The sequence below is a fragment of the Ruditapes philippinarum genome, unplaced genomic scaffold (genome assembly GCF_026571515.1).
Source record: "Ruditapes philippinarum isolate M1 unplaced genomic scaffold, ASM2657151v2 ctg1524_1_1_1_1, whole genome shotgun sequence".
Taxonomy (NCBI): domain Eukaryota; kingdom Metazoa; phylum Mollusca; class Bivalvia; order Venerida; family Veneridae; genus Ruditapes; species Ruditapes philippinarum.
Window position 1 is genome coordinate 298 of NW_026854840.1, and position 144,179 is coordinate 144,476.

At 32.7% G+C, this 144,179-nt stretch overlaps 7 protein-coding genes across 7 annotated transcripts in view; all 7 read left to right on the forward strand.

The window, feature by feature from the left end:
* Window positions 1-6,511: 6,511 nt before the first annotated feature.
* Window positions 6,512-20,998, forward strand: LOC132741242 (fibropellin-1-like). The gene is made up of 12 exons (XM_060729367.1): window positions 6,512-6,584; window positions 7,304-7,363; window positions 9,098-9,205; window positions 9,763-9,897; window positions 10,626-10,745; window positions 11,296-11,421; window positions 14,934-15,050; window positions 17,235-17,351; window positions 17,886-18,005; window positions 19,494-19,666; window positions 20,127-20,258; window positions 20,825-20,998. Exons 1-12 carry the CDS (start codon window positions 6,512-6,514, stop codon window positions 20,927-20,929), a joined length of 1,386 nt encoding a protein of 461 aa, XP_060585350.1. The 3' UTR covers window positions 20,930-20,998.
* Window positions 20,999-24,736: 3,738 nt separating this feature from the next.
* LOC132741241 (neurogenic locus notch homolog protein 1-like) lies at window positions 24,737-47,576 on the forward strand. The gene is made up of 16 exons (XM_060729366.1): window positions 24,737-24,781; window positions 27,682-27,755; window positions 29,605-29,745; window positions 30,908-30,952; window positions 33,661-33,807; window positions 34,433-34,552; window positions 36,858-36,971; window positions 37,742-37,858; window positions 39,466-39,585; window positions 40,530-40,643; window positions 41,410-41,526; window positions 43,104-43,220; window positions 44,449-44,559; window positions 45,100-45,275; window positions 46,001-46,132; window positions 47,425-47,576. Exons 2-16 carry the CDS (start codon window positions 27,686-27,688, stop codon window positions 47,527-47,529), a joined length of 1,746 nt encoding a protein of 581 aa, XP_060585349.1. The 5' UTR covers window positions 24,737-24,781; window positions 27,682-27,685; the 3' UTR covers window positions 47,530-47,576.
* A 3,605-nt stretch (window positions 47,577-51,181) lies between these two features.
* Window positions 51,182-61,027, forward strand: LOC132741239 (fibropellin-1-like). Its single transcript, XM_060729365.1, has 11 exons — window positions 51,182-51,193; window positions 52,578-52,647; window positions 53,679-53,801; window positions 54,576-54,620; window positions 55,641-55,766; window positions 56,140-56,259; window positions 57,062-57,178; window positions 58,091-58,204; window positions 59,325-59,438; window positions 59,601-59,729; window positions 60,393-61,027. Exons 1-11 carry the CDS (start codon window positions 51,182-51,184, stop codon window positions 60,533-60,535), a joined length of 1,113 nt encoding a protein of 370 aa, XP_060585348.1. The 3' UTR covers window positions 60,536-61,027.
* Window positions 60,535-73,364, forward strand: LOC132741245 (fibropellin-1-like). Its single transcript, XM_060729371.1, has 12 exons — window positions 60,535-60,538; window positions 61,052-61,186; window positions 63,440-63,553; window positions 63,767-63,883; window positions 64,260-64,373; window positions 65,189-65,302; window positions 66,968-67,096; window positions 68,493-68,603; window positions 70,161-70,274; window positions 71,608-71,780; window positions 72,674-72,808; window positions 73,209-73,364. The coding sequence occupies exons 1-12, from the start codon at window positions 60,535-60,537 to the stop codon at window positions 73,299-73,301; spliced, it is 1,353 nt and encodes a 450-aa protein (XP_060585354.1). The 3' UTR covers window positions 73,302-73,364.
* A 14,634-nt stretch (window positions 73,365-87,998) lies between these two features.
* LOC132741243 (peroxidasin homolog pxn-2-like) lies at window positions 87,999-114,304 on the forward strand. Its single transcript, XM_060729368.1, has 16 exons — window positions 87,999-88,014; window positions 90,613-90,757; window positions 94,249-94,372; window positions 94,687-94,898; window positions 102,622-102,810; window positions 103,904-103,940; window positions 104,261-104,373; window positions 105,731-105,844; window positions 107,510-107,626; window positions 107,919-108,008; window positions 108,284-108,500; window positions 109,185-109,364; window positions 109,950-110,177; window positions 110,523-110,686; window positions 111,438-111,534; window positions 113,647-114,304. The coding sequence occupies exons 1-16, from the start codon at window positions 88,009-88,011 to the stop codon at window positions 113,708-113,710; spliced, it is 2,097 nt and encodes a 698-aa protein (XP_060585351.1). The 5' UTR covers window positions 87,999-88,008; the 3' UTR covers window positions 113,711-114,304.
* A 9,695-nt stretch (window positions 114,305-123,999) lies between these two features.
* On the forward strand, window positions 124,000-141,520 carry LOC132741246 (peroxidasin homolog pxn-1-like). The gene is made up of 17 exons (XM_060729372.1): window positions 124,000-124,005; window positions 125,318-125,462; window positions 127,209-127,259; window positions 127,866-127,974; window positions 128,258-128,469; window positions 129,857-130,045; window positions 130,227-130,263; window positions 131,465-131,577; window positions 132,091-132,204; window positions 132,787-132,903; window positions 133,753-133,842; window positions 134,662-134,878; window positions 135,927-136,106; window positions 136,333-136,560; window positions 137,615-137,781; window positions 138,444-138,540; window positions 139,245-141,520. The coding sequence occupies exons 1-17, from the start codon at window positions 124,000-124,002 to the stop codon at window positions 139,438-139,440; spliced, it is 2,268 nt and encodes a 755-aa protein (XP_060585355.1). The 3' UTR covers window positions 139,441-141,520.
* A 2,092-nt stretch (window positions 141,521-143,612) lies between these two features.
* The window catches only part of LOC132741237 (uncharacterized), a 4,116-nt gene continuing 3,549 nt past the window's right edge, over window positions 143,613-144,179 (forward strand). The window contains exon 1 of the mRNA XM_060729363.1: window positions 143,613-143,758. Coding sequence (XP_060585346.1) covers window positions 143,680-143,758 — 79 coding nt within the window. The 5' untranslated portion in view covers window positions 143,613-143,679. The remainder of the gene's footprint in view (window positions 143,759-144,179) is intronic.

The window sequence follows — 144,179 nt, forward strand, 5'->3', positions numbered from 1 at the left end:
AGGTTTCTGCCCGGTGCCAAAAATTTTTCCCCAAAGGTGCCCCCCTGAGGTCTTCCCCCCCAGTTAAAAAAATTTAATAAAAATTTAAAATTTTTAAAAAAAACCTCAAAAAAACATTTATATCCCCGAACTTTCCCGAAAACCCCAAATTTCTTTGAGGAGCTGGCTAAAAATTCAGGTTCATTTGACTTCTATATTTTTTTGCCAAAAAATAGGGATAATTTTGAACATACAGGAAATAAAATACATTATTTAAAAAAAATTATGATAAATTAAGCTACATGCTCATGTTTAACTGTAAAGTAGCTTCTGCAATGTAAACCTTCAAACTAAATGTTATACTGGACATGACACAATGTGTTCTAAATAATCAAAAGAAACAGAACATCGCTATATACCGCAAATAATCTGGGGTTTTTATCTAGCGCAAGTGATTATTCCATAAAATAGACATATAAATTGCTAAAATTATCCCTGTTTGAAAAGACCTGCGAAAAATTACACTGCGTCGTATCATATTTTATTCCAACTGCCGTTGCATCATTTCGTAAAACTCATTATTTTCTTAGAAAATAAACATCTCTTTCCAATTAAAATATTAGTAAATGATGCAAAATTATATTTCTTCTAAACACTGTTGTGACTGCAGTTTTGATACAAAATCCAAAATGGTAATCTAGGTATTTGCGAAAAAGGCATGTTCCATAGAATCTGTCAAAAAATTGAGACAAGTTGAAAGCAACATTACAGATATTTGTCAAGAAATCAACTGAGGCCACCAACGGGAGCTTTACTTTCGAATAACGTGAAGATATGCATAATCTATTGGCTCCGCAGGTGAAGTGGTTTTAGACCCCTGGTTGCTGAAACTTGAGGTTCCCCAAAATCATCTTTCTTGTTTCGGGGTCTATAGGACCTAAATTGTATAAGTGCGCTGTAAAAGCCAAACAAACAAATAAAAAAGTGGAATCCTTTCCTTCCTTTGGCTGAATTGCAAAATATCGATAACCAATGTTTAAAATTTGGTCAGTGTATCAAAGAGTTGTGTAATGGAATATAATTTATTGTGACGTTTTATTTTGACTGTATAAACTCGGACTACTATTTGCTCACAGGAAATCACTTACTTTACTGTTAAAATGATATTTATGGTAATGATTTGATAACCGTTATTCCCTGCGGTCTGGAGACCCGCAGGGTATTGGTACGCGTTTAACTTTTGAGGCATGGAGGAGCACGTGACTTGTTTCGGTACATGGAGGAGCATGTGATCTGTAAAACCGTACATGATTGGTTAATTGACCTTTTAGAAAACCTAGCTAAATACCGTTGCCGGTACGTTACGGATTTACCCTCTAAGGGAATTGTCCGAATTACACCTAATTAAGAACAAACAACTATTACGTGATATTTTCTAATTTTCTATAATTATTTTACCGTTTTAAGGTGGAAAAACTTGAATGATGTGTTTGAAAATGATCAATGTATCTTTAAAATCTATCTCAAATTTTAAAAAACAATAAATTGTTCATACTGAAAATCTACAAAATTAAAATATTCGTAGTGGCATATGCCATAATAAATAGAGATATATTTTCTGCGTAAACTTGTGTGCGTAAACTTGTGTGTTTACTTTATTCTTTGTTTGCTCGGAATTATTCATAAAATGGCAGACCTATTTAATCATTTTATTAAAAACAAATAATTGTTTTATGTTCGACCTTCTCCGGTCTTCAACGGTCACCAGTTTCCAAAGACCTTCTTTTATATTGATCGATTATTGTCAACAGTATATTCCTGATACAAACGTTTATTTACCCCCCCCCCACAAACAATGATGAAAATAGTTCAATGAAATATCTTTATATCATTAAAAATGTTCCCCGCAGGAAACCATTTTACTTGTGCTTTACTTACTTGAGTATAATTGAAGGTATTGTAGCATTGTAAAGATAACACTTTTGCCGATCGCTGCCGTGATCAATGGGCAAGTTGTGCCAGACACAGCGAGTGTTCTTACATCGTGTAGTAATGGTGGTTCCGGGTTCAATGTCAGTATACTTACGTGTCGCATTGAAGGTTCCCTGATAACTGACATGCACACATCTGCGAATATTCAATATTGTACAAGTTCATTTATGCTTAAGCCGTTGCTAAGGGGCGTAGCCGGTAGTTTCCACTTGACAGAACCGTCCATGAACATGCTTAATCAAACCAAGCCTGCAACAATTTCAATTTTGCCGTGTTAAGCTTTCCTTAGGAATTATTTTCTCTATCTAATACCTGTTTTAAACGTTTAAATCTACATTTCGATATCCTTTATTGTGTTTATGACATTTAATACAATACAATTACACACATTATAACCTACTTGTTATGCTCCAAGAACGGGAACATAACTTGAAAACTCTTGGACATAATTTGTTTAAACTGCACACAGTGGTAGAGGGCACTGAGGCAAAGTGCAGTGCCTAAGAACCACAAATGTCCCGTTTTTAAAATTATTTCCCCTTTTAGAAAAAAAATGTCCGTGGCATTCCTCTGAAACTACAAGAAATATAAACATAAAAACTTTGTTGGAAGATAAATCTCATTGGGTAGATGTGCAGTGCAGAAGAACCGTTACACTGTTTTGCCTAATTTTGGAGTTATTGCCCATTGTTCATTTTTACACCTTTAACTTTGTCCGGGACATAACTCTGAAACTGCAAGAGATATTAACATAAAAATTTGTAGGTAGATAGATCTCATGAAATAGAAGTGCAATTTGAAAAGCTCTGCTGGAGTTATTGCCTTTTTCACATTTTACACTGTGAACTTTGTGCGGGACATTACTGAAAAAATAAAGAGGTATCAACAAGAAAGTTTCACAAAAGGAAGTTTCAAAAGATCACATTTCAGCAGACGACACGATATTTAAACGAGACAAAACATGACACCATACAGATAAGTACAGTATACGAATACTTATACCGAAGGTTGAATAAATAGCCTTACTGTTGTAATTGTTCTCTGTAAATGACTTGCCATGTAAATACTGCTGTTTTAAGCTCACCTGAGCACGTCCGTCGTACGTCGTCCGTTGTCCGTTCACACTTTTCAAACGACATCTCCTGTGAAACCATAAGGCAGATCATAATGAAACTTCACAGGGATGTTCCTTGTGTAAAGCCTTAACAAAGTTGTTCAAAGAATTCCATTCCATGCAGAACTCTGGTTGCCATGGCAACCAAAAGACAAAACTTAAAAACATCTTCTTCTAGAAAATTTGGCATGAAACATCTTCTAGTGAATGTCTACCAAGATTGTTAAAAAAAATCTTCTTCTAAAAAACCCAAAGAGCTAGAACTTAGATATTTGGTATGAAACATGTTCTAATGGATGTCTACCAAGTTTGTTCAAATAAAAGCCCTGGGGTCAAAATTGGCCCCGCCCCAGAGAGTCTTTGATTTTCCCTATATGCATATAGTAAAAACTTTAAAAAAAACTTCTTTTAAAGAACCCTAAGAGCTAGACCTAAGATATTAAGCATGAACTATCTTCTAATGAGTGTCTACCAAGATTGTTCAAATAAAAGCCCTGGGGCCAAAATTGGCCCCGCCCCAGGGGGTCATTGATTTTCCCTATATGCATATAGTAAAAGCTTAAAAAAATTTCTTTTACAGAACCCAAAAAGCTAGAGCTATGATATTTAGCATGAAACATGTTCTAATGGGTGTCTACCAAGTTTGTTCAAATAAAAGCCCTGGGGTCAAAATTGGCCCCGCCCCAGAGAGTCTTTGATTTTCCCTATATGCATAAAGTAAAAACTTTAAAAAATCTTCTTTTAAAGAACCAAAAGAGCTAGACCTAAGATATTAAGCATGAAATATCTTCTAATGAGTGTCTACCAAGATTATTCAAATAAAAGCCCCGGGGTCAAAATTGGCCCCGCTCCAGGGGGTCATTGATTTTCCCTATATGTATATAGTAAAAACTTAAAAAAATTTCTTCTAAAAAACCCAAAGAGCTAGATCTTAGATATTTGGCATGAAACATGTTCTAATGGATGTCTACCAAGCTTGTTCAAATAAAAGCCCTGGGGTCAAAATTGGCCCCGCCCCAGGGGGTCATTGATTTTCCCTATATGCATATAGTAAAAACTTAAAAAAAATTCTTTTAAAGAACACAAAGAGCTAGAGCTAAGATATTTAGCATGAAACATGTTCTAATGAGTGTCTACCAAGATTGTTCAAATAAAAGCCCTGGGGTCAAAATTGGCCCCGCCCCAGGGGTCTTTGATTTTCCCTATATGCATATAGTAAAAACTTAAAAAAAATCTTCTTTTAAAGAACCCAAAGAGCTAGAGCTAAGATATTTAGCATGACACATCTTCTAATGAGTGTCTACCAAATTTGTTCAAATAAAAGCCCTTGAGTCAAAATTGGCCCCGCCCTAGGGGTCATTGATTTTCCCTATATACATAGAGTAAAAACTTAAAAAACTTTATTAAAGAACCCAAAGAGCAAGAGCTGAGATATCTGGCATGAAACATGTTCTAATGGATGTTTACCAGGTTTGTTAATAAAAGCCCTTGGGTCAAAATTGGCCCCGCCCTAGGGGGTCATTGATTTTCCCTATATTGCATATAGTAATTAAAAACTTAAAAATCTTCTTTTAAAGAACCCAAAGAGCTAGAGCTAAGATATTTAGCATGAAGCATGTTCTAATGGGTGTCTACCAAGTTTGTTCAAATAAAAGCCCTTGGGTTCCCCCTTGGCCCTGCCAGGGGGAAGGGGGCAAAAATCATTATTTTTCATTTTTTGTGTATAGTAAAAACTTAACATCATGAAACATCTTCTAATGGGTGTCTTCCAAGCTTGTTCAAATAAAAGCCCTTTGGTTTAAACTGGCCCCGCCTTCGGGGCCTATGTTCAGGTGAGTGACCCCAGGACCATCATGGCCCTCTTGTTTAAAATCTTCATGGTTTATTTACCTCATTTTTGTATCATGTATGATGCACTGAGAGAAATAAAGAATTTGAATTATAATAATCTTTATATTACATGATAAGTCTCTATATTGCATGGTTAAGGATTTCTTATTTTCGCCCTCACTCTCCCTCATGTTCGCCCGAAAATAAAACAATAATTTTCTATACTTGACTAGGAAAAAAAAAGACTATATCGTTTGCTACTTTATATTCTTTCAAAATTGTCAAACAATATTCTCATACAATGCATAATTTATTTTATCATGTTTAATTTTATAAAGACAAAATATAAAAACAAATTTTCAATCAACATAATTATAAAGATACTTGAGATATTTGACAGTTTCGTTTCAACATGAAGCAACAATCACACGAACCAGTTATGTTGCTAGTACAGAAGCAAACCTCGAATCAACAACTGCGCCGCGAAATAAGAAAGAGGGAAACGAAAACTATTTATCCCAAAGTTTTCCAAATACTACAAAGCAAAATAAATCAGAAAGTACTGAAACATTTAGTATGCTTGCCTATAAGAGGACATAACTCACTATTTTGTTCATAATAATTGCAAGTTAGAAAAGTGAATGAAAAGTCGTTCTATTTGTAGAAGTTAAATTGTCTGTACACGAAATAGACCAGTAAGCTATCTGAAAGCTGATAAAACTTTAACCTTTGCATGAGAAGAAAGCTATTGCAAAACGTTGAAAGTGAAGGTACGTAGTAAATTTAATAAAATTAAAAAAAAAAGTTTTAAATAATATTAATATATAAATAATTATCAAGACATTGCATTTATTACGTTTCATTATTTCATCTTGCTGAAAAGTATTTTTATTTTTAGTTTGTTAACTGATAATGCATTTGCAATTTCAGTTTAAATTTAATAAAACTGAAATAATACTTTTAATGGTAAATGGCTAATGCTCTTATATCAGATGCTCTTATATCCGTGAACTACATTTGCAAAGCCCGAAGACTAATTTAAAAGCCTGAGTCAACAGCGCGAGGGCTTCATCAAGTCCGAGGGCTTCCGCATATGTTAATGTAGTAAAAAGGTGCAATAGCAAACTATCGAATATATTCAAATATATTTTCGTTTGAGTTTATCAATCTCAATGAACTGTATCTTAAAGCAGCATGCCTCCAGAAGTGCCAGAACTATCAAGAAAATCAAATTTGAATTATTATACTAAGAGTTGATTTTTTAGAAGATGCATTACATTATTAATAATTAATGTTCTTTGTTATAAATTTCTGATTTTGCAGTATTTGTCGCCAATCTATACTGGGTGACTTGCGCAATAAATGTATATTTTGACCTCTTTTTAGTAATTTATTTGAATTGTGTCGGCTGCAATGTATAAATTACTTTCTTAGTTCATATCATATTTTTTTACTTTAACTTTCTAAATAAAAATCATTAAAATAAACATGAATCTGGAGGCATATTGCTTTAACATTTTGAAAACAAGAATATTATTTAAAATGTGGACACAAATATAAATGATATAATGTGGGTTATCTTTTTGTCGTAGCGCAATGAATTACATATGGATTACAGTCGCTGTTTTTCTCGTGTTGAGAGCAGAGGCAGCAACCGGGAAAACAAATGGTATATGTCATTCTTTATATTATTGTTTAAAAAAATCTGCATGCAATTGTCTTTTAAAGCGGCCTTCAGTTTTTTCTAAAGGTTAAATATGCGAGTTTTAGATAAATTGTTTCATACTATTGTCAAATCAAAAGAATTAAGGCCGAAAATGAAATAAACCGACGGTAAAATACATAAGGAACGATATAAACAAAAATGAAAATAGGCAAGGAAACCCCGTCATACCTCTAATCTACCGGTACGCTTTTTATATCTAAAAGCCGCTTTAAGGCATATATCTAACTGATTAAAATAAATTGAGTTCCTTTCAATACTCAATAGTGCTCATAAGGGGGAGGGTCATACCTTAAGCCCTCCTTTTGTAGGATTTAAGAAACATAGTACATTATCATCTTTTCTATCACTGTCATTATTATTATTATTATCAGCATTTCTTGCAATGTGATATATGTAGTTAACACATTATTTATTTAAGTTCAATTGCGTATGAAAACATGCTCTCGAGTCCGTTCCTGGAACCAACTAGTACCTACGAATAAATGTTTAGTTTCACAACCACTTGCAATTTACATGGTTTGAACCCACGCGGTTTGTGATTCTTAGATTCCTACATATTATCACTCTGCCAATAAATAGTTTTAGTCCATACTTTATATTGTATTGTTTACAAAATTAAAAAAGTTCTTTACTTATATATTATGCACTATTTTACATTTCAGCTAAAGTCAGTAGATTCCTTTATAGTCATCATGATAATCAGCCTGATTACCATAAAGTGGGTATGCTATATCAAAATATATTTGGCATATTTAGTATAACAAACAAACAAGTGTACATATTATTATCCCTCGCCGATGAAATCGGGAGAGGAATATTGTTTTGGCGTTGTCTGTCCGTCCTTCCATCCGTCCGAATTTGGTTTCCGCGCTAGTTCTCTACAACTCCTGGCTAGAATTCAATGAAACTTTATGAGAATCATCAATATCAAGAGAAGATGCACATATCGTCGGCATGTTTCAGTCAGACCTTTAACACAGAGTTATGGTCCTTGATTAGTTATGGATTATGCATATAGAGCAAAAATCGTTTCCGCGCTACTTCTCTACAACTACTAGCTGGAATTCAACGTAACTTTATAGGAATCATCGATATCAAAAGGAGATGCGCATAACGTCGGCTTGTTCTGGTCAGAGCCTTTAACTCACAGTTATGGCCTTTTATTAGTTATGCAGTATGCATATAGAGCAAAAATCGTTTTTGCGCTATTTCTCTGCAACTCCTGACCGGAATTCAACAAAACTTTATTGGAACCTTTAATACCAAGAGGAGATACGCATATCGTCAGCTTGTTCCGGTCAGACACTATTAATCAGAGTTATGGCCCTTGATTAGTTATACAGTATGCATATAGAACAATAATCGTTTCCGCGCTACTTCTCTGGAACTACTGGCTGGAATTCAACCAAACTTCATGGGAACCTTCAATACAAAGAGGAGATGCGCATATCGTTGCCTTGTTCCGGTCAGACACTTGAACTCAGAGTTATGGCCCTTGATTAGTTATGAAGTATGCATATAGGGCAAACTTTTTGGAACCTTAAAACCAAGAGGTAATGCGCATATCGCCTTGTTCAGGTCAGACGCTAACTCAGAGTTATGACCCTTGATTATGCAGTATGCATATAGAGCAATATTTTTTTCCACGCTACTTGTCTGCAACTACTGACTAGAATTCACTTAAACTTTATTGGAATCATTAATACTAAGATGAGATGTGCATAATTTGTTGCCTTGTTCAGACCAGACCCTTCATTACAGAATTATGGCCCTTGATAAGTTATGTAGTATACATATAGAGCAATATTGCTATTTCTTTGCAACTGCTGTATTGATTTCAACAAAACTTTATAAGAACCATGGACACAAAAAGGCAATTAACCTCTCATTGCCATGTCCAGATATTACTATTTAACATCGAGTTAATTAAGGCTCTTTTCTTGCCCTGAATATTTATTATGTACTAAAAATATTACTGTTTATGCCATGATAAATATATAAATAAAGCCTTACGTCTTCAGTTATTTTGTTAGTAATAACCAGTACTCGGCAGGGGGTATAAATTCAACGAATTTGCTTGTTTTCATCTGTAAACGTCTTTAACATCCATGTTCTTCTGTTAAGTACATCATGTAAGACTTATTACAATGACCTTAAAATTCCTATATTTAATTTTATCAAACACTTCAAAAACAATTCGGAAAAAAAAACAGAAAAAAAAAAACAAAACTGTTAGAAAGACTTTTTAAAGAATATTATTTCCAGTCCGTTTCCTGGAACAAACCAGTACTAGTATCTTATGAAGAAAGTTGCAAGAACTTGTTTACAAGTCGAGTTTAAATATGTTTAAACAAAAGAATATTATTGACACTTCCTTTCTTAACTTGTTCTTGCAGAATTTATACATTGCACTAAATTTAATGAAGTATAGATATGTTGTTTATTTCTTTATTAAGACCATTGTTCAAGACATCCGTGTCAAAACGGAGGAACTTGCGAAAATCACTCTTTGTACGCAACATGTAGGTGCACAGATGCTTACACAGGAAAACATTGTGAAACATGTATGCAATATTTCAATCTAGTTCTAGTATCATGCAATAATTAAAACGCTTTCGTTGTTTTTAACTTAGAGAATGACAATAAAAAAGATTATATTTGCATTAGCTATTCTAAACAATTTAAGTGCCTTACAAAAAAAATAAAAATAATAACAAACAAAAAAGACCATAGACAGAATACGCACTGCGCTGGATTCAGGTTTGTAATAGAAAAATCCAATTACATATGTTTCATTCAAGTAAATCAAAACTGTTCCTCTGTCTTAACGAACGGGGAAGAGAAAAGGTACTTAAAACAATTGTCGACATCTGTTTGTGTCGTGTATGTGTGTGTTGAATAGGGATAATGGAGGGTCAGGAACGGCGTTTTATGTGCGTGCGTGTGAAGAAACGGTTCATGATTTTAGCAAAATTTAATATGAATCCGATTTTTTCCAAAATAACAATTTATTCCTTTAATCGTTTGTATAAACGTTTAACAGAACAAATGCATTTACCAATGACTGACATATGCTGATTTAGTTACTGACTTGTTATGTTATTAAATATGATATTTTTAGTAAAAGACCACTGTGCAAGCCATCCCTGTCAACATGGTGGAACATGTCACAATGAGATGTCTTATCACCTTTTTTCGATGGCTCAATACAGATGCGAGTGTCAAACAGGCTGGATGGGTTTTAGCTGCGAAATCGGTACTATTTCATTTCTGTATAAAATTTTCTTACGGTGGCAAAGAGGTGACATTTGCATTTGCAGTATTCTTTTCCTATCTTGAGGTCACATCTTATTATCTTGAGGTGACTTCAAGATGTTGTCTTATCGCTACAACATAATAAGTTGTGGCAACAATATAAAATAATATTGCAAATGTCACCTCTTTGCCACCGTATTTTCTAGGATATCTGCTGTTTCTGTCCTAATAATCCTAGTGGTTGAACGTAATTTCAAAGTACTTATTCGAACTTATTATTGTTTTAAATATGTCAACATATTATTTTGCGACTTGCATTTCAATGACGAATTTCTGTCACAATCATCTTGTTTTGACGATTTTATTTCACTTGGAAATGATGTTAGGACATTCATACAAAAGACAATGCTATTCGAATGGTTGAGGCCATTTAAAAACTATTATAACATAATTATAAGATTTTGTTTTCGTTTTTTTTTTCGTCTTTTTTTCCTTTTCTTTTTTCTTTGATTGGTCCGAAATCGGCGGTCAATTCACCTTACCCGCCTTCTTGTTTAATTTATCAGTGGTTATCAATTTTATACGCGAGTGACTGACTAATAATGACATAAGCGAATCAAATGCAGAAGAAAAGAGTTAATTCCTGAATTTTGTCAATAATATTTAACGCTTATTAATAAATTCAATGTAAATAACATTTGTCTCATTCTTTGTTTTAATCATCGATAGTTGATCCCTGTTCAAACAATCCATGCCAAAATAGCGGTACATGCCATCATTCTTTACATCACCGACACGGATATTATTGCGCGTGCAGGACCGGATATGTTGGAGATTATTGTGAAACAGGTATTGATATATCCCTACCGAATAACAATTAAATTAACAACATTCACGTGTGCTTTTTTGTTAATAAATATGTTGTGGTGTATCAAATTATCTGATAATTATAGAATTAGACAGGTCAGGGATCAATGCTTTAACGGCTATAAACTTTCAAATAATTTTTGAAAAAAAATATATCAAAAGATAAAATTTCGTTATCGTTTATTCTGAAGATGTTAATTTCTAGTTCATTTAGTTGTCATTAAAAAAACTCACATTTTTCGCACTGTACCTCTGATCTGGCATGAACAGAAGTAACAGTTCCTTGCGAAAGTGAATGCAACTAGTACTAGTAAACAGCTTGACAGTTTGCACAGGAACGATGCGGTGGGTGAATTGTGCTCTGACAAATTCAATGTGGCTTACTACCGCAATCTGGAGTGAAAACTACCAACACAACCACCACCGCCCCACTGCATCGGCTAAAGCAGAGTAGTGACACTGTAGTATTAGAATCAAGGGCCAGAAGAATATATTGCAACACTAAGTCATGTTATTTTTTCTTACCACCTAGATGTTAGCACTACGTCAGATCCATGTGGAGACCAACCATGCAAAAATGGAGGTGGGTGTAAAAGCACAGGAGGTAGTTATGTGTGCACGTGCCCTCCTAATTGGTCAGGTACTAAGTGTGATACAGGTCAGTAACATTGTCCAATTAATGGAAATTATTTCCATCACGGAATTGCGTTCTTTATAAAATATTTATCATTTCTTATCATGACGAAATAAATAATGCAGTCCAACTTCCACATACAAGCACTTCTTGAAAATGTATATTTTGGCTGTTGCTGGAGTATTATGCACGTTTTAAGTTTTTTTCTTGGTATTTTACCAAGTGTTTTGTATAGTTGAGGTTGCATTGTAATTTATGAAACAGGATTAAATAAATCAATTGTTGGATTTTTTTTAATTAAAAAAAACAATTAAAACAATAAATATGTATTACATTTTGACAGAGTTCAAGATTATTTCAATCTTTTAGCATAGAACTTGCAAAATCACTTATATTGAAGAAAGTAACGCAGGAATTATAATAGTTTCGCTGATAGATGCAAAAAACAAGAATAAAGATCAACAAGGCAAAGGCAACGTTCACAGGACGCAGTCCCCGACACACAAGTAGGGCACCCAGAAGGAGAAGGCACCAAACAAAAACCTGGAAAGGACATAATGGTGAAAGGAGTTGGACATGTAATGTGAAATAAAACTAAACTATAAACTAAAGTCATGGACAAAAAAGAGCACCGCTGACAAATACATGTATATCTATAGTAATTCAAATTGGAAACAAGAGGGCCATGGTGGCCTCGAGTCGCTCACCAGAAACAACTGCTTTTTAGTGTTGGAATGTCAATATATTCTAATATTAAATTTGAGCATAGAATATGTTTAAACAATAATTTGAAGAAATGCCATGACCTGGGGCATTTAAGTTTTAGCTTAAATGGGGCTAATCAAATTAATATGAGCAAACTTGGTAAAGGACTTTCAAAGAATGCTACAAAGTTTTGTGATCATCTATCAATTATTTCAGTAGGAAATGATGTTCGAATGTTTTTTCTATTTTTAGCTTTAGTGGCCCCTTAAAGGGGCTAATCAAATTAATATAAGCAAACTTGATAAAAGACTACCCAAGAATATTTCAGACAACGTTTGGTGATCATCCATCATTTGGTTATGAAGTAGAAGATGTTTAAAGGTTTTTCTATTTTTAGCTTAAGCGGCCCCTAAAAGGGGCTAATCAAATTAATATGAACAAACATAATAAAAGACTACCCGATAATGCTAAAGACAAAGTTTGGTGATCATCCATCAATTAGTTCTGTAGAAATAAACGTTTAAATGTATATCTATTTTTAATTTTAGCGGCCCCTAAAAGGGACCAAGCAAAATAATATGAGCAAACTTGATAAAAGACTACCCAACAATGCTTCAGACAAAGTTTGGTGATCATCCATTCATCTAAGTTCTGTAGAAATAGACATTTAAAGGTAATTCTTTTTTTAATTGAAGCGGCCCCTAAAAGGGGTCAATCAAATTCATATGAGCAAACTTGATAAAAGACTACCCAAGAATGCTACAGACAATGTTTGGTGATCATCCATCAATTAGTTCTCTAGAAATAGACATTTAACAGAATTTCTATTTTTAGCTATAGAGACCCCTAAAAGGGGCTAATCAAATTAATATTAGCAATCTTGATAAAAGACTATCCAAGAATGCTACAGACAAAGTTTGGTGATCATCCATCAATTAGTTCTGTAGAAATAGACATTTAAAGGTTTTCTATTTTTAGCTTTAGCGGACCCTAAAAGGGGGCAATCAAATAATATGAGCAAACTTGATAAATGATTACCCAAAAATGCTACAAACAAAGTTTTGTGATCATCCATCCATTATTTCTGTAGAAGAAGATATCTAAAGGGTTTTCTATTTTTAGCCCTAGAAACCCCTAAAAGGGGCCAATCAAATTAATATGAGCAAACTTGATAAAAGACTACCCAAGAATGCTACAGATAAAGTTTGGTGATCATCCATCAATAAGTTCTGTAGAAGAAGATGTCTAAAGGTTTTTCTATTTTTAGCCCTAGAGACCCATAAAAGGGGCCAGCCAATCATATGAGCAAACTTGATAAAAGACTACCCAATAATGCTACAGATAAAGTTTGGTGATCATCCATCAATAAGTTCTGGAGAAGATGTTTAAATGTTTTCCTATTTTTAGCTCTGCTGATCCCTAAAAGTGGCCAATTGGAATGATATGAGCAAATTTCAGTGTGACTGTCATAAGGATGCTACAGACCAAATTTGAAGTAAATCTGCTTAGTAGTTTTAGAGAAGAAAACGATTGTTGACGCATGACGACGGACGATTGATGCTGGAGCATCCCCCTTTGATACTAATAGCTCAGGTGAGCTAAAAATGCAAAAGCGTACACTTCGTTTGCTAAAAAAAACACATATATTTTACACCGTATTGCAAATCTTTTCGAGAAGTGTTTGCTTGTGCGAAGTAGAAATATTTGTAATGCAGGTTAAAATTAAATGTCCTAGCTGCCGTATATTCTTCTTTCTATTTAGCTATAACTACCTCCTTCACGACAGAGCCTTCTCGCAGAATAAATATCATATTTTATTTCTTTAATAACTATTGTTTTGTTCCGATAAAAATCTTATTTGCATTATAGACCTAATATCTACATGAAACGTATTCGATTTTAATTTGGGTCTCTTTTAAATGTAAATAGGAGGATAAATCATCTCTTTCATGATCAAACGGTCCATTTAAACGCTAAATTTGCTGACTAGGAAACGCCCATACAACTGTATTTCAAACGTAATTTTATCATCTTTACGCTTTCTGGAAACTTTAATCAAATTTACATGGTATAGAATTCTCAGATTTCGATATTTGATGTTATGTTTACAAAATATATGAAAAAAGAAAACACTTTACCTTTTTTGACAGCTGATTCTAGCGACATTCACTAGCTTGGAAGTAGCGATAGAGCAATTTACCGTATAACTCAGAAAGAGGTAGCTCTATCATTTACCAGGCGTGCACTGAGTTTAATAGACTCGAAGTTACTTTTGAGTAATTCATATGTTATTCTATTATTCCGTTATTATATAAAACACATAGATAGAGAAAAACATTCAGAAAACAAAGTAGGGGTATATATACACGAGTCGGATTGTCGGTCGGTCAGCCTCATGGTTTCTGGACAAAATATGTGAACTAGAGTTCGGAATGAGTTATTGTAATAAAATTTGGTATATAGCAATGTTATGTGGAAACACCGGTTTGAATTGCATTTGGACGCCCTGCTGGTCAAGAGCACTGTTACTAAAAAAAAATAAATTCAGACGATAGCAAATCTTAGAAATGAGATATTGTAATCAAGCTTGGTATATATAGCAAGCTTATAAGAAGATCCTGGTTGAGATTTGACCTCCCAAGGTAACTTAACTAAAACTAAACTAAAAAAAGATTTTCGGACAATAAATGAGATATTGTAATCAAGCTTGGTATACATAGCAAACTTATATGTGGAAAACCAACAAAGATTGGTTTTGGTCCACCATGGGTCAAAGTCAAGGTGACTGATTTATTTATCTTCCAAGTTATAACCTAATTCGTCTTTGTCAGATATAAATGAGTGTGACAACACTGATCAGTGTAAAAATGGCGGGAATTGTACAAATACAGACGGGGCCTTCAGTTGTAACTGCAAAGATGGCTGGACAGGGACAGTGTGTGACAACGGTAATTGATATTTAGTATTTAATTTTGCTGATGTCTTTCATAAGATAATACCATTTAACACATAAACAACGGCGCAGGAATGTAATAAAGCCATTTAATAAAAACGATGTTACTCTAATGTAATAGAACTTTCACGTGACGTCATTTGTGTATTATATAAACAAATTGTTAAAGCGCACAAAATTAGCGTTACACCATTAAAGGCGCTTTTGAACAGGTCTTATTTTATAAATGTGACATATGATAGAATATAACATTCTTGTAGATTTGATACTAAATTTATTGAACAAGTTGACTAAAATCATATTATGCGAGCCACTGGCATATTCTGCACTCATTAATATCTTCTATTCATTATTAATGTTACTTCAAAATAGTTCACTAAATTCTGAAAATAGATCGATGAGGTTTCATAAATGCTGAAATATCAAATCAAAATCATGATATGGTTATACAGTTGGGATCAAGTCAATAATAATAAGTTACTTACCTGATTATTGTCTGTATTTGATAAAAAAATGTCTTCCACGCTAGAGAAAAACGTCTGGTCAGTTTCAAGCCAGTCAGTGTAAGACATGATGTAAATAGCATACCGACAATAACAAATACAAAAAGGTGTCTAATAAAAATATGCTAACCTTGAGAATGACCTTTTAGGTTGAGTGACACTGTTACACTGGCAATAAAACAATCATGCACATTAATATGATTGCAGCTATTTAAGCACAAAAAACAGGTCAAATATTTGAATTTAGAAATTAAATCCTATTATTTTATGCTTTTCAGTAGATTACTGATTTATCCGTGAAAATTATATTTGATAATTTCACAGTGAAATTTATCAAAATATAATTTCACACTTTTCAATTATGACGAAACTACTTTTTTAAAGATTTTTCCCATGTGGTACCTCAATTTTATTTTTGCTGACAATTCTGACAATGTCAGGCTGTTTAAAGAAAAAGCAAGGCTGAAATTGATAAATAATTTAAATGTTAAAAGTAATAAAAAGATGAAAACTTACTTCTATTCATTCGAATTCCAATCACCAAATTTCGTCTCTAAATTTATGTTTCATTTTTACAGTCTGAAAAATACATTCTTTCCACATGCAAAACTGCTCTTGATGACATTTGGGCATATTAAAGTATCCTACGAGCAATAACAGCCGAATGCTTTATGAAAAATTGAAAAGCAATTACAACCATCAGCTCGAAGAACAAGTAAACAACCAAGCGTTCCTGAGCCAGCTTCCAAGTTTTTCATTTTCCTAGCTGCTTTTTTAAAAATGTTTTCACATCTGTCAACACTAAGTTTTTGTCTGTTACAATCCTCAAATAAGTTTTCTTTCTTTTAAAAGGTGTATGACTAACAAATCCAAATGATATCCCTCTGAATCAAACACAATTATTTTCCTCCAGTGAAATACACAACTTCAAAAAATGGCTGCCGCTTACATTTAACAAAGCCAAGTCAAATATAAATTCGCAGTAAGTAACAGAAATATGGATTGATTGTTGGACTTTTTCTCCTACAAGACTCAACCGATCATTCATATTATTTTAATAAAATGAGTAAATCACCGTCATTTAAATAACGTTGATTGTCGGACTTATTTTTCAGCTCAAGACTTCTTGTTTTTTTATGAGAAATTCCGACTAAATGGGGCTCTCAATGGGGAAAACAGATTTTAATATTAACGTTAATATTATGGAAATTTCGTTTTAACTTGTTTTTAAGCATAAAATAAAAAGAAAAATTGTTTGTTTTTTGTGTAAGATGTAATTTTATTTCATCTCGTGAACTTTAAAAACAGTATGCTCACGAGTGGCGTAATACTGTTTTTAAATCCCACTCGATGAAATAAAATTTCATCATACACACAAACAAAAACCCTCAATATATCGTCCATGCTTTTATAATTGTTCTGTTATTCAGTTTTATATAAAATACAGTCATCCTGCTGAAATTCATTTCATTGACATTCTTCCGGCATCAACACAATTTTTCATCAGCATCAGCAGCACCAGTACCAGCAGCAGCAGCACCACCACCATCATCATCATCATCAGTGTAGTTGCATTTATATCAAAGAAAACAGAAATATAGTATTAATGTTTACATTCAACAACAACACCATCAATTACTTGAACAAGTACTGGATATATTTGATTTTCATTGTAGATATTGACGAATGCACGATGTACCACTTTTGTCAAAACAATGCCACGTGTTTAAATTTACCAGGTACCTTTCACTGCACATGCGCAACAGGATACAGTGGTGTACAGTGTGCTCATGGTAACATGTTTTTATATAATCAATTGATGAAAACAAACGCTTTTCTTTAGCTTTCGACTTTTTTCTTTTCTCACGTCTATAAAATAACAAATGACACAACGTCCGTTTAACAATAAGATAAATGAAACTTGACGTTAACGCGGATATAAAATATGATAAACAAGATCAACAAGAAAAGGCGGCGTTCAATGAACGTAACCCCCACATGATTCAGCAACAAGAACCAGCCGCAAGGAGCCCAGACGGACCCCAATGTTTATTGCTAAATGTTTGCCACATTGTTATGCCTATTTGCCTAAGTATTCTTCCGAGAAAATAGTAAAAACTTAGGTCGCACGGCCACAGTCATGACGTCTATTGAGTTACGCTCATGCCGATGCTAGGGGGCGTGAGGGATGTTGCACTTTTTCATTATTCCTCATGTACAGAATCAATCAAACCAAGTCTGTAATGTTCCTGCTAAATTGCTGTTTTTCATGATTTCAAGGGATCACATTTTCTAGATAAAGATGTATATCTATATATATTTCACAGAAGACGACCCGTGCATCCCTACTAACCCGTGTCAAAACGGTGCAACATGTAACAGAGACTCTTCCGGTCAGGCCACTTGCAGCTGTTTGCCAGGGTATTTTGGTGCTCTTTGTGATAAAGGTATGAAAGGCATTTATTTTGATATAGAGTGTTGGATGTTTAGACTGCGTCACTAGCGAAATTGTTGCCAAATAGCAGTAAAATATTGGCTAAATCATATACCTTACTGTAAATTTACTAAGTGTATACCCTCTTTGTGATACTCTAGACAAAATTAGAACTTGTATATGATTAAAAAAGCGACGGTGCTGAGGGTGTGGACGGTTAGATTAAATTTTCCGTACATGAACATGCTCAATCAAACCGAGCATGAACCATTTGAAATTAGGTATAGCAATCATTGTTTTACCATTTTCCATTTAAAAAATCTTCAATAATGAAACATTACATAGCCTTATGTTTAATATATATTTTCTTATCTCTGTGTTCATGTGTCCTAGTTGTATGTCGATCTTGCTTCCTCATAGCTTGTACTAGTTTTTTTTAAACATTACGGCACTGGAAATACTTTTAAGATACTTGTGTACATGTACCATTTGATTAAGGTCTTGATCAATAAGTTGTGCGCAAATATTTACAGATCATTCCCTCACCTGGTTTTCCAGATTAATATTTTTTTATGTACAACATTTACCAAAACTGAAACTCTTGAAACGTTTCTCACTCAAATCGGGCTGATGATAAAATATGATGAACAAGATCAACAAGGAAATAGAGTGAAATAAGAATCCTTAAAGAAAACCCAATGCGGCAAAATTGAAAATGTTGCAGGCTCGGTTTGATTAAGCCTGTTGTCAAGTGGAAACTACCGTCAACGCCCCCAGCACCGGCTTAAGCAGAATTCAACATTTAACATGAACTGGTAAAATTTGGAAGTTTAAACATCCGCAGATGTGTTCATATGGCGGTTATCTTGGAACATTCAACGTGACACGTTAGTGTCATTCCATGAAAAGCGGCATATGGTCCCCAAGTAAAAAAATGCGTGTGCCCTAAACGAGAAAACAATAGGCGGAACTAAATAAAATAGAATTTTAAAAGGGGGTCTGAGATTATGAAGCCTGCATATCACAGATATAACGTCAAAAGACAAATTTAAAAAGCAGGCCATATATCCTAAGAGTGATTCAACAGTATTAAAGTGAGGAATACTGGAACCACCCAGCAAGAAAGATGTCGAATAGATAGAACTAAAATACCACAAGCACAACAATAACGTAAGGCGGCGTTCAATGTACGCAACACCCACCCCACCAAGCAGCAAGTGCCAGTGGCAAGGATCCCAGGAGGACCCCAAACAAAAACAGGACAGGGCACAAGGCAGAGTACGACAGGCCAACCACTAAAATCATACATAAGAATGAGATCGTACAAAAGTCGATATTCATTTTAATTATGATTATTTTTCTTTTGTATCCGTTTTTTTAATCAATTTATTAAATGCTTCACTTGATCAATGCAGGAATTTCAAATTTAATGTTTTAGATTTTTTGACCTTAGTTGAGCTCTGTTAAAGTAAGTTAATATATGTATATATTATCCATATAGGTCAACCAAACACATGTGACCATATTTGCACTCTGCAGTCTTTGGCGTCGCAACATTCTCTCCAGAGTGCCAACGCCGCCACGTGTTCTAGTTCTTCATTTGGTTCGAACGAGGCGCTACCTATGCAATGCTGTTCAACACAGGCATCTAGTTCTTGGACCAAGGGCCCGGACGTAATGATAATTGCTTTTAAACATCTCCAATTACGCCTTAAAAAACGTAAAACGTTGCCCTGTTCATATAATTTCAGTGTTGTTATCAATTTCTGGTCTTTCATAAATATTAATTCCATGCAGATTAAATACAATTACAAACGGTGCTAAGGGGGCTTCATGCATTTTACAATGTTCCTTTATCCGCCTGAACAGACTCATTCAAACAGAGTGTTTATTTGTCTCGAGAGGAATCCAGATTAAAAACGTTTTCGCATACAGATCTTAACTTCAACACAAGGGGATAATTAGTTTTGTTGTGTTAAATATGTAATTTTCAACGTCCATTCGACATTCCATTTAATATTGCAATAATTATCAATGATATTTATAGGTCATGACGCAATGTAACAGTGGTGGCGCAGGATTTTCGGTATTTGTCTAAACTTTAGCATTCCATAATTATCAATGCTATTTATAGGTAATGACGCAATGTAACAGTGGAACTATGACACCATATACTACTGTAGCAATATTCAGACCCGATGGCACGGTCGAACCGGAAGCGGCTGGTATTCTTACAGAATGCCTCAGTGGTAGAGCAGGATTTTCGGTACTGGTTTATCCTTTCATATGAGCCGCGTCACGACAAAACCAACATAATGGGTTTGCGACAAGCATGGATCCAGACCAGCTGCGCATCCGCGATCAATGCTGTTTGGTTACAAACCCTATTAGAAGTAGAGAAACTGAAAGCGAACAGCATGGATCCTGATCAGACTGCGCGGATGCGCAGTCTGGTCTGGATCCATGCTGGTCGCAAACGCATTATGTTGCTTTTGTCGTGACGCGGCTCAAATGTATTTTTGCCAACATTTACAGAACTAAATCATTACATTCCAGAAGAAACAAACGCTATTCTAGGTGATATGTTTAAGATTTATGTTCAAGAGACCTCGATTATTAGTTCTCGCGATAAGTGGTCCAAAGTTGATACTACTACAGTAACTCCGCTATGGCTCCTATACCAGTAACTCCGCTGTGGTCCGCCTTGGCTACTTGCCACTGGTTCTTGTTGCAGGGTCGTATTGGGGTTGTGTTCATTGAACGCCGCCTTTCCTTGATGATCTTGTTTATCATATTTTCTTTCAAATTTGTTTTCTATTTCTTTTGTTTTAGATTGTTCGCCAAGATTGTACGTCCTTGCCAACCCTTATCCATGTCAACGGAACAGCTGTTGGTCAAGTTGACAACAACCCGAACCATTACTCAATCGTGTTGTGAAACAATTTTCATCTAACGCGTGTTGTGTAATGTTTGACTAAACTTGAGAATAAATTCAATCCCAAATTATTTGTTTTATTCTTATTCCTTTTGATAAATAGGTGAAACTTTAGTGTTCATATAGTGTGGTGTTTGAGTGAGGAAGCATTCCCAATTTCATACTGGTAATCAATTGAAACATGAGCTGATTAATTATGGCACATAGTGCCGCCTTAGAAATCTATTATTTTATACTTTAAGAAGTGTCAAACATGAGTTGAATGATCGGTTAAGTGCATGTTAGATGTTAAACGATAAAAAGAAGCGCTGAACGTGCATTTATGTGCCGTAAAAGGAAACAAAATGTAAACAATGTACCATGCAAAATACTAATTCACTTTATAACTATATCAATTGCCAACAGATCAAAAGATGCAAAAAAGTTCATGTATAAATAAAGTAAATAATTATTTTTAATTTTGGAAACCGTAACACGATACACAAAAATAAACTTTTTTTGAGAAATGAAAATGATAGCCTTTCTGAGGCATAATGTGTCTTTAAGTTCCATTTTCTATGTCATTGTCCAATTTAATTAATCTGTAAATTGTTGTCTGATTTATATCAGTGCACATGATACATTAACTTTCGATAAACTCTTAGAAGTTTCGTGGATGGACACAGGTCGTCAATTAAATCTATAATTTAAAAGTGTTTCGTGCATTTATATCAAAAATTATAACATAGTCTGATCTGCTTGCTTTGGCACTAGGTTACCAAACGTTTTCTATACAAACATTTACACAGACTTTAAATACCAATAGTATTTTAAGTATTCAAATATTTATGTCATAGTGTTTTACTTTTAAAACTACTTTTGTTATCGTGCGTTTTGTTGTACAAGTATCAAAATACGGTAGTTGGGTTGCGGATACCATGTTTGTAAAGGTAGTTAAATAACGGTTGTCCGTTGCGGATCCCGTGTATGTTTAGGTATCGAAATAAGTTGTAGGTTGCAGATCCTGTGTATCTTAAGGTATCAAAATACGATTGTTCATTTTTGGGTTCCGCCTGAGCTCCTTGCCGCTGGTTCTTGTTGCTGGGTCGTGTGGGGGTTGCGTTCATTGAACGCCGCCTTTCCTTGTTGATCTTGTTTATCATATTCTGTGATAATGCTTTATATACTTAAAGAATATTATAAGTTTAATCTATTAAGCTATAAAATAAGATATATATATAAGTATATAGGTAAACCGTTTTGATTTCTCATTTTCAATGTTAAATATTCATACTCGTATACTTGATCATCAAATCACTCTGTATTAAATGTAAAACATATCGTTTTAAGAACAGACGAACACATCATGTGCCTTTCCAAACTCTGTTCATGCATAAAGGGACACCTGAGTAGAACTACCGGCATTCAAACGCATGAAATAATTTGAAGTCTCTTGTGGGATTGGAACCTTCAACGGTGTGGAGAAAGTGGTTTGAAGTCAGTGATTGGCGCCGGACGCCTAATATTTTATTTATAAACTACTACATGGAAAAGTGTCTGATTTGATAAAGTGAATGTTTCATCTGTGACCTTAACACGATTGTGGAATCATAAATGGCTCATCGTGACTGACTGATAAACACACAAGTATGTGTGCACTTCTTTTATAGTCTATAACCTATGGAATGTAAAGGGCTTTTTGTTTCCTTTTATCCATTTAATGCATGACAAAGATTGTAGACTTATAACAGTTTATTTGTAGGCCAAATACGCCTTAAATGCTGTCATTTTTATTAACTCGACTTTTTAAAGGTATAGTTTCATTCATGTCTGCGTTCCTGTTGCTGTCCGCCAAATTTATTGGGCTTTCTTTAGAGATTCTTATTTTTTTCTCTATTTTAACCTTGATCATAAATTGTTTAGGTTCTTGGGGGTATTGTCTTCATTCCACAACAACCCTTTGGACAAGCTTTTAAGACAGACTAAACTTGAACATCTTTTTTTTATTAGTATAAGATTTCCATGTATATTAAACTCAAATTAAGCTTGGCTTATTTACCATTTTGATCTTAAAGGATTTTCAATGATTTTGCTACAATAGACTGTAACTTAGTAAAAATGTAATTAAAATATGGATTATCCTCATACTCAAGGTCAAGGTCAGTTCAACCTTTAAGAGGGTATTATTCAATTGCGATGTCTTGTCTAATTGAAAATCGTATTTTTGAGCTATTCTTGCCCGGTTTGAGTGACAATCATTGCACCGATTTTCAATTTTGGGACATTTTTCACTATGAGAATTATGATTCCGGAAAACCGGGAAAAGCAAATTATCTGAAATTTTGCACTCAAGCTATTGGGTTATGCCTACATCACACGGGACGTTAATCTTAAAAAGTTGTTTTGTCCCGTCATGTCTAAAACCTCAGTGGAGTCCCTTTAAGATAAAAGTATCTTTATGATCATGAAACATGCTTGACATGGTTATATCTGTATATTGACCGAAATATTCAGAAGAATTCAGAATTCTGTGAAGGATTATTTAAACTTGAGGTAATCAAACCTTTAGATTATAAACGTCTATATCGATTTTATCCATTATTGTCTACTACTTACTTAAAGTAGCTTGTCTCGCAATATTTAAACATTTTCTAAAATGTGTAGTATATTAAAGAAACGTTTAAGTAACCACAGGTGAATTGACACTGTATTAGACATTTGAATAATGCTTACAATTATATTTGTATTTTTACTATCAACGTACTTTTTCAGCTTACTAGGACAGCATATGTGTCTAGGACAGCATATGTGTAATTTAAGTGACTGGCTTATTTGACGAAATGATAATAACTTGATAAAAGTACTACATGATAATAACTTCTAAATGTACACATGTCTATAATATTACAATTAAGAAAGAAGATGCATGAATTGCCAAACGTTCTTGTAAAAGGACCTTTGCAACAATTTTCATATCGACCTATAGGCTTTAAACTTTGCATGATCTCTGAATATGCTTAAAGATGCATTTTTTGCTGAATGTAAAAAAGTTTTGGTTGCCGTTCTTGTTTTCGAGTTATCTTCCCTTGAAATTGAATGTTTTGCTTATTATCGTTTAAGAGACAAAGTTTACTTCCTCCTCTAAAATTTAAAGGGAAGAAATAAACATGAGAAGAGTTTTTATTGGTCATATTTTGATGACAAAGCGAAATCTGGGAATCGCATGGGCCATTTTAAAATATACAGTATTAATTGTGCCACATACTACTCATGTGACTACAAAGTCACATGATTGTGCTGGAGATATCATGTCTCTTTTACATTTAAATAAACTTTGAAAATAAACAACTTTTTTCCTCCCATCACATTATCAAAATCTATTTTTCTAACATTTTTTTTATTCTTAAAACACTACGTTAGATTTTTCAATGGAATATCAATGTAATCTATAATATATTATTGCTTAGATTTGTATCAGGGACTGACCGAATAACTAATGTTTTGTGAAATTGTGGTTCAATCCTTTTTCTTTCAAAAATTGTATAATTATATAATTTTCTATTAATTTGAAATGAACATGTATATCTTGTAAAAAAATGCAAAGAATAAAATACGTTTTAACTAAATAAACCTCACTTTCAGATTGTAAATATACTTGTTTTCTTCGAGGTTTGAATAAATTGATTAGATGAAACGGTGATACACCGACTAAGCCTTCTTTTGTGTATTTGATTACGAAACACATGTTGGTTTAACCCTCGCTTTAATGTAAGTCCAAACTATTCGTTCTGACCTACATTTTATTGAGCCATATATAGAAATTAACAACTATCTTTCGTTGATAAGAGAAATAAACAGGAGGAAATTTCTGTTTTGTATGTTAAAATCATTATTTGGATTTCTAAATTATTATTCTTAATGAATACATATAAGACGGATTAATTGTTAATACATTCTCGGAAGCTTTAAGCATTGTTCTTCAGTTACAAGTTAGTAACAATGTTTGAAAGGTCAATTGTGCATTAGAAATATTTTAAATTTTATTTCTCAAAAAGTATTTTTATGCCACCGCAGCATCTGCGATGCGGTGGCATATAGCGATTCACCTGTGTGTATGTATGTGTGTGTGTGTGTGTGTGTGTGTGTGTGTGTGTGTTTGTGTGTGTGTTATATAGATTATATAGTGAACTTAAAAAATCTTCTTGTGAAAAACCGCTAGTTCAATTTCAACCAAACTTGGCAGGATTGTTCCTTGGGTGAAGGGCTTCCAAAGTTGTTCAAAAAATTTCATTCCATGCAGAAATCTGGTTGCCATGGCAACCAAAAGGAACTAAAAGGATACATTTAAAAAATCTTCTTGTAAAGACCCAAAAGGCCTAGAGCTTAGATATTTTGCATAAGGCATTGTCTGGTAGACCTCTGACAAGATTGTTCAAATTATAGCCCTCGGGTCAAAATTGGCCTCGCCCCGGGGGTCATTGATTTTCACTATGTACATATAGTAAAAAACTTAAAATACCTTCTTGTAAAAACCCAAAAGGCTTAGAGCTTAGATATTTTGCATAAGGCATCATCTGGTAGACCCTTACCAAGGTTGTTCAAATTATAGCCCTTTGGTCAAAATCGGCCCCGCCCCGGGGTCATTGATTTTTGCTATATGTACATATAGTAAAAACTTAAAACACCTTCTTGTTAAGACCCAAAAGGCTTAGAGCTTAGATATTTTGCATAAGGCATTGTCTGGTAGACCTTTACCTAGCCCGCCCCAGGGGTCATTGGTTTTCCATTTATGTATATAGTAAAAACTTTTAAAAAATTCTTCTAACAATTGACAAATGTTAAAGGTTAGATATTTTGCATGAAACATTGTGTTGTAAAACTCTAGCAAGATTATTCAAATTATAGCCCGGGGGTCAAAATTGTTCCCGCCCTGGGGGTAATTGATTTCAATATATACATATCTAGTAAAAAATCAAAAAAATCTCATTGTCTGAAGGTTCAAGGCTTAGAGCTTTAATATTTGTTAAATAATATCATCTAAAGGTACTCTACCAAAGTTGTTCAAATTTTGCCTCTTGTGTCAAAATTAGCCCCGCCCCTGGGAGCCATAGGTTTATCCTAAATGTATATAGTTAAAACTTAAAAAATCATTTTCTCTTAATTTACAAAGGATAAAGTTAAGATATTTTGCATGAAACATTGTGTAGTGAACCTCTAGCAAGATTGTTCAAATTATAGCCCTGGGTCAAAATTGGTTCCGCCCCGGGGGTCATTGATTTTCATTTTGTACATATAGTGAAAAAAAAAAGTTTGTTTGAAGGTTCAAGGCATAGAGCTTTGATGTTTGATATATAATATCATCTATAGGTCCTCTACCAACGTTGTTCAAATGTCAAAAATTGGCCCTGCCCGGGGGCAGTGATTCTCATTATGTACACATAGTAAAAACAGAAAATAAAACAAATGTTTTCTGAATGGGAGAAAGCTACAGCTTAGATATTTTACTTGAAATGTTGTTTGGTGGACCTGTATCAAGATTGATATTAAACCCTTGGGTCAAAATTATGCCTTGCCCAAGGGGACAGTGACCTACTTTCTTGTCCTTTGTAAACAGCAATGACATTTTGACCATGTGCACAGTTTTAGTTGTAAAATTTAACTTTGACCTAGATTTTGATGATGTGACTTTCTTTCTTGTCCTTTGATGTATAGCTATGAAATTTGAACCATGCGGTGGCATAGCATTTTTCTCAAATGCAATCTTGTTTTTGTTTGTTTTTATTTGTTTGTTTTTTGTTGTTGTTTTTTTGGGGGGAGGGGATTGGGGTACTGTGTTGTGATATTTGCCATAGTTAAATTCAATACTTTTAGTAATAAGGACTGAGTCCCGCTTGGGCCGATGTAATAGGATGTACAGGACTGTGCTACAGCGTGAACAGGAGGGTTTGACGTTGAATGGGTTCTGTGAGAGATGTCACTCTTCCAGGACGTTTGAATAAACATGGTTATAAAATGACATTTGCCAGGATATGTAAAAAATACGTCAAAATTCATTCAAGTCTGATATGAAAATGCAATTAGGCAATTAAGGCGTTACGTCAGTCATGAATTCATGTTGGAATCTTAGAAAGAAGTCTTTTTTCCAGAATGACTGAATTAATTGTTCTTAAGATTGTCTATGTTAGGAAGGCACAAGTATGTACATTTGAACCATATTTTACTATCTTAGGAATGTTGCCAAGCTTATTCGTTATAAAAAGAAATCAGAATGTTTCTCAAACGATAAACCGTTGCAAGAAGAATGGATGGTATGATATTTCACAAAAGTCGTCCATGTTCATCAATGTTTTCATGTTTAGGTATGTTGATGATGATGATGATGATGATGATGATAATGAAAATAATAGATTCTAAATGACTTTTCTACCTTGAACAAGACCTTTGGGATCCAAGAATGTCATACCACAACGTCCCCCCCCCCCCCAGCACACACAGGTTTTGGCTCAAATTTCGCCGGAGAGGTTGTATAATTTCATGTGAGGACGCTATTTTGCTAACAGAAATGTTGTTTTTTAATTTTCTTTTTGGGTGACCGCTAGAAAAAGGAAAAGTGCATGTTGAAGTATTCTTCTAAACCGTATGATATTTACAAGAACGATACAATCTATTTTAATGCCTCTCATGTTTTATTTCACTTTATATTGTCCAAATCTATTTGACTAAGAATACACGCATCACAATGACATTCTTAAATATCATTTTCTTTCTTCTTCAGGGAAATGAACCTTTTTGCATTAGTCGTTGCTACTTCGTTTATAACGTCCTTAACCGCATCACAGAACACAAACGGTAAGTAAATTGATAACAAGGTGTACCATAATTTATTTGGGATTAAAGCGGCGCTGCAGTGTTTTAAGGCCAAAAAAATCGAAACATCTCGGCTTTTATTCATAATAACCTCGGATTGAAAGTAGTTCTATCTCGTGGTTTAAGGAGTAAACAAATAAAGAAAAATAAATAAATAAATAAAAAAAAAATAAACAACAAAACAGTGTAATGTTTGGTAAGGTGTAATAAGTGTATATTGTTTGACATCCAAAGGAAAATGAAGTCAATTTCGGTGAAAATTTGATTAAAATGTCTGACAATCAAAAACAATTTACTAATGCCCACTGATGAACAATTATAAACAGATCAAAATTAATGTCAACCGGAAGAGATTTTGTACTTTCGGTTTCTACAACTATAGTAATATATATGTATAATATGCTGTTAACATTTTTAGCTATAGCTTTACTTAATTAAGGTGGATCTTTACTCAATATGTTAGAAAAAACATATTCAACTACTCCAAGCGTTTCATTACTATTTATTTACATGTATAACTTCTAAGCTTAAGTTACTACGAAATACCGTATCCTTCTACGTATCCGAAGTTTGGAGGAAAAGGCCGAGAAAATGAGATTGGGACCAATATTTATAAATAAGAAAATTCGGTTTTGATCAGAATAATCTATAATAATTGCGTAACCTTTTACTTTTGTGTGATCAATTTTCCATGCTTTGAACTTACCTTAGAACAGTCAATTTGAATTTTGAGGACAAAATATAAACACTTCTTGCACATCAGACTGGCGTTTCTATTAATTTCACTCATGCCGGAAATTTCATCTGGCAATAGGGGTGCGCTGTACAATGGCACACTTGACGTTATGTAACCGTTATGAATGAAGATGTATTTTCATATACTCTTGTACAAAAATAGTTACGGATGAAATGACATAAATTTACATGGAAAATTGTTTTATTAAGGTAAAGAATTTAAATTATAATGAAATATGGTAGAATATGCACTAAAAATATCTGACATACGTTTGCAATTCGGATCGGAATATTCGTTCCTTGGGAACACGCCCAATGGCAATGGCGGTCACTGAGCAGGCCTCGTCAACGTCCAATGCGCGATCCCTGCAGGACGGATATTCCAATCGGAACCGCAACATACGACATCAAAATCTAATAGCGTTTCTTCAACTAAAAGCAGAAACAAGCTGGTTTGTTACCCGTTTCACATTCCTTTTAACAATTTGATAACTATTCCATTGAACCTAAAGGCACTAAATTTGACTAAATAAGATAACACAAGTTATGGTGAAGTAAGTAAGTAAGAAGCCGCATGAATTGCAAATAAGTTCAAATTGCCTTGCCGTAGGTTTAGCAGGTGCCATTTTGCCACAGTTTTGAAATTAAATTAAAAAGAAAGGCTATGAATTAAATTTGAATTTTCTCCGACAATTTTCTTATATTACCGATAAAAACTCAATACTAATCTTTTCATACTGAAATGTGTACTATAGCTTAAAGTGTCATTATGCTTCTTATTTCAATGTCTTAATTGACACTATGATTCAAAAGATTGAGTGTTGAAATGGTAACTAGAATCTGTTACGGATAAAAAAGTATTATGTCTAAAATATTTCAAAAACTGCTCCACTTTTTATTTTAATCGACCGTTACAGGTCCGATGGATATACACAGAACTTTCCTTCGGCCAGTGAGTTATGCGAAGTATATTTTAATATAGAAATGTTAACTTATTTTGACTTTCACCCGTTCACTCACAATATTTCCTTGGATGGGCATACTGTCAGTTTAAATGTGTTTTTATTCTTGTTTAAATTTTCACCTTCTTTTGCAGGGGAAACAAGGCGTTTTCTTTTAGATGGTCTACATGTTGATAAGGATGAACTAGATAAGATTCCAGACTTTTTAAAGCAAATTGAGTGTACAAAATGTAAATGTGATCATGAATGTCACGCACGAGATTTTGATCTTAAAGGTAAAGCAAAATTTTTGTCAAAAACAAATGTTTTTAAGGAAAATTGAAGTTTTAATTTTTTTTTTTTTACATTCAAGAAACATTAAGAAAAACCTTCAAAACTCAAGGTATATTGCAAAATTTTTGTATCGACAACTTGTACCGGAAGCGATAGTTCAATAAACTTCGGAGCAAACATACATGCACAAAATTTTCTAAAATTATTCCATATATAAAGTCTTCATTTTACCTCGTACATCTTTCAGCTGTGTGTAAAATTATAAATTGTAATTTAATAAAATATTAAGATGATTACAACTGGGAGCAGAAAACCGATTTATATAAATCTATACCACACGGCTTTAACTTCCATTTCAAAGAATGTTTGATTATAGTAAGGCTGTAAGAGATGGACAGATGGGCTGCCAGACCATTGCTCTCTTTGAGCCTACATACACTTTAACACACTACCAAAGTTGTTGATACATGTACAACCTCTGTTACTCGGACGGGAATAAATTTAGTGTCTGTTTTAACAAAACGGCTATTTACATTTGAATTGAATTGATTATTGAATAAAGATTGTTATTGTTTTTTATGTTTGTTAAATAACATATATGTTAATAGAATAAGAGTTGCTAGTATTTTTATTTTTGTAACTTTAAAGCATCATAGATAACTAGGCAGGACTATTAACAACTCAACTCTTAATTTTCCCGTCGAAAACAATAGGGAGAGCATTGGCTTTGTAATACAGGGGGCCGCTGGTTCGATTTTCGGGCTAAACGAACTATTTTTTGCGACAATTAATCATGAACATTGGTCTTAATGGTCAATTATCTCTTAAAAATGTTTTGCCAGTTAACCTGCCGGCTATATGGGGAACGCCATGTTTGTTCTCGATATCGTGAATAATACCCACTTAGTATTGGTTTTCCAGGGGTTAAAATTAGCAACCGTATCGCTTTCAAAATTTCAATCGCTTTCAAAAGCTCGCCGATGATTTGCAGTTTGAAAGGTCACGAGAAGGTTAGCTCCTATTGATGCCAGTCAGATCGTTATGCGTAATTTTAATCAGATTGGATGGACAATCTGCAAAATGCGTGTAAATACAAAATATTTATTACCATTCTCTAAAGTGTGTGTTATTTAGCTTTTATAATAATTATTTTTACTTTTTCAGAGGATGATGTTTGCAAAGATTTCTGGGATTCCATTTCATGCACAGGTAAATTGATTTAAAAAAAGGTCAATGGTAGAAAACCATATAACTTTGTGCAAGACCAAAACTAAACAATTTCTTTGTCGTCATTCGGTTCTTCATAATTTTAAAAATAATAATAATAATAAATTAAAGAGAAAAAGTTCTAAATTCATAGAAAAACTTAAACTTGTAATTTCGCTTTTGTCTTTTTCATCAAATTCAGAACACAAGAAGAAAAACTAAACAAAAAACTATACGTGTTTCTAAGTTGCCGTCATCAACGTAGAACATGATAAAAAGAATTGACAATTTATTGGATTGAATTACTATTGGAACTCGCATAGGAATTCAAATGTCTTTGTTCAGAGTTGTGTGAAGTAGCTTTTCTCTCCCGTACATATCGTAAGATTAAGAACAAACTATTGTCTTGTCAGACGTCTATCGTGATTTGCACTCGCATATCAGATTGCTATTAGACTTTTTTAAAAATGCCTATATTTTTTACTTTTTCCACAATGATATATCACATAAATTATGTTGTTCCCGTGCACATAAATAAGTGTCTGAATTGCAAAAGGTAAGTGTGCACTTGGTCACAGCGGAAGTTTGTATGCTAATATAAAGAAATAAATATATAAATAATAGCCTATTTTCTCTATGAAAATATATGTATCTTTTGATCTAGTTATTTTATGTAATTATTTTCGAAAATTATATATGCTATGTAAAAAAATTACGTTTATACATGTACATACATATGCACATGTTTTATTGTATTAAACAGTAATAGACGTTTTATATTATTGTAATATTGTAACGTTTCTTTTACGCGCCAAATGTGACGTCTATTAACGTATACGTCTGTTTTGTACTTTTACGTCATTTCCTTAATGTGTCAACTGAGGAAGCTGAATAAAGCGAAACATGTGTTGATACTTAATTTGTGTTGGTTTTGATCCAATTGTCTTAATATATAAATAAGCAAAATATTAGGAATAAAATAGTGTGGAAATTAGCAAAATAGATATATTGACTACAAAACTGTTTGAATGTGATTGAATTGTAATTTTGTGATATCTTCTTGGTTAATATCTTGTTTCCTTTATTAAACTATAATATAATAAAAAGTGTTTGTGCCTTGTTTGAACATGGTGACGCAAATTTTTGTGTTACCTCCGGTATTTAATGATTAACTAATGATTAATTTTCATCCTTCCAAGTATCTTGATTAAGTTCACTTCATTAAAAGAATTTATCGAGCCTCGTTACATTTGTTGCCACATTTATACATTCAATACAAAAATTCTACAAAAATCTTGTTTTATTTTGCAACTTTACGTTTTTAAGCCATGGTGTCTCTCATTTAGCCTTAATTCACATGGTTACAACGGCAGATGTAAGATGATGTGTGGCAGCTGTAAAAAGATGTCAATTTCTGTACTTCAGGGTTTTTTTCTGGCCCTTCGGGATAATTGCATACAAAACGCCTGTGTTGATAATTGTTTTTATACCACTTAAGAGGTGCTCCTTGGCGTTTGATAGGTTGCGTTTCGATAGTGAGGTAGTTTAAACCCCTGGTGTTTCTTAAGTTAACACCTGAGATTAGCCAAGTTCATCTTTCATCTTTTAAAGGGTTATAATCCTACTATTTTACAACATATCGTATGCTTAGTGTTCAACTCATTAACAGTTTGATGCTACGCTTTACTGTTTTGATTACATTTGACGGACAAAGTCGGAGACTCTATGATGGGCAGATTTTAAAGCCCATTAATTTCAATCATATTTTATTGCTATAAACATGTATATACAATACAGATACAAATTTTATATGTATTATAAACAGCAAAAACAAACGGGTTGGGCCCAAGTTCTTACAACATTAGCGGTCGGCCCTCCACGGAAAGCCTATTGGGACTGAATTGCCTTAATTTTGCTTCGTCGGGCCCTTGTAAGTGATCTTTTTGTTGCTCTGTCTTCCTTTTAGACATTGAGTACTTTTGTTATGGTCATTGGGTTTCCTTTTGTACGTTTCTACATGAGCATTTCGATGTTTTACTTATTTCACCCTGTGTAACTATGACAACTGTTAGAATTTTACTTGGCGGGGATTTATTTACTTACACTGTCTCGTTTATAGGGACATGGTGGAGCTAAAAGTGAGGTTTGGTGCACCATTAACCAGTTTTAATTCCCCAGCAGTATTTATGCTGCTGACCGTTCCAAGGCGGCGCCCCTCTATGTTCGTCTGATATATGTTTTTGTTGTTTCATACTGTTCTGGTGACACTTTTGCGTCCCTTGTTGATTTCTTGTCCACGGTAAGTATCTTCCCCTTTGCCCCCAGTTTTTATTTCCATTATTTATACCCCCTTCACCAGGTGTCCTGTCCCCTTTGACTTTATGGGCCTATTATTCAGTCATTTATTTTTTTTCTTTAGTTCCTTATCAGTTACTAATTAATTCCTCTAATGTATGATTTTAACGATTAACCTGCCCATGCTCCGCCTTTTGGCCTGTCCTGTTTTTGTTTAGAGTCCTTCTGGGCTCCTTGCGACTGGCTCTTGTTGCTGGATCGTGTGGGGGTTGCGTTCGTTGAGCGCCACCTTTCCTTGTTGATCTTGTTTATCATATTTCCTGTTGCGGCGCCATATGACCTTTATTATGTTGGTCGTCATAAAACAAAACAAACACAACTATAATGTATTATTTTCTCGTGTTCTATTTGAATAGCTACAGCTGTTTCATCTGGAAACACTGGAGTAACATCCGATCACTGTGCGAGCGCACTGTGCAAAAATAATGGAACTTGCAACAATGTCCAAAGTACTTACATGTGTAATTGTCAGACAGGATGGACGGGAAACACCTGCGAAACAAGTAGGTTTGTTTTAGTAATAGTTATTACTCGTTATCATTATTTCTGTTTTTATTAATGTTATAATTATATATTAATCATGTATTGCATTTTGTTTTATGCAATTATTTTACCATAATTTTCAGAACTTTTGTTGTAATTTTTTTATCATTGTTGTTGTTGCCATTGGTATTATAATTATTATCATTATTATTATTATTATTGTTGTTGTTGTTGTTGTTATCATTATTATAATTATTATTATTCTCATTATGAGTAGTAGTAGTAAAGTAGTAGTGGTAGTGTTGGTGGTGGAGGCGGTGGTTGTTGTTGTGGTGGTGATGCTTGTTGCAGTTATAGTATGAGTGGTTCTGATTGTAGTATCATATTTTGTTTCTTTAAATTACATTACTCATGAAATTAAGCCTTTGTCTTAAACTGACCAACACCAGAATCCCAATATATTGTGAAAAATTGTAATGTTCTGACCGACATACCTCGAGGAAAACAAATTTTGCAGTACGTACTTAAGCAATAAAATATTATAAATACAATTGAATTCAATATGTAACTATCTTTTTTATAACGTATTACAAATACTTCTTTCTCTTAATAAATTTATGCACATTCATCACATTGTGTATTTAGAGGTACAACCGCAAGATCAGTGTGCAACTCTGAACTGTCACCATGGAACATGTTCCATAACCAATGGCGTGGCTAGTTGTACCTGTAACCAAGGCTGGAAAGGCAACCAATGTCAGACAGGTATCATTGAACAGTTTAACAAGTTTAAGTTTTAAGTTTACAAGTTTAACAAGTTTTATTCATATCAAACCAGAAGGTCAACGACCCATGTGGCAAAATGCAAATATGGCAGTTTACAAACTAGCATATAAGACCTACATAAATAATATTAACGAACATATTTCCGTTTCAGTTTACGTAACAGTAAACATAACTTATTTAGCAAAAGGTATTGAGTTTTGCATTTAAAATAGTTTACATAATTACAAACGAAACTGGTGACAGATATGAATATAAACTGTCCAAAATACATAGATAACTAAGTGATTGAAGCAGTTTACCGGAAATATAGCAAATTATGATTTTAAAATTATTGGTAACAATGATTCGCTGAATGAGTAAGATAATATAACATCTGAGAAAACCATATTTGTCAGCCTTGTCCGAAAAACGAAAGAGACAAGATTGGCATATGGTAAAACAAAAAGTTGTTTAACAATATCATGAAATAAAAGATATATTTACAAATTTAATTTTACAATTACTTAAGTTGCACAGTTGACAAAGTTACTGCACCTTAATAACCTTAATTACGCTGAATGAAAAAAGTGTTGTTCCTAACATTAAAAGATTGTAAAACATTGAACTGTTATGTACTATTTGGTAACATAAATTGTTAATTTTACTGATGCAATCGTTTAAAGTTTCGGAAATATAAATAAATTTTCCTGGAAACTTTGAATAATACAGATGCTTAAACAATAGTCACTGTAAGGTTAATCATGACATCAGTTACAGTTTCAAGAAGCATGACGTCATTGTAAGCGTATTGAAGCATGATACCATTCTAAGCTTATTGATATATGACGCCATTATAAGTGTATTGAAACATGACGTCACTCAAAACTTATTTAAAGATGACGCCTTTGTAAGCGTATTGAAGCTTGGTGTCATAATAAGCTTATTGAAACATGACGTCATTGTAGGTGCAATGAATCATGACGTCATTCTCAGTTTTTTGAAGCGCAACGAGATTCTAAGCTAATTGAAGCCTAACGTCATTTCAAGCTTATTGAAATATGACGCCATTGTAAATGTATTGAAACATTATCTCATTATAAGTTATTGAAACATGACGTCATTTAAGCGCATAAATGCATGACGACATTCTATGCGTATTGAAGCACGACCTCATTCTAAATTTTTTGAAACATGACGTCATTGTAAGCATATCGAAACATGACGTCATTATGCGATTATTGAAACATGACGTCTTTGAAAGCGTATTAAAGCATGATGTCATTGTAAGTTTTTTGAAACATGACTTCGTTGTAAGCTTATAGATAAGAAGCTCGGAAAACTCTGTAATATGACTAGAAAACGGCAAATTGCACGTTTAAAGCTGATGACGGTTTACTTAAAATTAGACTTGCCTCTGAAATCATGTACCAATTGAAAGGCTTTCATCAAAACTATTAAAATGTTTCAAATTAATTCAATTTAATTAACACTTAACTATCTCTAAAGCTATGTTGACCCATGTGCATTTAACATAGATATAGAGAACATGATGGCGAAGGTTTATCAGGACAGGAAGAAAGTGCGAGCTTTGGGGAACAAAGATTCACTTTCACAGCAAACCGGATAAACCGACTTCAGATTTGTTTTCGATTCATCTTGCTTTTGTCTATTTTTTTCATGTTGTTTAGATTATTCAAACGGTTTCATTCACGATAACCTTTCCCCCGATAAAACAGCCTTTTTCTTGCATATCAGACAGGATTATCTACCGTTTACACCGGTGCTAGAAAACCCTGTCTTACACCCCCCCCCATGTAAGACAAGTCGCGTGCTTTAAATGACGTCAGTGCTGCGCGCCTTTTATGAATGAATTGCGTTCTTAGGATGACGTCACTTAACCGTTATGAATGAAGCTGTAAGTTCATACGCTACTATTAGAAAAAAGTGCGTAATGAGAATATCAGTTTTCGTAATTTCTGTTCTAAAATAATTGATATGTAATATGCAAGAAAAAGAATCAAACACTGGCTGTCGGTGCAGACGGGAATATCTAGCTCTCGGGTGACTGTTTAAGGCGGAAACTCGGCAGAGCCTCGTTACTGCCGTAAACAGTCACCTTTGAGCTAGATATTCCGGTCTGTACCGGCAGCCGGTGTAAGATTCTTATAATATATAACTACTAACCATGTAACGTCATCATAGGCTATCCATGTGACGTAATGACTGGAGATAGATAAGCTAATCCGTCAAGGCTTTATCCAGTTGATAATATAGACAGTAGCAAGATATTTCTTGGTTATTTCAGATATTAATGAATGTACACAACATCCATGTCTTCACAACGGATATTGCATGAATACGGATGGAACATATTCTTGTTCATGCGCGAATGGTTGGGAAGGCAGTCAGTGTGATATAGGTAAAATATCGTGTTTTTTGTATAGAGTTTTAATGGTTTCACATATCAAGCATATAAATGGTTTGTTCACTTTATTTTCCTGTTATTCTTACGCGGATTTTTTTACGCTTTGGTCATATCTATCTTAGTTTGCTTTCCGCCTAACCGGCTACAGTGACAAAATGGGGAATAACCTCGCAATCGACAAACAGGATTCTTAGCCACATTTGCTTTCTGAATAAGTTGTGGGAGACAAATGACCATTAGACTTAATGTCCGAAATCAAATGTGACAGAGCAATGAGGCCTCGTGAGAAAACCTAATCAGATTACATATTTAAACTGACAAGTATAAAATACTAAATTGTCCTATAATTTGAAAATGAATTGTTTATTTGTTTTGATTAAATATATGCTCGAATTTGCGTTTTGACCCTTCCTTTCTAGTAATTCTTTTTCATCACTGAAATAGCACAAAATGACATAAAAGAAAGGCTAAAATGTTTGATACAATTTTACACAATTGGTATTTTTAAATTATAGACGTATATTTATAAATCATTTCATGCTAGTCAATCTATACAATGGCCTTGAGAAAAAGGTAGTTAATACAGTTCATACAGAATCGTATCAGTATCATTATAATTTAAACGAAAAATAAAACAAATGTAAAAGGCAATGACTAGTTGGTTTTATTTAACCATTGAACATTCATAAATGGCTACAAATGGGGTATACACAATGCACTATTCTTTACATGATCATACACGACCATGTGTTTTTTGTCCACAGACACCAATGAATGTTTGAGGAACCCATGCCCTATTGCCAACGCTACCTGTACCAATACTGATGGGTCATACACCTGTAGTTGTCCGAGTGGATGGGAAGGCGTTAACTGCGAAATAAGTAAATTAGAAAACAACTTTACATTTGTGTTTGCGTTTGTATGTGTATGTGTGTGTGTGTGTGTGTGTGTGTGTGTGTGTGTGTGTGTGTGTGTGTGAGCGTGCGTGTGTGCGTGCGTGTGTATGCGCGTGCGCGTATGTTGGTGTTTGTTCGTGCGTGTCTGTGTGCGCGCGCGATGATAATAAAAACTAGCTGTTTCTTTAAGACCTGACTATTCGTTTTTGTTCAAGCAAAATAATTTAGTTGTTATAGTATCTCAATCATTTACGTGTAAGTATAGTAATTGATGAATTGTTGACATTTCTCTGGCATTACCAATTATTTTACAGAAAGTAAATGACAGTCGCATCTTGAACCAGTGCTGAAGGACATACTATCACAGAAAGTTGATTATTTATCTTATGTACGGAGTCATCGTTCTCCAGAATTTTCTGTTCCTGACCGTCTCAAACGGACACGTACGTGTTTGATCCGGAATGTTGCTCCATAACTTTGAGCCTTCTTAAACCTAGATGAACTATTTCGAAGTCACCTTACTTCAATCGTATTAGGGACGCACAATAACGTGATGAGGCCCGGCTTTCACTTACATTCTCAGTCTGAGACAAATCTCAATCTAAGATTTCTAAATAGTGCCCGATATTCTTACTCACCTGAGAAAATCTCAAGTTTGTTTTCACTTAACTTTTTCTCAACACTTGAGATTTTTCTCAACTGCAATCTTCAAACGTTAATGTAATTGTGAATTGTCGGCATGACTAAAATATGCAACACAGATTTATGTTTTGAAGTATACAGATCTAGTTACCATTTTGGTTTAAACCGAGGCAACAGAGAAATATTTTGTATATTTTCATTAGATCTACAGTACCTTATGGGCATACATGTTTTTCCAAAATACAAGAATATTTAAATGGAAATGATTTATCAAGGATGAATATAAAAGTAGGTTGGGATTTTTCTCCGGGAAAAAGCTCAGATTTGAGCTGAGATTCTGACTTTGAGAACGTTAGTGACAACCGGGCAACGATTGACAGTAAAAGTTAACAGCGGTCTGTTAGTTTGTACAAATGTAGCTCGTTCGTCCTTTTTCACATACATACGTTACTCGGTCAAATTACGTTTTTAGTACATGAACGTAGTAATTATATCTAAACACAATAAATCATTTCTGAACAACATTGCATCACGTTTCAATCAAGTTTTTAATTTTTAAAGTACAACGTGGTCTCTCAGTACGCTCAACCCGTTATGAGTTCGGGGACACAAACTAGTGTCACCAAAACAGTATGAAACAACAAAGACATACATTTGAGGAACACAGACGGGCGCCGCCTTGGAACGGTCAGCAGCAGAAGAACTGATGGGGTGTTTAAATCGGTTAATGGTGCACCAAACCTCACTAGCCCCACCCTGTTCCTATAAAATAAAATGAAACCCCGCCAAGTGAAATTCTAACAGTTGTTATGGTAACAAAAGGTGAAATAAGTAAACGTTCAGACGATATATCTTGAGAAAAACAGTCTGTTACTATCATTATTATCATGTGCTACAAATACTTCTTTCTCTTAATAAATTTTTGCGCATTTATCAAATTTTGTATTTAGAGGTAAAACCGCAAGATCAGTGTGCAGCTCTGAACTGTCTCCATGGAACATGTTCCGTTACCAATGGCGTGGCTAGTTGTACCTGTAACCAAGGCTGGAAAGGCAACCTATGTCAGACAGGTATCATTGAACTGTTATATAAACAGTTATGTATCTGGAAACATAAATTGTTAATTTTACTGATGCAATCGTTTATAGTTTCGGAAATATAAATAGATTTTCCTGAAAACTTTTAATAATACAGATTCTTAAATAGTAGTCTATGTAAGCTTATCAAAACATGACGTCATTATAAGCGTATTGAAACAGGCTGTCATTGTAAGCGTATTGAAACATGCTGTCATTGTATGCGTATTGAGTAATGACGTCAATCTAAAATTATTGAAACAAGAAGCCATTGTAAGCTTATTTAAGCTGACTGTCATTATAAGCTTATTCAAACATAACTTCATTGTAAGCGTATTATCAAAATGCTCGGGGAAACCATATTATATGACTTAAAAAACGGCAATTTGCACGTTTAATGCTTATAAATGTTAACTTAAGACTCAATTTAATTCCATCATTCGAAGAATTAAAAGTGCTGTAATCATATTAAACCATGAGCTGTTGAATGCATTTTCATTCGATTCGTCTATCTTTACATCTACTATGGCTACATGTATGCCACTCAATCTTGTGTATTTAAGATAGATATTAGAAAATACATGGTTGATGTCGCGATGGAGAAGATTTATCCGGGCAGCAAGAAAGTGCGAGGTTTAGCGAACAAAAACTCACTTTCGCAGCAAACCAGACAAACTGTCTCCTATACCGAAATCAAAAATGTATTCGATTTATCCTGCTTTTGTCTATGTTGTCATGTTTTTTTAGATTAATAAAACAATTTCATTCAAATTTAGTTTTCCCCCGATAAAACAGCGGTTATATGTACTTACTTACTATGTAACGTCATCATAGGCTACCCATGTGACGTAATGACTGGAAATAGTTGATCCGGCAAGGCTTTCTCCAACTGATAATATAGACAGTAGCAGGATAAAGATATTTCTTGGTTATTTCAGATATTAATGAATGTACACAACAGCCATGTCAACACAACGGATATTGCATGAATACGGATGGAACCTATTCTTGTTCCTGTGCGAATGGTTGGGAAGGCAATCAGTGTGATAAAGGTGACATATTATATTTGTGTATAGGGTTTTAATAGTTTCACATATCAAGCATATTAAAATGGTTTGTTCAGTTTATTTTCCTGTTATATTTTCAGTCGAATTAAAACACTTTTCGGTAATATCCGGTTATATCGATCTTAGCGGTCGATCCGCTTATTCAGCTACAGTCCCATGATTAGCAATTTCCCCGCAAACGACCAACTTGATACCCACATTTGTTTTCTGAATAAGGGATGAAACACAAATGACAATTAGACCAAATGTCTGAAATCAAATGTAACAGAGCAGAAAACCTGTTTATATTACATAATTAAACTGACAAGAATAAAATACTTAATTGTCCTATTTTTTTTATAGTGAATTTGTTTTGATTAAATATATGCTTGATTTTTCGTTTTGATCCTTGCTTTCTCCTGATTGATTTTTTTTTCATCGGTGAAGTAGCATTAAAATCACAGAAAAGTATAATAAAATGTTTGATAAGAAATTTATTTACCGGGTTATTTATATTTCATTATTTTAGACGAATATATTAATTAGTATATTTTTATATCTTTTCATGCTCGTCATTCTATACCAGGGCCTATTGAATTAAGTAGTTCATACAGTTTATACAGAATCGTATCAAATATAATTACCATCGAAAAAACAAGTTTAAGGCAATAATCGGTTGGTTTTATTCAACCACTAAATGGCTACAAATGATGTATACACAATGCACTATTCTTTACATGCTTATACACGACCATGTGTCCTTTGTCCACAGACACAGATGAATGTCTTCTGAACCCATGCCCTAGTGCCAATGCTACCTGTACCAACACTGTTGGATCTTACACCTGTAGTTGCCCAAGTGGGTGGGAAGGCGTTAACTGCGAAATAGGTAAATTAGAAAACAACTTTAAGACAAAATTATACACTTGTGTTTGCGTATGTTTGAGTATGTGTGTATGTGCGCGCGTCTTTGCGCGCGCGTGTGTATTTGTGCGCGTGCAATGGTAATAAAGTCGAACTCTTCTTTAAAACCTGACTGTTCGTTTTAGACATGCAAAATAATTATGTTTTTATAGTATCTCAACCATTTACGTGTGGGTATAGTAATTGATGAATTGTTGATATTTATTTCTCTAGCAATACCAATTATTTTACAGAATGTAAATGGCAGTCGCATCTTGAATCAGTGCTGAAGGACGGATTATCACAGAAAGTTGATTATTGATCTTATGTACGGACTCATCGTATTTTAAACTATTAACAGACTGTTTCAGGACGGCCAAGGATGTGTTCGGGAATGTTCCTCCATAACTTTGAGCCAACTCAAATATTTGGTTTGGCATCCCCGTACTTTGATTAGATGGACTTCCAACTTTCTATCGAGATGAACTATTTGAACGCAATTACAATACTTCGTCCGTACAAAAAACGCGCAATAACATGACGAGATCGGGCGATGATTGACAATAGGAGTTTACAGCAATCTGTCAGTTTGTCAGCTTGTTCGGCCTTTTCACAACATAAGTTATTTCATAAGTCACATTACGTTCTTAGTACGTAATAATTCTGTCTAAATATAATAAATCAACATCATTTCTGAACAACATTGCAACACGTTTCAATCCAGTTCTAAATTCGGACACTCAGACAAAGTAGAAATAATATTGGGCAGTTTTCTCATGAATTATCTAGCAACTGTCTTGCTAAAATTTTGATTTATTCATTTCTGTTGGAAGTGGAGCAATAAAACGATGGGATGGTAGAGCGACAAGACAAAGAAAGTGTTGTGTGAGGACTGCTTGTGTTGCTCTACACTTGCAAATGTCGTTAGTTTGATATTGTCTATTTGAACGCCTATAATGAACGGTTGAAATAGAATGAGAATGACATATACATGCTGTTGTATAGCCGGCAAGACTGGACGTTATTTTACTAATGACGATCTGAACGCACATTGGGCATGATGAGGACTTGACAAGGACTTTATCAACTGTCTATGAACAAAGTGGACATGCTACAAACTTGTTCGTGCAGTATATAACGTATTTCTTATGTGTGAAATAAGCAACCCAACGGATTTAAACAGACTGCAATCGGCCATAAACTGACTGAAAAAGATGTTACCGGGTAATAAACCAGATCTGAACGGACTTCATGCGGTATAACGGCGGTATCAGCGTATCATTAACTAACTGTCTGTGAACTATTTGGTTCGCATTGTAGATATTTTCCGGCGATATTTTTGCGTCTTACCACAGCCCGTCCAAGGATATTTTGAGAGTTACGGACTAGTTTGAGTGACAGAAGCATTAAGAAAAGGCATCATGGACTCGTATTGAAATTTAACTTACTATTCTCCCAGTAGCGCTTATCGTGATGCATGTACACCCAGTGTATTGGTAATGCAATTGTATGGCTATCGTGAATTAAAACATTTGTATTACATTGTTAATCCTTGTATTTTAGATATTGATGAGTGCACAAGATACAGATTTTGTCAGAACGGGGCCACGTGTGTAAACACCCAAGGACAGTTTACTTGCACGTGTCAGAGTGGATGGAAAGGAACGCAGTGCCAAACAGGTTTTTGTGATATTTGACAAATTATACAGTCATGTTGTATAAGTTTGGTTTGATACTTCTGCATTGTAATTTCTATATCCACATTATTTCTTCTTGAAATATTTACTGAATTTGGTCGAACCAGAGTGCTGGCTTTAGTTACAAAATGAATTGCAGTGATTGTACTTTTATAGGACACTAATGGGTTAATGTACCTTTTCTCATGAATAAATATCAGACTCGGCACAAGCACAATGACGCATTTAATGACTCTGTAATTCAACACACACATGAATATTGAATGCAAACAGAGACTAAAATTTTATGCTGCTATCTTGAAATAGGGTTTAGCCGGTAAATTATGATTTCACGCATTCGCTGGAAAAGAAGTATATTGAGACAGACATATGTTTGTCTTTTGAAAATATTTCTTTTTTTCAAACACTTATTTTTTAGGCAAATATATACCTTTATACACTTTAATATACATTTGTATTTTGTAAAGTGTTGGATGTGAACCTGTTTGGATGTTTCACCAGTTTTACCTGCCTCAGTATAATGACGATATTTGCAGGTTTTCTATTTGAATATTAAAATATGTTTGTAATGTAAGATATTGACGTTTTTTGGTTTTTTTTATGTATTTTTTTTTCATTTTGATTAGTTAAAGTGACATTATGCTCATATTTTCAGTCAAGTGGAGCTGAATTGACTATATATTTCAAAAGATTGACAATCAAAATGGTGTTTGACCAAAAGTTGATATTGGAAAATGTTTTTGATAAAATTATAAATCTGCCTAAAATTAAAAAAGACTGCCCTACTCTTTTTATAAACTAAGCATTAAAGGTAAATTCTAATGGATATTTACAGAAATTTCATTTGGATTTGTGCGTTGTTTATTGTTTATGCGAACTTACTTAAATTACTTGAATTAAAAGATATTATGGCAAAATGAAAACATTTTTTATCTTCATCCGTTCACTCACTATATACCCTTAGATTGGCATAATGTCAATTTAAGTTTTAATGGCGCACCAACACTATACAGGTCATATGGTGCTTACCTCGGGTTGTGCTTAAGAATGCCCAGGTGATAATGTAATTGTTGAATTAATATCACTTAACACTAAGTCTTACAAACTTAAAAGCAACACTAGGTGGCATAACCACCTCACCTGCTGGAGCTGAGTTACACAGATCACATTTGTTTTTCTAATTGCATGGTTTTCAATTTGTGTTAAAACAGATGTGGATGAATGCTTGAGCAACACTTGCAAACATGGAGCTTGTAGCAATAACCAAGGCTCATACACATGTACCTGTTCTCCAGGGTGGTTTGGAGTTAACTGTGAAAAAGGTTCTCAAATATATATTTTTAATTTTGGAAACCAGTTATCTTTTAAATGTTCTCTTAGTAAAGACAATGTATTAGATAACTATCAATTATCATCAGTATTTTGGCAATTGATATGTTTATATATGATAATCATTTGTGCTTTTTTGAACAGATTGTGTAATTTTAAGTGCAGAAATGAAAAATTGTACTTTCAAACTATATGGCTATTAGCTTTCAAATTGAAATAAAAGTAAAATGGAATTTACATGATTTTGTTACTTTACACTATTTATAGCAACAATGTTGCGCTTTCCAGTTGGTGACACTTTTTAATACATATAAACATAAGTGCGTCCCCTGTTCTGTCGACGCCCTGTCAGATGCAAGCCCAATATTGTGGCATAGAGCATGTTATTGTTAGAATAATCAACAACTTTTAAGTAGCTTTGTAGTCCTTGAATACTAAATATGCGTTCTTATAGCGTCAAGAAATTTGGTGAGTTCGTTTAGCGAACACTTGAAAATTAATACTTAAAAATGTGTCTTTTTTATATTACGCAGGTGCTAACTCAACCGAATGTGATCATATTTGTTCCCTAGAATCGGCCGTGAAACAGGTACCAGTTAACTTCCCCTCTGCCACGTGCAGTGGTTCCTCAACTTTCGCTCCGAATGAGGCGTTGCTTCAAACATGTTGTGGTATTGGTGATAAATCGGGTTGGAAACAAGGAGAAAAGGTAAAATTAAGTGTGAAACCACAATTGTTTGAAGACAATTGTACAAATTAGTCATTTATACTTGATTTATCAAATAAGAAGGGTCAACTCAGTAAAATTGTTAAAACTTATGGTCCAACCCTTTTGCTTTTATGATTATCTACAACATCTCCGAAAATGTTTTGTCATACGTTTGCATGTGACATTGTATTTGTTTTGTGTAGAATGAAATATAGAATTAAATAAAAAAAAAGAAAAAAAAAAAAAAGAAGCAATAAAATATGATCAAACTAAATTTGTCTGAAAACAATTTTATCTCAAGTAAGAGATTGAGTGTTTCAAATACATTGTCTTGTTCAAAGTTTAATTACTTTGTTAAATTGTATATTGTATATTAAAACAACTTTTGCAGAGCTACATTTTGTGCCATACCCCATGGATACTTACATGTAATCAAAAAATTATTCTTGTCAAGTTGCCAAACAGTCTAACTGTTTCACAAACGATAATTCGTGATAATTACCATACATCGTCTTTCAAGTACTACTGGATCAGTTGTTGTGTAGTACATGTAGTATAACAGTAACCTAAAAAAGGGTTAAATTTAACATGTTAACTTATACAGAATTTGATTAAAGAACCTTCGATATCTAAGGTTGATATTCAGTTAAAACTGATGAAATTCTAGAGTATCCATAAAATTCGTATGCTTTTCATTGTCAAAAATATTTATTTATATATAACAGGTCATGACTAAGTGCGGCACAAATTCTATGAATGCATTCACGCCAGTGGCTGCCTACATAAACGGTGTCATAGTACCTGACACAGCTGGCATCTTGACTGGATGTCTTCATCATGGGGAAACCGGCTTTATGGTATTTTATTTTTCCAAGTTGATCAATCTGGAACTGAATATTTGGAGAATAAAATATATAAGACAACACTTGCATTGCCATATTACAATTCAATACATTACTTTTTTTCTAAACCTAGCTTTATCAGTCAGATATCAGCTAGATTCCAACGATATAGAAGTGTGGATGCTTAGATAAAGCATATATATTGTTTTTATAGGACGGGCCCCACTTAGACTTTTTCAAGTCACGTACCTGGAATGCTTCAGAAATGTCTTACCATGTAATAAAAATCTAAACCGACAATTCGCGTGCAAAATTTCATATCATGACCACCTGCTCAATCCGCTTTTTTAAATTTTTATTATGCTCAAATTTGATGTTTTAAAATATTGATAATTGCTACATGGTCCCTTTGTAAATATAAAATAAACAAGTTTTGACTTCACACGAAGTAGATATGTTATGCTCTAAATCGTTCGGACTGTAAGTGGACAAAATAGAAAGTGTGAAAAAACTGGCAGTTTTTTTACAGAAAGGATTAGCTTTACTTGACCCATAATAAGAAACGAATATTTTCATATACTAGTATACTCTGTACGTTCTTTTATATAATCATAATAATAATAATAATAATAATAATAAGACATACTTATTCAGTAATAATGTTGTAGATTCCAATACATAATATCTGCAATAACAATATTATCTTTTGTGATCATTTCATAGAACAAATTGACCTCAAAAGTGTCTATTACGTATAATTGACCACAAAAGTGTCTATTCCGTATAATTATGATGAATTTAACAATGGTCAGGATCACTGTCACTTTCTGTGGATCATCATTATCAAATTTTATAAATAATATAGAAATGGACAATATGGGCAATATGAACATGTAAAAAGTCAGATAAGCTTACACATACATTTACGATCAGACTGCAGGCATGACCGGTGTTTTTTTTTATGTTTTCTTTTGTTAAAATCCTAAACTACACGATGAACAATAACTTTATTTAATGACCAAAGACATCCTCTTTTATCGAGGCGTACTCGTTACGTATACCCTTTATTCGAGTATTTTTGTTTGTGTTATTTTCTTTCCGGCGCACGAATATAATTTTTGCCATATTGCGCCGACACAAGACCAATGATTCTGGCTAACATTCGAGTGTAGTCCAACGGAATTTCAACAATGGTTCAGAGAAGTAAAAATTTAACATGAATTCTGAAGCCTCATGGTTAATTATTTAGTTTCTGTTCCTGTGTTCAGGAGTTGTTTTTGTTATTATAATATCCTTTATATTTTCAGATAATTCGGCAAGATTGCTTAACAAAGCCGACACTATATCACTTGAATGGCACAAACACTGGCATTTTTGAGAGTAACCCACAAAAGTACTACGAACTGATATAAGTGTAATGATTATAAATCAATGAGAAATAAAGTTATTATGTGGTTGCTATATTCTTTTTGACTATATGACAACAGTGGTGTAGCCGAGTGGTTAACGTGTCAGACTAGTAGTCTTATGATCGCTAGCAGCATTAGTTCAAACCCCGTCAGGGCAAGTCGCTGTTTCCTTTAGCAGTAAAATTTACTCTAATTGATCAGTACTTGATGGTTCTAGGAACAGATTTGAAAATGCGTCTATACGCTTAAAGCTTTCTTCTCTATCGAACTTAAATAAATTTTGTATAACCCAACAGTGGTGGCTTGGTCCACAGATGAGTTCGTTTACTTGATAGTAAAATCCTAAAAACATATTCTTCTCTTTGAAGAGTTAATAAGCCAACATTTAAGAGTATATAACCTCCACTTTTAAGCCTCTACTTTGAAGAGTACATAAACTGAACTTTGAAGAGCACAATACCTGTATTTTGAATACAGTAGTACTAACTAAAACACAGAGTGGCAGTTTTTTTTTTAAAGAAAGGACCACATTAAATGGCAATACAGTGCTCGTGCATTTCATATTCAAGTTGATCATATTCGGTATTTTCCTACATTTCAATAATTTCTGTATTAACAGTTTTTAACCTAAATATGAGCATACTGTATCTGGGGCGTCCGTGGCCGAGTGGTTAAGGTCGTTGACTTCAAAACCACTTGCCCCTCACCGCTATGGGTTCGAATCCCGATAGGGACTTTTGATTCCTTCATGTGAGGAAGCTATCCAGCTAGCTTACGGAACGTCGGTGGTTCTACTCAGGTGCCCGTTCGTGCCTGAAATAATGCACGGAAGGGCACCTGAGGTCTTCCTCCACCAGTAAAGCTGAAACGTCGCGATATGACCTATACTGTGTCGATGTGACGTAAAACTCAAAACAAACAAACAAAATATTGACCGATAGCTTAAATTAGACACTCTTTGTAGGAAGATTATTAGGAACGTTATATATATTTTCCTACAAGTTAAGTAAAACAATTACGTAACTTGATTGCATGCTTTGTAAGCTGAATGCTATTATTTGTTTCTAACAATATTTTTATTAAATTATATTTCATACGGTTTAAAGTCTAAGAAAACTATTACTTAGAGTTTCCTTATTTCTTAAAAAGTAACTTCTATTATCAAAGCTTTAATTAAAGCGTGTCCATTAAATTTCTCTAAATGGAGCATTTTGACCAGGTTTATCGCTGCACCAATGAAGTCGTCCACACCCTTTCCCGTACCAATTGTGGTAGACACAAAGTGCCCGATCGTGCAATATTTAAGATACGAAATAATACAATCCACCTGAGATGAACCTACGACATTCTGTAAGCTAGCTGCATAGCTTCCACACATGAAAGAATACAAAGCGGTATTTGAACCCAGAGCATTGAAGTTACCTACTGGGCTACGGTTGTCCCTCTTGTCAGGAATGCATTTAAATGATAATTACTATAATTTCAGATGCTAAATATATTAAGTTACAGTGCCCGTAAATAATACAGTCAAACCTTTAAAATTCGGGAGTATTGATTCAGATGAAATACCACTCAAACAGGCGCTAGATGATGGAGAGATGTTAAATCTACAATAAACAGACTTTACAATTATTCGTTCACTATACGAAGAAAATTGTTTAATGTGCGTATACTTGTACCTTTATATGCAGTTATATTTGAAATGCCATCATTAAAATCCATTTTACCTATACATGGGAATTTAATGATATCATAATAAAACAGTACATTTTTTCTCCGCAAAATTATGTTTAATGAACAGAACAGAACTAGTTTTATCTGTACCGTATTTGTGAAGTATTATACTATAACGGACGCATTCAAAGTCTGTGATCGAAGTGTGAAGTAAAGGGCCGATAAGTTTGACCTCACTAGTATGGACGTAATACTACATTTTCATAATTACCCTATTAATATGATTTTTCAATCTTTGGAATTCTCATATTTATTCGGTATTGTGGCTGATTTGTGCCATGCTATACTTTCACTACGCGGGGCTCAGTGCGAAAACACGATTCCTATTATTATGGGTTTGGGGCGGGAGTGTATTGGATTTTTCGCACCAACACTGTAAGGTCAATTGGTGACACTTCCGCTTTACTGGTGGAGGAAGGCGTCAGGTGCCCTTTGTGAATTATTTCAGACACGAGCGGACCCCTTAGTAAAACCACCGACGTTCCCTAAGCTAGTTGGTTAGCTTGCTCACATGAAAGAATCTCCGTTGGGATTTGAACAAACAGTGGTGACGGGTAAGCTGTTTGAAGTCAACGACCTTAACCACCTCGCCCAAATCAATGTTATTATATCTCACCGAGATCATTTACTAATAGATTAAATCAGTTCATGTTCATGTCAACTTATACATGGAAAGAAATCTACAAGTAAAGATAAGATCGTTTATGAGTTACGTCTCAAAATTAATAGCCTACTCTAAATGTTTCCAGTTTGATCGAAAAATGTGTTTAATATTTTTGACATTATGTCATATAATCTTATATTGATAAAGTTTGACTTTATCAAAATTTACTAAAATATATATTATAGACGCAACGCTGGCTGACATATAAATACGGTGTATTATGTATTATTATGTTACAATATCGTTGGCGCATGTGCAGTAGTGACCAGAAAAAATTATATATTTGTTTACAATCTAAGAATGACAAAAATGGGTGCTTTTTTAAAATTATATTTGTCCACCATTAACTGTATTTCTTTTTACTTAGAATTCAAGTATAAATAACTTGACGAATATCTTTTACAGCACATAAGGTTGATCAGTTGTTATAAGCAAGTTTCCTTTTTTACTATATACAATTTAATCTTTAAAAAATCAAGCAGAATACATTGTATTTCAACTCACTTTTTGATTAGTGTTTGTTTGTTTTGCTTTTAGTTTATCTTTTTTTTTTAATTAATTCTGACATTCACAATAGCAGGTGCAAAAGAACTGTTATGGGCGTCCGTAACAAGGCTTCCAATATTTCACCTAAATATGTTTTGGCAAAAAATCGTTCTTTGAAATCTTGCCAAAACGTAGCCTTTGCTTCAAAAATGTTTTTCGATAATTAGCGAGACAGAATTCTGGTCAGACGAAATTAAGTATTTGGAGGTTGTAGATCAATTGCTTTATTGTTGTGTTTAACGTCGTACAAACACAGTATAGGTCATATGGCGACTTCAGCTTTTACTGGCACAGGAATAACTAAGGTGCCCAGTCCGTACATTAGTTCAAGAACAAAGGATACCTGAGTAGAACCATCGACGTTCCGTAAGCTTAATAGATAGCTTTAGCTTTATCACACGTAGAATTTGAAGAAGCTGGCACGGCTAGAGCCTACACTTATCTGAGTTAAGTAGTTTGAAGTAAGCGAGCTTAACCACTCGGCATCGGGCTGAATTGATTGAGCAATCATTAGTCGTGGGAATGATCTTACAATGTTCATGTACTTACTATTATTATTTTACAAATAAAAGGGTCGCTGTAAATCTTATCTTGTAGGTTACTGCGGAAAATATTTTTGAACATCAACTGTATGTTTGACAATCAGTCCTGTATATTGGACTATTGTCGTTGTTTGTACAATTTACGTAAAGGGAATGTTGGCATTTCTAAATGGTCAGAATGGTAAGTTATTTCTATTTCTTAAACATTAAACTTTAAATGCCAAAAGCCATTGTATCTAAACGCTTAAAAAAGATGAGAGTTTACATAAATTATTAAATAAAAGCGGTGCTTTATTGAGTTATTGAATTTCTGATATCTAGAGAAACAAATTAAAATAAACAAATAAATATTTTATTTATGTCGTTAGAAAAAGAAATATAGTTCTAAATATATATTTGAATCCATACATTACCCAATTATAACTGTGAAAAAGATGAAAAGTACCATTAAGAATATGTTTGTTATATATTTTATGAATATTAAAGTGAATTGGTCCAAAATGGAACGATTTTAATATCATACCAAACCACTTAAAATAAAAGTTGTACAAACACGTTCCCTTAATCTTAATATTCATTGACAAACAACACGAAAAATTTCAGGTAATTTTACATAGTGACTTCTGATTTTATATTTATGAAGAAAGGAACTTAGATATCTATACATGTAAATATTCATATACGTAAATCTTTTATTTTGACAAGCAATACCGTCGTCTGGCTTCCAACTATTTTGATAAGAAGGCCTGGGTCACCGTTTTATGCTTAAATTAACGAAATTATGTCAATGACTTTAAAGTAATGACAATAAAGTTTATAGGGTAAATTATTGCCCTTAAGAATACTTTATAAACATTTGTTTTGTTTGAAATTTGAATTTTTGTTTTGTCGAATAAAGCTTGATACATACATACATACATACATACACACGTACGTACGTACGTATGTACGCGCGAGCGCACGAACGCACATACATACATACATACATACATACAATTCAATATGTAGCAGGTCTTGCAAGCCTATACAATTCAATATATACCATGTCTTGCAAGCCCATACAATTAAATGTGTATTATTTCTTGCAATTCTATACTATTTATTGTGTACCATGTTTAGCAAGTCAATACAATTCAAAGTGTAGCAGGTCAAACAATGAGAAACACCTTCCAATAACCTTAAACCTTTCTTTTGATTTTGTTTTATTTTGTGACTTTAGTCCAAAATATACATACCGAATTGCGCCGTAGACTTAAAGGTGCATAGGTGGATATTTGTCCATGTTTGTATTTAACGGTACATTTGCATACAGCAGTTTTATTATACAAGGTGGCCAAAGAAACACTAAAACCATTCATCCACTATCGAGAAGTGGTTTGTCCACTACCATCATCAGCACTAGTTTAACATGCGGAAAGTCTTGTAAAAGTTTGACTGTATCTTTACTTTCTCGTTTGAACAGGAAGAGCACTGCTTTGTCTACTTTGTATATGCTTACACTTTTGATATTTAATTGGATGCGTTATATTTATTTTCCTTTGATCATTTATTTGTTTCTGTTTTAGGTTAACATTTGGCATTTGCTGATAGCAATTATATTGAGTTGCAGCTATGCTGTTACGGAAAAAACAATAGGTAAAAAAGATTTAATAATCATGAGCATTTTTTGATAGATGAGAAATTACGTTTCGTTACAAGATAGTATGCAAACACATTCTTTGCATGCATAACCTGAATATTGTTTATAGAAAAAAATGTAATTAGGTGTAGCATAAGTGGGAGCCCGCCCCCTAGTGCGAGGCAACAGTGAAATACCACTACTTTTATCGTTTCTTTACTTATTCAGTGAGGCGGGGACCGGAGCGCAAGCTCCCAGGTTCTGGCGCTAAGCGGGCGCCCTCTGTCGGCGCCCGTGACCCGCTCTGAAGACCTTGTTAGGCACCGTAAAGGAAGGGTATAAATATATAAGTACACATGTACTTATCCAATATTTACATCTAGCTTCTTTTGTTCTTATCCACATTATGCCTCATATTCGAATACATTTTCGCTTCCTTAGAAAGGGCAAACATTATTTTAATAACATATAAATAATAGTTCTAGAGCATGTTACATGTATGTGCTTGTCAACTTAAAAGGTAGCAATACATGTGAAATAATTTGTCACAAGAGTAAGAAAATGTTAATAAGGTAGCTTTTTGACTACCGTACAAAATACTTAATCACTGTAAGTATATGTAAGCAGCAGAAGAAAAAGATGGTTTGGAAATTGGTCGACGAGTATCGTTTCGGACACTATAATAGTACACCGAGAATAAAACTCTTTTTTAGAAATAAAATGAATAAATAAATAAATATGTTTTAAATGTAATATGTCAAGACTTACAAATGTCTGAATACATGTGTTAGCTATCAATTCTAATACTAATACATGTGTGGCGTCGTAGCCGAGTGGTTAACGCTTCGAACTAGTTATCTAAAGATTACTAGTCGCGTAGGTTCAAACCTCGTCAGGGGTAAGCCGTCGTTTCTTTGAGCAGCAAACTTTCCTCATTGCCAAGTACTTGTTGGTGTCAGAAACGGATCTGAGAGTTTATAAGCTTTTAGATTTCTATACCGTCTAACTAAAATAGAGTTTGTATTAGTTAAATATATTACTACTTTAGATACGAAGAAAAGATTCGTCTTGCAAGACTCTACTTTACGTAATTACGACCCGCACACAGAGATCTCACTTTGCAAATGTTTCAATGACTGTCATCTTGATTCCTTCAATTTGAAAACTACAAGTATGTTTCTTCTCTATTTTACAAATTTGTGTTGTCGTTTTTCTGGATTTTACTCATTTTTAACACATTTTGTGGTCATATCTTGGCAATGAATCCAGTAATTACAATGTCCGAGATTGTTTATCACGGAGAATTAGGAACGACACTTGCTATAACATTACATGGTATGGTTTAATTATTACAATCAAAAGATGATTTGTTAGTAGATTCAATCTGATGAATTTCAAGAGATCGCTATCAATCGGAGGTAAAAAGGATATCACAGTCACCAAATTAAGAAACATTTGGCCATTTGAAATTATTGAGTATTCAATGCGAAACAAAATAGATAATTTTATCTGTATTTTAATAATGGGGAAAAGTTATACCCGCAAAAAGGGCAGCATTATTAGAATTCAGGACTGTTCAACGTCTCGATGAGGCAAATGTTAAACAATATTGTTCTGTTTAATGGCTTATTCTAATACATTATCGAGTTGCAAACGTGCATTGTGTATTTGTGTAATTCTAAATGATACACACGGAAACGAAGGACACGAAAACACGCAAAATGTGTTCTCTTAATATTGAAGCTTTTTAATGATACATTCTCAATTTAGATTTAATAAATGAAAATTTGTGCTTATCTATTAGTTTTATTTGTTTTATATCTTATTTTATTTATTTAGTTTTATCAAGCATTATTTCAGAAAATTATGTTGTAATAAAAGATTTCTTGCAGCATATGAATGAAGTGAGTTTCAGATATATTTTTCTTTGTTTCATATTTCAAAGATTTGACAAGATATAATCAGATCTGGAATGCAACTGATTGTTCAGGTATGACATAGCGTTACATATTCCAGGCGATAGTAATTTTTAATTTGACTAAAATCAGCTCCTAAATTACGCTACCCATTAGGATCTGACGGCCACCAATAGCTTGTCATACCGCGATCTTTCAAACAGCCAATCATCGAGAAAGCTTTCACAATTTTAAAAGCGATGTTGTTTGTAATTTTAACCACTAGAAAAATGATACTGAGAAGTTTATTTTCAAGAACAAACATGGCGTTGTCCATATCGCCTGCAGTTAACTGGCATAATTTCTTTTCATTCATTTTATGTCATTTTGTGAGTTACGGATTATTGTCCACGCTTTTTTACAAGATTTTATATTCTTGCTTACAGTTTGGAATGGCACGATAGAGTGACAATGAAAGCCCCCTTATCACCACATTAAAAACATTTACGAATGTTTCAAAATTCTTAACTTATAGCAATGTGTGTTCCTGTTTCCACGAAACGCCTTAAGCAGATGGTTATTTTGATATTTTTGATATCTTTATATTAATACAAACATTTTATGCATGAAAACATACAGGACCATATGCACGACCGGTGGGTCCATTTCAACTTCCAGAATTCACGATTTCAGCTTCATTTATTCAACTTCATGAATTCGACATTATGAATTTAACTTCACGATTTTAACTTTATGAATTCAACCTCGTGAGTTCAACTTCATGAATTCTGCTTCACGATTTCAACTTAATGTATCCAACTTCACGATTTCAGCTTCATGAATTAAACTTTATGAACACATGTTTTGAATTACACGATTTCAACTTCGTGAAGTTGAAATCGTTAATTTTTAAAGTTTTAGTGAAGTTGAATCGTGAATTCTTGAATTCTTGAAGTTGAGATCGTGAATTCTTGATTTCTTAATGTTGAAATCGTGAATTCATAAAGTTGAAATTGTGAATTTGTGATAATGAACCTGAAAATTGAAGAAGTTTTTGAAATGTCACCACATGCTTTTCTACATATGTAATATATCTTTATTCTGTAATGATTCAGGAGAAACAAGATGCGGATTAAGTGATCCATGCAAAAATGGTGGGCATTGTATTGACAAAGACCATGGTAATTTCTACACATGTAACTGTGAAAAGAACTTCACAGGCATAGATTGCAGCATCAAAGGTTAGCGCATGCGCATTTCCTTCAAAACCTATTCCTCGATCATTAAAAAAATCGTATGTTTCAAAGATTATGTCGAGTAGACGAGGCATATACTTTAATATAAACTAGGTCCATGTCTGTAATATTTTCCTGCTAAAAGATGTGTACAACTTGGTAAGTTTATATGAATCATGTGTCTATCTTGATATTCCGTTTTTGTCATCAGCATTATTGTTTGTTAATGTACGGGTATATTGCATTTACAATGTATGAATATTGAATGTTTTGTTAATTTTACATAATCTACATTTTGATTCATTTGGTTTTGTGTTGACGAGAAACAATATGTACATTGTATTACATCGATAATCAATTGACTGTTTATTTTACGAAGCCGATAGTAACGTTTGCCTTCATAATCCGTGTCTACACAATGGAACATGCAGTAATACTCAATCAAATAAAGTGAAATGTAACTGCCCACTTGGATATGATGGCCAGTTCTGCGAGAATGGTATTTATTTCAGCGCCATTTATTTACTTAATTTATATTTTTATATCGATATATATATAAATAAGTGGTGACTTAGTTTAACATTACAGTGGTGGCCTGTCAAACCTCAACCAATTATTTGGCATAGCGGTGCATGAAATAAGTACTGGTTAGCTTTTGGGAAGCGCAGTCGATAGTGGATGAGATGAGCTTCAAACTTTAATTAACATTGAGCTAAAAATAAAATTGTCGAAACTGACTTTCAATGTTTAAACCTTAATCTAAATATAATCGAGATTATTTCGTTACTATGCCTAAAACCGTATTTCTACTAAGTATGCTTGACCGGTGAAATCGGAATGGAAGTAAGTTATCTATTTAAAATACGTCGTCTTTTCTTCCTTAACATCCATAATCTCTGGCAAAGGTATGGGTATTTCTTACTGTATGTTATGCTAAACAAAAAATTAAACTAATTTGTGTAATATGTTAAAACAACCTCGTCTTAAATAATCCAAAATATACTATTGGAATCACCCTAATTATTTTAAATTTATTGTTCTTATGACTACAGAAAATGTAACAGATAATCGTAATTTAAGTATTTACTGGTATAATGCGTTTACTAAACGTCGCCAATGACTCAATTCAATGTAAATTGCCAATTGTACATGTAGATATCTATAGCATAATGTTATGTTACTTATGATGAGTCATTGTAAAAAAATCTATATTTTTAAAGAATATTGTTTCTCTCACGATGTTTCCTTTGCCCTTTCCCATTGAGCTACAAACACAATACAGTCATGTATTATTAACACAGACATAGACGAGTGCGACCAGTTCCATCTTTGTCAAAATGGTGCGACTTGTCATAATACCGATGGTCACTTTCAATGCATTTGCCTTGCTGGTTGGAGCGGTACCCTTTGCGAGACTGGTAACTTTTTCATTTACATCAACTTTACAAGAACACATTTGTTTAGTCTTTCTGAAATTTGTGAGTCAGATATTGAGAAAATCAACCGAATTTGTTAAATGGTTTCAGGTGCAACTGTTAGGGTGTGTTTGTTAAGCTTGAGAAAACTCGTTTGAAAAAATTATAGCCACGGTCATAAACGACATTTTTGCATATTTTTATTACAGGATATATTTGATAAAGAGTGAGACTAAAAAGTGTTGGAGCCGTATTCCGGTATATAACGGACAAGGCGCTTAAATGAATGAAATAAATGCTGAAATCTTGCCTTTTCACTCAAAGAAATGTACATTTAAATGTTTTATACACATCTTCACATCAATTTATATACGATAACGAATAAAATAATATAAGAATGGACGAACAGAAGAGGTATTTTTCTGCCTTGTGATCATGATTTCTGCAAGCGTCTTTAGGTACTGCTCAATACTGTTGTGATAAGTCTATTTTGGTACATTTATGATTGAAAATATGTCTGACAAAAATATTTAAATTTAAATGTGCCCACAAGCTGATGTTACTATTTTAAACAAATCCGATATAATGTCAACAGGTTAGTGTCTTGTACTTTCGGTTTCTACAATCATTATAATAAATATATAAATAATGTATCTTTTGCTATTGTTTTTATGAATTCACCTCTTTTAGGTGGACTTGATATATTGGAAATAAACTTGTCATCTCAGCATTAAATTACTATTTGTTTACATGTTTAGTCCGAAATACCGTATCCGTTCTGTGTATTCATGATACGAGCGTATTGTGTTCGAGGTGAAGACTTACGGAAAGGGCCGAAAAGTTGCGATTCAAATTGTATTTGTCTGTGTGTGGAGTGAGTTGATTTACATCTTCAGTTTATCTTTTTTTGCTCAGATGTGGATGAATGCTCATCAAACACTTGCTTGAATGGAGCCACGTGTAATAACACACCAGGCGGTTATAATTGCACATGTGGGTCAGGATGGACTGATGTAAACTGTGACACAGGTAAATAACATTTTCAGATTGAAATTAAATTATTAGTTTGCGAGATATAAAACAGGCTATAATAACAGATAAGAGACTTTTGTATTCGGTTTTTTGAGCTTTTTCAATTTTGAAATTCCTGTTTAATAGATTGGCGACTAGGAAGCTGTGGTCGGGCGGACGTCAGACATGTGGTTTCCTGTCTATAACTAAAGTTAGGAATAATATTATGCAATAGCAAATTTATGTAGAGACCTCGCGTGGGATTTGTTACTTAAAACACGGTATCTGATCAATAAATTATTGCATGCAAATAGCAAGCTTACTAAGAGACCGTGCATTTGACTTCTTTTAATCCTCTTGTGGGTTTGGTGGTGGGAGTCAAGGTCGCTGTTACTTAAAATAAAAAATGGTTTCCGGTCGATATCTAAAATTAGAAATTAGATATAGTAATAACAATTGATATTTATAAATTGATTTTGGCCCTCCTAAGGTCAATGTCAATGTCTTTGTTTACAAAAAATTGAAAAATGATTTCCAGTCAATAGCCGGAAGGAGTTAGGAATCTTTTCACACGGTGTTACACCGTTAACAATAGAATGATCTACGTCTTGCGCGTTTTACAGGTATTTTTATGTAAAAGTTTGTTTGTACGTGGAAAACTCAATATATGTTAAATTTCGGAGTATATTTGTTGCTAAGGAAAATGTTCTAGCTACACTAGCTAAACACTTTTGCACACGATGTAGACATGTATGTTAAATTATACACATTCAATTCGGTTAAATTTAACCACTTGGTTACGTATAAATTTTATTAACCAAATGTATAAAAATTGGATAAAATTTAACCGGCGTAACATTTTGTTTCAATTAACACTTGTGTGGGAGGGGGATTGAACTTATTAACCAAAATTTAACCAGAAATAGAAACGGCTGTCGTTAATCTACTGCGTCTTAATTTTCATTCACATTTGTATAAAAGTAAACAATAATGGTCTTATATGATGGTAACTCTATTAGAAATCATGATATGATGGTAACTCTATTAGAAATCATTTAGAACTCTATGTATTTGCAGTTAAAGAGACACGATTTTGTTACAATAGTAAATTAATACATTATTTTATTTTCCGGACAAGATGTCAACGAGTGTATGAATAGCCCTTGTATAAACAATGGAACATGTAATAACCTTAATGGAACCTACGACTGCGCCTGCCCCTCAGCATGGACCGGCACTAATTGTGAAACAGGTAAGTGTGATCTTCTGCCATTCATTTAAAGAATATATCATACAATTTACTTGCACTCATTCAGTACCCTCTAATCTGATTTTATATCACATCACATAAAAATCAAGATGTATTTTAAAAGATGTGTTTAAATCATTGAATGCTATGCCATGTCTTTTACAGATTTAGACGAGTGCCAAACCTTTAACTCAAAAGGGTTTTTATGTTGGAACAACGCAACGTGCACAAATTCGATTGGTGGCTACACGTGTAATTGTGCAATTGGTTGGAAAGGACTATTTTGCAAAAAAGGTATGCATATTTAAATAGTGTATGCATATAACTGGAATTTTCGCCTTTTAAAGATTACTGCTTATTTTCAAGAAAAAAAGGAAAATCTATTTAACAATATTATACAATGTACATGTATTATCAAGTGAACAAAGAATGTTATCAACACATTGCAAACACCAATCTTTACTTGAACTTGAAATGTTTCCTAATATCTTATTTTTTAAGTTGATTTTCGTGAATCTTGTGGCTTATCTTGATGCTTTAAGCCTTTGTCTTGTTAAGAATGGAGAAAATCAAGGACAAAAGCCGTTGATAGTGAATAAAAAAATGACATCTTCATAAAGGAGTGCATGTAATTGACGAATGTTAGAAGTAATTTGTAAATGTACGGAGCAATCTTCAAATGAATTCATACTTGAGCATGGAAATATGTATAAAATATATACAGTTATAAAAATTAACTGGGTAAAATATGGGTATTTTTGTAAATGGGACCAATAAAAGAAAAGAGAATTGTGATACTAAAAATACAATACTGACTTGAAATTAAATTATCAAGACTAAATTTAAACATGTGTCGACTATTCTCCTATACTTAAGATCCTAATTTTTCTTTTTTGTTGTTGTTTTTTTTTATCAATTAATGTCGTCATCTTATCATTTTGATTTTGAATCTTGTAGAAAACCACGATTGTGACAGTTCACCGTGTGGAAATAATGGAACTTGCTCTCTTACACCATCTGGATTTAATTGCACATGCCCAGAAGGATGGGAGGGACAAGCATGTGCTCACGGTGAAAAAAACCAAAACGTTTTAACATAATGTGTTTATGATGTGTTACGGGAATGTTTTAAAGAAATCGTTATTTAAATAACTATTCATATAACGATTCTTTATGTTATGATATATTTTTCCTTTTTTTCTCTTTCATTTTATCAAAGGTTTTACAAATGATATGATATATTTAGACACAGTACATAAAAAATCGATACTTTTCAAAAGTTAAACGTACTGTCGTTATTGTGACTCATATTTCGGACTCATGCCAGCATTAAAAGAACACCCCTGAGTTTTTTTGACACGATGGGATTAAACATTATTTCAAGATAAATGTTCCATTTTGATATAAGATTAGACCAACATTATCTTTATGTTTCTGGACTTTTGAACCTCAGTGGAGTTCGTTTATTCGTTTAATTACCTTTGATACTTTAGAAAAAAAAACACGAATTATGCACGCGAGCGTTATTTCAACTGTTGCCACTATATTACATTAAAAGTCGTGCTATTGTTACAACAACAACAACAACAACAACAGCAACAACAACATATTTAAAGGTTATTATAATATTTTTACAGATGCTGATGAATGCATTTTACAACCTTGTTTGAATAATGGTACGTGTTCTAATACAGAGGGTAATTATAGCTGTAAATGCAAACCTGGATGGACAGGCACACACTGTGATACAGGTAAATATTTATTGGCAAGATTGACCTGAAACATTTCAATATTCATTATGTCCTCTGAATTTAAATATTCAGTTAAAATTGACCTGTGATTGAAAATAAATTCCTAAGATATTTAAATATTCATTATACATGTATCATCAAAGTTTTAATAATCATTGCATTGACCTTCTTCCGTAGTGATTGGCAATATATTCCTTAGATATTTGAAAATTCAGTTTGCCATCAGAATTTCAATATTCATTACATTGACCTTCTTCCGTGGTGATTGGCAATATATTCCTTAGATATTTAAGAATTAATTATGCCATCAGAATTTCAATATTCATTACATTGACCTTCTTCCGTAACTTAGGGCCCAGTTACACAGACGGTCGGTCCCCAATCGGTCATTTAATTTTAAATTTACTCGCTGTTATGATCGGTTGTCATGCGTGATTTTTATCTGGTTATCTGTGTAAACGGCCATCGGTGACAGAAAGCAAACTCAAACGGGAATGGGTCGATGATTAAATGCTGAAATACTTTTGGTTTTTATCGTTTGTAAATCGGAGCTAAATCGGGCGTAACGCTGATTAACCGGTGTTTGATAGCTAGTCATCAGTGGTTAAACACTTTCCGTCAGATATGGCCGGTGATTCATATTTGGTCACCTTTGTCCGATCGGCGATATCGGTGATTAAGAGCTTGCACATCTCGTGATATAGGTTGCCGTCGGTAATTTTTAAAATATTTTCACCGATCGAGAATTTTAAACGTGTTTAAAAGTCCCAATCGGTAATTTTTCACCGATGAAACTTATCTTTCCCCAATAGCAGTTGATAGGTGGAAAACAGGTGACCAATAGGTGATATCGGTGATAAATACGTTGTCATCGGTTCACTCCATAATTTGGCTAAAAAAACTACCGATCAATCACCGATGGCTCTGTGTAACTGGGGTGTAAGAGTATGAGAGCATCAGTGTAACTTAATGTAAAATCTTCTCATGTTAACATGTAGATCTAATAGAAATCGATAGGAGGTCACCCTCTTGTGACCTTTCAATCAGCCAATCAGTGGCCGCGTTCACGATCATGCAGCGGTTTAGTTTCTATTTTTAAGAGTTTATAAACAAGAAACTTCTGCGCGATTTTCACAATTTCAAGATATAGCAGGTGAACAAAAAGGCAAAGCCCACGTTTTTTTTAAATAAATATTCTAAAATTGACACTTACATAATGAAAATGATAGAATATAATTACGTTCCTAAAATTGAAATGTCTGTCTTAATTTGAAAATCGTGTTGAATCTGATGATCTGGTTCGTTCATAATTTCAAATATTTTTGTAGAAAAAGTTTAATATAAAATTTCATTCGGTTTTCGTCATCTGGTTCAAAACCATAGAAGAAACCAAACCGCCGAATTTTCTGTTTGTGTATCTATAATGTACAAGACATATAAACTTAACAAATCCACAGTGTTGTTAATGACACAAACTGTCAGGAAGAATCGGGATAAAAATAAATCTATAAAGAAAATACATGTGTGTTGAATTTGATTCGTCCATATTCGAAATATAATTCCAAAAGCCAAACGAGAAGTTGACGGCCTGAGCACTTCTTTTTTTAAATACAACATCCGAACTGAATATTCATAATAACATTGATTTACTCTTCTGATTCTAGACTATTCCCAGAGGTCACAGATATCAAGAGGATTAAATTTTTCGTTTGAGAGAAATATTGAATATATATTCACGAAACATGATAAAAGGCGTATATTTTCATGAGCCAGAAGGCAAGTCAAAATATGTGTCATTTTATCACGTTGAGTGATAATATATACCATATTTCATGAAGAACGTAAAAATAACCTTTTTATGTAATTTCATTATCAGAGAAAAATGGTTTCGAATCTCCTTGCGGTCTTGTTTTGACTGTTTTTGCACGCGCAGCTTGACGTCACGTAAACAACTATTTAAACATCTGTACAGCGTTAATGACTGCATTTAAGATATTGGTGTTCGGATTTATTTTCTTAGACCATTTTCTATTGTTGAATTAGATTTTAAAACAAAATTCAACAAAAAGTTGCTTTTTTATTTATCAGATTTTTCAAACAAAATGGCGAAAGAAGTCCCTTAAAATAAATATGAGTTTTGACTCACTTTCATATTTATATTTCATATTTATTTTTAACAAATACGAAACATACTAGACTTATATAGCACCATATATCAGGGGTAAAAATAAATAATATTATATACAATTTCAGACCTTGACGAGTGTTCGCAATCACCTTGCCAACATAACGCCACATGTACAAATTTTGATGGAGGATTTAACTGTAACTGCACTGACGCATGGACAGGTCCAATCTGTGTAAAAGGTTTGAGTTAAAAAAAGCCAATACATTATGTATACCTTGATATGAGGAAATTCATTTTTCCAAGAAAGCAGTTACTTTTAAACATTTATTGTGTTTCTACATGTACACTGTAATTGTTACCAAGATCACTAAAGGCTTATTGACAGATTCAGATTTTAAACTATGAAAATGAAATTTTGGTGTACAAAATATTTCATATATGATTAAATATAGATGTGGATGAGTGCTTAACAAATAATCCGTGTAAGAATAACGGCACGTGTTCCAACTTGCCTGGGGGATATAAGTGCGCATGCTTAGCTGGATGGACCGGAAGTAATTGTAACACAGGTACTTTTATTTGTTTTTGTTTTTTGTTTTTTTATAGTATCAAAAATTGAACTCAATTTCAATTTTTGATACTATACAGTACACACGTATTGAGATTTTGTGCTCGATTGTGTGCACATTATACATGTAATACACCCCTGATGAAGGCATAATACGCCGAAAGTACTTGGGTATATATATATATATATGAGGAAATTCTTTTTTTTTTTCAAGAAACAGTGAGTTTAAACTTTCAAACATAAATTGTTTTGTTAATTGTTACAAAAATCACTAAAGGCTTATTGACAGATTCAGATTTTAATGAATGAAAAAGAAATCTTGGTTTACAGCCGAACAATTCCATGACACAATATCTCTTGTATATGATTGAATATAGATGTAGATGAGTGCTCAACAAATCTATGTCAGAATAATGGCACGTGTTCCAACTTACCTGGGAGATATAACTGTTCATGCACATCAGGATGGACCGGAAGTAACTGTGACATAGGTACTTTCATTTCTTCTTGCTGCTTCGAAACTATTATAGTCATTTTAAGTTCATCCTTCCTGAGAATATTGGGACAATCCTACTTTTTAAAGATTTTGACGAATGTCACAAACACCCGTGCAAGAACAGTGGGGCCTGTTTGAATAAAAATGGCGGATACACCTGTAATTGCCCGCCATATTTGACAGGGCAAATGTTTTGAATTAATTGTATATATTTTTGGTCGGACAATGAGAATCGATGTTACATACGAGTACATGATTTATTTGTAATAAGTGTTTCTTTAAGGAGTATTTGATTGGCTTATAACCGTATATCTAAAATGATATATAATGCATTATCGTGTGAATATATTCATTCCCTTATTGGATGTAAATAAACTTATGCATACATAGGCACAAAGATTATGTTTTCTAAAGATTTTATTTGCTGAATAATTTTTACTTTCAAAAAGAGCTATATTCCATAAAAATAGTTTATGAGTCTTCGATTATAATATCGACCCGACAACTTGTATAAAGTTTTAAGTGAATACTTTCAGTAATTTTGAAGATGTTACATGCAAAAAGTGAAAACAAGAATGAACTATTGATGTTGTAATATATAAATTTCATATATATATAAATATGAGGAAATTCTTTTTTATTCAAGAAAGCAATGAGTTGAAACTTTAAAACATAGATTGTCTTATTTATTGTTTCCAAGATCACTTAAGGTTTATTGACAGATTCAGATTTTAATGAATGAAAAAGAAATATTGGTTTACAGCCGAACAATTCCATGACACAATATCTCTTGTATATGATTTAATATAGATGTAGATGAGTGCTCAACAAATCTATGTCAGAATAATGGCACGTGTTCCAACTTACCTGGGAGATATAACTGTTCATGCACATCTGGATGGACCGGAAGTAACTGTGACATAGGTACTTTCATTTCTTCTTGCTGCTTCGAAACTATAGTAGTCATTTTAAGTTCATCTTTCCTGAGAATATTGGGACAATCCTACTTTTTAAAGATTTTGACGAATGTCACAAACACCCGTGCAAGAACAGTGGGGCCTGTTTGAATAAAAATGGCGGATACACCTGTAATTGCCCGCCATATTGGACAGGGCAAATGTTTTGAATTAATTGTATATATTTTTGGTCGGCCAATGAGAATCGATGTTACATACGAGTACATGATTTATAAAGTGTTTCTTTAAGGAGTATTTGATTGGCTTATAACCGTTTATCTAAAAACATATATAATGCATTATTGTGTGAATATATTCATTCCCTTATTGGATGTAAAAAAACTTATGCATACATTGGCACAAAGGTATTTTCTAAAGATTTTATTTGCTGTTAAAGTGACACTTGATTGGGTTATGTTATAAAAAAAACATGGAAACACGAGGCTATTTGATTTGTACGAAGGGGCGTAGATTGCCGATTTTTTTTATGTTCTTTCTTTTTTGTATCATAGGCAAAACTAGAAATGTGTTCATAGGACAAGGGTGCCCCCACACTCCACCGATTTGTCAATCTTATGTTTCTAGGTCTTTTTTTTTTGCTAATAATCCACATAAAAATACCCAGGTGCACAACTTCACATGCTGAGCAACATTATCGTAAGGTTGCATGACCCTAGGTCAAATACTTTTTTAGTTACGTCCGACACAAGTTGAAAATTGGAAATTTTTACTTATTCAAAGGCAAGAACTCTAAAAATACTTAATGTATCCACATGCAAATACCAAGGTGCATAACTTCACACGCTGATCAACTTTCCAGTAAGGTTTCTTGACTCTAGGTCAAATATATTTTTAGTTACGTGCGACACAAGTTGAAAATTGCAAATGTTTACTAAGTCAAGGGCAATAACTCTAATAATGCTAAATATATCCACATGAAAATACCCAGGTGCACAACTTCACATGCTGATCAACATTCTTGTAAGGCTTCATGACTCTAGGTTAATAACTTTTTGAGCTACATACGACACAAAAAGAGAACGGACAGACGGAAGGACGGACGTTCTTACAGGAGAGTAATAATGTGGCTACTCTATTGTTCTCTCTATTGTTCTTTTAGCCACACAAAAGAAAATAGCCACATAAAAGCATTACAGAATAAATGACATCAAAGAGAAAGAACAGTTACCTGTTGTCCCTCTAGCCACATAATTACTGTCCTGTGGGTGCGGATGGACGGATGGACGGACGAACGGACAAGGGTAAATCTATACCCCCCCCCCCCTATGGTGGGGGCAAAATAAAAAAACGTTCCTTGTTGTCACAATATGATAAATATGATACAAGTAACTAATTAATGGGCACCTGAATATATAATATTTCTATCGATATCCCTTTCTCTGCCAACACAATAAGTAAACCCCAGCAAAAATGAGCCAATCAATGGGTATGCTCTGGGTAACCTGCACTCCAGTTAACGCACTGTGCATGTACATTTGTATATGTAAACGATTTAACCCTGACACATGTTCAACAAAAAGGTCTCCAAACTAAGATACAACGTTTCTTATACTAGAGTATCAGATACGATGTTAGATGCGTTGTGTTGTGATATATTCTTTTTTTAAACCAGATTTAGACGAGTGTGCGATATTTAACTCTAGAGGGCTTCTGTGTCGCAATGGTGCTACTTGTACAAACGAAATTGGTTCCTTCAAATGTAACTGTAGCGAAGGATGGACAGGACGGTTTTGCTCGGAAGGTATGTATTCGGTCTGTTTATATCATTTTTAATAATCATCTTTAACACTGTTATATATTCCTAATAATTTCATTGGCCTAAAATGGTATACATTAACCATAAATTGCTTATTTCCGATATTTGTAACATGTCTTGGACAAATTTGTGGAAACAAACAAACAAAAACAAACAAAAAACAATATAATTTTCGGATCGCTGTCACAATACTGACCGTTCACATATTTTATAAGCAAGGTTTTCCAAAGTTGAAAAAAGATAGGTAGCGTAAAGCTTCGTAAATTTCTGGGTTTTTTTGGCAACATATATGTTACCCTTTCGTCGTATTAACATGTTTTCGAAAGGGAAATCATATTGTCGAAGCATTGTCCGTGTTTCTGTCACACTCTTGTCTTGACAATAGTAATTTGACAAAATCGTCGACCAGTTAGAGAAAGAACAGTGTTTTAGAGAAAGTACATTGCCCAAAAACTATAAAATCATTGAAACACCACATGATTATAAAGACTAGTGAGCGTAAGTACTTTATTTATGTCCCTTTATGATACATAATTAAATTATAATGTTTGGCTGGAAATTATTTTGAAACGTGAGAGATGGGGTACATTGTTCAGGAACCATAATGACACATTGCTTGAATTTTGAATTATCTTCCTGTAAAACTCTTCATCATTCAAGTTACTCTTTTGCTTAAATAATCTTTATTCATTGACAATGGTCTTTCATATTTGTGTTGAACATTTCTTTGGTAGTCTTATAAATAAAGGTGTAGTTAAGAGTCACTTTGGTCAAGGTCATGATGCTTTAACTTTGGCACTACGATAAAAGTCACTTATACTTGATTACATTTTGTTACACATCCATAACATATTTGCTATTACAGCTTTCATTTAATAACTGATGTCTTTCATAGCTATTTAGTAGGTAAATATCCCGTGGGGTCCTATGATTTTGAGAGGAGGGAGAAGAAGTCACTAGTGCATTAAGATTTTTACACGGGCAATGCTGCTCTGATTTATTGACTGATAGCATATTTGATATAGGTAGATAATCTAACTTTGGTTTAGTAGGGTCAATGTCAACGATGCTTAGAATATATTTTGTTAGCACACGTTTGCGCCTACCCGTTATTCGGGCAATAGATTGAAATAAGAATCCCTAAAGAAAGTCCAATACAACATAATTGAAAATGTTGCAGGCTCGGTTTGATTGACCCGTACCTGCGTATTTATAGACATGTATATAACCCAAACCAAATCTAACAACATTTTTGAGACCGTTGTTCTATAAACGAAGATTATTTTTTCTAAATGTAATATAGAGATAAGATTAAAAAAAAGAAAAGCTTATATTGTCTTTATGGTTTATATATATAGCCTATGCACACTTTTTGCTGTAGATATCGATGAGTGCAACAGTTCGATCTGCGGTGCATATGGAAAGTGTAACAATTCAATCGGAAATTTTACTTGCACATGCGCAGATGGGTTTGAGGGTAAAACGTGCGAAGGTTTGATTTGTTACATATTTTTCATTTATTAGCGTCTGGAGAATGATTTTTCTATATAATTTTTTTTTCTCTTATAAAGCAATTAAATTTATATAGAACTCTCACTAATTTTAAGTGTTTTGTCGATGATGTTGATCATGAAAACATGTTACGTTCATTATTCTCCATACTTGTTATTATGCTTAGATTATGCTTATAAATATTTTTGCATACTCTAGTTCTTTAAATATATCAAACCACTTGCTTCTCACGGCTGTGGGTTTGAATCCCGGCAGGGACTTTGGATTCTTTCATGAGAGGAAACTATCCAGCTAGCTTACGAAACGTCGGAGGTTAACCTCTGGTGCTTGTTTGTGCCTGAAAGGAAAGGGCATCCCAGGTCTTACTCCCCAATAAGGCTGGAACGTCGCCATATGACCTATGCTGTGTCGGTGTGACGTAAAACATAATCAAACAAGTAAATATGCGTAAATTGTTTAAAACACGCACAACCCCAACAATTTTCATCCGATGTTTTGGGTTATCTATCATATACAAATACTGCAAAGTTAATATAAATATGAAATGATATTAAAAACAAAACTATTGCCTAGGTATTGAATATGCACCTTGATAGATTTGCCTGCGTTATTGCTGTGATAATACATGTATGTACATTGTAAGTTTGTCCGAATCGGATAAGCGGGGTTTTGTTTGGATTTTTCCCCGTTATTTTTTCCTTTTCAATCATGGTTAAGCATAATAAAATATTTGACGTCATTATCTCCCACGACATATTTAAACATTATGCCACCAGTTTCTTTCGTTAAACCTTTTTTTAATCGAATTTGAAGGGAATTCAGTGAGTTATTTTGACATGACGGGACTGGAAATAATTTTTCAAGATCAATGTTCTATTTGATGTACATCTAGACCAATAACATGCATGCAAAATTTAGGATTATTTACACACTCCGTTTTTCCAGACTGATTATTCAAATTATGAAAAATTATCCAAAATTGAAAAGCGTTGCAATGCTTTTCACTCAAATCGGGCTAAAATAGTACACAAATACGATTTTCAATTTATTCTTTCTGTTTTAACTGCCCCAGTTGATCTATGTAGAAAATTAAATTTTTTATCATTTAAGGTTTTAGGATCTTAAAAGATTTACGAAAAAAAGATAAAACCATTCCTGATAAGGTTTTATAACCGTAACATTTTTTTCTCAAGATTTTAGTAGTTAACGAAGACCACTCTGAAATTATTCAGACAATAGGGCAATCTGAACAGAACCCTTACTTTCCTCAGACATGACATGACTGGGTTCAAGCCGAAAGCGTTGGGGTGCAATTGATTCTAATTCTTTAGGAGAAGAATTTTTAAAGCACTATGTCTTCCGTTCTAATCATTTTCTTTGAATATATGATTTGATATGTATTATGACAATTGTATTTTCTTGATATGTATATATTCGGGAAATAAATATATTTAAACTTTTTGCATTGGGAACACCAATTAACATCTTACCAACCAAATGACCGATTAATAGTGATTTTGCTGATCTTTATTTACAGATATTGATGAGTGCGAGTTACATCCGTGCCAGAATAACAACACGTGCATTAACAAACCCGGAAACTATACATGTGATTGCGATAGTGGATTTGTGGGAGATCATTGTGAGATAGGTGTGAAAGATTTTTTTTATCCAGATATAAAGTTAACTTAGCGGAATGAATTGATAACTAGATCTTTTTAAATGTGACGTCGTGATATGCTATTGAAAATTGTCGAAAGAAAGTTTTTATTTTCATCGTGAAATATTTTTTCGAATAAAGACAAAGGTTCATATATGAATGCATTGAAAGTTTTTTTGTGTCCAACTTTATTTGTCTTTCAATGAAAACGCTGTATTTCTTAAAAATGCTGTGCGTCAGTTTCATAGAAAAACAAAAGTCGATACTCTATCGAATTCCGTTCATAGTCGATTTCTATTTTTCAAAGTACTTCATTGAACCGCATAGTGACGTAAAAAGTGAATAATTATGTGTTAGTATTCATCCGTTACTGTCCTACAGAAATAAGAATCATTCTTAACTCATTTTATTGAATGAATGTTGTCCTCTCTATACATGATTTTATATTTATTAAGGATTCTTTTTCTCGTGTTTATGTATTTGTATGCAAAATCAAGGGGATCATACCATGCTCGAGCATCCTCAAAATTCTGATGCCGCGAACACATTTTCAATCGGTATTTTGAACAAAAACGAGACATGTAAACCAATTAGAATAGATTTGAATTTAATTTCTTTCTTGCAAAGAATATGTACTTACCTTCAGTTTATTATTCCAAATGCCTTGACGCAAGTCTTCGCCAGTTTTCTCCAATTGATCCCATTATGAACGTAGACTGCTATTTGTGTAATTGATTCTTCAATAAATTCACTAATAGTTGTGTGAAACTTTCAATATTCTTTGCAAAATAAATTAAATTATAATATATTCTGATTGCTTTACATGACTCGTTTTTGTTCAAAATAACGGTTGAAAAAGTGTTCGCGGTATCAGAATTTTGAGGATGCGTGCGCATGGTATGACCCCCTTGATAATGAGATAATCAAATAAACTTGAAACTTGAAAACTTGAAACAACAACCCATATGACCCATGAAAATGTTTATCGGTAACGTTCATTTTTTTAAAGATTGGGGGCAGTGATTTTTTATAAATACGATCGTTTTCATAGTTAATCCTAAACATTTTTCACTATCATTTATTTTTCAAATGCTAATTATAATAGTAAATTTTTTTTTTTAAATATGTTACTATTTTAGATAGCAAGACTGTCTTTTCAGCAAGAAAAATCAGAATATTGTCACTTTAACATGATGTTATCCTCCTAAACGCAATATACAATTAATAATATTTGATACTTTAGTTCTATTTTATATACCTGAAATTTGCGGAAATACTCTATGATGACATAAATTTTATTGTCTCTTTATATTTTTTTCCAAAGTTCTGCCGAAATGTACGCATCTATGCAGTTTAGATGCTGTTATTACTCAAACAGCTGTCAACAGTCCGCAAGCCAGTATTTGCCAAAACAACGCGAAGCATACACCAAGTGAGGCATTACCAATGACATGTTGTAATATTGGAGCAGTCGACTCGTGGCAGAAAGGATTAAAGGTTGAAAAAACTTTTGATTATTTTTCCTACGGTAAACAAATAAACGTTTGTATGGAAAAGCCATATATATAAATGTCCTCCGTACATTTTAGACGCCATACTTTTGAAAATATTGTTTTCAGAAAATAGAATTTGGCTGTCTGTGTCAATTATACAAGTAAATTTCCTGACATGAATAAATTTTTTTTCGGTAGAAAGGGCTTTTCTTTGTTCATTAGCCTACACATCACTAGGTTTCCATTAATTTGCAAACTCCCCTTACTTTTCAGTGGTTTATAATTGGTGTTCATCAACACTTCTTAACTTCCTGATGTTTGATTTGTAACACCATGTTCAAAGTCTTCCTTATTACCATTTATTTTAAAATAACATACATGTATGATATTATCTGACAATTCATACAAAACAGTTTTTGCTATCATAATTAAAAAAGGGTTTGTAACTTTTATTATAATGTTAATAGGTAAGTGTATAATGGCCTTGTTAATGGACTGAAGAATGTCAAATTAGAATGATCAGGCTTATATGACAGTCTAAAGCCCAACAAGGCCATTATGAGAACAAATAATCATTGACAATTTCATTAACTAAGAACACATATTCTAATAAAAGTAAAGTACTGAACTAAACAAAATTTATGTTAAATTCTGTTGTTCTTAAAATATCTCGGCGGCTCTTTTTGCAATGCAAAAGGAAAGCAGATTCATAATGGCTGAGCTGGAGAGCCAGTCAAAATCCTCCAATCTCATAATCGCCGAGTTTTCTCATAAGGGCCGTACATTTTGCATAATGGCCTTGTTTTATAATGGTCATAATGTCATGTTGAACTTCATATTGGCCTAACATTTGAAGTAAAAACATGCCTTTATTTAAAAGCTAATTAATAATATCAGGTAATGGACCATTGTGAGAACGGAACGCTTCCTACGCACACCCCCGTCGCCTCCTTCATCAACGGATCAGTACAAATCGGGTCTGCAGGTGTATTTCTGGAATATGAGCCTGGGATGTGTAAAGAAGGGTTTTTGGTAAGATCCTTCAAATTTACCTATTTTCAGTCCCGTATACAACTAAAATAATATGAAATACAAACACGTTTGAGTACAAGTGTAATTTGTGATAACGGAAAAAAACATGTCAAGATTTGTTTTGTTGCACTTTGATTGCTTGTCTGTGTAATTTTCTATTTTGTTTTGTCATTCCATCTTATGAACTTTATTTACCTTGATAACTAGCCAGTACTATCCAGCTTCTCCGCAAGTGACTATTTACTTATCAAACAAAATATCTGAAACGGCGGAGGAATACAATCTCCGAAACCGGTAAGCACAGAAAAAACTGAAACATAAATTCAAATGTATAGAAAAAAAACACATGAAATTGTATTTAACTGAACTATCGTCCTAACCACTCCTTTTTTATTTTTAGATGATATACCAGGACTGCGACAACCCACCAACACTTCTTAATAAAAACGGAACCAATGGATATGATCCGAACTCTTACTACACATTTTTTTGAAATAAATTCACTTGTTGAAATTCTATTTTAGAAAATACAATCACCCGGTACAAACACGTAGAATGACTATGTTATTTGATCAATTTCCGGTATTCCATGCATGCGTGAGAGCGACGTAAATGTTATACGTGAGCGTTAAACTGAAAAGTGATGCGAATTTTTTCATGGACTCACTATATTACATACATCCGTCAAGCATGGGTAAAAAGCAAAATATTTCGTTTTTCCGTTTAAAATTTCACAAGAATTTATGTTTATTTTTGTTCTTGTAGTTTTGTTTGCGAGTATGGTTATGATAGTACTGTTGTATATACAAGATTCCACTTTAAAATTATTTGTTCAAACGAAAGTAACATTCAAACTCTTCTTCACTGATTTCCATCTCTTGAACTAAGTGGTGTACAGGTTCCTCATAATACAGGATATTTTCTTCTTAATTCTCTGACCTTTGGCTTGCATTTCATCTTGCTTCCTCCTCCGTGAATGTCGTCGGTGAGAGTGAAAAATAATTACAAGGAAGTGATCGACTTCGCGCTTGCGCTTCACGCTCACATGGCGTCTCGCACTAACGTCGAGCTAACGCCGATATTCCATACTGGCAATAGTAAATCGTTTGTTCAATCTTTTACGTTCTTGCTTTACGTTCGTGTTACACGTTCACATATAGATGGAATACCGGCCGAATTGAGTAAACGTATAACCTTGCTGGATACTTTTGTTTTATTGACTTATTGCACATGTATAAACAAGAGCACCGCTGGGCGGGGCATTATATGCCAGAAAGTACTTTAGCTGTAGGTTGATTAATGCTTGAATTATTGAGCGAAAACTGTTTCCAGTTTAAAGTTGATAGTAACCTTGATCTTTGACCTTGAGACCCCAAAATCAATAGGGGTCTTCTACCCAATATGGACAATCATCCTATGATGTTTGAATACTGTGGACCAAATTGAACTTAAGTTATGCTCCGGAAACCATTTTCAGTTTAAGGGTAATAGTGATCTTGACCTTTAACTTTGTGACCCCAAAATCAATAGGGGTCTTCTACCCAATATGGACAATCATCCTATAAAGTTTTAAAACTGTGGGCCAAATGGAACTTAAAATATGCTCCGGAAACCATTTTCAGTTTTAAGCTAATAGTGGCCTTGACGTTTGACTTTGTGACCCCAAAATCAATAGGGGTATTTTACTCAATATGGACAATCATCCTATGAAGTTTCAATACAGTGGGTCAAATGGAACTTAAGCTATGCTCCAGAAACCATTTTCAGTATTTAGCTAATAATGACCTTGATCTTTGACCTCAAAATCAATAGGGTTCTTCTGCCCAATATGGGCAATCATCCTATGAAGTTTGAAAACTGTGGGCCAAATGGAACTTAAGTTATGCTCCGGAAACCATTTTCAATTTTACGGTAATAGTGACCTTGACCTTTGACCTTGTGACCCCAAAATCAATAGGGGTCTTCTACCCAATATTGGCAATCATCCTATGAAGTTTGAAAACTGTGGGCCAAATGAAACTTAAGTTATGCTCCGGAAACCAAATTGCTAACGAACGGACGGACGTACGGACAGACGGACGCCAGGGGGTATAACATAATATGTCTGAAATTCTTTCGGGCATATAAAAAGAAGTTTAACTTAAAGCCATACAGTTATTTGTTTCAGTAGAACTAAAAATTATATCACATAAAGCTGTGTCGTGCATGTCATAATTCGAATTAACGAGTTTAGTAAATTTAGTATTGTACCTACACGAATATAATTATCTATTATCAAATATCTAAAAACAAAAAGAAGGTTTATAGTTTAGAAAATATTTTCTTTTCTATTCACACGCAATGATATAATAAGAGTTTAATAAAAGCGAGATTACACTAGTGAAATAACAATACGTACAACATGACGTCATTTCCGTTATACAAACATCCATGAGCATAATATGAAACTCTTATTCAAACAAAAATACCTTTTAAAACTGTAAACCTTCTTGTTTTAAATATGTGATAATAGATTTCTATATTTGTGTAGGTTCAATACCAAATTTGCTGAGCTCGTAGAATTAAATAAATAGCATGCACACCACAGGTTTGCATAATATTTTCATAATATGATGTTTTATAATTAGCTATAAAAAGTTTTTAACAAACATTCATTCAAAATTGTCTATGGTTATGACAATGTGTTTATTCGTAATATCAGGCATCAAGTCCAAAATATAATCAGGTATTCAATTTAACAAAAAGTGATGTACTCGTAAATATATAAACATATGAGTTATTTACAAGTAAGTAGTATGTTGATATAAAGGTGAAATTAAATTAAACATACATACCTATATAGGGTAATTCAATACCTAAACAACGGTGTATAAATGTAGAAGTGTAAGACATACAATTTGCCATTAAAATACACGCAGTCATTGAGCACTGTATTAGAAATGGTTGGTAGAAGCGTCGACAAAAAAGACGAAATACGGGCTTACATCAAAGCTCGCTCAAAACTGGGTTACGCTTTGAAGCAGTTGATGATTAAACTCTCTTCTGCTCATGGGCCTTCTTGTGTGTCTTATGACACAGTTAGGCGATGGAAAAAGAAATGAAATTTGAGTCTGGGGTAGAGTGCATCAAAAATGCACCAAAATCAGGTAGGCCAAAATCTGCATCTCGTAACGAAATAGTTTCCAAAATAAAGGATATCATTGAAGGAGATGCCAGATTTACAGTTCGTGACATTGCACGAAATGTAGGCATATCACTATCAACGGTTCACTTTATTTTGAAAAAGCATTTGAAAGTCAGAAAGATTTCTGCTAGATAGGTGCCACATCTGTTGACCGATGAGCAAAAGAGGCAACGGTTAAGGTGGCCAAAAAGCTGCTTCAAATGTTTCCAAAATATGACAAAAAACAGTTTGCCAATGTCGTCACAGGTGATGAAACTTGGGTCCATTATTTTGAGCCCGTCAGAAAAGTTAGCAACAAAATCTGGGGTACTAAACACAACAAAAGCCCAATAATTCCCAAACGGTCTTTGAGTGCAAAGTTGGTTTGAGTGCAAAGTTTGGTTTTGAATGCAATTTTCTTCTCTGGTGAAGGGAGTCGCAATAAAAGTGCCGGTGAAAAAGGGCAAAAGTATCACTGGGAAGTACTGCAAAGACGTAGTACTTAAGAAACTGAAAAAGTATTATCAGAAACGACACCTTGTCACTGGTTTAAAGCACATCCGTTTTCTACATGACAATGCCCCCGCTCATATTCCGCAATAGTTTCGGCGTTTTTTAAAAAAGAAAAAGTTTTGCTTCACCCCCGTATTCTCCAGACTTTGCCCCATGTGATTTCTTTTTGTTTCCGAAATTGGAATCTTTCCTTGCTGGGCGGAAATACAAGTCCCGACAGACACTTGGATCTGCCATTCATCAGTACCTTATTACTGTGCCCAAATCAGCGTACCTTGACGCCTTCAAGAAGTGGATACATCGGCTGAAACTTTGCATTTCTAGCCACGGAGAGTACTTCGAACACTTTTTAGCTAACTTGAAATTTGAAGTCTCCAGATAGAAATAAGTAATACATTTCGAACATCCCTCGTATGATCCATATCTGAGGTTTAAAATAGTTAATATCCAACCCAATTTATTAATTAAACATAAAGACAGGTTTACAACATAAAAAAATTCGTTTCAACAAATAACTAAAATGCATGTCATATTAACATATAAACAATTCAACACACATGTATAACTTCTTTAGTTTACGTGTAGTTTCCTCGAGTTATTTGCTTTATATATAGATTTGTCATTTTTTTAATGACGTCTTTTATTTTCTCTGTCATAATTGCGTTAAGGTAGTCTAACAGTAATGCTTTCCCGCCAAAAAACATCGGCCAATATCGTAAAAAATCGGTCAATTCCGAAAGTTATTTTTCACGATCTTATGAATTCAATATTTTTAACCGTTTATAACCGGAATTTAATACAAAGTGATAAGGATTGGTAATTGTTAGTAATCTTATGCCCAAGAAATTTGATAAAATTACGTTCCAGAAATAACCGATTTGCTACGATATTGGCCAATGTCAGATATTTTTGGCGGAAAAGCATTACAGTGAGATTACTTTAAAGCGGCTGTTTACAATAACATTCCAACAACATACACATTACATCTAAAACAAAATGAAGGAAACCTAAATTCTGTTTCAATGTTTAAGTGTCTTCCTGATTCAATTTTTAAGTCATGGCCACTACATCTAAATTTGCATAAATAAAGCATACTCGTTGACAGATAACATTCATCAGAAATAGATGTTCTTTACTTCCTGTAACTTATAGCTTTTGGCGATGAATTGATACAAATTTCATTTATGTCTGTTTGTAAATTATTGTATATGCATTAAACCGCTTAGACTGGCTGTTAAATTTAGTTTTATCAGTATCATCTAAGATCAACTATGATGTAAAAATACATCTTTTGAAATACTTAGAAGTGAACTTCCCAGTAATGGTATTTTTTAATTGATTTGGTCCATTTCTGTGTAAGGATGTAGACAGCTTTACCATTGACTCATCACAGGCGTTAATACATCCGTGAAATATAACCGATAACAATTTTGGCAAGCAAATTTACCTAATTCTTCAAAATTGTTTCGTTATTTGCCATAAATTGTATAAATCACCTTGAGGCAATTTTGTCAGATTCACGTTTCACATATTCTCTAACTCTTTCGGCGGGTGAAAAGGGGAGATTTTAGAAATTAGTCATTCAAGTGCCTTGTATGGTATGTACCGGAATACGATATTTAATGTGGTACCCCAAAACCTTTTTAGTCGCACTTTTGATCACTCTTTTAGGGACAGGGGACCTAAAATTGAACAATTAGTGTGACCAGAAACACAATTCCAAATATTTCAAAATCTGTTTCACAGGAAATTACCAGTTGAACAGCATTATTCAAGGATATATGATATACATTGAAGAAAATAATAGTTTGCATGCATTGCTCCTAAACATAATGACTTACAGCAATTTATATTTACCCCCACCAAACAAAAATCACATCTGTTCACGCCCGATTCCTTTAAAAAAATATCACAAACACACAATGCAATCAACGGCATTTTCAAAACTGTCCAACGAATTGTCGGTCATACGTTTAGATTTTCACCAAATTCATCCAAATTTTCAAACTTGATCAAAGCTTGATTTTTTAACTTTTTCACCCCCATTTGGAGTGTCAAAAATACATACAAAACTACCAAAATGCTTGGTTTCGGGTAAAAAACCCCAAAAATACTGCTAATTATCTAAACACAAACAATAAAGAACTAAAATAACAGACAAATATCAGAAGTTTCCAGTAACTTCAAAGCATCATGTCTAGGTTATTAAAAAAATGATCGGGGCCATCATTCTGATATATCCCCTGCCCCTTTATTTATCAGCAGTACCTCTAGACGCTTGCAGAAATCATAATCACATTTTTTTATCTTCGAGTGGGCAAAAAATAAAAACAACCAGAATTATGTTTAAAAAAAAAAGATAATCGGCCGAGCTAAACTGGTTTCTTTGCATATATTATGAATAGAATCATAAGAAGTATGCTATTTGGGCTATCTTTGAAATACTAAAATCATTGTCATTATCATTATGTGTTGGCACATACAAGCATTTTAGATAGAAACCAAATGTAAAGTGTGAAGTAAATCCTTTAAAGTAAACAAAAAGTAAATAAGAACTACAGACAAAACAATTTATTTCGTACTCTTTTTTATCTCATTTTTACCGTCATGCAATTCTTTTATTTCTACTTTTAGTTCAAAGAAAAAACATTTAAGTCATTATTTTGGTGATACGAAATAACCAAATCAACAGATTTGCAACACCTTTTGAAATAACAAAGAAAGTTAAAATCCGAAAAAAGAACAGAAAGTAAGTTTTCTAATCTAAAATACTTTGACAGACATTTATTAGAAACAAACCATCCAATCGTAAGCGGTTAAATAAATACTAAACAAGTATGTAAAATACATGAAAATTATAAACCTTTTATCCATTTCACAGGAATAACTGATAATACCGCATAAGTTCGTTTTCTTGTGTGCTTTTCGCTATTTCCTAGCGCATAAGTAAACAGGATCGTTGACGTACTTGTAGATAGATAGATATCTTTATTTCCTCCAGATTTGAAGAGCATGGATATATATACAATTATATTACAAACATACATGAAAGATCGGAAAAAAGCAGATACATTATTTATAACATTGAACATTCATTTGGTGAAATATTTTCAACATCGCAATATACATGCATTTAAAATATCACTTTTATACAGAATTCTTAACTCGAAATCGAAATATCCAGATTCCTACAAGTTAACAAATACATGTATAGGTACATATATGACAAAATCTCATCCAATAAGTCAATAAAATTAAGTAATATCAATGACAATAAACTCAACACTGTATGTTTATCATATTTAGTGCTTTTATAGTTTGACTTAAATCAGATCCACTTAAGTCTTTCATTTCATTACCTTATACAAGCACTTTGAAACTGGATAATTTATCAACATTTGATCGTCATTTCCTATATCAAGCTGAATAATACGCCAACACTGGTCTAAAGTAAATTTATGAATGTGTTTATTCCGCAAGAATCTATAACTGTGTTCCAAAGACAGGACGTATTCTTTTCGTTCACCGCACAAAAACACTTGAGGTGGATGAAAACATTATCACTGTTGTAAGAGGGAACAAGAAAATATCCTTTTGTCTCCAACAAGAACATGCATATCCAATGTTTAAGTTATTTCTTAAAATTGACCATAATAACACTGGCTTATTACAACGTATGTTATCACTTATTTTTGGTCGTATTGACTTTAATCTGTTAAGTAAACTCATTTTGTGCTTTGCTTTAGTACTTACAGTATCTAAAATGTCAAATTCCAAGAATATTTTTATGGAAAAAGTGCATATCCGATAGATGAGTTTAATGTTTCCTCAAGACCGTATTTGTTCAATAATCTGGATGAATCCTGTGTTCTGTTTGTCAACATGTAAATAGCGCACCAGTCTATGAACAAATACATTTTTGCCAGGTATTTTCCCGTTAAGTGACGCAACTGCTTTAAGAATTGTAATTTCCGGTAGTCTATCATAGTATCTACAATGTTAATGTTAAATGCAATTAAAGTAGACCTTTACGGTTTTGCTACGCAACTTTTGCATGTACTTTACACAAAATCTATGAGATGTTTCTTATATCCATATGTCTGTTAGAAAGTAGTTGTTCTATAACTCACAGCCGTATAGCGCTTTAAGTATCAAAATTGAGGTATAGATAGTTCGGGTCGATATCGGATTGTGTGAATGCTTTTATTAATTATTGATAAAAGGGTTCCTCTCAATCTTACCTGCTTCGGTTTGATGTTTCTTTGTTGATAAACAATTATCACATGCAAGACCTAAATCAGTGTATGATTCTGTCTCTTTTATGATTTCTTTACCGAGTAAAAACGTCCTAGTGGTTGAGTTCGATGATACCTTTTCATTAAACACAACAATTCCACACTTATCAGCGTTATACCTGTACCTCCATTGTCGGGAATAAGTATTGCAAATGTCAAGTAATTTATCCATGACTGACTTCGAAAAGGAGATAAGGACCACATCATCAGCAACAATAGGGGAGCAAATATTCACATCATACATACAGAATCCATATCTTGACCCTCCCAGCTGCTTTATCAAATTATTTATGAACAGAAGATAGAGAAGCGGTGAGCTCTTCCCACCTTGTCTTGTCCCTTGCATTACAGGGAAACTGTTTGGTATTTAACCCTGACATTTAACATAGCTTGCTGCGATAAGAGTGGCATGATCAGTGTTAGATTCCATTAACTTGTAGATTAATCCATTATGCCAAACATTGCCAAAGGTCTGTCGTCCATCAAGAAAATATACAGTTTAGATGAATTTTCATTTGAGTAGTGTATGCATTCTCGAAGAACAAATGATGTCATCAAACATCCTAACTGTTCTTGGAACCCCCCTTGTTGATACTTAATGACTGAAGTAATACATCTTTACACCTTGATAATTATATCAGTACAAACACTTTAAGAATAACTGATGATAATGTTACTGCCCGATAATTGTGTGTTTATATATATGTATATTTATTCAGTGTCAATGACGCCACACACCTCTTCTGGTAAAATGCGCACATTCTTATCTGTAAATACTTCATTATTTTTTGTTCTACTATATTCGTCATTTTTGTATGAAATTTTTGTCTCATTCAGGCGTATGGTTAAACAGAACTTAAGTACCTGAAATTTAACTTGATAGAAGAAGAACTTATGAATGTAGATTGTTCGTTTCCACACTCAATTAAAATTAGACACATATACCATATCAGAAAAAAATTGCTTTTCAACTAATTTTACATTGGCAAAACAGATTCCGAGATTTCAGACTGTTATTTCAAAATGACCATTTTTTTTTCATATATTCAGTTTTTCCCTGTAAATTTTACAGGATTTCAAATTGAAAAAAATACAGACAAAAACACAGTCTAGTTATCCAGATGCACAATGATGTAGAATCCGACCATTTCAAATAGTAACAGGATAAAATGGCATTTATTTCTAGTTAATTTGATTCATTGTGTTTTAGACTTCAATTTTTATTGACATTTTCTGCTTAAAACCCTTTTGCAAATTGTTATATCTTAGCGTTAACACGTGGCATGGTGACTTCATATTGATCGTTAAAATGTCATATAAACCTATCTGTTTTGTATGTTAATTGAAATGAATTCTCGCAAATCGGTGTTAACGATTATGTATTTTGTCTGGGTTTTTTTCTGTTGTTTTTATGCCAACAAATATTTGATTTCATCTCGCGGTCGATCCAGTCAACCGGTTTCCTTAATAACTAACCAGAATTACCAATTTCTCCACAAATGACCGACTTTTAATGTTATGTTACGCTATTTTATGTGTTATGTTATGCTATGGTATGTTTTATGCCATGCTATGTAATGTGATGTTTATAATACATAAGATTTGAACAAACGATTAGACTAATGTCCGTGATCACGTGCAAGGGTTGGGTGTTGTCACAACCAGCAACCCTTGAATAACTTATTCGTTGGTATCTCTATTGAGCCTAGCAGAATAACCGATATTATTATATGATCAAAATATAGCTGCAATCATTTCGTTCAAAACAGTACTCAACAGAAGTTTTAGAGAGTTTTCAAAAAAGCTTTACAAGCTTCCTACTCAATCCGTAAATTTTATTTTATGTAATTTATTATGTAAATGTGTGGATTATTAATAAAATATTGTTTAAACTAACAGAACTTTTCACCGCTATTCACTGGGTGTAGTATCATAATCACTGACTTAATTTGATTTTCACAGTCTACAAATAGATTGAGACTATTACCCAATGACCATACATCGTAGACTGTTAATTACGCATGCGCATTTAAAAGAATTGTTGCGTTTTGTTCTTTTTGGAATATTCACGATTAAATTAAAATATCATAACTTTACTATAATACTTACACCGCAATGATGAGTATAAACTTGAATTACTCTTGTACGCCCTGGGTTCGCCTAGTTGTTTCACTGTTGCACGCTTGACACGTGTGTCTTTTTTCCCGTGCTTCAACAAACCAGGCAAATGTCGTACATGTATAAGGTCGCACTTTTTGTATTTCGCCACGGTCAAAATGTCATCATATTCAATGGCACACTTTCAATTATTAAACATTAAACAAGTAAACGAATACGACAGCGCATTGAAATTCAAAATGTTCATATAAATTAAACGTACGAGGGTTGTTCAAAAAGTAATAGGACTAAGAGTCTTATGTCTCCATATTCCATTTGATTTTAAATATTTTCAAATCCACGGCAATAGTTAATTGTTTTTTACAACTTCAGTTTAAGTTTATTGAATTATTGCACTAAACGCGTGTTCCCTGTGATATTAAATAACCATGGTAACACGCACCCGGCGCAGCGCATCAAAAATATGTTGACGCTAATCTGTACTTTCAGTTTATTCATAATATGTTGTATTTTCCCCCCTAATATTTCACCAACACATTTTATCATATTAAAGTGTCATGTTGTCCAAATTTGACGTCATTCAGACCAGAAATCGCTAAACTATAACGTTTTGAACAGCAGTGATAATAGAGTTAAATGTAGAAAAATGACGTTCGTTGAAAAACTTAAAATGTGTACGATCATTAAATTTTGCCAAAAGATAGGCCCTACTCCTTCAGCTACGTAAGGAAAGATTAAATTTTCACAGAACAATAATAAGGCAATTAGGACACTCAATTTCAGCTGGGGAAAGCAGTTCAAAGACGGTGAATATGGGATCACAGACACGAAAGGGCTAGGGAGAAAGCGGAAAATTGACGGACGTTAGAGACGTTAATTGCAATAGCGCTACAAAAGTATCGGCGATATACAGTCCGCGAACTGTCCGGCATGTTTGATGTTTGCATCAGGTCTACTGTTTCAGTTCTTAGAAAATTATTGAAAAGGGGAAATTTGTTTTAAACACTATTTTATTTTATTAGATATTTATGTGTGTGTGTGTGTTATCATTGAATAAATTTGATAATGATACGCGGTAATTATTGGTATCAAGTTTTTCTCGATTTGGTTTAATAAATGATAACCTGTGCTCAGAAGAAAGAATATTTTTCAATTAATAAGCATTTTTAATTTACTGTAAATAATCATATTGTTTTTAGAATGTAAGATGGCATGTGTAAATAAATAATATAAATCACTTTGTCATTTACATTATATGTCCATGCCCGTTTAGCTTCCAGAATACTCAAAATCACGAGATAAAACCGAAAGTTGCCGGCCACCGGGCATGTTTCGAATAAAGAAAAGAAAATGTGATTGCTTTTTTCGCTACATCACCACAGATGAGTTCTGGTTATAGTTACATTATTTAAGCACCTAGAACATTGTGGAGAATAATTTCAGAAAGAATGACGCTGTTTACATTTTGAATTTATTTTGCGACGTCATGAACGTCATTTATTTAACTATTAGCGTGCGCCGGGTCGCGTACCCCTTGTCATTTATAAGTTGTACAGAATTGTTGTTTGTAAACATATTGTATTGATTTTTTCACTGTATATAGAGGACAAGTTCCGATATTCGATTTTTGTAAACTCGTGTACGTAGATGAAAAAATGTGAACAGTAGAGCTGCAGTCCTATTACTTTTTGAACAACCCTCGTACTTATATTTCGTAGTAATGATCTCGAAATGATATTTTGTCACCGTCGCATTTGTTATCATGACATTGTCCCACTTCGTTTTTATGATTAATTGCAACGTGTATCTTGTACGTGTTTTTGTGTAATTAAGCTTAAGTCGACATTAGATGATTTAAATCTAGATGACAAACTTTTATGTGGATTTTCTAAAATATAAATATTTGTCAAATTTTAAATAAATCAGCCCTGATGCTACTAAAATTTATAAAAACCTTTGAGTTTATTTTGATTTTAAAGTGCAATAGTAAAACGTTTTCCTAGTTAATGTATGCATCATAAACACATAATTAAACGTTGTATAATGTGCACTTTAAGCTGTCTGTATTTAACGCCACACGGATAATCAAATTAACGATCTCTATATCACAGGTGGATCATGAGGTACTTTAATTCCAACACAACACAGCATGACATAACATTTAACGTTGTATCTATCAGGATAACATTTCGCGTGTCTATGAAAATACTTAAATAGTTAGACGCACATAATTACGTTTTCACGTATGTGCAATAGATATAGCAGCATCTGTAAGATTAATTAGTTAGACGCACGTAATGACGGTCACGTATGTGCCATAAATATAACAGCATCTGTAAGATTAATTAGTTAGGCGTACGTAATTACGGTCACGTATGTGCCATAAAAAGATCAGGATCCGTAAGATTAATTAGTTAGACGCAATTAATTACGGTCACGTATGTGCCATAAATATAACAGCATCTGTAAGATTAATTAGTTAGACGCAAGTAATTACGGTCACGTATGTGCCATAAAAAGATCAGGATCTGTAAGATAAATTAGTTAGACGCAAGTAATTACGGTCACGTATGTGCCATAAATATAACAGCATCTGTAAGATTAATTAGTTAGACGCACGTAATTACGGTCACGTATGTGCAATAAATAATTCAGCCTATGTAAGATTAAGAACAGAACAGATGTTTTATTTCGTAACGTATGCAATACTGTTTCGTGTTACATTACACATATCAAATATTAACCCATATATTGTTGCAGAAAAATTGATTTTGAATAAAATAAAAGTATATCAGAATAATTTCATTTTTAATATTAGCATAATCTCATTTTGATATAAACATAACTAGCGAAAGCTAAACGTTTACAATATCTATGAAAATATAACATCATTTTAACCTTACATTTATGTATAATCTTAGCTTATCAATATCTCTTTTCTTTTACTATTTGCAAAAAGAAATAAATTTGCATACATTTAATGACATAGACTTTTCACATGACTTAAGGGTACAACACACTATGTCGTCATATTTTAAGATTAATGAACTCTTTAAAAGTATTTAAGATATGAACATTATCACAGTTTCATTTTAATGAGTGAAATAAAGTGTCTTATTTCATTGCACCATTAACTTGTTAAAACATCTTTCAAATTGTGTTTGAAAAAGTGACGCTCCAAGACATCTATATTAAAACACATAATAATTATATTAGATTTGCACGCACAAAAAATCAAAATAAGTTTGCAACATTACAAGTTTTACATTTTTGAAAGCATTTCATATGAATAATATTATCATTTTGTAACTTTTACCATTTAGTCAATAACTTGGTAGTAACATAAAAAACTTTAACACTACATTTAATATTGATTCAAAATATCAAAAAAGTAGCAAACATTATTATACGCCCTTTTCTATTTGTACTGGTTTGATCACGTCACTTAACGCTTATCATAACTTGTAAATTCCAATTTACATAATTACATTATAAAAAATGTCAAGAAAAAAAGATAACAACCAACATACAGACAGACACATTAAGACTAAAAAATAAATAGCGACAAAAATTGTCTACGAAGACAGGAAAAACGTGTGTTTTTATATTAATAATGATGATGATGATGATAATGCAGCTGCTGCTTCTGATGATGATGATGATGATGATAATAATAATAATAATAATAATAATAATAATAATAATAATAATAATAATAATATGTTAATAATAACAGGTTTGGAGCGTGTAAGATGCTGATGTTTTATAAATAAGTAGCAAAATGCCAGCAAAGTGATGTTTTTGTAATCATTGAAAAATACTAAAGTCATCTGTCATAATCATTTTACATTCAGTAAAGATGCCAAAAATTCGCAAAAAAAGGTTTATGGTCAATGATGACATCTTTGGGATAAAAACGTGAATTGCCTAAGAGATAAGAATATAGATACTTAAATACATTAACCTAATATGAATTACAAAATGGAGAAAAATGGAGTCCCTCAAAACGTCCAAAACGCCAACAATGAAAATATTGCAGGCTCAGTTTCATTGAGCCTGTTCATGGACCATTATGACAAGTTAAAGTTACTGTCCATTCCCCTAGCACCGGCTTACGCAGACTTCAACATTTAAACATGGTAATATAATTCAATATCGTTTCTCAAACTGAATGTAACTATTCATCATATAAATTTAATGTTAATCCGTTTGCTTATTGCGTAATACTATGCTGATACAATGTGCAGAATTGACACATTTATCTGATCAAAATATAATTATGTTATATACTACTCAACTTTTGTTAAGCACTTATGTCTGAGAATGGAAATTTCGGGATAATTTTATTAACGCCGTGCAAAAGGTTTTACATGTTGATTTACTGATTTATAAATTCAGCTGAAAGAAACACGGACACCGTCCCATAAGCAAGGTCATTTCGAAGAGAAGTTGATCGCGAAAACCTCGCACGACGAGCCTGAACGACCAAAAACCGATCTTGAGTTTGCCGCACTCCAGCATGCCTTCTGGCGGGTGTACCATGTAGCCGGTATCTTTTCCAGGCTCTGGTGTACACGAAGCGCCGCACCAATTTGATGGAAGTTCCCCAACTTCACCATCCCTGCAGCCCTTCATTACTCTGTTTCTCTCAAAAGCTTTCGCCATATCGAAATGACAGATGTAAGAAATGTAAGCCACCGAATGACAATTAACCGGTAAATTCGCGGTATTACAAAAGACATGTGATTGTACTTCCCATCAAAAATATGAAAATATTTGGGTACATGCTTTTTATGCCACCTAGACGACTTGTATTGCATAAGTCAACTCGGATCATGTCAGGGGACTATGTCAAACATTCCTGAATCAGAATTTTTAAAAAAATAGAAAGAAATCTGTATTATACTTGTGACAATATAAAAAGTTATCTTTTGGTGCTTAGGAAAAGTTGAGTAGTATATATACAAAAACTCATAATAAAACTTCCCAATTACCTCTCTTAAACTTTCGATGCGTGCAAGAAAAAAAATCCATCTGCTCACCCCCTCTCTCTATATATATAGACAGATAGATTCTTAATTTCAACTGCGCATTGGACTTACTGGATTAATATGCGGGTAGGTGATATCCATTTGCTTTCATGAGCTTAAGACTCATATAAAAATTGTAAAAAAATAGTCTACAAGAAATGTTAAAAGTTTAATTGGGGTTCTTGATTTATTGCCGGAAGTTTTTTGCTGTTCTCCTGTTTCTGTTGTTTTTTGTTTTTTTCGCAGTTTAATCATATTGTTTAGGCACATGTTTTCCAAGACAATTGTTTAGCAAGTGAAAAACATTTATATTGATCAATTGAAAGCTGGCATTTTTAACTAAACTTGAGTGCCAAGATTAAATGTATGTGTGCCATGAAATTTTGTTTCCATACTTTTTCATTAAACTTAATTATGACATTCTTCCAAATTAGTTATTTGAACTTTCGGATGACATTTTGTCCATGATAAGAAATCATATTTCCCGAAACGGGTTATCTATTCTATGTAACTGATTTTTCATAAAGTCAGCACCTAATTTTGAGAGATTATATATTTCCTGAAAAGAATGTTAGATGATGTTTTTCCCATTTTTTTCTTTTCATTGAACAAAAATGCCTGATCCTACCCAACTTTGGAGATTGAATTAAGGATTTTAGTTCAAGGATATTTGAGCCACCTTCTGAAATCGGTTAAATAATAACTTCTCGTTTAATCTTTTTTCTTGAGATATTCAACAAAAAATTGAAATAGAGATATTCCACAAAAAAAAATAGAAATAGGGATATTCCACACAAAAAATAGATGTTTCTAGTTCTTTGATTATTTCGTTGGGCGGATTTAGAAGATAAATAAGTAAATGATTGATTTTTGATAAAACCTATGTTTTAATAACAGTTATTTTTCGCATAAGGGGTTAGAATTCTTTTCGACCATAATTGTTGTAATAATTATTTTATATCTGCTTCAATCCAACAGTGAAAGTCGGAGGCTCATCGATTCTTGACAGAAAGGTATAATAATATTTGTTGCTGATTTGATAATGATGGTCAATATCATAGTTTACCATCTATACAAAATATTCCACAAATAAACAAAACATTCCTGCAACATGAGAGACTTTTAAGATCCGTAACAAATTTAAGAGTTAAACTTGAAATATGTACTGAACAATTTAATACTTTGAAACCAATCATTCCCAAACAAATTCATGTGATCACACAAAACATAAAAGGCTGCCATCCTATCCATGAAATATAAGTAAACAATAAAATAAAACACCCAACGTCTCAAAAATGGAAACATGAACTATTTTTACCCGAACCTTTAGAATGGAAAAAAGTTTATACAACAGTTCACAAAATTACGTCAGATACTTACTTAAGGTACTTCCAGTACAAATTAATCAATAGAACCCTAGCAACAAATACGTTTTTAACTAAGATTGGAATAAAAAGTGACAATATGTGTTCTTTTTGTAGGGAAAATAACGAAACACTCTTAAATCTTTTTTATGAATATCGGTATGGTAGTCAAGTTTGGCAGACTTAAATATAAATGTCCAAATATAACAGATTTTGAACTCTAAAAAAGAAGTTCTTTTTGGTATAACTAATCCATAATCAAAACAAAAACGGATGAAACATTAAATTTTATTTTTCTTGCTGCAAAAAAAAAGATATTTTTACACGTGTAGGTTTAATAACTAAAACTTCAATATACAAACTTTTCATAAAAGGTCAGTTTTTCATTATAATGTAGAAAAGTATATCAAATATTCTTCTTGTAACTAGGATGAATTAAATAATAGATGGTCTCCTTATCAAACTCGTTATAATGTTACAGCTCCTAATTGAATAATTATCTAAATATACTGTTAACTCACATTAAAACACTAGGAAATTTAATGTAATGTTAATAACAATCTTAAAAATGATAATAAAAAACTATAATACCATCCAGAGCCAGAAATGTGTCATATACATGTAAGGTGTTTTTTTTTATAGTCTTCAGTCATTATAATATGATACATATATGTTAGTGACACAACACAAAAATAGCTTCGGGTAACCAGTACATCAAACATACATACATATTGTACACTTCCAATAGAGTGATATTTACTCTCTTTAGGCTCTTTGTAGAATCATGTGGTAAAAAATGTTATCAATAATTTCAAACAATTACAGGTATGTTGTTTTACATCAACACACAAAATTATTAAGATATTGAGATTGATGGAGCTGTCACATACATATTTGACTCATCGAGAAGTAGGGGGTACTCCTGACTCCCGACCTTCATTAGGGGTCGAGGGTTGGGAATGCAACTGGCACGGCCTGGGGCGCGCATGGCCGCAGAAAGACAGTTTTGGAGCTTCTGAACCAGATCGTGCCCTTGAGGAGTTCAGGTCCACGATAGAGTAGGCGGAGACAGTTCTGACTGATTTTGATATTATTTGTTTAAAATCATTTAATGTAAAATGTAACTGTTTATTTTTGAAAAATTACATTAAACCAGGAAGAAAAGCTAAGCAATTTTGTTCTTCTATTAATGGAAGTAAACTTTTTAACATATGTTAGGTGAATTATGGCAGTTACCATTTGAAAATCTAGCCTTAGTTCTGACTTTATATACTTTTAAGATATCTTTATTATTTCATTGTATTGTATTTTTCTTTTACAGGCTTTTATACAGGGCAGCATTGTCCTTTGTTTGATCAGTTGTTGTTACACAGCTATTCCGAGCAAAGATGAGGTGCTGGCTGCCCTTGCAAAGGCAAAGAAGATTGGCCTCACCGAAGAAAAACTCGAGAAAATAGAGCAAAACCGTATGTTATCTAAATTCCCTAAATAAATGATTTTTTTTCGTGTTCTATCTCTGTGAAACAAGGATAAAAACCAGTTACTGATTGAAAACAATGTACGTAGCTATGCTTAAATCTCAGCTCATACACTGTATATTTAAAGTAGTTTATGTCTCAGAACCGAACACAAATGAGCCTCGTCATGACAAAACCAACATAGTGCGTTTGCGACCAGCATGAATCCAGACCAGCCTGCGAATCCGCGCAGTCTGGTCAGGATCCATGCTGCTCGCTTACAAACCCTATAACAAGTAGAGAAACTGATAGCGAACAGCATGAATCCTGATCAGACTGCGCGTATGTCATGTATGTGCAGGCTATTCTGGATCTATGCTGGTCGCAAACGCACTATGTTGGTTTTGTCGTGACGCGCTTAATGTACTTCAACTTGACTTTTATAGTTTGAAAGTGTATAAGATGTTTACCACTTGACAAAAAGAAGTAAGACTCAGTAGCCACTAAAAGTAGCATAATATAAACGAAATGTATTTTAACTTCCACACAACATATATAATCACTGGAACTTGATCAATGGCCAAAAAGCATAAAAAATACGAAAAAAAAAATCACCAGGGATATTGCCAATGAGTGCGAGGTTTAGAAACTGTTACAGTGCAGTAAAAATAAAAATAAAGCCTTTTGAAACAGTTAACACTATTATTATCGGATATAAAGGGCCTTTGATGTTTATAATTCATTCATGTATATGATCATTTTAAGCTTAAATATAAAGTTTACAGGGTTTTTCAAACATAATGTTTATCTTGCATTTAAAAAAACAAAACAAAACAAGAACAAACAAAAAAAACAAACAACAACAACATCTACCCCCTCCCATGAACAAAACAAAACAACAAACAAACAAAACTCGAACAATGAGTGGCTTTTACAAAATAATTGATCTGATTTATTTACTATTCTGTAATCGATTTCCCGCTTTTGCTGAAGTGGTATGTATAGCAAGACTTCATTAACAATGTACTACTACCTTAACAGTTTTAATTGGTTCATTAATTGGTTGATTTTTCTGTATATTTCAATATGAAATAAATGTGCATTAACATAAAAATAACAAAGCATGCTAATAGCAGGTAAAGAGCAAAGGTCGAGAATACAAGGTTTGTAAAAAGAATTTTTATGTTGATAGTTTTAAGTATCATACCTGACAAAAACTAAGGAAAGAATTATATTTGGATGTTATTGGTAAATGTTATGTAATCCAATATAACATACCTATATATTGCTGATAATTAATTATTCTAGACAGAATGATATCATTTATTAAGCAAATGTTTATACTTAGCAACTCAAAACTATAAGGGATATACATATATATTGCGGAAATTAATATTTTTGGATCTAATACGACATCAACAAATAAATGCTGCCGTATCGGATACTTGGCTAAACTGTCGCATTTTTAATGAATACATCACATATCTAAAAGTAGATTAAAGAATAAACATATCTCACTTTTTAGCCAGGGGGCTACCCCCTAAGCTTATTACCAAGAGTAAAGAGAACTTAGTATTACGACGGTTAATTTCGCTGATTTCAAACCATTTGCCCCTTGTCGTTGTGGGTTTGAATCCCGTCAGGGGACGTCTAATTTTTCAAATGAGGAAACTATCTGGCTTAGTATTCCTACTCAGGTGCCTGTATGAGCCTGAAATATTGAAACCAGTAAAACTTGAAAGACGCCATATGCACTTTTACAGTGTCGGCTAGACAGACTTAAACTATATTCAATAAACAACTTCTAGTAAAAAAAAAATGCACATGTGCGATTTGCAAATGCACACATTCCTTTCATCTTTAATATATTTACATTTTTTATTTATAGATAAAATAAATTGCATCTGCGTATGCACTTAACATTGCAAAGTGTCATTAACGAAATATATATTTATTTTAAATGCGTTTAAAGCTGCATTTAATAAATTTCATAAAAACATAAATGAATAAATTGGGTTTCATATCGACTACAGATCGTATTGAGGTTTTCTAGTCAACCAAAATTAGTCTTATAAGCATACAAATCTGCAACCTCAAAGCGGCGAAGTACAATTTGCATAAGAAACTCAGCCTCAGGATCATCCGTACAGATAAAATGAACAAACATAGCTAATAGTAACAGTATATTTCCGCATTGTAACAGGTGTTTTCATACAAATTTAATCTTTTTGTAATGGCATGATTACTTCTTTTTTAAACGCCAGACCTAATGCACATTGAAGCTAAAACAGATGAAGTGTATTTGCACAAGAAAATATCATATTTGTTGGGTTCTGGATAGCACCTATGATACTGTAACGTAGCCGAATAATACACGGTTCGTGTTTTTATCATGCAGGTCAATGGACACCATTTATTTTGTACACCTTCGGGAAAGTTCGTAAGTATCTGTTACAAGGTGATTCCGCTTTGTCAGCCGTGTTTGTTTTCACTGAAGTCTGTCCAAAGTGAAAGTAGGCCAAACTTTATATAACAACAAAGCTCTTATTGTAAAATGATGAGCATTTGAAAGTAAACTTCCAGGTTTATATTTTTAAGGACAATTATAAACAAAAATAAAAATGATAACAATAAGAATATTTACCTTGAATGTGCAACATTTCTGATGACAAAAACATTATGTTGCAAAGTTTTATGCACATTTCATGAATGACAAAATTCTTTTTAAAGTCTGTTTGAGTGCCAACAAAAGCTATTTTTTGCAGCAAATACGAAAAACTTTCAAAATTTAACTCAAAATAAATCAGTATCTCATACCCTTCTAAGCACATGGCCTCCATTATTGTTTTGTAAAAAAGTAGTGCAAGAAAATAATCATAATTTATAGCCTTATGAACTAAAATTAAAATGAAAACACAATCAAACTTTAAAATCTAACCTTTTTATGTGTAACAGTGAAGTGTGTCTGTTTGTCATTTTCACAAGAAATAAATAAATGATTATTATTTCCATGGTGCTAATTTTTTACACATGTCATGGTGGCCATGTTTTTTCAAGGTCAGATAAACTACTTTCCTAAGATTCTAGTTTTTTAAAAGTTGTTTGTATTTCCTGCAAAAAATAGCATTTGTTGGCACTAAAATAGACTTTAAACTGGATTTTGCCATTCATGAAATGTGCATAAAACTTTGCAACGGAATGTTTTTGGTATTCAGAAAATTAGCCCATTTAAGGTAAATTTTCTTATTGTTATCATTGTTATATTTTTGTTTAGAATAGTATTTAAAACATAGAACTGGAAGTGTACTTGCAAATGGCACATCATATAACAATGTGAGCTTTGTTGTCATATGAATTTTGACCTACTTTCACTTTGGACAGACCTTGTGAGCAAAGCGGAATCACCTTAATCAAATGTGATCGACACAACCAATGATAAAGTATCAACATTAACACCATATAGCCACATCCAAACTGCTGCTGTTAATTGCATTTTACAGGTGAAAGAAAAACGTCTCCAAAGTGTCTGATGTCGTTAAGTCATGGTAAACGGATGCACGGAAATGTCGGTATGGACAAAAACGTGAACGCACAAATTCGGGCGATGCGAATTCTTCAATCAGAGTAAGACTTTCATTCTAAATGGAAAGTGATTATTGTTAATCAGATAACAGTTTTTTACCATATTTGTTGTGATGCATTTCTGAATATTCCACGATTAAATCATTAGCAAAACGTAATCCATTTTTTTCCAATTACATTCATTTTGGCTCGCTCATGCGCATGACGTTCATTTAATCACATAATCACTTTTTTAAACAAACCATTAATACTATTACCATTGATACCTTTAACAATTTGATTTAAACATTCAGAAACTTTTTAATTTTGTAACACAGCTTTGGAGACCCAAAATCGTAAATATGTTTTAATTTTAGGAATAATCATAGTTTAGAGGAGGTCACACATGAAGATGTTCTTCACGTATTCAAGACGACTAATGGAGGAACTTGTAATGTCGCCAAGCCTCCAGAAGAATGCGACCCTGACGTCAAGTACAGAAGTGCAGATGGCTCTTGCAATAACTTAAATAATCCTGAATGGGGCATGGCTGGTAGAAGTCAAGATCGCTTACTTCCAAATAAGTATGGTAAATTGTCCACTTTCTTTTCATAAATGTGCATTTATTTATGCAAACCCTTCCAAGAATTACATTTATATTGCTGGCATGATTAGTACAAAGGAGATAATCTGAGTGAGAAATAATACAATTGGAAAATCTCTATTTACCTTCATGAATAGCTAGATCTTGTCCAGCTGGAACCAACATGATAAGCTTTGTCATCAGGACAATAAAAGATAAGGCTGTGCATCCCTGAAATCAGACCAAGTGCTATACTATTTGTTGGGTATTTTCAAAATGTTCACCTTGATATCCCTAAAATGGGCTACAATCAATTTGGAAAATTTAAGCTAGACAAGATCATTTAAGTGATAAAGACATAATTTTCTCTGTCACAAGGAGAAATTAGTAATACGGAAGTCTTCCTTGTTTTCAATCTGTATCTTAAGTTTGTAACGTACGCAATATGATCTTTCCGTGTGTGCGCTGTTGCAGTGATGCACATAGAATATTTACATCTTAGTTCAATCACACTTTACCCACGCCCAAAATTATCAATGCGAACATCACAGTCATTAGTAACTCCTAACCGTGCAAGTCTGTGGAGTGAACAAGCAACCTTGAAACTAAATTTCCTAACCAAATATAATTTATTGGAAATAAAATTGAAAACTTGAATACGCGTATACAGCTGATCAAATAAAATATATTTTTAAGTATACAAATTTCAAGTAAAGTCCTTGTTTTGTTCTAGATTATTTGAGAGAATGACAATTTGGTCACCGCCTTTACGGTTGTGACTTTGTTCTTCGTTTATAACTGCTACTATTCAATTGAATGTAAATGCAATATAATGCTAAATGTTTATAATATAAGCAACCAAATAACTAAAATAACACCAGAGGCGGCAAACAGATAACTAAAATAATACCCTAGCAACAACCAGATGACTAACATAACACCGAAGTGGTAACCATATAACTAAAATAATACCTGAGGCGGAAACAGTTAACTAATATAACACCCGAAGCGCCAACCAGGTAACTAAAATAACACCCAAGCGACAGAGAGTTAACGTAACTAAGATAAATAAAATAACACCACAGAGGCAACCGGATAACTAAAATATCACACAATGCGGCAACCAGATAACTAAAATAACACCCAATGCGACAACAAGAAACTTGAAACTTGAAACTTTTTATTTAATTAAACGCCTGTTTCTATTTAACAATATTCAACGGCGTTGTACAATACATATAAATATTAAGAATAAAATTGTGAATGCATAAGAATATGTGGATCAACATCAAGTGAAATAAAAGCTTTTACATACAATTCCAATTAACATATTTTTAAAAAATTGCAGAGACCATAAAATGATAAAACTGATTGATATATACATGTAGCATGAGATAAGATTATGTACATACATGTAACTTGATTACAAATGGATTAAAAAGAACAAAACATTCATTTACATTGCACATTCATCACACTGTCAGTCATCAGTTATACGTTACTCATGTTTATCTTATTTCATATTTTAAAATAGTGATTCAAACTTTCTGAAAAAATGTGTTTTAAGATTTCTCTTAAATACATCAATATTCTTAGATTGTTTCAACTCTAATGGCAGCGGATTCCACAATTTTGGACCAATAGTTCCGAAACTTCTGTCACTAAATGTTTTTCTTTTATTGAATGGAATAACGTAGCAGTTCTCAGAGGTTTTAGCTGAACGTAGTCGGGTATTTGGTACTTGTTTGGTTAGGAGTTCAGAAAGGTATTTTGGAGCATGACCGATTGAACAATTGTATACAAAAGTCAAAATTTTATATTCGATTCTAGATTTGATGGGCAGCCAGTGAAGGTCGAACAGTGCTTGCCTTGAACTGTCAAATTTCTTTCGTTGCAGAACTAACTTAGCGCACATGTTTTGAATACGTTGCATTTTTTTCAATTCAAAATCGGATACACCATAAAGAATGACATTGCAATAATCCAAGTGTGACATTACGAGTGCTATAACTAGTATTTCAGCTGCTTCTTTGGTGAGGTATTTTCGGATACGTTTTATTCTAAGATAGTTTAACATTGCAGTACGGCACTTTCGTTTGACATGTACCTTGAAATTTAGTGTTTGGTCTAGAAATGCGCCCAAATATCTAATGGACTCCTCGGAGTTGATCTTATCTCCGTTAATACAAATGGATTTTAGGTGACACTTTTCGAGTTGTTGAGAACTTCCAAATGTTATGAAATCTGTTTTCGATGAGTTCATCTTGAGTTTATTAGCGTTCATCCAGTTGTTGATATCAATCGCACCATTTTCTAATTCAGCGATTGCAGAAATTTCACTATTTTCTTCAGTCGGTTTAAAACGTTTGGTTGCAGTATGGTCATCAGCGAATCCATACACCGATAATCCAGATGGAATCACGTCAAACAAGGTTCCCGCATACGTTAGGTAGAGCCAAGGCCCTAAACAACTACCCTGGGGGACACTGCACTCTAGTTGCCGTGGAGCTGAGACTGCCGAGTTGACACACACGCGACAGCCCCTAGGACGAAGGTATGAATCAAGCCAGCTGAGCACTGAACCGCTCACGCCGTACTGCTTCTGTAGCACGTCGACGAGTATATCATGATCCACAGTGTCGAACGCGGCACTGAGATCAATCGCGATTAGCGCTGTAACTTCTTGTCTTTCCATGGCTGCCAACAGATCATTAACTAATCGCAGTAGAGCAGATTCACAGGAGTGGTATTTTCTGTAGGCGGATTGATTTGTAGGTAGTAAGTCATACTGATCAGCATGTTTATTTAGTATTTTCAGAGCTGCTTTTTCAATCAATTTTGATAAAAACGATAGATTACTCACAGGTCTATAATTTGAGAATACAAGTTCAAGTCCAATTTTTTTCAAAAGTGGTCTCACGATAGCCTCGTTCCATTTATTTGGAAATATTCCTTGCTGTAGTGATAAGTTTACCAGTTTTGTTATAATTGGGAGTAGTTCTCCAAGGAATAGTTTTAATATTGCTGTCGGTAATATGTCCAATTCACAAGATTTTGTCTGTAGTGCATTTATCAGCTCTTTAACATTATCATTTGAAAATTCATCAAAGGCAAGAAGAGATGGAACGTTTCTAGTATTTGGCTCGAATTTATCAAATGGTTTAAGGTCATCACGTATTTTCTCTATTTTATTCATGAAAAATGAGGCAAAGTGTTCGGAGAGCTCACTATCACTGTACCCAGGTGGCATTGGGTTTTCTGATTTAGTTCCTGTTAACTCAGACACTAACTGGTACAGCTTCTTGGAATCACCCTTTGTATTAGTTACTTTTTCACTTATTACTTTTGTTTTCTCTTTTTCGAGTTCATCATTGTACTGGTTCCGAGACTTTTTGAACGATTCATATTGTTGAGGTTGACGATATTTTCTCCATATTTTTTCAGCTTTCCGAGTAGATGTTTTGAGGGTGAGTATTTCGGGAGTGAACCATGGTTTAGGGGCTCTAATTACTTTTGTTATCTCTTTTTCAGGTGCATGAGTGTCCAGAACGTTCTTTATTTTATTTTCAAACTCATTCACGTATAGATTAATATCACTCTGATCTATTGTAATTTCACTGAACTCTTTTCTAACAGATGACTCGTCCATATTTTTAAAGTTTCTAAATTTGACTGACTTACTGATTATGTTTTCTTTTTGAACATTTATAACACATTTTATTGCTCGATGATCAGACACATAATCACCAGGTTCACATGCCACAATTTCAACCCCATTGACTGCTTCCGTAATAACAACGTCAAGAGTATTGCCAAAAACTTGTGTGCCAAAGTTAACATGCTGCACCAAACCCATAGCGAATAATGAGTCTTTAAATTCTGATATCACGCTATTTTCTTCATTCAGATGTAAGTTAAAGTCACCCAGTGTTAGAAGATTGGAATATTGAGGCATAATCCCTTCCATGAATTGGAAAAAGTCAGAAATAAATTGTGAATTTGTTGACATGGATGGTGGTCTATAAATGCCAATTACATGCATTGTAATGTTTTTGAATACCAGTTGCCAAATACCAAATTCGAAACAATTTGTCACTCCAGATTTCAATTTCCTCATATTCACAACGGTGCGACAGGTCAAAGCAATCCCACCGCCGATTCGGTTCTTTCGATTGGCTACACTAATTTTATAACCGTTTTGATTAAGGTCACTAGTTTCATATTCATGCTGATTTTCGTCCGAATACCAAGTTTCAGTGAGGAGGGCAAAATCAAGTTTCTGTTCTCGTAGTATCTGACCAACACGAACATCCTTGTTTCGAACTGAATGACAATTTACAGTTATGAAAGATACTTTTTCATTGAATCTGTTATTCAGTGTATTGCATTTCTTTGGATATATGAGATTATGAGAGTTAATCCCATTTTGCTTTGTTAGAGGTTTTGATTGTCCACCCCTCTTTCTTTTCCTTTTTTTCCAGCCGGGGGCTATGTCCAATTTATTTATTGTATAGAATACAGATTGATCAGGTTTATAATATCTCCAGTGCTTTGTGACATTTAATCCAATGTTCAATAATTGATCACGGCTGTAGGCAATTTTGTTTGTTGAAATATTTTTGGTTTGTAAAATGTCTACTCCATTATGATGTAAAATTGTCCAAAATATTCAGTTGAAGTATGAGTAGCCCATTCAATCAATGACACAGCCAATAAATAAACACAAACAAAGATGCACACCGCATTCATTATCACATATGCACACTTTCAGTCAAATCCAAATAGAAATAAACTAGCAATTAAATATAATTCAAGAGCACAAAATAACACGTCTGCTTCATACAGCGACATATGAAAGAAAAAAAAGTTTCAAGGTATGGAAAACATAGTCTGCCTGAAAATCAATGATCACTGGTTGCTATGGATGTAATGGTTGATATGGGAGTCACTGGTTGCTAAAGAAAGTTAATGGTTGCTACGGAAGCTATAGATTACTAATGACAATCAATGGATGCTATGGAAGTCCCTACTTAATGATAAGAAAATGATAACTGGGCTTAGTCACTTGTTATTATGGAAAACCTAACAAAAAAATGAAAATTTAGAAAGTTAATGGTTGCTATTCAAAGTGAATGGTTCTTATAGAAGTTACTGTTGCTGATCAGTTCTCTTATTGCTAGGGAACTCAATGGTTGCTATGGTTGGATCAAAAGCCAAGGTTTTATGTCAAATAACAAAGCTCTAGCCCTTACTGGTTTTATATTGTCACTGTTTTTGCACTTTATACATATAGGATGAAAAACCTTCACCCACAGGCAACGAAAAGTCGAACAAACTTTGAAAAGAAACACTAGACAATGTTAAGTGCTTAATATCTAATAATTGTGCAGGCTAAGAAATTCTTTTCTTCAAATTTTACTAATTGTAACATATAAGGAATATCCATGGCCCCCAATCTCTGTAGGTTGGAGCCAATGTTCACCCAAGAGCTTTAATTTGAACAAACTTGGTATATGTCCACTAGACAATATTAAATGCCATATATCTAAGCTTGATATATCTAAGCATGAATTACCGTTGTGGCTCTGAAAAACTTTAATAACAAGATAACTAACTAACACCAAAGTGGCAACATATAAATAAAAAAAACACCCGAGGCGGCAACCAGATAACTATAAGAACACCTGAGCGTCAGCCAGATTTCTAAAATAACACCCTATGCGACAACAAGATAACTAATATAACACCCGAAGCAGCAACCAGTTAACTAAAATAGCACCGAGCGGCAACCAGATAACTTAAATAACAACCGAGGCGGAGTCGAGGATTCACGTGTTCGAAAACCTAGCTTAACGCCGTCTTCCGGTCCTTTGTGTATATAGCTGTGGAGAATTCGCGTAATGGAGTGCCATAACGAACTCGATGTTGTTTTTTTTAATTAAAGTGAAATAAAACAGTTATTACAATGAGAGAAAATGATTAAATACCATTGTATGACGAAATCCATACAAGAAATAAAGTAAATGCACAAGTTAACGCAGAAAAAATCTATGATTTATAAGTAAGATGCCACTATGACTGTTTTAATTTTAATGATTTACATTATAAACAATTATTTTTTTTTTGAAAATTTTGCAATAGATATTAATTAAAGGAACATTGTTAATTTTTAAACAAATCAACTTCTTTTTTACCTTAAACGGCAAAATAATGTTAGAAAAGTATCAATATAATGTAATAGTGTTATGTACTTCATCTGGTGTAATTCCCCGGAGCTAAATCCTTAACGTACTGGAAACGGTGTTTGGCTAGGTTTTTGAAAAGGTCAATTATATTTTAGTTCATGGGTTGCTAATATGCACATTTACCCTGAGATATGTGTTATCTTTTATAATCGCACACCAACATTTTAATATAGTAAACCATTTTAATAAGGTAGAATGTTTACACAGCAGCCAGGGGAGGGAACTAGAACTGGAACAAAAACATTACGATTTCTTAAGTCTATATAGATTACTCGCCCCTTGAAAATATTTCAAAAATTGACGCGTAATATTAATTACCAAGATGATAGACTGTAATATTACCCCCTCATTTTTTGTAACGTTAATTTCCCATTGGCCTCTGGGAATAATTCTTGCTATTAATAAAGTGTACCACGTGTCTTAGAATGTTGTACTGTTACAGGTAACAGTATTTTTAACAGTATACAACAGTAGACACGTGGTATATTTTCTAAAGAAAATTAAATAAAATGGCCGCCTTTTTTTCTTTCGATTCATTTTTATTCATCAACATCTTCTCAGGAGTAGCCTATGACACCCATAAAATTTAGTAAAAAAGTAAACATCAGTTTTCAACGGAAGTAATTGTAATATAAATAGTTTTGTGTCAAACTGGAACATGCAGACGATTTAAGCGTGCAACAAAGGATTTTTTAGCAATCTTAATCACTGAAACGATACAGATATGCTGAACAGACATAGGATATCATGGTTATTTTGACAAAAACCATGCAAAGAATATTCTGGAAACAGAAGCATCAGATTTCACAGATCATAACCGTGTATATGGGTTCGTGTTTTGTTCTCTAAATAAAACCTAGCTTATTGTATGTTTATGACGAGTGGATATCATCCCTTGCTGAAATAATAAAAGAAAAAGAAAACTTCTAAAGTAGTCCTCAAATACACTTAAAACTGAAAAGGTAAGTTGTTACTCTTGGTTTATTTTTGATACAGCTAGATATATTATAGTTGACAATTTCAGATCATCACATTATTTTTGTTCAGGGAGATAAAATACCCCTTGTGACGTCAAGGTTAACAGTAACAAATTTACGACAGCATAATCAAATGAATGAACCGACACCTGGTGTGACATTGAAAATGTTTAGTTCAAACATTCATATATTTTACTTTTGTTGATGTGTGTATTATTTCAGCAACTGTATTTCGACTTATTTCATTTGTTGAATTACCGTAAAACAGGATTGGTGTTCAAACTGATTTTTTGTTTGTATATCAATTATTGTTAGAAACAGTAGATAAATGAATCTGAAAACGCATTAGTAACAAATAATATTATTGCTTACTCAAAGCTTCAGATGTGTAAGTCGAAGCGAGTATTTTTTTTCTTATGATGCATACATACATCGGTAAAATGTTAAATTTTTTTTTTCGAACCATTTTTTATCAATTTATATATACTAGATGAATTTACTTTTTAGATGACAAACTTGGATTGCCAAGAACTGTTGGTATCAACAAAAAGCCTCTGCCGAATGCAAGACTTATCAGTAATAAAATACACAATGCAGTTGGACTTAACGTAGATCGTAGCCAAAATTTAACTCTGCACGCGATGGGATTTGGACAATTTCTGGACCATGACTTAACGCTCACTCCACTTATTTCAGGTAAATGTTCTTCAATTGTTTGGTGCGTACTTAATAATAATAAGAAAAATGCTGACATTTTTTGGAGAATATTCAACTTTGAGCTCAGCGGTCTAGACCTTTGTATGAGTGCTTGAGTGTCTTTAGGGATAAGTTCCAGTCCTTAAATGTGTGACATTCCCTGATATATATTGCATTGCATTGTTAAAAGCTGATTTATATGAAAATTGTCAGACAGTGTAACCTTTGATAAATAAAAAGAAATCGATAACGTAGAACTCTTTACTGTTTCAAGGTTTTCACCAAACAAATGTGTGCGTCTTGGAAATTGCAAAAATAGAGAGACATAATGCGTCCAAACCGACAAGATTTGAAATTGTTGCAGGCTTAGTTCTATTGTGCTTGTTCATGACGTCAAAGACTGTATGCTACAACTGCACACGCAAATGGAAAATATTTATTAAGTAATTTGCTTGCAATTTGAGAAATAAACCTTATCCAAACAAGTGTTACTTTTCATTATTGATCATTGCTGTGAGCGAAATAATTGAGATGTTTACAACATTTAAACGGAAAAGTTAATTTAAATAACAAACATTTTTCCCTTCGTGTTTCTTTAAGAGCATCAGGGCTTAATCATGGAGACAAGCATATTACTACTTGCAGGATCAACAAGATAGCTTGGCTAGCTACTTTCGTGATTGACGGCGGACTGCCCATTTTCGCGTTAGGATTGCAAATGCAAGTTGCGCAAAGTCAAATCCTAGAAATTGCACATAACGTCTACGTTCAGCTATAAACGTTATTTAATTGTGACGTTTGACCTTAATCACTGTTTCAAATTAAATATGTGGGAAATAGGCGTTGGCAAAAGACAAACCTGAATAGAAATTGTATAGAACCCGGTCACACGTGTAAAGGCATTGCGCGTTGGTTAGTCTATCACCAAGACTCCCTAAAAAACAAACAAACAAAAAACAATAGAACAAAACTGGTTTCTAGTGAAGTTTGTGAGATTGTTATATAAGAATTATTGAAGAAAATACACAAACGACACGAAACTAACAAATATTTGTCTATACTATTAATAAGCTTCTTTCTTTTTTAATTGCAGCGGTAGAACAATGTTGCGACAAGACCGCAAAAGACGAGTAAGTTCTTAAACATTTCTTATATTATACTTTTCTTAAGTAACTTCGTTACTTTATAATCATATATTTAACAAATTTGACAAACAAAATAATAAACAAAAGTAATAAATTTATGTTAGGAAATAAAAATTAAGATAACAAAAGAAAACAACAAAAATTAACAACAAAAACAACAAAAAAACCCCCAAAAAAATCTAAAAACAATGTACCTGATTCTGCCAATTTATTTAACAATAGAAACAATACCATCTCGGGTCTAATTGTATGAAATTGTCTTTATATGACATATTTTCCAATTATCAAATATGTTGCCTTTCCAGCATTGACAATTGTTTTAACATCATTAGTCAGGAGGATGACGAATTTCAGCCAATATTCAGTAAAGATCATTGTATAGAATTCAAAAGATCAGCCCCTGTGCTGTGTCCAGACTGTGAGTTTTTTTTTTATTAAGTATCATTAAATTAAAACAAGGGTGCCATAGTCACAAAATACGCCCGTTTACGAAAGCTTTAGATGGAGATGGGGGCATTATGGATAAGTGTTATCCTGCAAGCAAGTTTTTATCCTTGGCACTGTGTTGTTAAATGAACCTTAAAACAAATCAGTAGGGAAGATAAAAAGTACATGTAATTGTAATTTAATAACTAATTAAAATATAATTAAATTTCTATGGGAAAGTATTTACATTTGATAAGGTAATTACTGTATGATCTTTATGAACAAATACCAAGTCTACAGAACACCATAGTTATCACAGTTAAGAATCTTGACCAATGAATGAAACATGTGTAAATAAATGTTACATTCTTTAGAACATACTCAAGTCCAAGAAAGAGGATTATTTTATGCCCTTTGATTAAATTCTATTTTTAGAATTGAAAGTGAAAGTAGATCAAGGGGAGTAATTGTGTAAGTCATTTATGAACAAAGTAATAACTTTGTTGTCGCCCTTTGATTAAATTCTATTTACAAAATCTGGATATTTCATCATTTTTAGTGACCTTGACCTTGTATATATTGACCTAAATTATATGTATCACAGCCATAGTCTTGATAATGACCATTTGTGTTACAATCCCTCAATAAATGATGACTAAATGGTACATATACACATCTTCATATTTTTATCTGAACTTTGACCTCTATGTGTGACATTGACCTTGGCCGCAAGGACCTGAATCTTGCACGCGACACTCCGCCTCACAATGCTGAACATTTGTGCCAAGTAATATTGAAATCCCTCTATACATGTGGAAGTTTTGCTCCGGACAAGCATTTTTCAATGACCTCTAAGTGTGACCTTGACCTTTGACCTAGAGACCTGGTTCATGTGCGCGACACTGCTCCTCATAGTGGTGAACATTTCTATGAAGTTTCATTAAAATCCCTCCATACATGTAGGAGATATGCTCCGGACAAAATTGGACGCCGAAAGCCCGCCCGCCCGCCATTGGCGTTCCCATAATACGTCCCGTTTTTCAAACGGGCGTATAAAAATTGATATAATCAAATTTATATAATTTAATAAAATAACATTTATATTGAAAAACAGAAAGTAACAATGGAGTCAACACATCTACCGACTCGTGTACAAGGTGTAGTGAAATGTAAATAAAAACTTCATCGGTTATAACTTGAATTTAAATTGACAGACACTTACTGGCATTCGTTATTTATTTCTTTGAATTCATGACATACACAAGAACATTTGAACATACGTTCACTTTGCTGTCGTTCAAAATGCATTATGTCACAATTATTCTGTTAACATTTTTGTTCTGCTTCAGCACAATCTAATGGCAAACCAGTTAGACAACAGATCAACGCAATCACGGCATTCATTGATGGCTCTAATGTGTACGGCTCTTCTCTTGAACGTCAAAAAAGTCTGAGAGACGGAGGTAAACTTTTCAGTCAAGTTCTAACTAGTTCTAACTAGTTCTAAGTAGTTCTTCATCTGTACATTAATGCAACTAGATTAGTACCAGTAAGTAAAACTTGAAAAAGTAGTTTGAGCAATGAATCGACACTTTAGTTTAAACTTGTCTAGCCCATATGGCAATTAAGAACGAGTCGCAACCAATTTTCAGCAATAGTTCGATATACATATTCACAGCTCCAGAGAGAAAATACATGTTTTTTTTACAATTTTTACTACGTTTATTATCCTATTTATTCAATGGTTCATACAGAGTAAGGGATTTTCCTTTTTAATTGTAAAATAATAAATATTTTTGTGTGGATATGTACTGAGTACATGGATGCTGTGTTGGTCCCGGGTATATTTTGCACTGTCAACTAGGCCGATGAAGGTAAATATTTTTGAAATGTGTTATTCTCAAACATATGTGAGCAAATGTAAAATTTAAAGTAGATTATAGCCTATACTCCAATGTTATTTCACTAATATTGTACGACATCGAAAGAAAATAAATGGAAGTTTTGATATCTTATACCTTAAGGAAAACTGTAAAAATAGATTTTGAGTGTGCGCTATGTAGTACAACTTAATTATAGCTTATTACATTGTATGCTAATGAACAGTCACGAATATCTGATAGAAATATTGCGCAAAGTATAACGCTAAGCACCATCGTCTAGTGATTGTAACTTGTGATTGTATGTAAGGCCAACTGTGTTTGGTCATATTCTAATCTGCTGTAAAAAATGTCTATAAATGCAAATATTTTGAGAAATTACATATTTTTGAACATTGATTTATATAACGTAACCTAGTCGTTGATTGTGTATATCGACTAGTTCATATTTTGTGTTAATTGCATAGTCGTTTACTGTGTAAAGTGCATTGTCATTTATTGTATAATTTGAAAAAAAATCTTTTTTTTTGTAAATTGCATGGTCGTTTATTTTGTAAATTACCCGGTCGTTGATTGTGTAGATTTCCTAGTCTTTCATTGTGTAAATTGCCAAATCGTTTGTTATTTTTAAATTTACATTGTCTTTGATTAATTTTGTTTTAAATGGCCTAGTGATTGATTGTGTAAAATACATTGGAGAAGCATACACCAAGCTCAATTCACTAGGATAGAATAAGAACGACCTTTGCTTTGTAGTTATATAACTGTTTATAGGGGGACATCTACTGTGACATAAAAGTGTACTACAAAATACTTTTCTCTGCTCAGATGTCCGTTTGTGCCTGGAATAGTGCATTGGAGTGCATTTGAGGTTTTCGTCCACCAATGTAGCTGCAACATCGCCATATTACCTACACTCTGTCGATGTGACAGCTAACCAACAAAAAACACACACAATTATTCCTGTTAAACGTATCCAACTATTGCTTCTACGAGGGTTGTCCAAAAAATTCGTGCACTGCAGTTATTGTCGTGAGAGTTATTGATAGATAAATTTTCTTGTGTTTTCTTATTTTGGACAAATTTCCCCTTCAAGTGATATATAACTCATGTTTTTCTATCAAAAACTCTCACGACAATAACTGCAGTGCACGAATTTTTTGGACATCCCTCGTAAAATACCATATTAAATAAGTTTCTATTCATCATTTAGAATAATCTTGTTTTCTTTTGGAAAAATATTTTCAGAGAGTGGCATAGGCTTTCTCCTAAAGACAAGTACTCTACGAAATGCAGAGCGAATCCTGAATGGCGATTCTGCTGATTGTGTTCTTACTGAGTCTGGGCAGCACTGCTCAAAAGCAGGTACGTTAACTATTCGTTGATGTTAAAGCGGCCTCCAGCTTTTCTAAAGGTTAAATTTGTTATTTTTAAAAAGCATTTCATATTATTGTTACATCAAAAGGATTCAGGTGGAAAATGACATTTGCCGTCGATAACATACATTAACAAGAAGGAAACCTTCCGATGCCTCTTATCTACAGTTCCGTTCTCTGCATGTAAATTACTACTAATTTTAAATAAATAATAAATGTTTACTGATTTTCTGTTACTAACAATTTATATACATATTGTTATGTTGGTATTTTATTTAAAGGGGATGTTCGGGTTAACGAAGTTCCAAGTTTGACAGCGTACCACTATCTGTTTGTGAAAGAACATAACAGAATTGCCAACATATTGAAAGGTAAATACATAGTATTATATAATGATATTATATGAAAGTTCAAAAGGTTTGTATTAAACCAGTTCGGGATTACAACTATGAAAATATTTTTGTGTTGTGCTATCCAGCCAACCTTCAGAGCGTTGGTTGGTGCAGATAGGTTCTACTAAGGTGTCCGTTCGTGCCTGAAATAATTCACTGAAGGGCACCTAAGGTCTTCCTCCACAAGTAAAGCTTGATCGTCGCCATACCTCATTCATCTACAAGGACTAATTAAATGACTTCTCATCTTTTAGATTTCTACCCGAAAACCGGCAGTGATGAAATAATATTCCAGGAGACAAGAAAGCTGGTCATAGCCATTATGCAAACAATTGTCTACGACCAGTTTCTTCCTTCTTTCCTAACTGATGATACTATGAAAAGATATAGGCTGAAAACATCCGAAGACTATACGTATGAGGCCGGAATAAATCCAACAATTCTTAACGAATTTGCGGTGGCAGCTTATAGGTTTGTTATGTATACGACAGTTTCATTCAGGCAGTTACTATGAATTTGCCGCAAGCGGTATATATTGTTAAGAGTAATAAAATGATATATAACTGGCAAAATATTTTGTGATTCGAAAATGAATGAACTAAGATTGAACACACATCGCGTGTTCTCCTAATTATGCATTGTATTTATAACAATTATCATTTATTTTAAACGTGGTGCTTTAGGAAATGACTACAAGCTTGTCTTTTGGTTGTATATCATTTTTGTCCTGCACAAAGACTGCAGTTACGATAGCATAGCTTTTTTAAGAAACAAATGTGTTTTGTTTCTGTCAAATGATTTAGATATCAGTTTGAGCCAGTGGAGAATACATAAAAGAGCATACGTAATCTTCTTAATTAGTTATCTTGTTGTTGTTGTAAGTATTGTGTATAAAACAATTTCTTGTTCTTGCAGACTGTATTACTTTATTTCCTTGTCGGTTACTATTATTTCTTTTTATGTATTATTAAGTGATTAATTATTCCGTGCTCTGCCTTGTGCCGTGTCCGCTGGTCCTTGTTGCTGGGTCGTGCAGGGGTTGCGTTCATTGAACGCCACTTTTCCTTGTTAATCTCGTTTACTAAATTTCATTAATAAAGATCTATATGGATATCATAAATATCGTTTATATCATAACATTTTAACATTTTGTAGAATGGGACATTCATGGATATCTCCTGAAATGATTTTGTTTAATAAAGCTTTTAAACCGCTTGGCAACGGGGAAGTGAAAACAGAAGATACATTTCACAATCCAAGTTTGACATATAGACCAAAAGCGTTTAATAAGCTGATGTATGGGCTCTCTGGAGTGGCATCACCTGGAACAGACAGGTAAGGAACAAGATCGATCTACCACACATCACTGCGAGTTTGAATCTAAATCTAAAAAAGTCATCAATGGGTTAGACCCTAACCTTTATGATAATGCAAATAATAGCTAAAATGCTCTTAACGGATTGCATTTATAGTGTTTTATCAAAGGTGTAGTGTTTGCAGAAAAGAAGGATGTCTTTTTTTATTTTCTATTTAAATAAGGAGTACAAACGATTAATTTCACATACTTGTTTAGACAAACGTTTATACAATTGATGATTTGTATAATGAACTCAAGGAATACATTCCCACCATTATTTTGATTGCTCCCAGTAGGGATAACCATGCTGCCAAGGAAACTTGCATTAAATGCATATAATGTACAATAAAGGTGTCATTCTCTGATTGAAGTATATGATTGAGATAAGTGAAGGTTCTCAAAGCGACACGTTAACAAGTTTCAGCAATTATAAAAACTGGCTATAATTAGAGATATCTTAAAATTGTACAACCTTTCCAAACAACACTAGCTTAATTCAATTTTTTAAAAGCAAATAGAAATGAAAGGCATTGTGATTAAATAGCAGCACTATTCATCTCTAGGTTCTTAGTAGAAGCAGTTCGAAGTAACCTGTTTTTGGACAAAGCTGAAGGTTTTGCCTTGGATTTGGCTGCACTTAACATACAAAGAGGTAGGGATCATGGCATAGGGACGTTTTACGACTACATGGAGTACTGTAGATTGGACAGAGTTCAGGAAAACTGGAATGAGGACATTTCAGAAAAGTTTGTCGATGGAGTCAAAGACAAAGTGGTTGAAACAGGATACGAGTATGATTTGATTTTTTTTACCTTTTATGCTTCTGAACGCTTCTACGGCCATTTATAAATTTCCCAGCAGGTTTCATAGAAAGAAAATTCAGTAAGAACATTGTCATATATAGGAAAATTGCTCAATGTACTTAAAAACATACTGTACCAATATATATTCTTCTTTTTTAGTCTTAACCATTATCCTGTGTCAGTTTATTTTTTTTATAGTAGCATTCTAAAGTCAATAGTCAAGCATGTACACAAGCTTCATGTATTAACTTGTAACTAAATACCTTTAATTTTCATTGTCAATATGCAATATTCGATAAATTTGCCAATAAATTATAAAAATGTTTGCCACAGCTTACCAGGAGATATTGATCTCTTTACTGGAGGTCTCATAGAAAAAACAGTGAATGGGGCTTTGCTTGGAGCTACATTGGAATGTCTAATTGGAGAACAGTTCAAGAGACTGAAATTTGGAGACCGTTTCTGGTTTCAGAGTGAAACAGCCAATTACAATAAAAGTACGTTTCCGTTAATATCCTATTCCCCCTCTTATTCCATTTACAACTGATGGCAAATCAATACCATAGTCTGTAAAATTATTTTATTAATAACAAGCATACTATTCTGGTGGAACAAAGGTTTTTTGGTAAGACTTTAAGTCACATCAGCACAATATAGGTCATATGGTGACTTTCCAGCGTAACTGATTTTTAAATATCTCAACTTTCCTTCCGTTCATTATTTAAGGCAAGAACGGGCACCTGAGCAAGACAATAATTATTTTAATTAATGCCATTTTTGCATATTGTCTCTATTTAATATTTCCAGGTTTAAAGAAGGGTCCATTACCCAATCTTCCTGTGAAGACTGTCCCGAAATATAAACGACTGAATCGTTTGGGTCAACATATTTTAATGAACTGATTCATTTCTTTAATGCCTCCTGAAAAAAATGTATCACTATTTCAAAGCGGAAGCTTCGTATGAAAATTATAATAAACGAATTGATAAATCTTGCATAACAGGTGTAACTCTTTCTGCTCAAATCGCAAATGGCCATTCATGTGATCAATTTTTTTTAAATGTCATGACAACTTAACAACTTTAATCACAACAAAGGAGTTGTAGTAAAATCAGGTTCTCATCCTTATAGTTACTGAATAATCAATTGTGTCCTATCTTCTACAAATGCTCTCAACGAAATCGGTTATAAAGCATTATAAAGATACAGTTAGATTTTAGAAATATATTATTAATTGTATAATTTCAGAGCAAATTGATGAAATACGGAAGTACACATTCTCCAAGATACTCTGCAAGAATTTTGGCTACAATACTGTACAGTTTCCTAATGCATTTAAGCTCACGTAAGTCATCATTGCCAATAGTTTATGAATAATTGTTATCGTTACAATAGGCGCGTCAATGAAATTGACTCTTTTTAAACTGTTAACCGTTCTTATTTTTGTTGATATGTAATAAAAAGAACATTGTATTCATAGATTTATCGAACTCGATCAATAAAACAATATCATGCTCGCCAGGGGCTCGCGTTTGATTTTATTCAACTTGTTCAATAAATAAAATTTTAAATCTACACTCATTCAATCTCCTCTATGTTTTGTTTTATAAAGCACGTTTGTAAGGTAACTTTTAATTGGATAATCTTGACGTTTATATAGTTTTATATACACTGATGCTGTCAATATATAAAATACTCACGTTTTTCTCTAAAATATAGGACGTTTGCAGTATTATAAATTCATTATAAATGTTCCATGTTCCTTACAGGCTGAATATAAACGGTTGTTTGTTATATAAACCTCGCCTGGCGCCTCGGATTATATGTACAAACAACCGTTGATATAGGGCCATATAACCTGTCAACAATCTTTATGACTATTATTGTAATATGGGGCGGAAAAATAATATGTAAATGTGACAAATGTTACACAATTATGCTTATCCAAATTATTTCATTCGTAAAAAGCCAAATAATTGTAGATTTTATTCTAACAATTTTTTTTCTTGTTTTTGTTTGGCAGTATTTATGGTAAACATTTTAGAACATGCCTTTTTGTTTAGCTCTTTTATGCCCCCCTGACGGTGGCATATTGAAATCGCACTGTCCGTCCGTTCAGTAATCTTGTTCGTGTAAAATATGCTTGTCTACGCTTCATCCCAGAACCAATGAGGGAGGATTTTAGTTAAACTTCAAAGGATTGTTTGTCACCATAGTTTCTTGATTTTCCCTTGAATTCTTTGACATATTGGTCAATTTTCGACTACAATACGCTTGTCTGTGCCTCATTACCAAAACCGCTGGGTGTTTTTCAGTGAAACATCAAGCATTGGTTGTAACCATGTCTATTTGTTCATAGTATCTTGATTATCCGCTTGCTTTCTTGACAGAGCTATAGCCCATAATTGGTAAATGTTCGCATAAAACAAGTTTCTCCGTGCTTTAGTCGCCAAAACCATTTGGGGAGGGGGATTTCACTCAAATTTCACAGGATTCTTTGCAACCAAGCCTGGTTGTGCATACTTTCATGATATTTTGCTTGATTTTTTCTTAGTCCCCCCTTCATATGGTCTATTTTTTATTCCAATTAGCTTGTCAACGCTTCATCTCCAAAACTTGTGGGGGGATTTCAGTGAACTAAACAGGATGGTTTGTTACCATGCTAAGTTGTTCCGAATATCTTGATTTCGAGGATTTCAGTAAAACTTTACAGGAATGTTTGTCATCACGTTAACTTGTGCATAGTTAATTGATTTTCTGATTGAATTTTTATACACATTTATGGCCTCTTCATGGTCTATTTTCATATAAAATAACCTTATCCACGCTACATCTCCAAAACCACTAGCGGATTTCACAGGAATGTTTGTTACCATGCCTAGTTGTGCATAGAGTCCTGACTTTGCCTTTCATTTTGTTTGGCACAGTAACGGTTTCTGTATGGTCTTCTTCGAGTAATAACTTGTCTGCCGTAATAGTCAGTTTACAAGTAAAATAAGCTTCATCTCCAAAGCAGCTTGATATTTCAGTGAAGAAACGTTACAGGTTTGTTTGTCACCAAGCTTAGTTGCGCATAGTATCTTGATTTTTCAGCAATTAATATTGTCCATCCTTCATCTCAGAAACCACATGGGAGATTTCTGTAAACAATCATTAAATTGTTTGTATGCTGTCATGATTTTCCAAGTCAAGCTGTCGATGTGCATTTTTTTTTTCACACACTTTTGGGCCCTTGATGATGTTTTGTTAGTATAATTTGTTTACACTATTTCTTCTACACTTCTAATGGAATTTCAATGAAGTTTTAGGTTGGCTGTATATTACCGCTATTTTGGCATATATTTCAGATTTTATTTAAGAACTTTCTTTCAGGGGCATAGGTCACATTTAAGTGACAATAAACGATAAACAGTAAAACAACAATATTGATCTTTAACACTTTGATTTATCTAAACAGTGACAAAATGAAGAAGTGCAGCGAAATTGATGACATAAATTTCAGCGTTTTTGACCCACGGTAAACTCAAACTTCACGACCCCCTCTTTTCCATGAACACCGCCCGATAAGACGAATGAAAATCATATTGGAAAAGAACTCCTGCACCACATTGAACAGCGTGAAGAAGAAAAAAGGAACTGAAATATAAAACTTTATCCATGAAAACTGGGCTTCATTGAATTGAATTAACATGTTTTGATTGCTACACATCAATCTAAATTCAAAATGCTGAGAATTCACTTTTATTGATGCATTGTTTTCAAATCAAGAATATTTGTCATTTAATAAGACACTTCACATTCAAGAATTCAATATGTACATTTTTTCTAAAAATGTTTTTCAGTAACTATAAGGTCTATACTTTAAAATCTTGTAGAATACCAAAGGATCATAGGTTTTGTTGCCTCTTTTGGCCAAATTTCTCTCCAAAAACATAGCAAATATAAATGTTTACACTCAATATGCTTCATGTCACTTTAAAATTTACACTGAATATGCTTTATATCACTTCAATGCACGTATTGCTATATATTAATTGTCATGATAAACGTCCATTCACCATAATTAGCAATTTTTGCGATTGGGTGAAAAAAGTAGACACACCTTTATTAAAAAAAGAAAAAAATGAATTAGCTTTTGGTTTAAATAAATTAATTCTTTTTTATCCTTTTTTTTAAAAATTGATTAGCAAACTTCTTTCTTTTAAAACATAATTTTTTTAAAATACGTTTTTTTTTTGTTTAAAAAAAAAGCCGGGTCGAAAAGGAAAACTTGATTTTTTTAAAAATTTTCAAAAACAAATTTTTTTGTCTTACATTTCGTTTTTTTTATTAATTGTGCCCTCTTTGGAATAAACAAAAGGGAAATAAAAATTCCCCTTATTTTTTTTTTCCTATTGGGTTAAATTTTAAAAAAGTTTTAAAAATTTTGTTCTACTATTGCTTTTAAAAAATTTTAAAACAACCCCCTTTATAAAGAAATTTAAACAGTTTGCATTTTAATTTCTGTTCATTAGGAGTATTTTGGTTGATTAACCTTTGATTTGTAAATATAGTTACCTCATCACACTAGAAACTCTCTTGCACTACGGTCTCCACGACCTAGGAGTTTAATATAAAACAAGTGGTCGAAGTGAGAACGCAATGTGCGTGTGGCATGACGGCGCAAGCATTGTGAGGACCAGACCGACGCAGTGAGGACACAGACTGACGCAGTGAGGACACAGACCGACGCAGTGAGGACACAGACCGACGCAGTGAGGACACAGACCGACGCAGTGAGGACACAGACCGCCGCAGTGAGGACAATGAAGTTAGAAATCATGTCCTCACTACTTTATAACGAAGTTTCGAGAACGAAGGTTTGGCATTGCTGGTTAACATCCTAGTTTGATTGGGTATTAAAAAGGATTTGAATTTTTTGTTATTCAAAAATATTAAACTTAAATTTGTTTTTCTTTTTAGAATAGTTTGCGAAAGGACACGGTCATGTTTATTTTATTCTTTTATCATTCTAAAATATTTAAGTACTTTTGTCTCTTTATATAAATAGTTTGCACCTATGTTGCTTACACACAAACGTAATCAAGATAATTTTGTATTAAGATGAAATAAAGATTTATTTTTTTAAAAATGTGGGGAAATTTAAAAATTTGGGGGAAGGGTTTTGGAAAAAAAATACCAAACGGTACCCTTGATTCCCAAAACGGGGTTTGAATAAAAAAGAAAAAAAACTTTTTTGGCAAAGGGGAAAAGTAAATTTTAATTTTAATTTTAACCCATTTTTTAGGGGGGGTTCATATTTCCCCAAATTTAAATTTTTGACAAATTGGGCCCCCTTTTAATTTTTTTTCAGACTATTAAAACCCTATTAAATTTTGAAACAAATTTCCCAGTTGAATGATAATAATATGATTTCCCAGAATTTTTAAAAAAATTTAGCAAAGATTAAAAAACCCATAAATATTGGGACTTGCGAAAAAAAATTTGGGAAATAAATTTTAAATTTAAAACGATTTTTGGGACCCCCGCGTCATGACAAAAATAAAACCGAAAATACGTTTACTTTCCCAGCAGGGACCCCAGCCCCACCCCTGCGCACCCTGTGCAGTCTAAATCAGGATCCATGCTTTTCGTTTCCCCAACTTCTTTTTACAAGAAAGAAAAGATAGCAAACCCACCCAAGGGATCCTGATAAAGAACTGGGCGATACGCAGGCGGGTTTCTGGTCCATGGGGGGTCGCAAACCCATTGTTGGTTTTGTTATGGGGCGGCTCATTTTTTTGGTTTAATGGAAATAAATATTTCAAGGGGGAACTTCCCCTAACTTTTGGGGGAAGATAATTTTAAACATAAAAATTTTTTTTTCCAACTTTAAATGTTCTATTTAAAAAAAGGTGTGTACAAAAAGGGATAACTTGAAATGGAAATGTCAGTTTCTTTTGGGCTAAACTTCTTTTTTTTCCTAAATACGAATTCTTTTTTGGTGAAAAATAAACCTTTAATTTTTGAAAACCCGTTGCAAGCTATTAACATTTTTTTGGGGTTAAAGAAAAAGGAACAAAAACGAACTAAAATTTATTTCTCATTATTTTTCGGGATTTATTCATTTGCAAAATCTATATTTTTTAAAAGGCCCCCCAAAATGTTTTAAGAAAAAAAAATTTAAAATTGTATAAATATTTTTTGTTTTTTGGGAAACCTTTGTGAATTTCCCTTAATGTTATTTTTTGTTTTTAATTTTAAAAAATTTGTTATTGTATGTAAAATTTAATCAAATATGTTTGTTTGTTCCCTTAGAAATCTATATATTTTTAATAAAAAAAAATAAAAAAATTGGATTTTTATTTTTTAAATAAAAACACTTTAAGAAACTGAATGAATTTTTTATAAAAAATGGGGATATATACAAGTTTTCATCGTTTGCGACACATGAAACGGGGGTAATTTTTTTTAATATGTTTCCTTTTTTAAAACGAGCAGTCCCGATATCAAAAATCTGAAAACCTGCCCAAAGCTTTTTTGGTTTTTTTAAAAACTGTTTTATTTGGTTTAAATAATTTTTGGGGAAAAAGGAAAAAATTTAAAAAATAACCCCCAAAAAGATTTTTTCCCGTACGGGCTGTCCTGCAAAAATTTAAAATTCTTTTTGAAATAAAGGCCCCGGGATAAAACATATACTTTTTTTTGGGAAAAAAGGGAAATTTTTAAAAAAAAGGGTTTTTTGGGCGATAAAATGCACGGTTAAAACATTGAAAAATTTTTTTTAAAATGAAAATGTAAAACAAGTAAAAAAATGCTTTCCCGAAAAAACGAGACTATCTAAATTTTTGAAAACGGAAAAAAGCGCCCCGGGTATCTTTTTCAGAATTAATCAGGGGATTTGATTTTCCCTTTCCCTTTCTGTATATTAAAAGGCAAAAAAAAAAAAAAAATTTTTCCTTTTTTGCCCAAAAAGATAAAACCCCCCGGGTTTTTTCCAATTGAACGAGCATTGAATATGATATTTTTATCGATATCTCTTTCTCTTTTAAAAATCAAAATTATGTAACTCCAAAAAAATGTTAAAAAAACGGGCCACCCCCAAATTTAAAATTACTTTTCCAGGGTACAGGGTATAGATTAAACCCTAAAAAAAAGGTCCTCAAACTATGAAAAAAAATTTTGGGATAAACCAGTCCGGGGTAATTTCAATGTCAATGTCGGTAAAACTCAAAAAAAGGGAATGTTTTAAGTTTTTTACTTTAAAAAGGTTTTTAAAATTTAAATTATGACATTATGCTTCAGAAAAGCCCATTTTATAAATTTTTTTCTTAATAATTTTTTTTGTTTTTTTTTTTTTTTTAGTTTCCCCCCAAATTCTTTAAAAATTTAGTAAAATTTCCTTTGGGTCTTTTTTCCCGTTGGCCCAAATTTGGGAAAAAATTTATTTTGAATTTTTTAAAAGGAAAATTTAAAAACCATTTTTTTACAATTTTTTTACTTTTTTAAAAAAAAATAAATACATTGGGCCCGGGGTACTTTTTTCAAATAAAAATAACATCTAACAAAGCTTTAAAAGATTACTTAAGCTTATTAAAACCCAAAATTTTTACATTTTTTAAAAAAAAAAAAAATTTGTTAAAGGGATAATTTTGGGCCCTTTAAAATTCCTTTTTGACTTTCTTAAATTTGGGAACCCAATAAAAAAACTCAATTTTTTTTATTATTGTTTTATAGGCAATTTTTTTAAAAAACAAAATACAAAAGTATCAAATGTACTTTTCCCCCAAATTGTGGGTAATTTCAAAGGCCCCCTTTTTAAAAAAAAATGGAAAAACTGTATTTTAAATTTTATTTAAAAAAATTGTATGATCTTAGGATAAAAATTTTTAAATACATTTAAGCGAAAACGTTTAAAGGTTTTTTTAAAAAAATTTAAGATCAGAAAAATTAAAATTTAATTCTATAAAAACACGGTTTTTAAATTTTACTTCTATGTCTAAGCTTTTTAAAAAATTGAAAAAAAAGTTTTTTGGGATACAATGATTTTAAGAAAGAAATAGTTTTTTAAACAAAGGAAAAAGTTTTTTTCACATAAAAATGTTGATTTATTTAAAAAGAAAGGGTGTATTTTTTTTTGTAAATGGTGATAAAGTTATGTTTTGTAAATCATGAAAATTTTTAAAAAAAAAAACATGTTTGGAAAAGAATAAAATTTTTGGGCGATAAAAAACTTTTTGATTGTGAGCTATTTTGTTAAAATTTACCCTTTTAGGGAGTTAAAATTTTGTGAAAAAAAATTTAAAAAAAAAAATTTTAAATAAAATTTAAAAATAATTAAAAAAATTTTTTTTTGAAAATTTTTTTTGGGAAAATTTTTAAATTTGTCATCTTTGATGCTACAAGAAAAAATTTTAAAAAAAGACCCTTCGTTTATATACAGACAGAAAAGGACAGACCCGACAATTTAAAAATTTAAAATTAAAAAAAGGGGGTCATGATGCAAACAAAAAGCAACATGTTTTCAAAATAACGAAAAAATGCATATGTCAATGTAAAAAAACTATTTACCCAAAATAAATAAAGGGCAGGAGAAGGTCATAATAAACAACTTAAAAATAGAAATAGAAAAAATGAAAAAAAATTAATTTTTTTTTTTTTTGTAAAAAGTTTTTAATTTTTAAAATTTGGCCCCTTGGGGTTTTTTAAAAAAAAAGTTTAAAACCCCCTCTAAGAAATTTTTTTAAAATTTTTAAAAATTTCCCCTATTTTTTTCCAGTTACAAATTGGCCACGTGGGTTTTTTTTTTAAATTAAAAGGGGGGCCCCCCCCATTTTTTTGATTTTTTATTCCCTTTTTTTATGGTAGGGGTGACGAAAAGGTTTAATTATTCTTTGGATAAATTTTATTCTTTTGGCAAAACCCCTAAGGGGCCTTTTCGCCGTTTTTAATTAAATTTTTTGTTGAATTAGTCAAACAAGAAATTTTCCCCTTTTTTAAACGAAGGTTTTTAAAAATTGAATTGGGAAAAATTTAAATTTTTTGGGAAAAAGGAAATGGAAGGGGAAAATTGATGCCGGGAATGATTTTCCCCAAATTTTTTAAACCCTTTAAAATTACTGTTTAAGGGGTAAAGTTTTGGTGAACAGAATTGGGGGAACCGGGTTGTTTCAAAACTTTTGGGGTTTAAAAAAAGGGAACTGTTAAATTTTTTTAAATTCCTTTGCGAAGTTCTGGATAAAGTTTTTGTTCCAAAGGGGTTTATTATGGGTTTTTTTTATTTTTTCTTCCGGTTAATATTTTGGTGTAGAATCATTTTTTTTCCCTTAAATGAAAACGTTCGGGGAAAGGCTTTAAGTTCCCCTTAAAACTTTCGGTAAAGAACAGTTTTAATTATTGTTTCTTGGGCTTATTTTTGTTAAATCCTAAATTTGGTTTAAAATTAGTTTATCAAGGTTTTGTTTTTGGGGATAAAATTTTTTTCAATGTGTTTTGGTGGGGTAAGTTTTAAAATATAATTCCCGGTAAAAACTTTGGGGGAACAGTAAAATTTTTTCGGGGAAAGTATTTTTCTGTTAACCAAAAAACCTGTTTTTATTTATTAATTTTTTTGGGGATAATTTTTTTGGAGATTAAAAATTTTTAGTAATAACACCAAAGGGGGTTAACCCATTTATGAACAGTGTATTTTGTTCCTAGGTATTTAAATTAAATAGTTTAACAAAACCGTTTTGTGGGATTAAAAGGTTTTTTTAATTATTCCCCCTTCGGGGCGAATTTTTATTTTTTTGGGAGTTTAAACCCAAAATTTTAAAACCTCATTATTTTTTAAAATTTTTTGGGCAAAATTAAATTTTCTATGAAAAAAACTTTTATTTTTAAATTTTTCAATTAATTTTGTTCGGGCAAGTAAGCGTTAAATAAACAAAATTTTGTTTTAATAAAAAAGATTTCCCTCCGGGATTATTTTGGTAAAAACAATTTTAAAATTCCTGGGGCCCCCCCAAATTTTAAATTGGGGTTAGGTTTTTTTGGGAAAAAAAATTGGGGGGGAAAATTTTCCTTTAAAAGTTTAACGTTTAGAAATTTTAAAAATTAATTTTAAATTAAATTTTTTGGGCCCCCTTAAAAAGTTTTTAAAAATAAGTATAACCCCTTTTAGAAAAAACAGCCACGGGAATTTGGAACTTTAATTGTCATGGGGGTTAAAAAAGTTAAAAATTGGCCGTATAAAAAAAATTTTTTATTTAAAAGGAAAAACCAATTTAGGTTTAAATAAACCCAAAAATTTTTAAATTTTCAGGGTTGAACATGATGAGAAGAGCACCAAAACAGCATATTATTATAACCCGAACATAATAACTGTACACCCTACAACATATCTTTTTAACTCAACTATATTGGTGTGTTTGCCACATGCCTGTTTTGTTTTAAGATGAACCAAACGCACCTTATGCACCCGACAATACATTGACTTGACTGAATAAAATACAGTCAGCACACAACATAGCACTTCAATAACTGAGCACATTAGGATTTCCACCCAGCATTTTGTATCTCGGACTCAACAGAAAGACATTTAACTAGGTATATCATTCAATCTTAACATAAGACAGTCCAGGCGTTCCATATTTATCAATTATCAAAACATCATTATAATATTGACTAAAAATTATTGTCTACTCGACTGAAACTTTTTTTTTAATTTCTCAATAATTTATGTACTAACACAGTAACCGCGTAAGTAAGTTCATCTTTGTGCTATAAATAGATCAACATCCGGGATATTAGGTAAAAAAACAAATTGCATATCCATGCTCCATTATCTGTTAAGTTTTTGAAATAAAATATAAATTTATCTTAAACGTTTACAGTTTAGAATGTAAAAATGAAGTGTAATGTTTTTCTGTGCACTATTAACTGTTTTATATCGTTTTGCTATAAACAGTTGCATATCTCGTTGATTTGAACATAGCACACTGGTTAGATTGGCAAACTTGTATTTTAAAAAACTTATTGCTGTATGGAGTATTTCATTAAAAGAACTCAACTGAGGTTCAAAAACCTAAAAACTTAAATTCGGAAATTATTATATAGATCAGCTGTGGCATTTTAAACAGAAACATTTAGAAATAAACTAAACAAACTGTACAAATCGAAATCAGTGAAAAGCGTTGCTATGCATGTCAATTTTGGGTCTTTCGTCACAACTATAATTATAATTATTTTGGGAAAACAAAGTGTTGGAAAGATCTGAAAATGTTCACAGAAGTTATTGTTGTAATACTACATCAAATGAAACTTAAATCTCGGAAAAGAATCCAGTCCCGGCATGTTTGAATTTTTTTAAAAATGTCTTTCTTTCAATTGATAAAAACGAATAGGTATTTTTATTGTTTTTTCTGTTAAATGAAGCGTGCAAGTCGCGGAAAAAACACACAGTAGGGTAAGGTCAGGTCATCTAAAATGCCAGAGATGACTGGTTGACATGTCGCGACTTATTTTAGGAGAATGGCTTCAACAAGAGCCATTTATGTTTGGTTATGCCGTTTGAATCGTGATGCCTATGTAGTATTGTTGTCTCCTCTACTCACAAACTACAGGCGAAGAACGGATCAAGGAAGATTTTATGTCGCGGCTGATGTAGGCTCTACGTTGGACCACCAAGTGCGCAGATAATCTAGCCCATATGGTTCATTCCGGCGGCCAGTATACATAAACCTTTCTACACACATGTTACTTGAGATTAAAAAGCTCCTTATTTCAGCGTTCTTTATAGAGATTTACTTCATAACTTCTAATGTCCTTACATAGTACAATTTTTATAATGTCTAGGAGTTTGTAAAAAGACAAATTTCAATTTTCTTTGCGGTTTGATACTTTTTCACGTGGTACGCATCTAGCATTCTTCAAATCATTAACATAAAAACATTATAGCACGCAGGTCTGTCTGTTTTTCAGAGTAAAATACAGAAGATGTCAAAATCATAAAAACCATGAAATTTGAAATTGTTTCATAGATAATGTCTGGTACTTAAGACGGAGAAAAAAAATGTCAACAAGCAATTAAGATATAGATAGAATTAAATTGAAAAGCAATTGTATTACGAGTCTTTGCTCATTGTAAACACTTTTCTCTTTTAGGTCATTTGGTCAATAGAAATGATTATTTTGGGGAAAAGAGTGACTGAATGATCTAAAATTGTGCATTTATGTGTAAACTTATTGGTCCATACCTATATCAAACGATACAAAACTCTCGAACAGGATATTTTAGGAACCTTTATGTCATAAAACGTCAATGAAGTCCCTTTAAAGTGTTTTATTGCTTTAATATAAGAAATCTACATAAAACTTCCTAGGATGATGGGTTATCTTATATATATATATATTTGTTTTTATATTTTATACAATCAACTGGATAATGATATTAAAACCCGTTTTTACTAATTTTTTATTACCAAATGAATGATCATGTTTATTAGTCGATTTTTTCACTCCAAACACATTCGTGTTTTGTTTTGGCGAACGGTAGTGTATTCACAATGCTTATAATATATCACTGCAATAAGCTTTCATTTTAAGCTATTGCAAGGCAAGACTTGTATTTTACTTATATAAAGAAAATTATAAAAAAGTACAAGACATACCAAACACGCCAGTGATTGATAGTACTTTGTGGTTGATTAGGATTGCAATTGTTTAGAAAAACATGTATTTGCAAGTGCCGAGCCAGAATATTGCAGAACTTCAATGAAATCCATCATCAATTTTACAAATCCTTTTTGTCTATATAAATCAAACTTTTGTTCATTAAGCCCTTAAAACATTACTAATTAATCATTCTGACAACGGTGTCGTGTTATGGTCATTCCAGCTCTTTAAGTGTTGAAAATAAATTGAGAACGGCTGGGGCCGGTGCTAGGGGTTGTGACGGATGTTGCGATTTTTCATAATCCCTCATGTACAGACTCGATGAAACCGAATCTGCAATTTTTATGTTATTTTGTTGTGATTTATACTTCCGAAGGATCTCACTCTTTTCCAGATTTGTTTAACCTGAAGACAGTACAGAAAGAATTTTCTACCCGGAGCCAGTACAGAAACAATCATGAGTCAATCTCAGTACTTGCATAGGCACTTAAAACAAGCAAATACGTAGGCCTTACAAGTAATCGTCATCTTATGTCCAAAAGTAGTATTTGCCTTCAAGCCTTGTAGTTGGGTTGTAAATAAACACTTAAAAATTGATCATTATATATAATTCTGCCGTCATAATATTTTTTATCGTAGGTGGGCTGATGTGGAAAGTAAAATAGACAAGTATGAAAAACGTCTAAAATAATCATGCGCATCTACGTTGATAATGAAATTGCAGGTGTAATAAATACAGAAAGCCGTCGGTATCACTGAAATCTTGACTTAGAATACATTACTTTAGATTAACTTTCATCGCCTTTTAATACTATCAATAATATGTCATCAAAGTCATGCCAGGTCAAAACTATAAGAGTACCAATCTCCCATTTGATGATGATGTTTGATATGATAAAATGTTCGTGCTTGTCACAGAATTTATTTCACTTTGACAATAAGAACGTAATTATGTACGTAAATCCATTTTCTTATTACGGGTGCTGGTACAATGTGTGACATTTACGTATACTCGTAAAACTGATCAAACATTGTTTATATATAGAACATAAAACTATTCGCCCACTCTAATTAACTCTTCACGCGTGCAAGAAAATTAAAACATATATAAATCCTTAAATTAAACTGTACGTGGCTTTTATTTTTGGATAATATTTGGGCAGACTTGTTTCGTAACATGATGGTAAGTAAAATTAATTTGTTTCAAATCGTGTGTTCTCATTACTTATAAAAGCTTAAAATTGACTTATTCATACATTAAGTTGCAGTTGTTGTTTTGTTTAATTTTGTTGATGTTGTTTTTGTTGTTGTTCCTAGTCAAATAAAGATTTGGTGACCTTGATTACAGACATGGTTTTTAACGCAAAAAGTAAAACAAGATCTTACATTTTATAGGAATAAATTTAAGTCTTGCTTTAATTAATTAACCAATACAATTGTCATACAACAGATGCTCAGCAGTGTTGTTTCAAATTCAAATATTGCTTTAGTTAACAGATGAAGCAAATCTTCTTTTAATTTTCTAGTGTCATTGAAAAAAATATTTTTAATGTAACGATAATCAAATATTGTTTGCGTATTTCAAGTTATAATGGTTTCTGATTTCATGCCTTTTAGAACTATTAGATTGTCTAGATTTTCAAGTTTATAAAACATTTAACGTTAGTGCGGATACTTTTGTATTCACGTTTACGCAATCAGATGTCTGTTATAAAATTTGACGAATAAGTTTTGAGTGAGCCCCTAAAGCAGAATTCAACATTTAACATAAAATAGTAAAATTATGAATTGAGAATATCCACGTATTCATTCGGCACTTATAACGGAGCCTTCAATGTGACTTGTTAGTGTCAAACAGTGGCGTTATGTCCCCTATTAATCTATTAAAACACAACACATGCTCCATTAACGAGAAAACAGAATGGACGAGACTAAATAAAAGGGAATTTGGTATAGGGATCGGAAATTTTGAAGCCAGCATATCATTTACAAAACACTAATTTCAATGTAGGCAGCATCTCCTTTGAGTTCAAGAATGTTTACTTGTTCAACCCAAGTAGAAAATAAAAGACAACTAAAGAGAAATTAAAAGTATTTAAAAGTACGAAAACAACAATAATGTCATGCTTAATGAACAAAATGTATTAAAAATGCAAGCCAAAGATTAATGAAGAGAAATACTTACTCCATTATATTGCTGCTGAATAGCCAACATTCGGAAGCCACAATAAAAAATCAAATTTTAACACTGTCGTTCATTCTTCTTCATGGTTTTTTTTTCTCTCAATGTTTTCCTTTACTTTACTCTTAGTTTTGCAAAGAACCATGGCAGTTTTTGTGTGATATGTAGTTGTCATGGGATTAAGCATGTATTTCATATAAAGATTTGCCATTATAAATATCGAGTCTTATACTCTTATAGTTATATCATTTGACAAATAAACATCAGTTTAGATTTCTTTAACAAATTTTGTTACATTTCTTTTCTTCTATAGATAATTGTACAAGGCAGCATAGTCCTTCTTCTGATCGGGTGTTGTTATTCTGCTGTTCCTAGCGAAGATGAAGTTTTGGAAGCCCTTGATAAAGCAAGGACTATTAGTCTCCTTGAAAGAGGACTCGAACAAATGGAACGAAAACGTATGTTGTCTTTTTTCTGATATTCGTTTGTTTTTCTTTGGTTTTTTAACCGAGTTTTCACAGATATGTTTTGCTATCTCGTCAGGCTAACCGGTTTTCTTTGATAACTTACCAGTAATTACAAGTATCCAAACAAGTAAGCGACTGCTTATCCAATAAGATTTCTTAATTTTGTTATAACATATGCATGATTATTTATCTTCACGAGAAAAAGTATGGTTAAGTTTTCTAAATATTTTCCTTTGAGTTAGAGAAAATTTTGCAAAAAAAAAACAACAACAGTATGTTGAATAAAAACATGTTGCGGTTAAATCAAACGTCGTACGTAGGTGTACTTACACACTTGTTATAAAAGTTTAAATATTTAGGTCGAATTATACAATAACCTATATGTACCTACAATAATTGCACTGCATATATGGATCAATATATCAATAATCCAAACCATTACATTTCGTTTATAAACAAAATATTAGCTTTTTTTCACATGACTGGTCTGAAATATTTTATTTCTGAATCGAATTAATTTTGGGTTAAACAATAAATAAATGCATTTCCAAATTGTACAACTTAAAAATAGACACTTAGCATATTAATTAAACGCAGTGAAATATTAATCTTATTGAAAAACAAGTCAAGTTAGACTTGTAAATTTCTTTCGATATGTTAGGTACTTGCAGTAGAAAAACATATGCACATATTCTGGTTGAGTAAATAAACTTGATAAATAATCAAGACATATTAATCATTTTGAAGTATTGTTGCCTGGGAGAAACAGGGAACATTTCATTTCATAATGCTTTTATAGTAATGATAAATTATTCCAAACAGATTCCTGTACAATTTAAAAAATTGTTTGCAATATTTGTTATGATAAGTTAAATTTTTGCTTTACATGGTTTTTTTATATAGAATGCTTAATTTGAATTTAGAATCAGTATATTGCTCATTTGGACCGCAGTGTTAAGGCATAAAAGTTACTTCTCCATAGTTTTAGGCAAATGTTTATAAAATCTAAACTGATCGGATTTATGATTAAATAGTGCACACATATATTTTTTCCTGTAACTACTGTAGCAGAAAGCGATAAGTTTTTACCACAATCATGTATTCAACCAGGCCATCTTGCACAGACGTGTGATCTGAATAAATTCTATACTCTTTGTACTAGTACAATATGTTTATTTTGATATAAAAAATCTCATTATCATCACTAAAATTGATGCACCATTTTATTAGATTTAACATATATTTTAGCTTGGCTATGAAATGCAAATTTTTGTCTCTAAAAAAGAAACAAACATTATATTGAATATCAAAAATATGTGGTTTGCAAATTTATGTAAAATTATATATAATTCTATACTTAAAAAGCATATATGCGGTAACTATTTGCTAAACAAAATACTACGGAAAGTACAGGTAGATATTTTTAAGGGCCGGTGTTTCTCCAGATTTAATATATCATAGATGTCGATTGGACTTTATACATCAAATGTTTATTGTTTTGACAGTTGATAGAGAAGAACCCAAACGACAATGACTTTTAAGTAGACAATCGTATACATAATATGATCTTTAATTTCTGACAGTTGATAGAAAATACCCACATATTTTGAAGAACCTTAACTGTTAAGAGGACATCATTATTATTAAAATTGGTATCCATTGACAGAAAACCCTACATAAGTTGTAGAAGAAAGTTGTTTATTAAACAGTTTTAAACAAGATGTTGTGTTCTTATAGTTGACAGAAGAGGTCCCGATTGGTGTCATATGTCAAGGAGTCATGGTCAACGTATGTACGATAATTGCACTATATACATGGATCAATATATCAATTTGACTCATTTTATAAACAAAATATTACCTTTTATCACATGACTGGTCTTTATTTTATTTCTGAATCGAATTAATTTTCGATTAAACAATATTTCATTTCCAAATCGTACAACATGAAAATAGACAATAAGCATATAATTAAACGCAGTGAAATATTTAGTGTATTTGAAAACAAGTCAAGTTAGACTGATGTACATTTCTTTCCATATATTAGGTATTTGCAATAGAAAAACGTATGTACATGTTTGATTAGAGTAATACTAAACTGCACAAAACCTAATAAATAATCAAGATAAATCAATTTCCTAGGAGTATTGCTACCTATATGAAACAGGAAAACATTAATTCAATTCATAAGTATTTTATAGTAATGAGAGATTATTTAAAACAGATTCCTTTATAATTTAAAATAGTGTTTGCAATATTTGCTATGATAAGTTAAATATAAGTTATGTATTTAGATGTTTTATATAGGCGTTTGTTTTAAAATTTATAAAAGCATAGATTTTGTTTGTTGATGAAATGTTAAAAGACTCTTTAAAAAAGTTTATTGTATTGACAGTTAATTGGTGTCCAATGTCAATGAGTCATGGTCAACGTAAGCACGGAAATGCTAATATGGACAGATCCGTGAACGAAGCACTTCGGGCAATGCGTATACTCCGAACACAGTAAGCCGAAAATTATCAATGGAAATATGAGAATGAAGTGTTTATCGTATCTAAATCAGGTTTCATTTTAATATGCAGGTTAACATGTAAGAATGTTTCATATAGTAAAGAGGATATTGAATGAGTGGATGTTTAATACTAAATTTATTTTGTGATTTCATGACTTAAAATCCTTAATTTTTCTGAATACTGCAGTTATATCCACAACTGACAAACTTCCACTTACATCCTTGTCAGTTTTTCAACTGACAACTGCCATATCCGATATGTTTTATTATTCTAGAAATGGGAACACTTTAAAAGAGGTCAGCCATGGACAGGTTCTTAATGTATTCAAGAAGATTAATGGAGACACTTGTAATGTCGCCGAGCCGCCGGAGGAATGCGACCCTGACGTCAAGTACAGAAGTGCAGATGGCTCTTGCAATAACTTAAGAAATCCTGAATGGGGCATGGCTGGTAGAAGTCAAGAGCGAGTCGTTCCGAATACGTATGGTAAAGTTTTTATTCCTATATATATAGTATGAAATATAAAGCCTTTCCAAATTGAGACTTTTTTGTAGATGGGACATTGAGTTATGTCAAATTGATGTAGAATTTGGAAAATACTTCAAGATGAGAAAATTTAATTTATTCAGAATAAGATATATTTTGATTAATAAATGGTTTATTTTTCTAGTTTATATTTGTAAGGTTGGTCTATTCACAAGTTTATTTTTCAAATTACTTCTAATTTCTTCAACTTTAGTCAAAACCTTTATCGATTGATTTCTTTCTTTCTTATCCTCGCATACTTACAACAGTAACAACAGTTAAATACTTGACAAAGAATTGCGACTGACTTAATTTGAATTTAAAAGTTAATGTATAAAATAGTTTTACCGATATGATGAAAACATATAACCTTTCAAAGTAAAAACTATGTAATATTAGGAGCATCGAAGCACGAGGATATCTGATTTGTACAGGGAACGTAGCCCCCGAGTATTAACCAGATGGCCGAGTGTTTTTGATGTTCCTTTTCTTTTGTATCATAGTCAAACATAAAAACACGTTCCCTGTGGCCACGATATGAAACCCGAATGAACGAGCATCTGAATATGATATTTCTATCGTTTTCCCTTTCTCTGCCATCAAAATAAATAAACCCCAGCAAAAATAAGCCAATCAATGGGCATGCTCTGGAGTGCAGGTAATTAATATCTACGCTCCAGTTAACGCACTGTACATGTATGTGTATACGATTCAACTCTGACATATTTTCAACAGAAAGGTCCCCAAACTATGATACAATTGAAAAGATGATAACTGTTAGTCATATTAATATCTTATTTATAAATGTTAAAAGTTTTAAATAAAAATAACAATTAGGTCTGTTTATCTATCGTTAATAGGAAAAAAATGAAACAATAATATGATAATGTGTTTGAATAGACAAAACGTGAGTGCACTCCTCCGAATTGTGTAAATTGAATTAAGTTTATCCTTGTGATGCTGGTATTAAAACTGTATGAACGAACTAAATAAATGAGCATGTGATGATGAATTTGCCGACACTCTTTTGTATTATTAGATATGAAGATTTTTTTGACAAATTATGTGATATTTTACACACGGTTGTTTGGAAATTATTGCAGTTTGGGTTATATTTCTAACAACCGTTTATATACGGTCATATAATTTGTCAGGAATATTTACAACGAATCTATAATTACAGCAAACTTCTTTTTTGGAGGACAAAATAAGATTTGTTCATAAATTGAAAACAGCTGTGTATCTAAAACTACCGGTATATAAACGTGGCGATTATCCAATGAAAAGCGACGTTACAAACGAGCAATATTATAAAAGTTCATAGAACAGGTGTATTTTTGTTTATCAGATGACGATCTCGGAACACCAAGAACAGTTGGTATCAACAATGCGCCACTCCCAAATGCGAGAACAATAAGTAATCACATACATAACGAAGCTAATCTAACTGAAGTTCGTAGCAAACACTTAACTCTGCATGCAATGGGCTTTGGACAATTTCTGGATCATGACTTAACGCTTACCCCAGAAACGTCAGGTAAATTTCTTCATTCCTTTCAAAAGCCTTGAAGTTTAGGTATTTATATAATAAACTCTGGCAAATGCGTCAGATAATTTATCATTTGACTGTGGATCATGGAAAAAATGCACGAATGACCGACACTAAGGTCAGTGTTTTTGATATCAGTGTAATGTATTCTCTTTTTTTTTCATTTCAGCGGTAGAACATTGTTGCGACGAAGCAGAAAGAGATGAGTAAGTTTTAAAACATTTTTGATATATATTCTTACAGGAAGCTTTCAATTTGTGTGATAATTAAATGAGCATGCGGTGAGCATGACCTATTAGCTGCAATACTGCTGTGCATATAACACAACTTCATCAAAGCTATACTTTGGAATATTATGAAACAAACAAACAAAACACAAAAATGAAGTTCAACTTTTCCGTCGACGATTTGGCTCATCTAGAATTGTCTATTCTAAACAATGCCTAGGGAAGCGAACTTTTTTTTAATGAAGTTCAACTTTTATTTCGACGATTTGGCTCATCTTAAACATGCCTAGCAAGCAATCTTGTTTTATTGAATAAAATTCTCCTAGTCTGATGCGTAAGGCACTTTTTTTATAAAATAAAGATACGCAACGATTAAAACAATGGTGTACAAACAGAAAGAAACATCATTATTGTTTGACTTCAATGAAACACACCGGTGTACCTCCATGCCTCAGAAAGGAATAACATTTTCCTTAATAAGAAAAGGCAAATATCAGTTTTATAGCATTCAAACAAGGGATTAGAGCATGTTAGATGTATAACACCTGAAGAAAGTAGAGCCAAATGTGAAATAATTTATCATAAAAGTAGTAAAGCCTAAACAAAAGAAGAATTTTGACTTCCATACAAAATATTAAATCACTATAAATGTACTAGTTGTAAAAACAACAACAGAAAAAACAGCAATAGAAGCTGAAGATGGTTCAGGTTATTTGCCACTGAGGAACGTTTTGAAAAAATAAAACAGGACACTAAAAGTGAAAAAGCTTTAAAGAAACAAAAGTATTTCTGGTACATAATGTGCTTTTAATTCAAACGCTGTGTCATGTTCAGTTTTATAATCATGAAATTTGACTGAAATGTATATATGATTGCAATTTTTCAGTGTATATATGTTTTAATGGTCATAAATACAGGAAAAGATATTGAATAGAATTGAATTGTTATCTTATTGATTGGCGCATTACTGATCAATGAAAAGAGTTTTAAATACAAATGTATTAAAAAGTCAATTTAGAACTCATTTGCATTGTAATCGGATTTCAATTCCTTGCAACAAATGATAATCAGCAATTGTAATTAGTTATCTCAAATTACATACAGTTCACGATTATCTCATGTCTGGTTGTATTAAAAAAAGTGTGAATATGAAAAATAGTCATAATGTGTTTCGTTTCAGCATTGACAATTGTTTTAACATAATTAGTCCAGAGGATGACGAATTCCAGCCAATATTCGAAAAAGACCATTGTATAGAATTAAAAAGATCTTCCCCCGTGCTTTGTCCAGACTGTGAGCATTTTTATTTATTAAAGTATCATCAGATCCATAAAGAATAAAAGTTCATCTTTACCGTAAGACTAGTGTTCTACCAAACAGAAAGCAGCGAACTTTTATTGATAAACAAACAAAATTAATACAACAGTATATAAGTAATCGGTTGCATGTATATGACAAAGCATGATAACAGGTCGTTGAGAATAGCATAAGGTTAAGTACATAATCTTTTTACTATTTCTTTTCTTTGCGAGCAGACAAAGTCATCTTATTTCGATAACTCACGGTAACAAAACCAGTCTCTGATAAGAGGTATAATTGAAACCGCCTCGTAATATGTTAAGGATGATCTTAAAGAAAGTTAAACTTACAAATTATAATTTATTAACATTTTACAAAGGGTTCTATTATACTGAATTACAAAATCAGTTTACGTATGTTTATTTGCAACAAACATATTAACTGAAGAGCATAAGGTCTAAAATAGCATTATTTTCCTTTTTTTCTGATGTCAAATATTTGTTTCAGCACTATCTGGTGGAAGACCAATTAGACAACAGGTTAACGCAATCACGTCTTTCATCGATGCTTCGAATGTTTACGGCTCTTCGCTAGAACAGCAAAAGGGTCTAAGAGACGGAGGTAAATACAATATGTAAAGCAATATCTATAACTCGTAGTTTGGGTTGAGTGCTTACATTTACAACAAATGTCAAACTTTTATACAAAGTAGCAATAGTTTTAGAAATCGTATATGCGTATATAGAATCAAGGTACAAATTAAATGCTATAGGTTTGGTTGAATATGCCAAAGTCCAAAAGAAATGTTCTATAGGGAGAGTACGAAAGTTATGGTATTTTGCCTTAATGTACATATTACATTAGGAAATTGATAAAACTGTAGTATAAATAGCACATGGTATAAACGTACTTTACCTAAACTGATAAGTATTGATTTAAACTAATTCTTTTAGGTGTGACAAATTAAAATATCTAAATATTGTTGCAATATTTATCCACCAATATTTTGGTAGGACATTTATCTTTAATTCAATTAGTGTTATTTTAGGCATAATCGTTTGTCTCACAAATATACCATGGATATCAAAATAGTGTGAGTATAAACATGTTTGATTCTATCTTATTTCATTCCAGACTCCTTTTATACATGCTATAAAATTAAAGATGTTTCAGCTCATTAATATTTTTTGGTAATTATTTCAGAAGACGGGAAGGGGTTCCTACTTAAAACAACTACCCGACAAAGTGGAGAGCGCATTCTAGATGGGGATCCTGCTGACTGTGAACTGACTGAGGCCAACCAACAATGCTCAAAAGCCGGTACATTACCACTTAACCTAGTTGAGAAAACATTAACCCATGCCACATACCTGCATATTTTCTTTGTATTGCGTTATTGAAATCTCTTAATTTTGAAAAAATCTGTTTCACATAAAAAGCAGGGCAAATAAATTACACAAATCTAGCAAGTAAAGGGTTTAATAACCGCAGATGATTACAATGAATGAATGAAATAGCTAGGATCAATAAAGCTGCATTGCTTGATGCCTGTGCAGCTTGTTTAGTAAAATAACACTTGGACGCCATAGGAAAATAAATCCAGATCGAATACAAGTTCAAAATCAACACACTCTTATTTGAACTCTATCTTGTTTTAAAGTAATTGATATATACAACTATGGACTGTTCGTGGTTGACTGTTTAAAGTTGTTAACTTTAATCCACTCGCCCCAGGCGCTGTGGGTTCGTGTCTAGCGAGGGGCTTTGGATTCTCAATTTTCGCAAATAAGGAAGCTATCACTCTAGCTTACAGAACGTATGTGTTTCTCCCCATGTGCCATTTCGTGCATAATATAATACAGGGAGAGACACCTCGAGGTTATCCTCTATGATAATTGAGTACAGCTGGTATGTCGCCATATGACCTTATCATTCTTGGTGCAATGTAAACCCCTGCCAGGCACAAAATATAAAGATATTTATGTATATTTTTCTCTTAACCTAAAGAAATTTGGATTATTAATTGCCCTTTTTAGCCAAAAAAATATATTTTGCATATCAAATAATTGTATAACGGTTTATCTTAAGCTTCAGGTTTAAACTTTACATTTTCATAGATTTCTATTTTAACATTTATTTACATAAATGATTTTGTTATTTGTACAAAAGGGGATGCTCGGGTAAATGAAGTTCCATGCTTGACGGCGTATCACTATTTATTTGTGAAAGAACATAACAGAATTGCCAACATATTGAAAGGTGAATATTTCACACTATTAGATTATAAGCACATTTGGTTTCAAATTTAGATATTAAATGTTAGATTTTAAAAAGTAGTAATTGTTAATGCTTATATAGATACAGATAATGTTTTATAATCGTATATTTGCATGTCATATTGACTGTTTGTTCTGTTGCTTTTTCGATTTTTTTAACAAATGTTTGGTCATATCTCGGCAGTTGGTCCATCTTACAGGTTTTCCTGGATAAATAACCAGTAATAACCTTTTTCTCAGCAAGTGATCGACTTTCAACATGTTTAAAAATGTTGAATTCTGCTAAAGCTGTTCCTAATGGGTGTGGACGGAAGATCGCAATTCCGGTACCGTCCATGACCAGGAGCAATCAAACCGACCCTGCAACATTTTCAAAATTGCCGTTTTGGACGTTCTATAGGGATTCCGTTTTTTCTGTATTTCACTATACCTATTGATTTTTAAATCAACGATGACGGTGACGATGGGAAACAAATGTTCATTATCTAGACTCAATGGCATAGAGACAATGGAAAATTAATACCGATAAATCTTCAGATCTAAAAATGAAACTTTTGTCTTATCATTCTTAAAGTTAACACTTTTGTTGTTTTACTTTCAAAATAAAAACGTTCAACTGAAGACTTAATATCAAACCAGTCATTTCAAACTTATTGTTTTAATTTATTATTAGCATACATATTGTACTGCAAAACCTATTTAACTATCTGTGACATATCATCCTGTTGATTTACGTATTATTTTGTCAACATCAGGTCATCTTCATAGAAAAGGACTAAACAAATGACTTCTCATCTTTTAGATTTCTACCCGACACCCGGCAGTGATGAAATAATATTCCAGGAGACAAGAAAGCTGGTCATAGCCATAATGCAAACAATAACTTACGACCAGTTTCTTTCTGCCATCCTGTCAGATGATGCAATGACAAAATATAAACTGAAATCTTCTGAGGATTACTCCTATGACGCCGAACAAAATCCAACAATTATTAACGCATTTGCTGCAGCAGCGTACAGGTAGGTGACATAAAATCAATGTCGTATCATCACTATTTGAGCCGCGTCATGACAACACCAACATAATGGGTTTGCGACCAGCATGTATCCAGACCAGTCTGCGCATCTGCGCAGTCTGATCAGGATCCATGCTGTTCGCTTACAAACTCTATAACTAGTAGAGAAACTGATTGAGAACAGAATGGATCCTGATCAGATTGCGCGGAAGCGCAGGCTGGTCTGGATCCATGCTGGTCGCAAACCCATTATGTTGGTTTTGTCGTGACGCGGCTCATTTTATGTTGCTTTTAAATCCGAAAAGACGAAAACTCACTAAAAGATATGACAAGGTCAAATTCTAACAATGCGAAAAAAGCACAAAGGCAACACTCCAAAAATGCGACAATGCAAAATATCATTCATGCAATTATGTGAAAAAGCGAATTTACAAAGAAGGAAAGACGCAAATAAGCAAGTTTACGACAAATAAAAGGTGACGCCACCATAGATATAGGATAACTAGTATACACCCGACTAACGTTCAAACTATATAATTATTTATTATTCGGTGTTCTAAAATATATACAGTATATACATGTATAATATATTTTTAAAGATAAAAAGATAAAAATGTTTGTTTATTACATGTTAAATATCTTGAAAAATGTGATCTCTCGGAAGCATTATAAAACAGCAAAATGACATGAAAATTGCAGACTCAGTTTGATAAAGTTTGTAAACGAGGGATAATGAATTTCTCACGCCCCTAAACCTTTACCCGCATTGTTTACAAAGAAAGAATTAATGTAGGACCTGGTATAATACACCACCACTGAGTGAGAAACAAAGTAAAGAAAATAAAGATTACTCCAATAACAACGGTGATATGAATATTAACGACATGCTCAAAGCAGATGTAAATATCTTTAAATATTCTACTCTCGTTGTGTGTCCGAAAACGCATTGATAACTGTTTGACAATCAGAAAAAAAATTCTTCTTGGACATGAATCATTTGAGTTTGTATATGGATATTATAAACATCCCTTTTTATATATAATTATCTATAGAATGGGTCATTCATGGATATCACCCGAGATGATTCTATTCAATAATGACTATCAACCAATTGATCATGGGGCAGTGAAGACAGAGGAAACTTTTCACAATCCAAGTTTGACGTACAGACCGCGGGCATTTGATAGACTGATGTACTGGTTGACAGGGGAGGCTTCACTTGAAACAGACAGGTAGTGAACAAAATGGACGATTGGTACACTCCATTTCACATGAACTCAATATTTCTTGTATGAATTAAGAGTTTAATATTAATTGTTTGAAAATGTTTAATAAAAGAGGGGATCAATCCCATTTTCCTCATTTATGCTTAGACTTTTATCTTCAACGTGTATGAACAAATTGAATTTGGAAAGTGAATGTATAATATTTTATCTATAAGCATCATTTCATTTAAAGATTTATGGTAGAGGCAGTTCGAAGTAATCTCTTTCTGAACAAAGCTGAAGGTTTTGCCTTGGATTTGGCTGCAATAAACATACAGAGAGGTAGAGATCATGGCATAGGGACATATAATGACTACAGGGAGTTCTGTGGACTTGACAGACTTGCGGACGAATGGGATAACGAACCTTTAGATGATTTTGTCGAGGGAATAAAAGACAAACTAATTGAAGCAGGATACGAGTAAGGGATTATTTTAATTATTTATTTACACCGAATTTTTAACTTAACCGAATATGATCTCTTCATTGGGATGTAGGCAGATATTCAAAGAGGTTAATGTCAAAAAATGAAAATCAAGTAGTTGACATTGTTCCTACCTTATTTGTTGGATTCCTTAAGTGAATTGCTGTTCTACAATAATATAACTTACGTAATACAATGAATAATTATGTGGATAGTATTTAACATTAAATATGTTAACAAACCACGAAAAAACTATACATAGGCGTTGTTAGCAAGTGTGAGATACATGGTCCTACATATATTATTATTTAACCCATTACTTCATGAGCATTTTGTGAAAAATGGCTGTTTTCATTGAAAAGTCTCCCGTTACAAGTTCAAATTGTATCATACTGTAAAAACTGCTTCAACACTAATCAAACTTGGCACAAATGTTGACTGGACCATTGCCCTTGCAACAACATGCTCAGGCTTAAATTTTCTGTTACCATGGCAACGAGGGGACATCTCAAAATTGCCAAAAATCACTATTTTGCGTTGATTTTTTCCATCAAAATTGATTTCAAAGTGCTGCAACTTCTCAATGGATTGAGATAGAGTCAAATGCTTTTCAGCGATGGTTACGCGTTACCTTATGATCAATTTGGGGTCATTTACAGCCTCTCACATGTCCAAAATTTTCTTGCGATGAGATGGACTCCGCCCCCTTCAAACCCCCCAAACAGAAGGGGGCACATCCCCCTTCTGGCAACTCCCTGATGTATCTTTTGGTTGGGGGCCGCGCCGAAAAAGAGGTCACTTTTTTAACAACATTTCTCAAACAAAAACAAGTGTTTGGGGCCTAAATAAGGCATTTTTCATCATTTGAGACAACAAAAAGGGGGGTGAAAAAGGCGTTAAAAGGCGTGTATATGAAGTAATGGGTTAAATGGCAGATTATAAATTGTTCTAGAAAATTATTATTATTATTATTATTATTATTATTATCACCCCTTTATAAATCAATGAAAACGACATCATTTAAACAAACAATAAACTTTTCTTTCACCAGGTCGCCAGCAGATATTGATCTCTTTACTGGTGGCCTCATAGAAAAATCAGTGGAAGAGGCAGGAGGTTTAGGTCCAACATTTGAGTGTCTGATTGGAGAACAATTCAAGAGAATGAAATTTGGAGACCGTTTCTGGTTTCAGAGTAGAGCAACCGGTTATAATAAAAGTACGTTTTTCCACTTACATTTTTCATAAGTCAGAAAATCATAAAATTATACTGAAATACGTTTCATTTTCTTTAAATACGAATACGTGTATTTTAAAACAGAGACAAATACAAAACTGTAATAAGGTTGATATTGACTTTTATTTCATTGTCAGGAATACCTCGATAAAATCATTTAGGTAAACTGGTTTTTACTATTTTGACCCGAAACCTGATCGTAAAAGATAAATTTTGAAAAATGTAAAACAATAAACTCGTATTGTTTATCTTTTTCAAGCCAGCTATTTTTATGGCATGCTTAGAAATTGAAAACAAACTATTCGCAAATGTATTTTGATAAAATGTTTAACGGAATGGTGATTACAATTCACATTCCCATTCGTACTATCAAAATGAAATATTTATCCAATTTTATTCAACTATAAGATTTCAATTGTTATTTATCCCAATCTTTGACATCCATAGGACTAATAATTATACAATGTCACAATTATGTCGCATAAAAAGTGGCATATCAAAATCTGGAATACAACAATTTCTGCGGTAATATCATTTTATTTCGTCGTCTCGTATCGATCGCAACAGACAACTAAGCATCTTTAAGAGTACAAGTATAAATACATTTATTTTATTTTTAAAGGCTTATCTTTGTAAAATTTCAGAGCAAATTGATGAGATACGGAAATATACGTTATCAAATGTACTCTGTGCAAATTACGGCTACAGTACTGTACAGTATCCTAATGCATTTAAAAACAAGTAAGTCTGTATTATCTATAGTAACGTATGTTTGCACAATCCCAATAAGTTAAAATCAAAATCACATTCACATCATTAGTAACTAATGAGTAACATTACTGTATTTATCCATATTTTTTTATAATATTTAGCGTAAACAACAAGACTTTTCAATCGTATCTGAATGTTTATTTAAGCATCCTTGGGTAAAATATTTTTATCATTGAAATTTATTGAAATCTATGTTATTTTTATCCGAATATGTCCAAGTTGAAGAAAATAATGAATAAATTATCTATGGTCATGTCAAATTGGCCTTATCATAAATAAACTGCCAGTTTTTTTTAATGAAACTATATACATATGTATTCATATTGTAACCACCTATAGTGTGTAGGATTTAAAACACAACTTTGTGTGAAGTTAAAACATGTTTATTTTATATATACAATGAGACTGTGTAGCTATATACATATTTTCCAATATGAAATTTATGCATAGTATATCTTTCAAAAAATGGTGATGATTTGTCATTCAATTTATCATTTTCAATAACGTCAAGCCTAAAGGTTGTAAACTTTTCCCAAACAGTTTAGTTGTGCGGCTTTTAAGTCCATGACGCCTGTAATTTGGTAGTATATATGTTGAATATAATTTTTGACATTAATAGCTATTTAACACGTGTATTAAAACAACACATAAAATGCTTTGATCTGTCTTAACAGAAACGAAATGAGAAAGTGTGATGAGATTATCGACATGAACTTCACCGTTTTTGACCCAAGGCGATCTCGACCTTCAAGACCCCCACGACCTCCACGACCCACTCCACCACCAAGAGGGCCGCCACAGAAAAAGAATGAAATTGCTATTGAAGATGAGCTTCTGCATCTGATCAAAGAACTTGAAGATGAACAATAAAAATTATACGCATCTAATTAAAAATATTAAACTCATCTGGCAATAAATATCATTATGTTGTAATTATAGAAAAGAAATTAAGAATGATAAAAAATGTATTTTAAGAGTTGCAAATCACATCAAGCATTTTTGTAATTATTTCTTAAGATTCAAAAAATCAGTATGTAATTGTCTTACAGTACAGCACAGTTACTATGTCGGTATACAGTTTAAATGTCTTACATGCCAGTAGAATACGATCAAATTACATTTCTGTTTTTGTTGCCCTCACTAAAATTTTCTCCGAAACATAACAGCTATATTGTTTAACACTAAGTCTGCTTCACATATATTTTCCATGATTGGTATAAATATATTCTTAAGTTAACTGCACGCACATTTACGTGATGTTTGCTTGAAGTTCTTGCAAGTGAGTGAAAAAAGACGCATCCTTGTTCTTAAAATCGAATAAATTTAAGATAAGATCTACATAGATTTTACTTTCTAAGAATTGATAAGCATTGTTCTGTCATTGCACCTGGTTTATATGAATATGTTCTTAATTATATTTATTAAACAACAACAACAACACTCTTATTTTGAATCAAGTGACAAAGTGCAACAGTATGATCAGATATACTATAATATAAAATGTGTGTGTTTTTTAATGTTTTTTGTTTACTATGTAATTGAACATATCATCAATATATCATGCATTATAAAGCAACATGGGGACAGTTATTGTGTCGTCATCAGAATACATTCATAATGACAACACATCTAGAAATAGACAACATGGCACGAGTTAGAAAGAAAACGTGCATGCTACATAATCAAAATCATATTTTTTCTTCATGTTTTTATTTTTGTCCTATTCTTTTTGTACTTTTTCATTAATCGAGTCACTGCATAACAGCATATTTTAAAAATGATTTACAAGTTTGTTGCTTATTTCTTGTATGGAATATTTGGTTCAGGTAAAAAGGATATAAAAAGAATCAGTTATAATGTTACATGTATATATCTTTATTTGAAAGCTAACCAGTGACATATTACATTGTAATTATTTAGCCTGATCTTTGAAAATATAAACCGTTCATTTATATGTATACAGTAGTTTTTATATCCCACCACACTAAAAGACACGCTCTCTCTTCTCACTCTACGTTCAAACAGTCCCTTATGCGCAGTGAGACCGGGATAAGAAAAACGGAGACGTAGTCAGAACGTCATTGGCCCGATGAGAATATGAAAATGCGCGTAGTGAGATAATGGATGCCTTGTGGACATGGCAAGGACGTAGAGAAAAAGGAAAAAACAGCATTAAATTTCCAAATTTCACCACGCGGCGCCACATGAATCGAAATTTCGAAGATATAGTACGATCTTGCTAGCCTTCATTCAAGTGTAATAATTTATTATAAAATGATTCCTCCATATAAATTTCATTTTTTTTTATTATTGTAGAATGTTAAGAAGTGAATTTGTCCCTGTTTTAGATTAGTTTCGCGCACATATATAACCAAGAGTTTTATATTATTGTTTAACTTTGGTCTTTTTGTTAATTATACTTTTGCAATTTTGTATGAAATTTTGTTAAAGACTACAATAGAAAGTTGCAAACTTCGATATAAAAAAACAAACCTTTCACATAAACAGTTTTCAATTTTTATGCCAAAAATATTTGTCTATAACATATTGTATTTGACTAGATTATTATATCTAGACTGTTAATTATAAACATGTTATACCATAATTTGTTAATAGATTACATTATATTATAAAATTTAAAATCATTATTATACAGATATTTTTGTTCAAAGTAAGAATTTTTTCCAGATATCAATCAAATAAAAACGTCAGGAGGAGGTTATCTCTGACCAGTTGTTAAGATTTTGTAAGTAAGCATAGTGATAGCAAAAGATAAACACTATTAAAAGAGAAACAGATATGAAAGGTTTGAAACTGTAATCATATGTTATGCTGGAAGAAAGTGAACAGTTTGTTTTAACTGAGTGTGTTAAACAACAATATTTATTATACCTTATGTATTAATCAGATACCATCGATTGTTGTATCAATGTAATAAACTAAATATGAAGTTAAATGATTTTTGTTATGTTTTAAATTATTCTGTGACAAATAAGATGTAATGCTTTATTACAAAAGGTTTATGTTCGACCTAGGACTGTCTATTGCAGAAAATTTTGACGTACCATTTCTTGTGCATCAAATGCGTTTAACAGAAGTGTGGTCACTTATCAGTATCTTTTGTGATTTAGATCTGTTACTTTTTTTTAAAAAGAAGTGGTTTATGGTAAAACTCCGATATTTATATCATTATCACCAATGAAAGTTTATTTTATTTCTTCAAGCTTCCTGCAGTCCCTCAAAAGTCATTAAATGTTTGTAAAGGTACAGTAAGACTTAAGCCCAGACGGAAATCATGACCTTGGAAAAGTAGAAACAGGCAGTGTCACGGTAACTATTTTGTAAACATCTTGTTGATGATAGAAGGTACAGTACACATTGTAAGCGTTTGCTGTGAGAAGCATAACAAATGTCGGATAAACCAGTTTTTAGCAGGTTTCAATGTCAAAAGCAATAAAACGTCTAAATATATCAATGTAAGTCGGTCACGTGCTATTTTGTAACTTGATGGTCACGCATACAAATATGTGTCCCTTTGTTTTAAAATATGTTCGTCACAAGATATATATACTGCTTAACAACTAAAACTCCGCGAGTCGGATGTGTCGCCTTGTGAACAATATAGTTTAGGAGAAATGGCCACTACAAAAATAAAATTTGAAAATCAACAGAGGGCAAAAACTAAAAAAATAAGAAATGCAGAGCAGCAGTTTCTGTGCACTGCACTTCTTAATAATTAAAATCTATCATCCTATTAAGTTTCAAGTTTAAAGCTTTTATAATTTATGAGAAATGGCCTGGACAAAAATAAAGTATGAACATTAACAAAGGGCAATAACTCAAAAAATAAGAAATGCAGAGTACCAGTTCTTAAGCACTGCAGTTCTTCTTAATGAGATCTATCATCCTATGAAGTTTCATGTCCTGGTTTTATACTTTAGGAGAAATGGCCTGGACAAAAATAAAGTATGAAAATTAACAAAGGACAATAACTCAAAAAATAATAAATGTAGAGTACCAGTTCTTGTGCACTGCACTTCTTCTTAATGAGATCTATCATCCTATTAAGTTTCAAGTTTAAAGCTTTTATACTTTAGGAGAAATGGCCCAGACAAAAATAAAGTATGAACATTAACAAAGAGCAATAACTCAAAAAAAAAGAAACGCAGAGTACAAGTTCTTGTGCACTGCACATTTTCTTAATGAGATCTATCATCCTATGAAGTTTCAAGTCAATAGCTATTATAGCTTAGGAGAAATGGCCCGGACAAAATAAAAATATGAAAATTAACAAAGGGCAATAACTCAAAAAATAAAAAATGCAGAGTACCAGTTATTTTGCACTGCACTTTTCTTATAAGATTATCATCCTATAAAGTTTCATCTGCTTATATTAGGAAAATGCCAAAAATAGTTGAAGTATAAAGGCATACAAAATAGCTCATTTTTGTGCTGCCTTTTTATGAGATCTTCATTCATAAGTTCAGTCATATTTTATACTTTAGGAAAATGCGGACAAATAAGTATGAATTACAAAGGACATAATCAAATAAAGCGATACGTTTAAATGCATTAGGTTATTATGCATGTCGTTTGAAGTCTATCCAAATTATAATGACTGACTTATGCTCCGGACAAGCTTAAGGGGACGCCGACACCGACAACGACGCCGACGACGACAACGACGCCGACACCGCCGACAAAAGTAACCCCTATATGTCGCCTTTTTCAAGGCGACACAAGAATTATCTAAATTCAACTGATTTTTTTTTTGCGGATACATTAATGTTTTAAAAGCCATAAAGTTATATATTGGTTAATAAATAGATCAGTTTTTCATTAAACATGAAAGATGTTTAAAATAGAGATGTTTTTATCTCGCCCATTCACATACATCGTTATCTTATTTCGAAAGTATGTTTCGAATTACTATATTCTCGTTCTGTCCTTAATTTTGAACAAAGTACACTTTTGAAAATTTGCTTTGTCATATCTTGCAATACATGTATTCATTACTTAGTAGCCTATATAAAAGGCGCTCTCAAATCAATTTTGTGAGATCGGATTTGCACTTGCAGTTTCTGTTATTTAAGTTTTAAATAAACAGTGATGGTTAAATTTTCAATCCTAATTTGTTTTGTATGTATCTTCTATCAATACTCAAATGCAACTTCTATTAATACCAAAGGTAAATTCAAAACTTTTTATACCTATGAATGTAGTCTTAATTTAAACGGCGAGTAATTTCATTGAATAAAGTACGGACTGTGCTTGCAAATTTTGTATGCGAGTTTGGTGATTTATACGAGGGTTATCTCGGTAAATCCCGGACTTTACTTACATGTATACTCGTAATAACAACAATTTATAAAAACAAATAAAAAAAAAACAAGTGAAAGTGTGCTTGTTAAAGATGTCCAGATATTAATATAAAAAAAAGCGTTGACCCCATCAAGAATTCCTCAATTTTCTAACATTTATCGATAGATATCATGAAATGAACTAAAATACGAGAATAGTCTTACTCTAACCTTTTTTACATATACGGTCTTAAATGATCTCAAGACATGTATTATACCTCGAGATTCTATATTGAATTCTTTGTTTGT

Excerpts from the sequence above, each read along its gene's own strand:
- LOC132741242 (XM_060729367.1), top strand. The coding sequence starts at position 6,512 with ATGAATTACATATGGATTACAGTCGCTGTTTTTCTCGTGTTGAGAGCA. Across the intron at positions 6,585-7,303 it reads AGCAACCGGGAAAACAAATG|CTAAAGTCAGTAGATTCCTT; the intron begins GTATATGTCATT and ends TTTACATTTCAG. Across the intron at positions 10,746-11,295 it reads TGGAGATTATTGTGAAACAG|ATGTTAGCACTACGTCAGAT; the intron begins GTATTGATATAT and ends CTTACCACCTAG.
- LOC132741241 (XM_060729366.1), top strand. The coding sequence starts at position 27,686 with ATGAACCTTTTTGCATTAGTCGTTGCTACTTCGTTTATAACGTCCTTA. Across the intron at positions 27,756-29,604 it reads CGCATCACAGAACACAAACG|GGGAAACAAGGCGTTTTCTT; the intron begins GTAAGTAAATTG and ends CTTCTTTTGCAG. Across the intron at positions 43,221-44,448 it reads AGGAACGCAGTGCCAAACAG|ATGTGGATGAATGCTTGAGC; the intron begins GTTTTTGTGATA and ends GTGTTAAAACAG.
- LOC132741239 (XM_060729365.1), top strand. Across the intron at positions 55,767-56,139 it reads CATAGATTGCAGCATCAAAG|CCGATAGTAACGTTTGCCTT; the intron begins GTTAGCGCATGC and ends TATTTTACGAAG. Across the intron at positions 58,205-59,324 it reads TGATGTAAACTGTGACACAG|ATGTCAACGAGTGTATGAAT; the intron begins GTAAATAACATT and ends TTTCCGGACAAG.
- LOC132741245 (XM_060729371.1), top strand. Across the intron at positions 63,884-64,259 it reads CGGAAGTAATTGTAACACAG|ATGTAGATGAGTGCTCAACA; the intron begins GTACTTTTATTT and ends GATTGAATATAG. Across the intron at positions 72,809-73,208 it reads TGTGTAAAGAAGGGTTTTTG|ATGATATACCAGGACTGCGA; the intron begins GTAAGATCCTTC and ends TTTTATTTTTAG.
- LOC132741243 (XM_060729368.1), top strand. Across the intron at positions 94,899-102,621 it reads CTTACTTCCAAATAAGTATG|ATGACAAACTTGGATTGCCA; the intron begins GTAAATTGTCCA and ends TTTACTTTTTAG. Across the intron at positions 110,687-111,437 it reads AACAGCCAATTACAATAAAA|AGCAAATTGATGAAATACGG; the intron begins GTACGTTTCCGT and ends GTATAATTTCAG.
- LOC132741246 (XM_060729372.1), top strand. Across the intron at positions 133,843-134,661 it reads AATTGCCAACATATTGAAAG|ATTTCTACCCGACACCCGGC; the intron begins GTGAATATTTCA and ends CTCATCTTTTAG. Across the intron at positions 136,561-137,614 it reads CTAATTGAAGCAGGATACGA|GTCGCCAGCAGATATTGATC; the intron begins GTAAGGGATTAT and ends TTCTTTCACCAG.